The sequence below is a fragment of the Ochotona curzoniae genome, unplaced genomic scaffold, assembly GCF_017591425.1.
Source record: "Ochotona curzoniae isolate NIBS_2020 unplaced genomic scaffold, NIBS_Ocur_1.0 contig_1014, whole genome shotgun sequence".
Taxonomy (NCBI): Eukaryota; Metazoa; Chordata; class Mammalia; order Lagomorpha; family Ochotonidae; genus Ochotona; species Ochotona curzoniae.
In genome coordinates this window covers 28,971,669-29,093,983 of record NW_024464920.1, presented here as the reverse complement: position 1 = coordinate 29,093,983, position 122,315 = coordinate 28,971,669, and the positions used below count along the sequence as shown (strand labels likewise).

Genomic DNA, 122,315 nt, shown 5'->3' with positions numbered 1-122,315 from the left:
CTCATCTACAAGAGAAGGTGATGAGAGGAAGAGGGCGGGGACAGCGAGTCGCGCACATTCATGCGAGCAGCAGTTTCTGGGATATGACCTTTAGGAGCTCAATGGATATCATCATAAGAAAAGTATGAATAAGTTCATAAGGGGATCATGTGCAATAAAAATGACTAGCCATAGGGATATGGATGACTTGGGGTTTTTTTTTTTCTTTTTCCTCAATGTTTTTTTTTTAAGATTTGTTTATTTTTATTACAAAGTCAAATATAGAGAGGAGGAGAGACAGAAAGATCATCCATCCGTCCAATGATTCACTCCCCAAGTGACTGCAACGGCCAGTGCTGTGCCAATCCGAAGCCAGGAGCCAGGAACCTCCTCCAGGTCTCCCACGCGGGTGCAGGGTCTCAAGGCTTTAGGCCGTCCTCCACTGCTTTCCTAGGCCACAGGCAGGGAGCTGGATGGGAAGTGGAGCTGCTGGGATCCCGGCGCATTCAAGGCGAGGACTTTAGCTGCTAGGCCACGGTGCCAGGCCCCTTTTCCCTCAATACTGTTTCTCTTACCTTTAAGTTTAAAAAAAAAAGTGAAAGTGTTCAAAATGATTATCAGAACTTCATGCATCAGGAAAAAATCATTCAAATAGCCCAGGGAACTTAACTTTCTTTGTTTCTTGAAGTCCACCTTTTCCTGCAGCTGAAGAATGTCAGTTGATCTGAGGGATAAGCTGGAAAGCTTTCCCTAAAGATTAAACTTTACAGGGCCATGTACGATAGCCTAGTGGCTAAAGTCCTCACCTTGCATGCACCAGGATCCCATATGGGCGCTGGTTCTTGTCTCAACCTCTCCACTTCCATTCCAGCTCCCTGCTTGTGGCCTGGGAAAGCAGTCGAGGACGGCCCAAAGCCTTGGGACCCTGCACCTGCGTGGGAGACCCGGAAGAAGCTCCTGGCTCCTGGCTTCAGAGCGGCACAGCACCGGCCATTGCAACCACTTGGGGAGTGAATCAGTGGGTAGGAGATCTTTCTCTCTGTCTCTCCTCTGTGTAAATCTTACTTTCCAAGTTAAAAAAAAAAAAAAGAATCTTAAAGCACACAGACACGCACATCGAAGACGGTCATTCACAGTTGCCAACAGGAAGCCAAGATGGACGTTTAAAGCAGATTCACCTAATGCCCTTTGCAGCCCATGGTCACGCTTCACAGCAAATTCCTAGGGCAGCGTTCATGACACATACAACTTCCCCTCGGTGTTATAGAGCCTTGCCAATATTTACACTCCATCATTTGATGCTTTTAAATGCACTTCTATTTCTAGAGGCCACATAGTTTGCCATTGTGTGTCAGTGTGGCTATAGCTCAAAATATACTCAAAGTGCCTTAAAGGTTAGTTCCTGCTCTTGATTTATGAACTAAACACACTTCATTTTCACACTAACACCTTGAAAATGTTATTTTTGAATAAATTTCTGGTATTGTGGAAGCATGATGCATCCTTTTAAGAACGTGTCTTCGAATCACTTCTTGACCTTTTGGCTAAGATCAAGTAAAGAATGTATTTTAGAGTCCGGCGCGGCAGCCTAAGCCTCGCACACACCAGGATTCCATAAGGGCGCTAGTTCTAATCCCACTGCTCCACTCCCATCCAGCTCCCTGCCTGTGGCCTGGGAGAGTAGTCGAGGACGGCCCAAAGCCGTGGGACCGTGCAGCTGCATGGGAGACCCGGAAGAAGCTCCTGACCCCTGGTTTAGCATCGGCTCAACTCTGGCCATTGCAGCCACTTGGGGAGTGAGCCAGTGGATGAAAGGCTTTCTTTCTGTATCTCTTTCTCTGTCCATATCAGCCTTTCCAATAAAAAATAAAGTAAATCTTTTTTAAAGAAAAATTGTATCTGTATGGACTCTAGTTATGAATATTCTTACTGGGATGATTGGTGCAGTACTTAAGAAAGACTTGACACATTGTGCTCGCTTCGGCAGCACATATACTAAAATCGGAACAAAAGACTTGACGTAAATGGAGACTCTAAGATGGACTGTGTCAGCCAGTGGACCTTGAAAGGATCTCCTCATCCTTGGAGTGGCGAGAGCAACAGCGTTTCAGAAGTATTGAAACCACTTGAGCAGAACCCTTGGAGCATGCCCCACATGGGGACCCTAGGGTGACGTCAGGTGGGTGTTCCCCATCCTGGGGGACTGAGGCAGGATGCTGCATGCAGCTTCTTCCCTTATCTGTCTTCTCCCCTGGATATAGGAAGAAGAAAAAAAAATTGGGAAGTAATAGTCTCACCCACTTTCCCTTAATCATAGACCTTCCCACCCTAGTCAACTATGTGAACATCAAAAATAAAATTTTAAAAATAAACAAATAAAATTTTTTAAAAAAAGACTTAGAGAAGGTACAGCATAATGGCTTAATTGGCTAATCCTCACATTGCAAGCACTGGTATTCCATATGGGTACTGGTGCAAGACCCAGCTGCTTTACTTGCTTCACATCCATCTCCCTGCTTACAGCCTGGGAAAGCAGCAGAGGATGGCCCAATGCCTTGAGAACCTGCAGCCCCATGGGAGACCCAGAATAAGCTCCCAGCTGCAAATTGGCTCAGCTCCAGATGTTGAGACCATTTAGGGAGTGAACCAGTGGATGGAAGATTTGTCTCCCTTCCATAAATCTACCTTTCAATAAAAAAATAAATAAATCTTTAAAAAGAAATGCTTATGGAGCAGGCATCGTAGTGCAGCTAGTTAAGGCGTCATTGTGATGCTGCCAGGTTGAGTTTCTAACCCAGCTTGCTGCAAATATACCTGGAAAGGCAATGAAAGATGATCCACATGCTTGAACCCTGGCCACCCATGTAGGAGGTGGGAGATCCAGATATAGTTCCTGGCTGCTGACACATCTCTCATCCCTGTCTGTCCTGATCATTTGGGGAAGGAAGCAATGAATAGAAGATTCTCTTGTCTTTCAAATAAAAAGAAAGTAAATAAAGATTATTTTATAAGCTTCTTAGAGATAGCTGCAAAATTGTTTATCCATTCAAATGTTTAATTATGTCTTACATTGTTTCTCGAAAACTTATTCACATATTGCTGTGTGCTTCTCTTCCCTTTGTAGTTGGCCCAGTATGCATGGATTCAACCAACTGTGGCTAGAAAATATTCAGGAGCATAATTTGCATCTGTACTATTATGCACACATTTTTCTTGTCATTATTGTTTATATTATAAACAATATAATATAACAGCTGTTTCCTCGGGATTTACATGAACCCAGGTATTGTCGTTATTGTACAGATTATCTAAAGCACTGAGGAGAGAGTTGGCTTAGCATTCAGCCTAGAACTTAAGACACCAATGGCCTGTAAAATCATCTGTATTTTCATTTTGTTTGAAAGACAAGAGTGACAGGGCTAAACTCCTGGCTCTGGCACTGACCCCAGCTTTGTGCTAACACAGACCCTGGGTAGCAACAGCTATGGCTCAAATAATTAAGTTCCTACTTCTTGTGGTTTGAGTAAAATTTGGGTTCCTAAACTCATGCACATGCTAAAAGTAGAAGTCCTGTGTTAATCCTTAATAGTCACACGGTTGATGGCTTGGGGTGGAGGCTGAAGCCAACGATGGTATCTGAAGGTGGGACCTGGGGGAAGTGTTTGGATTGGATTGCTGCTGTGAAACCCTGGGGTGAAATAAGGGTAGCATTAACGATGGCATTGGAAGGAGAGCCGACGCAGGGTAAACAGAAGCTGCTCCCTGTAACTTGCTTCCTGGCTCTCGTTCAGTGGTCCTGCCACCGCTCTCCAGTGTCACAGGTGCCTCAGCCAATGGGGTCACCCGGTCTCCCACTATGACCCTCCCACTGCAAGCCAGAGAAGCCTTCTTTCTGAAATAGCCCTCTTCAGGTGTTTGTAACATAGTGAAGAAAAGTAGTAAGTGTATATAACCAGTAAGTATACTGCCACACAAGCGGAAAACATGCAGGAATCTGGGGAGTGAGCCAGGACTGGGAGTTCCTTCTCTTGCCCTGTGCAAATAAATGTTTTAAAGATACAAAGGGATTGGGCCCGTCACCGTGGCCTAGTGGCCAAAATCTTTGCCTTGAACAAGCCGGGATCCCATATGGGCGCCGGTTCTAATCCCGCTGCTCCACTTCCCATCCAGCTCCCTGCCTGTGACCTGGGAAAGCAGTCGAGGACGGCCCAAAGCCTTGGGACCCTGCAGACACATGGGAGACCTGGAAGAGGTTCCTGGCTCCTGGCTCCAGATCGGCACAGCTCCAGCAGTTGCAGCCACTTCGGGGGTGAATCATCGGACGGAAGATCTTCCTCTCTGACTCTTCTCTCTGTATATCTGACTTTGTAATAAAAATAAATAAATCTTTAGAAAAAAGATACAAAGGGATTAATACAATAGATAATATGTGAAAACTTACTAGGTAATAATCAAAGTTTTTTTTTATTGGAAAATCAGTTATACAGAGAGGAGGAGAGACAGAAAGACCTTCTGTCTGCTGATTCACTCCCCAAGTGGGTGCAATGGCCGGAGCTGCACCAATCCAAAGCCATGAGCCGTGCCGATCCAAAGCCAGGAACCAGGAACTTCCTCCAGGTCTCCCAAGGCTTTGGGCCATCCTCAACTGTTTTCCCAGGCCACAAACAGGGAGCTGGATGGGAAGCAGGGCTGCCAGGATTGGAACTGGTGCCCATATGGGATTCTGGCAGGTTCAAGGTGAGGACTTTAGCCATTAGGCTACCGCACCGGGCCCAATAGTCAAAGTTCTTAAAGCATATGGGAAGTTATACATAGTTCATGGCATTTGATATAAATCACTGAGCTATCTGAAGATTGTGATGTCCATGAGATTTGGGGTCCTAGATCTGGTCCCCCAGGGATCCCAGAGAGATGGTGATATTCCCGCCAGCCTTCTCACCCTCTTCCATTCCCCTTGTTGCGTGGATTCGCTCATCGAAGGCCGAAAGCCTCTTAGCTGTGTCCGCAGCTGGACAGAAGCCACTCTCTTGAACTTTGCCACAAACGCTGGGGAAGCGGTGGCACCTGTGATGCGTGGAGGTTGAATCCCCTGTCTGCAGTCCATCAAACCAGATGGGCTGAGTACTCGGCTCAAACCAAGGCTGCATAAGAAAAACATTGCGATGTGACTTCTCTTGCCCCATCAAGTTTGTGAGCTAAGGTTCAGGGCAGCTACTTTCTTTGCATGCTAAAACCTAAACAGTGTGAATTACGTTGTTTAGAGCACATGGCAAAGCAGTATTCTCCCAAGGATCCTAATACATCTCTCTCTGCAGGTAAGGTTGTGTGGGACGCACAGGTTGCAGTAAGAGTTGAATGGTCTACCTGGGGAGGCAGCTGCACCGCCAGGGGATAATGGTTTGTTTTCCAGCTGCCCTCAAGATCATTCCCGCTATTGACGAGGTCTGAGATGTCTGAAAAGAAGAGTCACTGCAATTGATTTACTTGTCTGGCAAACCTTTTGTCAGCAAATTTACCTCGGCTTCAAAAATGTCTCTGGGTGCCCCGCACTTAAAAGATGCTAGAAGCACAGGCCACAGATAAATTGAAGCAAACTCTTACTATTAGAATTCTATGAAATTTTAATACATTTGTGATTTCATGTTAAAATAAAAACCCCTCGAGTTGGCCATGTGGTGCAGCAGATTGGCCTGCCACCACCTGTGACGCTAGCATAATGTACCAGAGCACCGGCGTTCAAGTCCCTGACTGCTCTGCTTCAGCTCCGGCTTCCTGCTAATGTGCTGGGAAGGCAGCGAATGATGACCCAAGCACGTGGCTCCTGGCTAGATTTCCTGGCTTCTGGCTTTGAGCTGGCCCAGACTTGGTTAATGTGCCCATTGGGGGATGAATTAGTGAATTTCTCTACCTTTCTCTCTCCTTCTCTGTGTTTCTCTGTCTGATGATCTGCCTTCTAAATAATTCATTTTAACAATCTCTTAGGCCCTGGCGTGATAGCGTTGTAGTTAAAGTCCTCGCCTTGAATGCGCCGGGATCCCATATGGGCACCAGTTCTAATTCCAATAGCCCCACTTCCCATCCAGCTCCCTGCTTGTGGCCTGGAAAAGCCTTGGGACCCTGCACCTGCATAGGATACCCAGAGGAGATTCTGGGTTCCTGACTTTGGGTCAGCTCACCTCCGGCCGTGCAGCTGCTTGGTGAGTGAATCAATGGATGGAAGATCCTCCTCTCTGTATATCTTACTTTCCAATAAAAAGAGGATTACAAAGAAAACTATAAAATATAAATTATTTCAAAATTTTTCGTATTTCTGATTTCCACAAAATTAAGATGTCAAACACATCGTTTGAAATGTTAGATGACTGTGAAGAATCATAATAAAAATTAACAAATTGCACCATGTGATTACACACACATATATATATACACATAATGTACTCTTGATATTTGAGGAATTGAATGCATAGAAAATGACCCACTGATTCAAGAAAAGTCTTTAAACCTACAAAGTTTAAATAAGTGATCATGAATAAAATTGATACTTATGCGATTATTCAAATAGCAAACATTAACTGAGCATTTACCGTATAATATTTGCTCAATATACAGTGTAACATACAATCATTTAAAGTTTTTATCTGCTTTCTTCATTTCATTTGAAACGCAGAGAGAAGAAGACAGAGATCTTCCATCCACTGGCTCACTCCATAAAGACTCAAAAGTTCAAGCCATAGATTTTTTCAGGGCTTTGTCTGTCTTGTTGGGAACCTGGTGGTTATCCCATTGGCTGGCTGGCAGTGCCAATTCATGAAACTATTACCAACAGATGTATCAGGTTGATAAACTTGCTCTAAGTACCCTGGAGAATGGAGCCGAGTGGTAGAGCTGAGTGGAGTTGCTTTTGTGAACCTGAGAAAAGCTATTCTGCAACCACAACTGAAAACAATGTTGACAGCTTAATGCTTCTAAAGAAAAGCAATGAGTAAAAACACAACTCTATGTAGAAAAAAAAATGCTGCTAAATCAAAGAGCTGTAGCAACACTGCCTTTCCATAAATTAAATGGTTGAGAACAACACTTTCAACACCGCATATGCTTCTAGTAAGTCTATTTTTCTTCCTATTTTGCCTCTTTTTAACACAAGCTGGGACATGAAAATCATGTTGGAAACTCTTGTGAAAGACTTGAGAAATTAATGCTGGATTCAGATTCTACATGATGAAAAGAAAACAGATAAAATCACATCACAACTTCCATGCCTATTTCTTTAACATTATGAGTTTCCAGGAACTTTTTGAGGCCTCCTCATATTGCAACACCACATTGCAACCCCTAAGTATGTACAACGATTACATTAATTAAAAAGTGAGAAATTGGAACTGACAATGATCTTTCCCACTACACAACATCACTTACGTAGGAAGACATACAACTAAACAAATCTGTGCTTTGTTTCCGACCCTCTGTGGCCCAAGGTTAAAGCAGCTTTCTTCATATCATACACCTCTCGCCTCCCGCAGAAGTCACAGCTGAAAACACAGAAAGCCCTCATTCAATAGCTTCCCGCTATGATGGCCACAACCACAGCCTTTCCAAGAATCAAGCCAGTGTCTTGCCGTGTTAGTATTTCTCTGTGTATGAAATTCAAATCATCTATCTGAACTCTTGAGGGCATGCACCATTTCTATTCCACGAGCAAAAAAATTCCCCGCCCCCCTTTCCTCCCCACCCCCCTCGCAGGCTGAGCATTTGGCCTGCCTTTAAAATGCTACCTGGGACATTTGCTTGGGAACCCATCTTAGTTTGGGCCATCATATGGGTGGTAGGAACCCAAGCACCTCATGACTCACTTCCCCCCAGGGTGTGCACCAGCAAGAAGGTGGAAGTTAGTGGAGCTGGGACTCAAACCCGGCTCTTTGCCTTTCTGATAAAAATATTAAAAAAAAAAAAAAAAAAGAAATACAACCTTTTAAAAAAGATCTTTTCCCATCCTTTCACTTTATACTTCCACATAGCTTTGTTAGTGAGATGTGTCTCCAGTGGACAACAGAAAAATGTTTTTGTTTTTTGATCCAGTCCTCTAATATATGTGGCTCGATTGATGAGCTTAAGCCCATTTACAATGAGGGTTAATATTGATAGGCAGTAATTTGGTCATTTTAGCAATGAGTTGTTCATTGTCTGATTTACTTATTTTGTTACCTTATTTGGACAGGCTCCACAACCTGACATTACTTTTGCTGTGATTTTTACCATTTGTAGGTTTTTGTTCACTTTTCGTTTTTAATAATCCTTGAGATGCATTATTAGATCACTTATTTGAGATGTTTTGATTTGTGTAAGTACTTGATATTATAAATGTCCCTTTCAATACCATTTTTGCTATATCTCATGGATTTTAATATCTTTTGTTTTAATTTTCTTTTCTTCACATTTTTCTTCCTTATTAAATTCTTCAGTGATTAATAGGTCATACTGTAGCATCATTTTCTTCATTAAGGTTTCTTTTAAAGGATTTATACATTTCTATTGCAAAGTCAGATACAGAGAGGAGGAGCAGAGACAGGGAGATCATCCATCCGATGTTTCACTTCCCAAATGACCACAACAGCCGGAGCTGCACCGATCCGAAGCCAGGAGCCAAGAACTTCCTCCAGGCCTCCCGCGTGGGTGCAGGGGCCCAAGGCTTTGGGCTGTCCTCGACTGCTTTCCCAGGCCATAAGCAGGGAGCTGGGTAGGAAGTGGGGCTGTTGGGATTAGAACCAGCGGCCAGGTGGGATCCTGGAGCATTCTAAGCAAGGACTTCAGTCACCAGACCACTGCACGGCACCGAGCCCTCAAGAAGGTTTTTATTTTCTTTTTCATTTCTTCAGCGACACATTGGTCATTCAGTAGCATGTGGTTGTAAGTTTTCAATTTTTCTTCCTGTTATTTTGTTTTATGGTTTTTCATTTAAGGCAATGTATAATAACTGCAATGGAGACTATCATATCTAGATGTGAAGTTACAATATAGTATGCATCTCTACTTCCAAATCAAAGATGGACTCCCAATGAAACTGTTAAATATATCTTGACAATAAGATGCTTGAGGGCCCAGTGCGATAGCATAGCAATTGAAGACCTCACCTTGAATACTTTGAATGCTTGACTCTCTGCCATTGTCCATATCTACAGTGTCAGGATACACTTAACTGAATGACAACTTATGACAGCTTATGAAGGAGTATACTGTTGTAATAATATAGGGGAAATCAGTGGGGTGGGTGGAGTGGATTTGAGAAGGGGGGAGGGGAATTCCAAAGCCTATGGAACCATATCATAAAATAAGAGATAAATAAGGAGGGCCTGGCATGGCAGCCTAGCAGCCAAAGTTCACACCTTGTAAGCTCCAGAATCCCATATGGGCATTGGTTCCAATCCCTGCGGCCCCGCTTCCCATCTAACTCCCCACTTGTGGCCTGGGAAAACAGTTAAGGATGGTCCAAAACCTTGGGACCCTGCACCCACATGGGAGACCCTGCAATAGACTCAGGGCTCCTGGCTTTGGCTTCGGCGCAGCACCGGCCATTGTGGTCACTTGGGAAGTTAACCATCGGAGGGAAGATCTTTATCTTTGTCTCTCTTCTCTGTATATCTGACTTTGTGATAAAAATAAATAAATCTTAAAAACAAAAACAAGTTATACATTGTAAAGAAAAAAACCAAAAAAAAAAAATCATACATTGTGATTCATGGTTCACCCAGAAACTGGCATTTGTCTTTGGGTTTCTGGTTCTGTTTAGTTCAGTTTCAAGGACAGGAGTAAATTCCATTTCTCTAGTTAAAAAGATTATAAAGTTGCAATAGCATGTTTGCAATATTTTCCCCCAAAGAGCCCCCTCAAATACTAAAATGTGTAAACTCAACCCTCTTATGTCTGAGCAAGCCATTAACAACCTGACATTGTCTCACCATGGGTCAACGAGGAAGAGGTTTTCTTGGGAACATCATTTCCCAGAATTATGAACATAAATGCCTGATGCCAAATGTCAACTGATTTGTTGTAGAGAAGAAAAAAAGAAGCTTCCTGCTGTCAGAAATTCTCAAGAAAAAGTGAAGGAATTTCACAAAGCTTAAAGTCAAGTGCCCAGTAGTTGGGTCCCTGCTAACTATGCAGGAGATCTGGAAGAACAATCTGTATCATTTTCTTTCTGTAACGTTCAAAGAAATGAACAAATTGAATGGGGTGTTGTAAATCAAGTGCTCCTGGAAGAAACTTGAAAACTAGGATAAGAGGCATCAGAGAGAACTCGGAGACAATGGCCAGGCTGGCTAGGACAGTTGGCCTCTATGTGTTCCTGCTGAATGCACACTGCGATTCTCATCTGGATCACAGGTATCCACCGACCGGTGGAGAGTGATGAGAGGCGTGCACGTCCTCTGCCAGCACCTCCCTGGAACGCCACACAGTTCTGTGTACCGCAGACAACTGCGCACCTCTGGACTGCCATCAGGAAGTGAGCTGAGCCACAGACAGGTGTGAGTGTGGCAAAATTGGCTAGTGAACACTTGGCTCAAGTGGCACCGTCTGACTCGATTTTTAGTCAACAGAAGATCTGATGCGTGTGAGAGCTAGAACTCCTGGTGGCCCTTACAAGAATCCTCTCCTCGGGTGGAACAGGTGGTAGGTGCAGATGCTAGGGCTGTCTAGCTGGTTTTAATGTTCTAGCTTCAGGCAACACTCCATTCCATAAACAGGGTTAAACTGTAATGGTAGAAACAAGCCAAAGAAAGGACAAACACAATACAAAAAAAATGGTCATTGCAAAGTCACTTTCCTTGAAAGGCAGGGACAGCTAGACAATAGAAATAAATGGTTAATGTCAGATGACTTTTTTTTTCTTAAAGATTTATTTATTTTTATTACAAAGGCAGATATACAGAGAGGAGGAGAGACAGAGAGATGATTCCCCAAGTGAGCACAACGGCTGGTGCTGTGCTGATCTGGAGCTAGGAGCCAGGAACCTCCTCCAGGTCTCCCACATGTGTGCAGGATCTCAAAGCATTGGGCTGTCCTCAACTGCTTTCCCAGGCCACAAGCAGGGAGCTGGATGGGAAGTGGAGCTGCTGGAATATGAACTGGCACCCATATGGGATCCTGGCGTGTTCAAGGCGAGGACTTTGGCGACTAGGCCATGCCTCCAAGCCCAGATGACACTTTTGGTAAGGATGCAAGCTGGGGAGCCCTCATGACCAAGCTGATTGAAACTGGCCCAGGTGGGAAATCAGCTCATTGTCTCTCTCGCTGATTCTGTGTGATGGACTGTTTGGTAAGCCTGGTTTGTTGGGGGCAGTGCAGTCTAAACCGGGACCTCTGGTAATTTCTACTTAGCTGCTGCTAAGGGTGGATCCCATCAAGTACCTAATTATATGAACAAACTAAGGTATCTTATCATTATTGTTGTAGTCTGGTCAGTTAATAACCAACTAGTCAGAGCTTTCATATTAAAAAAAAAAAAGCCAAAACAAAAATTTCAATTCATAAAAAAAATTTTCAACTCATTTTCTCAGGGACGATCTTCATTATGAATCCTCATCGTCATTACCTGCGCAGCACTTCAAATACCAGCACCTTTTATGCTTGCTTTAAGGCCTTTTACGGTCCTTTCTGCTTAGGAGAAATGCCAAGTAAAGGCTAACAGCAATTCCCCAAAGCTGCAGGGGGTGTCGTGCAATTCAAACGTGGGTGCACCCCGGGAAGCTTGGAGGGGTGCAGCAAGGCCTGCACGACTGGACCCCAAGGCCATGTGAGAGGAGTCAGACTGAGTAGTAGGCAGTTAGAGCACTCTGGGTCCCCAAGTCATTTTTCCTCAAATATAAAGGGATATTTTTCTTGGATTTTCTTGGATTCACCAGAGCACGTCTCTCCTGAGACAAGTGCATGTCTGATCAGGAATGCTTCCCCAAGAGACAAGGGTGACATTAACATATCTATTCCCCACCTGAAGCCTCAGCCTCATTCTGTCTCAGGCCGTTGCCAAGGGGAAGGGCTTCAGACTGGCCTCTTATCATTAGAAAGGGACCAAGGAAGTTGGCCAGTGACACCTTTCTGGCCTTTTCTCCCAAGGCCAGGTACCATGGAAACCAGGAATTTTCTTTGTTTATGAAGAAACATCTTTGAGGGAAACCTTTAAAAGATGCTTTCCCACCATTAGTATGGGTCCTTTTTACTTTTCCTTCTGCCACTATGGCAGAGCACTAGGGTTCTTCTTGTCCTCCTGCCACTATGGCAGAAGACTAGGGTCTCTTTTTTCCACTTTTCCTCCGGCCACGGTGGCAGTGGGTAAGGGTCCTTCCTATCTCAGAGCCCCCTCCCGTTGCTAGGACAGGAGTCTCCTTCTCAACTTTTCTAATAAATCTTGCTTTAAAACTAAACTGTGTCTGCACAAAAATTCTTCTTTCCTGCAGACAAGAACTGAGGTTGCTGCCATATTCGGGGTCAAAAACCCTACAACAGTCACGTTCCGTGGGGCAGAGAATACCAGGAAATGACCTCACAGGGTGCCGGAGCTCCAGAACACTCTGCGTTTCCCGGTGGATTCCGCAGCGCCCGGCCACGCCCACACACGCCGCTCAGGGCTGCAGACACCCGCGCCCGGCTCCGCCTCCCGCGCCCGGCTCCGCCTCCCGCGCCCGGCTCCGCCTCCCGCGCCCGGCTCCGCCTCCCGCGCCCGGCTCCGCCTCCCGCGCCCGGCTCCGCCTCCCGCGCCCGGCTCCGCCTCCCGCGCCCGGCTCCGCCTCCCGCGCCCGGCTCCGCCTCCCGCGCCCGGCTCCGCCTCCCGCGCCCGGCTCCGCCTCCCGCGCCCGGCTCCGCCTCTCGCGCCCGCCATCCCTACTACTGCAGCGGAAGCTGCGCCTGCGCGGATGGGAACGTCGTCGCTCCCGCACTGTTTTTTTCAGAGCTAGTTCAGCCAAGAGTCTACATCCGGGTTGAAGGATTTGCTTCCGGAGAGCGGGAAGGCTGAAACGCGGTGACTGAAGTGAGGCCCGGTTTGCAAGGCTCTGGGCGGAGAAGCTGGTAGCGATGGACAGGTGAGGGGTGGTGGTGACTGCGGGGCCCGCGGCTGTTGCTCCTCTTGCCGTTGTTGCAGCGAAAAGAGGTGAACCCGGATTCCCGGAGGAAGCCGAAGAGGTGCCGGCCTGGGAGATTCCGGCCAGCTGTGGGAGGAAGGTGGGGTGGGCGTGGGTGCGGGGAGGGCTGCGGGTCGTGGTCGTCGCGGGGCCCGCCGCCCGCCTGCTGGTCCTGCTGGTCCGGCCACCGCTGTGGCTGCTCCCCGGGGGAGAGGCAGCCCGGTGTGTGACGCGGTCAGAGCTTGGCAGCATCCCTCACAGTGCGCGTTTGGTGGAGCTGGGTGGGCATCGATGACGAGCTTTATGGGGGTGACGGTTGGGACTGAACATGAGGTTGCCCGAGATCGGATCACCCAACCTCACATTGAAGGTGGGTGTCGGTGTTCCCAAGACTATGGAAGATCACCGAAAGAGACAGTTGCTGCAATTTAGGAATTCCTTATTCAAGCACCGGGGGAAAGGCTGGACCTGGATGAAGTGATGATCAAAAGCAGTGTTAGAGCTCCAATTTGGAGGAGAAAATCGGAGTTGGTGGTAGACAGAGAAGTTTGTGTAGGAGACCTTTGAGTGGGGCTTGGAACCAACAGGCTTCAGGGCCGGGAGGACATTTGCAGCAAAAAAAAAAAAAAAAAATGGTCCGAGATTTGGCTGCCGAGTGCCCCGCACCTGGGCCGCTTTATTGCTTTCTCCCTGATGGCGTTCTTGTTTCACCTAGATGATCTGACTTCTGCCCTTGCAGGGGTGGCTTCGGGGAGATGGCATCCCCCGTGATTCGCGACCCGGAGGTGACCCGCACTGCCAAAAAGCACAGTGCCCAGAAGAGAGTTTTGAGTATCCTTTGCCACTTGAGCTTCGGTTTACAAATTACAGCGTGTTTGGAATCAGTGTGCTAGGATTTTCCCTGTGAGCGGTGCTCAGCGTTAGAAATCATAAACTATTGTAGAAATGAAGTTTTTTTTTTATTCCATAGATAATTTTGATTTAGTACTATAATGCTGACATTGAATGAGATTAGGATTTATGTTTTCCTGCAAATAAATATTCTCTGTTTTACTGCTGACTGTTTTTGCTGATATAATTTTCTTTTTTCTTTGAAATCAACACTTAAGTCAATATGTAATTCTCTGATGTTGACATCCAAAAATGTAAATGGCAGGAAAAATTATTTGTTTAAATGGTAGCAACAAAACGCCTTGTTCTAAAGTGTATTCCTGTGTTTTGTGCAGTAAAAATACGGTTAATTCTGACTTCAGTGATTTCCTTTTTGCATGAAAACCTTTCTTAACTCTTCCTATAGTTCGAACATCCCAAGATGAAAATTTTGTTAACACTACACCAAGAAACCAGATTATCCCTCGAACTCCCAGCTCATTTCGACAGCCTTGTAAGATTTTTTTTATTACCTGTTTTACTGAAACTAAAAGTCCAGCTTCAAGAACTTAGATGGATAGTATTTATGTAAATAGTGGAACCAAGTTCAGATATTGATGCTTATTCTAAAGCCTAGGCCTGCTACACCGTCCCGCCCCAGTATGCTTGAGAAAAAATTTGGTACTTTTTATTGGAAAGGCAGATGTACAGAGAGAAAAAAATAAAGATCTTCTATCCACTGGTTCACTTCCCAAATGGCTGCAGCAGCTGGAGCTGAGTGAATGAGGAGTCCAGAATCTCTTCGGGGTCTCCCATGCAGGTGCAGGGTCCCACGGCTTTGCGCCATCTGCCTCTGCTTTCCTGGGAAGTGAAGCAGCTGGAACACGAACCACTTGAAAGTGGATGATTAACTAATTGAGCCATCGCACCATCCCCAATAAATATAATTTTAAAAAAGACTCATACTCGTTTACTTTATAATGAAAACATCTCTATTTGCTGTAAAAAAATGTCCTGATGAGCTCAGTAATAACAAAAGCTCAAACATAAAAGAACAAATTAAATCTTTGTGTCATGGGAACGTTTCTGTTGAGGATATTTGGACTCCACATGCCTCAAAACGGAAAAATTCCTTGTTTGCTGGCCTGCTTTGTCTTGGTGTTGAATGTTCATGCCTCTTGGGTTCTTTTGATGACCTCCTGCCCGTAGTTACGCCCATGAACCGCAGCTCGCTGAGGCAGCCTGATCTGTCCTGCATTCTTGGAACAGGAGGCAGGTCTCCGCAACTGACACAGACTTCTGGGTTCTTGGGAAATCTGTCCATGGTAAGTAGAAAATGGGGCAGAAAATAAGTCCGTTTTAATTGAAGTGTATTTGGATTATAAGTCTCTTAATGAAAACTGAAGACATACTCGTCATGAAATAACTGTATTATGTGGAATGAAACAGCGAGTCAGGCATTAGAAAAGGTAAAGCTCTTAAGCATCTCATCTCACAAGAGCAAACTGACAGATGTGTCATTTAAGTGCAGATAAAATATTGAAGCTAGAAGTTTGCTAATCAGAATAAATACATTATAGATTTAGTTGCGGATGGCGGGAAAAGCTATTACCTGTTTTTGAAGTGCAGAAAAGTAGAAAGTGAAGAGTGATGGATAAAGAATATCCTAAGGAAGACACTTTCTCTGCTGGACTTGACACACCCTCCCCTCAGCTGGTGCCTGCTGCGCAACTGCTTGCTCGCTGCGTCTGCTCACAGATGTGATCTGTGTGGTGAGGGCACACGAGAAGAGTATCAAGTTATTTTCCTATATAAGGGGATGAAAGAAAAATCTTCCGCAGTATAGGCGAGATACACTTAAGGGAGTGGTCAGGAGCAAGAGGATTTCACCTCTGTAAAACTGGAGGGCCACTGTTGTGGCGCAGCTGGTTAAGCCCCTGCTTGTGATGCTGGCATCCCTTTTCAGTGCTAGTTTGAGTTCTGCTTGTTCTACCTCTAGTCCAGCTCCCTGCTAACTGCCTCGGACAGCAGCAGATGATGGCCCAACTGCTTGGGCCTAACCATAAACAAAGGAGACCCAGTCGGGGTTCCCTGGCTCCTGGTTTTGGTCTAGCCCCAAGTTAGCTGTTGGGGCCACTTAAAGGATGACCCAGCAGTTGGAGGATTGTCTCTGTCTAATGCTGTCCTTGCTGTACTACCATTTTATTGGAGTATTAGGCAGGATCAAAATAGTTTCCCATCTTTGTGTGCTTACTAAAATGATGCAGATTTTATATGCAGATATGGGGGTGGATTTTGTTTATTTAAAGATTTATTTTTATTGTAAAGTCAGATTTACAGAGAGAAGAGGAGACAAAGATCTTCCATCCTCTGGTTCACTCTCCAAGTAACTGCAATGGCTGGAGCTAAGCTGATCAGGAGCCAGGAGTTTCTTCCAGGTCTTCCACACGGGTGCAGGGTCCCAAGGCTTTGAGCCGTCCTTGACTGCTTTCCCAGGCCACAAGCAGGGAGCTGGAAGGTAAGTGGAGCAGCTGAAATATGAACCAGAGCCCATATGGGATCCCAGTGCATACAAGATGAGGACTTTTAGCCACTAGGCTACCACTCCAGGCCCTGTTTGTTTATTTGAAAGGCAAAAATTAGAGAGAAAGCCAAAGGGAGAGAATCTTTTCATATCCTGGCTTACTCCTCAAATGGTCAAAATGGCTGATCCAGCACTGGAGCTGGAAGCTTCCTCAGAGTCTCCAGTCCTGCACTGCTTTCTTAGGCACATTAGTAAGAATCAGATGTGGAACAGCCAGGACTCAAAGCAGCACCCATGTGGGATACTGGCACTATTGGTGGCAACATACACAGCAGTGCTGCAGTGTCAGCCCCTGAACTAGGTGCTTTCTCAAGGATGATTTTGTGTATAAGTTTGAATCCATCTTTAAAATTTATGGCAATCGTTTGAATTTTGGATTGTTAAGCTGAGCATTTTTGTTTTTTAATATTTGGATTCGTGGGTGTTTCACGTAGCACTTGAGATGCCTGCACAGAGTTTGAGTTTCGGCCCCACTCCTGCATCCCGCTTCTTGCCGATGTGCACCCTGGGAGGTAGATCATTGGCCTAGTAGTTGATTCCTTTCTACCTGTGTGAGAGACCTGAATGGAGCTTCTCACCTGTGGCATAGCCCTGGCTACTTTAGGAATTTGAGGAGTACCAGGAGATAGGTACTTTTTCTGTCATTCTGCCTTTCAAATAGAGAAAAAAAGCATTTTGAAGGCTGACATTGTGGTGTAACAAGTTGATCTTAACGCTTGTGGCTCCGGCATCCCATATGGGTACTACTTCAAGTCCCTGCTGCTCCACCTCTGGTCCAGATGCCTGCTAATGACCTGAAAGAGCAGCAGAGGTGGCTCAAGTCCTTGGACCCTTGCACCCAACTGGAAGATCTGTCAGAAGCCCCTGGATCCTAGCTTCAGCTAGATGGCCCAGCTCTGGCTGTGGTGCCATTTAGGGAGTGATCCAGCAGACTCTTGAACTCTGGCAGGTAAAGTAAATTTAGATATCTTTTAAAGGATTTTCAAAGGCACATAATAAAAAATTCATGGAAAAAAGTATATATATATATTGCAAAATCAGATATACAGAGAGGAGGAGGGACAGAAATATCTTGCATCCAATGATTTACTCCCCAAGTGACTGCAATGGCTGGAGCTCAGCTGATCCGAAGCCACAACCAGGAACTTTTCTGAGTCTCCCATGTGGGTGCAGGGTCCCAAAGCTTTGGGCCATCCTCGACTGCTTTCCCGGGCCACAAGCAGGGAGCTGGGATTGGATGGGAAGCTGGGATGGGAAGCAGGGCTGCTGGGATTGGAACTGGCTCCCAAATGGGATCCCGGTGCATTCAAGTACAGCCATTAGGCCACTGTGCCAAGACTGGAAAATATGTATTATTAAATAAAAGTATTATTAATCCCATTTTCCATGGACTTTTTTAAAAAGATCAATATTTGAAAAGAGGAGTTAGGAGGGCCAGCTAAGCCTCCCTCTGCTGCGCCAGCATCTCATTTGGGTGTCGGTGCACGTCCTGGATGCTTCACTGCTGATCCAGCATCCTGCTTTGGCCTGGGAAAACAACAGAGGATGGCCCAAGATCATGGTGCCCTCACGCCTGGGATCCCATATCGGTGCCGGTTCTAATCCCGGCAGCCCTGCTTCCCTTCCAGCTCCCTGCCTGTAGCCCGAGAAAGCAGTTGAAAACGGCCCAAAGCCTTGGGACCCTGCATCCGCGTGGGAGACCCGGAAGAGGCTCCGGGCTTCGGATCGGCATAGCATCGACCGTTGCGCTCACTTGGGGAGTGAATCATCGGATGGAAGATCTTTCTCTCTGTCTCTCCTCTCTGTATATCTGCCTTTCCAATAAAAGTAGAATAAATCTTTAAAAAAAAATTCTGATACAAAAATTTGAAATCTGTTCTGTATGTGACTTTTCATAATAAGCATTTTCACTGATTCTTTAAAAATTCTTTGTATTTTCCCAATCTGTGTAAATAATTTTTATTTTTATTTTATTTTTTAAAAGATTTATTTGTTTATTGCAAAGTCAGATATACTGAGAGGAGGAGAGACAGAGAGGAAGATCTTCTGTCCGATGATTCACTCCCCAAGTAAGCGCAACGGCCGATGCTATGCCAATCCAAAGCCAGGAGCCAGGAACTTCTTCTAGGTCTCCCACATGGGTGCAGGGTCCCAAGGCTTTGGGCCATCCTCGACTGCTTTCCCAGGCCACAAGCAGGGAGCTGGATGGGAAGTGGAGCTGCCGGGATTAGAACCAGCCGCCCATATGGGATCTCGGGGCATTCAAGGCGAGGACTTTAGCCACTAGGCCACGCTGCCGGGCCCAATGTGTAAATAATTTTTAAAGACTTTATGCATTTGAAAAGTGGAGAGACAAAAGAGAGCCGTCTCATTGCTGGTTCACTTTCCAAATGCCCTCAACAGCCAGGGCTGGCCCAGACCAGAGCCAAGAGACAGGAACTCAATCCAGGTCTCCCACATAAACGTCAAAGAACCAAAATAGCTGTGCCATTATTTGCTGCCTTCCAGCGTGGACATTAGCAGGCAGTCAAGTGGAGGGTAGAACCGACACTTGATAACCCAGGCACGTAATATGGGGAGCAGACACCCTTTGCTGCAGCTTAACTGCTGAGGCAAAGGCTCACCTAGGCAGTTTTACTATTAGCCCTGGGTAGTGGTCTTAGATAAAGGTTGCCCGAAAGGAGCTAGAGTTATTCGCTTTCTTAATATTTTTACCTTGGCTGCTTATCGAGATTTGATATGAACACCATTGTTGTCTAAGATTTTTCCATTTGATCCTTACACATGTGGCAAGTCCAGAGAAGGAAATGAGCCAGTCAGCAGCTGCCATAAATTGGCATTGACATTCAGGAACAGGAAGATAGTGTTACACTGGGGAGACTGATTTAAAGATAATATTTTTATTGTTGCTCATGCCTGGATTTGAAAAACATTAAATGGCTATTTTTACACATGTCAAAGTAGAATGAGAGTGTGAGTAGCCATGGGTTTGTTGCCAAGCTTCAACAGTGTTAGTATAGTATGGTAAATGTTATCTAGACCCACGTGCATTTTTCCAACATTGTATTAGAATTCCCAGATGTTATACCATTGCATCCATAAATAGTTCAGTAGATAATTTTTTTTTTTTAAGATTTATTTTTATTGCAAAGTCAGATATACAGAGAGGAGGAGAAACAGAAAGATCTTCCATCCGATGATTCACTCCCCAAGTGACCACAACAGCCAGAGCTGAGCTAATCTGAAGCCAGGAGCCAGGAGCTCTTCCAGATTTCCCACGTGAGTGTAGGGACCCTAGGCTTTGGGCCGTCCTAGACTGCTTTTCCAGGCCATAGCAGGGAGCTGGATGGGAAGCAGGGCCGCCAGGATTAGATCTGGAGCCCATATGGGAACCAACCCTGTGCGTTCAACGCCATGACTTTAGCCGCTAGGCTACCGCACCAGGCCCAGTAGATAACTTTCGATGTGATTTGTTTAAATCAGGATATAAACAAGGTCAACATATTGCATGCATTTGCTCAATGTCTCTTAAGTCTTTCAGTCTTTGGCTTTTTTTTTTTTATAAGATTCAATTTTTTGTTGGGAAGACAAAGTAACAGAGAGGCAGAAAGAGACCTTTTCCATCTGCTGGTTCACTCTCCAGTTGCCCAGAATAGCCAGAGATAGGCCAGGCTGAAGCCAGGAATCAACTCTCCCCCAAGTCTCCCTTGTCAGTGGCAAGAAACCAGCCTTATGGGCCATCGTCTGCTCCTCCTAGATGCGCTTCCGAGAGCTGGGTGGCTCGAACCGGGTCAGAAATGTGGAGTGGTGGTGGCTCCCAGCAGGGTCTCTGTGATGGAATGCCAGCACTTCTTGTCTCAGTTGAACCTGACGCACCAGCAGCACCCGCCCTCCATCACTTCATTGTTGAGATGATTGGATCTTCCATCCCTTAAGTTTCCCAAAAGTGAAAACCTGAAATGAACTTAACGTACTAATGTTAGCCTAATTTTATAAAATGTGATTGTTTACTTTTGTAGAAAGCATGGAGTAATGTGAAAATTAAAAATCCATAAATTCTATGACAAAGTAACTCCTACTTGACTGTCTTTTAAAAAGTGGAATGTGCATGTATAATGTTAAAATTTTTGATTTTGCTTTGTTCATTAATTTATTATGTAATTTATATCTGTGACAATAAGCTCCATCACTTTGTGCCTCTGTTTTTAAGGTATCCAACCTGGATGACAGTAACTGGGCTGCCTTCTCGGCCCAGCGCTTAGGACTCTTTGCGAACGCGGACGCCCACAATGCGACAGAGGACGTGAATCTCAGCACAGTCATGCTGCGGGAGGATGATCCTGGAGAAGCTGGTGAGTCGGGCCGGTGGCTCTGAGCGATTCAGCAAAGCAGTGTTCCACTTGGCTAAGGCAAGGAGCTCTGTTCCTGTTCCTGAAGGTCAACGCCTTTGTTTGTTTGTTTTCATTGAGGGGTGACTTTTAAAAAACAGAAATTTACTTTCTCAAAAATCTGGAGGCTAGAAACACAACACAAAGATATTATTAGCAGATTTGTTTGTTTGGTAAGACTTCTTTTCTTCTGTGGGAGGAGGATTCCTGTTGGCAAAGTCTTCACCTGGTCTTCCATCTGTCTGTAGTATGTTTTTCATTATGCTCATTTCTGTTGTCTTGGGTATCTCCCTTGGTTCTCAGAGCAGCATCTTGCCCTTGTATCTGTTAGCATAAATAACAGCCTATTAGTTCATTAAACAAGTCTCCTATTTATATTCTTACTTATGCCAACAAAAGAACATCTCTTTTTCCTTGGGCTTGGTGTTGGCCTGGTCTCCAGTACTGTTTTCTCAGGTCAGTGTAACCTTGCTAATTTGAAGTTTGTTATTCGCACTCCCTTCTGGAACAGACCCTTTGCTTTTAGTGCCTGTGTAGCTACACATCCTGTTAGGGTCTTCGTAATGTTATCATCATCATAAGCTCATATGTAGATGCTAAATTGTGTGGTTGTCACTCTACAAATGTTAGTTCATGGAATGATTACCAAGCTGTATTAAATAGTTAAAAGTAATTGTTACTATTTTAGAGAAAAGAAAACCACTGATTGAGAATATTAACTAACTTACAGAAGATCATCCAGCTACTAGTGATGCCGGGATTTGGAACCAAGCCAGTGGTGTTCAGAGCCTTGCTCTTAATCCTGCAGTGACCACTACTTTATTTTAGTGATGTCTGCTAGTAATAGGTACTCAGGTCTTGAGTGCTTCAAAAATACTTTCTACCTCGTCTAAAATGCAAGAACTCAGTGTTAAGGATGAGACCTTAGTAAAGTGTGCGCTTTTTGCCTCAGCTGACCCTACCATTTAGTAGGGACTGTTGGGTACCTTGTTACAATGTGCTTAAATGTCATTCAGATGTTTTAAAATTCTGCCTACTTTTTGTAATAATTACTGATAAAACAGGGAGGATTAGTAACTTGTATATACTTGGATCTTAAAAGACTAAGAGGCTACTCATGAAAAGCATAGATAGATTGGACGGTGCCAAAGTTTTAAGCTCCTATGCCTCAAATAATTAAATCAACAGAGTGAAAAGACAGCCTATGGAATAGGGTGAAATATTTGCAAGTTATCTGAAAAGGGGCTTATATCCAAACAAAAAAGAGTTCTGTAACTGCTGTAACTCAGAAAATCGACTCAATTAGAAGTTGGGCAAAGAGTTTCACAGCCAGTGAACTGATAAAAAGATTAAATTAGTCATTTTTAGAGAAACGCAGATCAAAGCTAAAAGGAAATGCTGCCTTAGAGCATCAGCAGGACTGCTATAAGCAAAGTGGCAGGTGCTGATAATGATGTGGAGAGACTGAAATCCTTGTGGACTATGACAGGGCTGTAAAATAGTGCAGCCACTTTGCAAAACAATACAGAAGGTACTCAAGAAGCTGAAAAAGAAATTACCTTCGATAGTTGTGACTGCAGATATATACCCAAAGGACTTGAGAGCAAGATCTCAAAGAGAGAAGAAAAAAGAATCACAAAGAGGTTTAACGCCTATATTCATAGTAGCCAAAAGGTGGAAGACGTTCAGTGTCCATTGATAAATAAATAGAGAAATAAAAGATACTATATGCCTGCCATGGAGTAGTAGTAATTAGCCAGAAAGGGTGTTCTGACAGATGTCAGCACAGCTAAAACTTGAGACAATGCTATCTGAAGTAGGTCAGTCAAAAAAGGGCAAGCATTCTGTGATTTCACTTAAGTGAGATACTCAGTCAAATACATAGAAAGTGGAGTGCTTGTCATCAGGGGTTGGGGATAGCGAGGAACTGGGAATTGTTGAATTGATAGATTTTCAGTTTTACAAGATGAAAACAACTTTTCATCTAGGTGGATATTGGTGGCAGTAGTACAACATTGAACATGTATTTAATGCTTCTCAATTGTGCTCACTTAAAAATAGTTAGAGGTAAATTTTCTAATATCTGTATTTTACCATTAAAACGAAAGTCTTTTGTGTTTTTATCCAGAAAAAAATTACCTAGAAGTGTGTCACCTAACTTTCGTTCTTCCTTTTCTTTTTAATGTGCCTTAGCGTCCATGAGTATGTTTTCTGATTTCCTGCAGTCTTTGTTGAAGCACTCTTCAACTACAGTTTTTGACCTTGTAGAAGAGTATGAGAACATTTGTATCAGTCAGGTGAGTTAATTTCACTCCATTATTGTTCTCTTAGTACTTTGAGTTTGTCAAATTGTATTAGCCTATAATTGTGGATATTAGCAAATATCCACAATTTGACAAAAGGAGCCGTCTGGGAGTACAAAGGCAGAAATGGAGAGGTCAACAAGATTTTTTGTTTGTTTTTTAATATTTGTTTATTCTTATTGGAAAGGCAGATTTACAGAGAGAAGGAGAAATGGAAAGGATGATTTTCAATCAGCTAACTCCCCAAGTAGCTGTAATGGCTGTTGCCAAGCTGATCTGAAGCCAGGAACCAAGAGTTTCTTTCCGGTCTCCCACTCGGGTGCAGGGTCCCAAGGCTTTCCTAGGCTGCAGGCAGAGCTGGATGGGAAGTGGGAGAGCCAGGGCATGAACTGGTATCCATATGGGATCCAGGGACATGCAAGGCGAATACTTTAGCCACTAGGCTACTACACCAGGAACGACATCATTTTTTAAATGATGTTTATTTTTTAAAGGCAGAGGAACAGAGAAGGGGAGAGGCATAGATTTTCCATTTGTGGGTTCATTTCCCTATTGGCTGCAGCAGTCAGGACTGGGCCAGGCAGTCGTGAGGATCCTGAGTCCCATCTGGGTCTCCTACTGGATGTGAGGGGCCTGGGTACTTGGGCTGTCTTCCATCAGCATCCCAGGCTCCTTGACAGGAAGCTGGAAGGAAAGTGGAATGGCTGGGACTTGAACCATCCTTCTGATAAAGGATGTCAGTATTGCACACTGCAGCTTAACTCACTGCCCCGATCGCTGGCTCCCTACAAAGGACTCTTAAAGCCAACAATAAGAGGATGAATAATGATGCCAGCATCCCGTGTGAAGTCCCAGCTCCTCCCGTTCTGATCCAGCTCCCTACTGCTGCACCTGGGAAAGCAGTGGAGGGTGGCCCAAGTGCTCGTGCTTTTGTTCCCATCGGGGAGGCCCACAAGTACCTAATCCCTTGGCTCTGGTCTGGCCCAGCCCTGGCTATTGAAGGGGAGAATGGATGACATCTCTCTCTGTCTCTCTGTGCCCCTTCCCTGCTGTCTGTGTAACTCGGCCTTTAAATAATAATTAAAAAAAAAAATAAATCTTTTTTTTCAAGATTTCTTTTTTATTTTTATTTGGAAGTCAGATATACAGAGAGGAGGAGAGACAGAGAGGAAGATCTTCATTCTGTTGATTCACTCCCCAAATAGCCGCAACAGCAGGAGCTGCGCCAATCCAAAGCCTGGAGCTTCTTTCAGGTGTCCCATCCTTGACTGCTTTCCCAGGCCACGGGCAGGGAGCTGGATGGGAAACAGGGCTGCCAGAATTAGAACTGGTGCCCAGATGGGATCCCGGTGAATGCAAAGTGAGGATTTTAGGCTGCCACCCTGGGCCCAAAAATAGATAAGAGCTTCTTCTAACTACATGTGGGTATAGGGTGCCAAGGACTTAGGACATCCTTTGCTGTTTTCTCAACGCATTTTTAATAAGAGATACTCAGGACCCCCTGCAGTAGCCCAGTGGCTAAGCTTACCTTGAATGTGCTGAAATCCCATATAGGCACTGGATCATATCCTGGTGGCTCCACCTCCCATCCAGCTCCCTGCTTGTGGCCTGGGAAAGCAGCCCAGGACGGCCCAAAGCCTTGGGAATCTGCACCCGTGTGTGAGACCTGGAAGATGCTCTGCGCTCTTGGCTTCGGATTGGCTCAGCTCTGGCCATTGTGGATGCTTAGATAGTGATTCAGTAGACGGAAAATCTTCTTCTCTGTTTCTCCTCCTCTCCGTACAAGTGACTTTCCAATAAAAATAAAATAAATGTCAAAAAAAACACAAAAAATGAGATACTCTTCATTACATTTGAGAAGCTTTTGAGCCTCCAAATCAGCATTTTTTTTCATGTTTCAGGGGAGAATACTCATACTTCACATGTTGTTTAGTTGTTATGGTTTTGGGGGTCTGGCACAATAACCTAGAATGTCCTGGCCTTGCACACCTGGGACCCTATATAGGTCCTGGATTGTATCCCAGCCACTCTCACTTCCATCCAGCTCCCTGCTTGTGGCCTGGGAAAGCAGTCAAGCATGGCCCAAAACCTTGGGACCCTGCACCTGCGTGAGAGACCCAAAAGAAGCTCCTGGCTCCAGGCTTGGGATTAGCTAACCACTAATCGTTGCAGCTACCTGGGGAGTGAACCAGCAGATGAAAGATCTTTGTCTCTCCTTCACTTTGTAGAAAAAGAGAAACTATGATTTTTGAGCAAGAAAAACTTTGGTGTGGTTTTGTGTAGAATTGAAAATATTGTAGTAGCACTCAGAGAAAAGCATTTTTTTCTGATTTCTTACAACATAAAGCTTTTTGCAGCTGAATTTTAAAATGTTTCTTTTGAAATTGTTTTTTAAGTTGCTATTGTGTTGGCTCATGTTTTAGTCAGATAAGGTTTGATTTAACTTATTTTCTACATAGATGCGCCTAACCTGTTGTTGAATCTGAAACCTGGAGTCTATTAAACTTTCATTCATAGGCTTAAATTAACACTTTGTTCCGTTTCCTACTGGGAATGTTGTACTGTGTTCAGTTAAAAAACAAAAAACAGAATGGACGGGGAAAGTGTTAGTGTATATATATGTTACATAAAACATTGTCCTAGCAGTGGACTTAAAGAATACAGTTACTTCACAGGTACTGATTTTAGTAGAAGTCTGATGCCGCAAGGACTAGATTACATTAACAGAGAAATAAATTAAACCTCTTCACTGGCTATGTACTTAATAAAATAATCTACATAAACTAAGACAAGCTAAAAAAAAAAGAATACAATTACTTGTTCCTCAGATCTATAGGAAATTAATCTCTTCCCATCCGTGTTGCTGCTTCAGGTGAACATCTTGAGTAAGATAGTGAGCCGAGCCACACCTGGACTTCAGAAGTTTTCAAAAACAGCCAGCATGCTCTGGCTTCTGCAGCAGGAGATGGTCACGTGGAGATTGCTGGCTTCACTGTATAGGTAAAGTTGCGTGGAATTCATGGGTGCGACGACCACAAGGAGAGAAGTCAGCCGATGAATTTAGTTAAAAAGTTGGAATCAGATTTATTTGGAAATAGGGCTTTGCTGTTTTTGATGCTTCTCTTCCTAATACCTTAGCTGTCAGTAACTTAGGAGGAAAAAGGGGCTGTGAGGTCATAAACTTGGTAACTCCCAAAAACTGGGTATGTCAAAAGATTTAAGGAAAATATTAAAAATAGAGCAAGACATAGCAGAGGATGAAATGAGAAAAAGGAACTGTAACCTCAATGAAATTTGAAAGACATTATCTAAATTGCACTTCTGTTAGATATGAGTGCTTTCTCATTCTCTTACATTCTTGAGAAAACACTGAGAGCAATTCGTTACTGTTCTCTTTTTTCCATAGTTAACGAGTGTATGTATTAAGGATAGCCATTAAAGACTAGTTTTGCAGTATACATTTATGGCAGACACTGTTGGATCGGGTGTCGGATTCCGCAGTAATCATCTATGTTATTTAACATTAATGCAGTGAATATGTTCATTGAAAATGCATGTGTTCTCATATAGCTTAACACATGAGTTTGTGTCTTTGTGAAATCGGCTTTTTCTTTCTCTGTATTTCTCCAGAGATAGAATACAGTCTTCAATAGAAGATGAAAATATGTTCGCAGTTACTGTAAGTTTTGTATTTTTTATGAATGCTCTCAAGTTAAAATGTAACAATAGAATTTCATTTTTGACCCTTCATCTTGAATTTCTTCATTTAACAATTTTTGTAATTAAATAAAAGGTATAGTCGCATAATAAAGTATCTGTATTTTGGAGGATAAAACATGTTGAGGTTGTCACATTGTGTCACTTTATACTCTTGAGCAGTCTATACGAGAAAGTCATTCTGATTCGGGGGTTAGGAATAACCTGGGAGTCGGGCACCTCATTGCTTAGGTGTGCACCTCACTGGTGAGGCAGAGTCATTTTTCATCTGTTTCTTTTTTCTTTTTTAATATTTATTTATTTACTATTTATTCATTTTTATTACAAAGCTGATCTGAAACCAGGAGCCAGCTTCTTCCAGGTCTCCCATGTGGGTGCAGGGTCCCCAGAATTCGGGCCCTCTTTCATCGTTTACTGCACTCCGAGAACTCAGGCAGGGAGCTGGGGGTGGAACAGCATGATGCGGATCAGCGCCCATATGGAATCCTGCCAGTTGAGCTGTCACACAGACCCCTCCGTTGATATTTCTTACATGAATTTTAAACTTGTGTGCTTTGCTCATTTTTCTATTGTTTTCTTGTTTATTGTTTCTCATATGCGTTACAGTTTTATTTTATTTTTTTTTTTACTTGTCTTTTTGCTTAACGGGTCATTTATATTTTTTATCACATTTGTCTTGTTTTCCATTAGGATTATGTGTATCTAGTTAAGGGAAGCCTTTCCTACATGTTTTAAAAACACTTCCCGTGTGTGGTAACGTGAATTAAGCCTTAGCCTGCGATACCAGGATCCCATGTGGTCACCAATTTGAGACCCACTACTCTTTCAGTCTCGGATTCTGTAACACACTCCTGGAAAGCGTGTCTGGAATCTTCCAACCCGTGTGGCCATCTGGTCGAAAGTCCTTGCTTCAGCCTGGCCCAGCCCTGGCTGTTGTAGCTATTTGGAGAGTGAACCAGTGGATGGAAGATCTCTCTTTCGCCCTCTTTTTCTCTCGCTTTGTTACTCCGCTTTTCAAATAAACAAGTCTTTTTTTTTAATAAGTAAGTCTTTTCTTAAAAAAAGGTTTCCCATTGTTTTCTCCAGCCCTGCTTGACTCTATTCAGTTCTTTCCCTATTAAATTTTTTTGTTTATTTCATTTTGTTGTTGTTGTTCTTTCTTGAACACCCTCTTTGTGTCAGTAGAATTTTTAAATTCTAAGAATAATGAACTAAAATACTAGGTTACAGCAGCTGCTCATTGGTCCAGGAGTTTGAAATCTGCTTGCAGTGTTTCAAGGTGAATGTAGGCATCGTGCAGGCTGAGATGCTCATGTGTGGGTGATGACAGGCCTTCTGATTGGGCTTTGCCTTTCTGCTGAAATAATGATCTTTTTTCTTAAAATATTTTCTAATAGGCTGTTAATGCCAGTGAGAAAACAGTTGTGGAAGCCTTATTTCAGAGGGATTCACTCGTCCGGCAAAGCCAGGTATTGCTACTATTTCTACCTTTTTGAAAATATGTAGGAAAGATAAAGTAATAGTGAAGGATTTTTTTTTATTTCAAAAACTTGTAATTCTTTTTTAACTTTATCTTTTCATATAAATCAAAAGAATTAGGGAATTTTGTTTCTTTTGCCACAGTGTTTATCTTGAAAAAGAAAAATTAGCGGTTGAAAAAAATGCACACAGACTAGCAGGGGTCTGATCCCTGCTACCACTCTCCTTACCTATAAACCGATCTCCCGCCTCTTCCTCCCATAGCCGCTTCACGTTTGTGAGATCAGTCACTATTTGAATTAAGAGAGAGTATTACAAGTGAGATACTAACAGGTGTCACCCACCGATTTCTCTCCTAGCTGGTGGTAGATTGGTTGGAGAGTATTGCCAAAGATGAGATCGGAGATTTTTCTGATAATATTGAATTTTATGCAAGATCGGTATATTGGTAAGTCACTTCTTGTTTTTCAGAGTTATATTATGTATGTATCTCTTTTAAAGACATGGCGAGAGGGAGCTCTGCCATCCGTGGTGCACTGCCCAAGTGGCCACACTCGCTGGGACGGGTCCTCCCCACGGGGTGAGAGAGGCCAAGTCCTTGGGCTGCCGGCTGCTCATCTGCCATGTGCACCAGCGGAAAGCTGGGTTGGAAGCAGTGGGGATGTGAACCGCACTCTGATGTCAGATGCCCGGGCACGTACCAACGAACACACGCCTGTGCTGAAACACCAGCCCTAATCTTTGATTCTTGAGGTCCTTTAATGTTGGCTTTGTTTATTCATTTTTCAGTAAATCCTTACTCTATTTTTCTTTGTTCAGTCTGTGAGCAAAACAAATAAAAGCTGTATCCTGGAATTTATAAATATTTCAGAGCTAAATATTGATTGTTAGGAAATTTTCTTTGGGAGGGTCCAGTGCAGTAGCCTAGCGGCTAAAGTCTTCATCTTGCTCAGGCTGGGATCCCATATGGCCACCAGTTCTTATCCCGGCAGTTGCACTTTCCATCCAGCTCCCTGATTGTAGCCTGGGAAAGAAGTCAAGGACGGCCCAAAGCCTTGGGACCCTGCACCCGCATGGAAGACTCAGAGGAAGCTCCTGGCTTCGAATTGGCCAGCTCCAGCCGTTGTGGCTACTTGGGCAGTGAACCAGTGGCTGAAAGATTTCTCTCTGTCTCTCTTTCTCTTTGTAAATCTTCCTTTCAAATAAAAATCTTTTAAAATGTGTGTGTGTGTGTGTGTGTGTGTGTGTGTGTGTGTGTGTGTGTGTGTGTGTATACATATATGTATATACAAGAAGTTAACCAACAATGGAAGATTTTTCTCTTTCGGTTCCTCTGTCACTGTTCCTTTCAAATAAATAAATTGTTAAAAACTTTTTTTTTCCGCTAAACAACATCATTAAGAAGTTAAGGTTGGGGTCCAGCATTTTGGCGCAGTGGATTAAGCATACTCAGGTCACATGCTGGGCTGCTGGTTCAAGTCCTGGGTTTTGTACTTTGACCTAGCATCCTGCTAATGCACGTGGGAAAGCAGCAGATAATGCCTAAAGTACTTGAGTGTTGGGCCTGGCATGATAGCCTAGGGGCTAAAGTCCTTGCCTTTCATGTGCCAGGATCCCTTATGGGTGCCAGTTTGTGTCCTGGCTGCCCCACTTCCCATCCAGCTCCCGGTCGGTAGCCTGGGAAAACAGTTGAGGAGCAGCTCAAAGCCTTGGGACCCTGTACCCACATGAGAGACCCTGAAAAACTCCTTGCTTTTGACTTGGGATCAACTCAGCATTACAGCCACGAGGGGGATCTGTAGATCTGCCTTTCCAATAAAAAGAAATAAATGTTTTGAAAGAAAACAAAGTACTTGGGTCTCTGTCTGCCACATACATAGGGGACCCAGATGAAGTTCTTAACTCCAGGTTCCAGTCTGAGCCAGTGCCTGCTGTTCTGGACATTTGGAAAATGAACCAGTGGCTGGAGCTTTCTATCTCCCTTAGCAATGAGTTAATGTTTTTAACTGCCCCTTTTCTTTCAGGGAAAATACCCTGCATAGCTTAAAACAGCGGCAGCTGGCGTCTTACATAGGGAGTTCCCGTCCTCTTGTCACTGAATTGGTAAGTGTTTCCAAGTGTTTACCTTGTAAAACTGACAATTTTTCTTCTTTTGGATCCTTGTTTAGTTCCCTAAACATTTCATTCTTGTACAGCTAAGTTGCATTTGAACTTCATGAAGTGCATTTAAACGTACCCCATGGCCACGTGAATTGTCAAGAGAAATCTGGGAAGTTAACCTAATTTAAAACAAATTAACTTAATTTCTACAGATTGCAAGATTTTTTCTGTGAAAAGCAGGAAAAAAAAAAATAATGCCTGTGAATTAGCTTAAGGTTAAGAAGGTTGTCCTAGGATATGAGTAATAGGAATAACAGTGGATCTGCAGAGAACAAGAGCCAGTTTCTTTCTCACGCAGACAGAGCTCTGTAGCCGGGGCGGGGGAGGGGTGCTTATGTGAAATGTCTGTAATGAAGAAAGACAGGAAAAGTCACAATTCAAAAAATCCATATGACTATTTGGTAGCAAACGTGTGTTTTGATAAGAAATTGTTTGGAAAATTGTTGCAAGAGCTTCAGATATAGCTAAATTGCCTTGTAGGAAGAAACAGCTGAAAATCATTTACTCTCAGTGGCTAGAAGCTAGTGATTTTCTTTTGCCAGAGACCATGTTCCAAAATTGAATAATTGTGTCTGCAAAGTGTTTGTGAAAGGAGCCAATTGACTTATTAGGCATTCCGTTTTCTAAATTGATACTCATATTACCATATACTCAGCAACACTGGGAATAAAAACGACTTCCTTTCTCAAGTCACATTAAATAGTTTTTAAATTCATGAAATTCTGTATTATTTGGTGTTAAGTGAAAACAGTTTACTCTGCTAAATATTGACAGTCATGTGAAAGGTAGTACATCAAATTACTGTTTAGGGAGTTTTAATTTACCAGAAATCTGGTTTAAGTTTTTTTCCTTGGCCATTGGACATTAATCTTCAGTTAGTACTCGGTACACTGTCTCCCCGTATGTTCTCAGAAAAGTACCCAGCAAACACTTTGTGGTTACAGAGTAGATACCTTCGACTTTTATCTCTGCTCTTCCTTCGATTTGATGTAATTGTTTCAAGTTAACTTTGCCACCCAGCTGCTGTGGCGGAATGAAATGCAGGTGATTTTGGAACGTGATTTTGGAACGTTACATGAGCTGGTGGGGCCAGAGGTCCTGTCTGGATTCCTTGCCTAACCTTGCATGTGTTAGTGGGGGACGGGCTGAGGCGGGTCGTGTAACGGTCACTCCCTTATGACATTCTCATTCCCGTGTTTCTTAACTCTGTTGTACATGGACAGGTTTTTGTTTGTTGATATTTGACATGTGTATAAGCACAATGAATTTGTAGCCAATGGTGATTTTTTTAAAAAAATTTTTTTTTACTTTAAATTTTTTTAAACAGGACCCTGATGCTCCTATAAGACAGAAAATGCCCCTTGATGATCTGGATAGAGAAGATGAAGTTCGATTACTCAAATATCTTTTCACTCTAATCCGTGCTGGAATGACAGATGAGGTAAATCAAGTGTACTCTGCGGGTCCAGTGTCAAAAGGCACAGATTCTTCCAACTGGAAATGATCTTACCTAGTATGCTCTGTTGCATCGACCCCACTCACTAAATCTATATATATGTTTTTACTTTTTAATTTTCTGTTTTAATATTGCTTACATGGTTGAGAGGGATGCACACACATGTGTGGGCCTCTGATAGGGTAGGGAGGTTCAGGTATGAAGGGCGGGAGTGGGGACACGTGTTTCAGGTTTGTCTGTCTGTTTTCTGTTGAGTCCGCAGTGGAGGGGTGGAGAAGGCCCGGCTACCCACACCCACGTGAGAAGTCCTAGGATCTCCAGACTCCTGCCTTTGGGCTGGCCCAGTTTCAACTATTGTGATCATATGGGAATGAACGAGTGGATGGAAAACCGCTGTCTCTGTTTTTTCTTTTTCTCTTAAATCTTCCTTTCAAGCAAAATAGATCGATCTGTTTAAAAGAAAGAACGAAGATGACTTGAGAATATGGAGAACTCTTGTCATTGACGGTGTCTGAGACAGTGTCCTGCGTGGCGTGTTGCCTGCGGAGGCCATGCGGTCTGGAGCTCAGGGAATCTCAGCCCTTAGGTCTCAGTTTTGCCACACCCTGGGTGATACTCTTTAGACAGGGGCCACATGTTCAAAGTATAGTTTGGTCTTCTGTTATGAACCATTAGCATATGTATTTCCTGTAATAGTACATCTTGGCTTATTATTAAACATTTCTAATTTTCAAAAAATATTTATGTATTATTTTATTGGAAAGGCAGATATACAGAGAGGAGGAGAGACAGAGAGGAAGATCTTCCATCCGATGATTCATTTCCCAAGTGACCGCAATGGCTGGAGCAGAACCAATCCAAAGCCAGGAGCTCCTCCGGGTCTCCCACACGGGTGCAGGGTCCCAAGGCTTTGGGCCGACCTTGACTGCTTTCCAAGGCCACAAGCAGGGAGCTGGATGGGAAGTGGAGCTGCCGAGATTAGAACCGGCGCCCATATGGGATCCCGGCTTATTCAAGGCAAGGACTTAAGCCACTAGGCCACGCTGCCGGGCCCTAATTTTTTAATTAGAAATTAATTTGATTTACTTATTCACTGAATTTATGTCCCAACCAGCCCATGAGAAAATGTGAAAAAAACTAGGAATTGCAGTGGCAAAAATTAGCTGTTTGACAATCAAAAAAAGAAAATGTAGCCATGTAACAACAATTGAGAAGTAGAAACTTTTTTGTTTTTATTGGAAAGCAGATTTAGAGATAGAGGGAGAAATAGAAAGATCTTCTATCCCCAGGTGGCCACAATGGCTGCAGCTGAAGCCAGGAGCTTCTGCTGAGTCTTCCACACAAGTGCAGGGTCCCAAGGCTTTACGCCATCCTCCACTGCCTTTCCAGGCCACAAGCAGGGAGCTAGGAACAAAGTGGAACAGCCTGTATGGGATGTCAGCTTTTGCAAAAACAGGATTAGCCAGTTGAGCCCTTATGCTAGCCCCAAAATTTTATTTATTTTTTTCTAAGATTTATTTATTTGAAAAGCAGAGTTAAAAAGAAAGAAAAATGTTTTGTTTTTGTTTTGTTTTGTTTTTAAACTTTTTTTATTGGAAAGGCACATATACAGAGAGGAGGAGAGACAAAGAGAAAGATCTTTCTGCTGGTTTACTCCCCAAGTGGGCACAACGGCTGGAACTGAGCCTATCCAAAGCCAGGAGCCAAGAACTTCTCCCAGGTCTCCCGGGGTCTGCAGGGTCCCAAGGCTTTGGACCATCCTCTTTCCCAGGCAACAAGCAGGGAGTTGGATGGGAAGTGGTGCAGCTGGGATTAGAACCATTGCCCATATGAGATGCTGGCGTAGGCAAGGCAAGGACTTTAGCCATTAGGCTACTGTGCTGGGCCCGAGAAAAAGGTCTTCTATCCAGTGATTTATTCCCCGAATGATCACAACAACCAAAGCTGGGCCGGGCTGAAATCAGGAGCCTGAAACTCCATCCAGGTCTCATATGGATGGTATGGGCTCAAGCACTTGAACCATCTTATTAGCAAGGAGCTGGTTGGGAAGTGGAACAGCCAAGACTGGAACTGGCGCCATGTAGAATGCTGGTGTTACAGGAAGTAGCTTTAACTCATGTCATAATGCTGGTCCCCAAAAATAGAAGCTCTAAGGTCCCATTATCTTTTTATAGCCTCAGATAGTAGATTTTATATTTTCCTTATGGCCCTCTTATCAGCCAGGGCACAAATCAACGCCCTTATCGGATCCTGGCACTTGCAAATTGAGGATTTGGCCACTGAGCCCTTACATTTAACCCATAAAATGATGGAACAAAAGCAAATATTTATCCTACTGGTTAAGCGCATCATGTGAGTTCTCCTGAGCATAAGAAATAACATCAGTAGATTTTCTAGTACCATTTATGTCCAGCAGAATTTAATCCCTGTGGACATTACTGGTGACGATTGTTAAGCCTAAATTCAAGTAGGCGAAAAGACATTTATATGTTGGTAAAGTGGAATGCCATGACTAATTGTCAACACCACATTGTGACTTTTGTGCCATAAATTATGTAATTTTATATATTGGTTATAGTTCGTGATGCACAGACATTACTGCACTAATGATTACTATTGGCTCTTCCTGTCTTCTGAAGGCACAACGACTCTGCAAACGTTGTGGCCAAGCCTGGAGAGCTGCCACTCTGGAAGGCTGGAAGCTGTATCATGACCCTAATGTTAACGGAGGTAATTTTATAGTTTTTACTGGGAGAGTTGGGAACAAACGCTTGTCTTAGAAATGATTGGAATAACTTGATCTCGTTTTGATTTTACACTGTAGGTTTTATTCATTCATTCATTACTGTTTTATAGGAATGGAATTAGAAGCTGTTGAAGGGAATCCATACAGACGCATTTGGAAAATCAGTTGTTGGAGAATGGCAGAAGATGTAAGAGAAATTAAATGTTCACTGATATTTTTACTCCAATTTAATTAATTCAAAGCCTGGTGGGGCTATGAAATATTCAGAGTAGCATAAGATTGAAGTTTCTATTTTTAATGTACTTTCAATGAAATAGCAGAATAGGCTTAACTACTTATCAGAATTACTCAGACACTGAGAACTAAGAATTAAATATTGACATAAAGCAAAAATATAAAGAAGGTACCAAATTAGATTAAAGAAAAGGCAGCAAGCTAAAGCAAATTAGCTTCCCATGGGAGCAGTCGAGTTGAATTTTTAAATTTTTTTTTTAAGATTTATGTGACAGTATTTGAAAGGCAGATTTTTACAGAAAAAGGAAAATCCTTCATCTACTGGTTCACTTCCCAAATGGCTGCATCAGCCAGAGATGGGACAGCCTGAAGCCAGTAACCAGGAGCTTCTCCCGGACCTCCTGTATAGGTGCAGAGGCCCAAGGACTTGAGGCATCCACCAAGGCCATGAGCAGGAAGCTGGATTGGAAGTGAAACAGCCAGGAAAAACCAGCACTAACATGGATGCCAGTGCTTGCAGGTGGAGGATTAGCTTGCTGTGCCACCATGCTAGCCCCTAAACTGAATTCTTATAAGGCAGTAAGATTTTTGTTGTTGAGAATGAAGATGAGGAATTCTAGATGTTATACCTGGAGTAAAAGCAGTACATCTCATCTGGCTGGAGCAGAATACTCTCCAAAGAAGATAAAATCAATTGTTGTGAAAGCATGTGTATTCCTAAAAATCACTAGAGCATGCAAAAATTGGACAAACCACGTGGAAGGGCTTCAGAGAGAATGGAGTTAAAAGAATAGTACACAAGGCTAGTACTGTGGTACAGTGGGTTAGCTGCTTCCTACAGAGCCACCATCTTGTGTGGGCACCAGTTAAGCTCACAGCTGCTCTACTTCCTTTTTTTTTTTTTTTTTTTTTTTTTTTTTTAGGAAAAGATTTATCCTTATTGCAAAGTCAGGGATACAGAGAAGATGATGATGATGATGATTCTGTCTGATGATTCACTCCCCAGGTGACTGCAACGGCCAATACTGCGCCGATCTGAAGCCAGGAGCCAGGAGCTTCTTCCAGGTCTCCCATGCAGGTGCAAGATCCCAAGACTTTGGGCCATCTTTGACTGCTTTCCCAGGCCACAGGCAGGGAGCTGGATGGGAAGCGGGGCTGCCGGGATTAGAACCGGTGCCCATATGGGATCCTGGCATGTTCAAGGCGAGGACTCGCTAGGCCACCACATTGGGCCCCTGCTCTGCTTCTGATCCAGCTTCCTGCTAACATACTTGGGAAACAGCAGAGGATTGCCCAAATGCTTGGGCACCTGCCACATACGCTGGAGACCCTGATGAAGCTCAAGACTCCTGGCTTCAGTCCAGCCCAGCCCTAGTACTTGCAGCCACTTGGTGAGTGAACCAGCAGATGTAAGATCTCTCTTAACTCTGAAATAAAGAGATGAATCTTAGAACAATATTAAAAAACATCAGTGATCCATAGAAAGATAAAAAGCTAACAAAACAGCAGAATTTTGTATATATGATTATTGCAATGCATTGCTATCTTGTTAGAAGAGTTGAATCACCAGGCAGCCTTGTCATTATGCAGGCACCATGGAGTATACTTACACAGATAGGTGGGAAAGCCTACTGCACAGTGTGAGGTATTTGGGATATATAGCCTGGTGCTGCAGATGCAATGCAAAGCAATGCATAGAGCAAATCAAACCCAAGAGAACATACTGCAGTGAAGAAGTGTGGTAACTGTAAAATGTTAAAAAAAAAAAAAAAAAAAGGCTGCCAGCATAACACAGTGTATTGCTTTACCATAAACTTAGTTTCTCTGAGTAGGCCTACAATGTAAGATAATAATAAAACTATAATTTAGTAAATACATAAACCAGTAGCATAGTCACTTACTGTCAAGTATAATGATTCTGTATGAATTTATATATGTGATTATTTTATATGACTGGACACATAGATTTGTTTATACCAGTAGCCCCACAGATGAATGATGCATTGTGCTACAGCTTGATCACAGCTGTCATATCACTGGGCAATAGGAATTTTCCTCCTCCGTTACCTTAAGGGCCAATTCCATTATTTTAGTGGCTCATTGTTGAACTGCATGTTGTTACACTGTGCATAACTGTACTCTGATGAATTTGAGTGTCAGCAGTTGCAGCACAGTGGGTGCAGGTACTGCATACGACAGCTGTGCCCCATAATGGAGTGCCTATTTGATTATAACTGCCCTGCTTCTGACTCACATTTTCCACTCATGCATCCTGGAGGTTAGCAAATGACTCTGCCCCCTGCTGTTCAAGTAGATGAAAAAAATTTTTTAAACTTGTATGCACTTTCTTTGAAAAGATCTGAAATTTGATTGTAGAATTCAGTGTTACAAAGTTGCAGAACCTCTAGGGCTTATAGCAGCAGTGTTTTAAGAAGATTAGCATCTGAGGCCAGTGCAATAGCTCAGCTTGCTTTGCTGGGATCCCATTTGGGCACTGGTTCATGTCCCAGCTTCTTCACTCGCCATCCACCTCCCTGTTTATGTCCTGGGAAAGCAGTGGACCTGGTCTTCTAAACTTGCTTGTATTTATATTTTAGGAACTTTTTAATAAATATGAAAGAGCAATTTACGCAGCCTTAAGTGGAAATCTAAAACAGGTATGCAGCCTATTATTTAATCCTTTCCTATGAAATAAAGTTACACAAAATATTCTGATAATTATATGTAACATCTCAGAGCTGAAGTACTTCCTAGGGCTAGTAATGATAAAAGGAATCGTGTTTGCAGAATTATCACTTGTACTAAGTATTATACATGCACAGTATTTCCATAAATAAAGTCAGACTTCAGTTTCTAACTAAGAATTGTAAATTTAATTGCAGCACATTTCATGATGATTTATCCAGATATTGTATTCTTAAATATGCTTATGTTGCATCTTACAAATAGGTATAAGGCACAGGGACTTCTCGAATTGTGTGTGTGTGTGTGTGTGTGTGTCTGTGTAAATTCCCACTACATTGTACATTTTACAGCTCTTTTAGGGATGCTATAATAATCTATTGAAACTCATATCAGCTTGGTAAATTGATGCTATTGTGAACCCAGTATAGAAGAAAAAAATCATAAGATTTTAAAATCTGCAGTTTTAAATATTGCTGTAACAGGATGTAGTGGTTCACATAATGAGTGTGATGGCTGTGCCTTTCCTTTATTATGAATGTATTGATATATGTCTGCTTTGAAATGGCATCAAGCTTCTGCCTGTCTGTGACACCTGGGAGGACACCGTGTGGGCTTACTTCCGGGTGATGGTGGACAGCCTGGTGGAGCAGGAGATCCGCACGTCGGTCATCCTGCTGGAGGACACTGAGGAACTCCCCAGAGAGTACTTAGAAACCAAGTGAGTGCTTGTGCTGGTTTTAGTCAAGGTGATTCATTTTAAAGCCTTTTTCTTTATTAATGTGGGTCTGTTTCTCTTTCACAGTTGGACCTTAGAAAAAATTTTTGAGGAACTTCAGGCTACTGATAAGAAGGTAAATGTAGTACCAACATGTTAGAGGTGTGGAAGGAGAGAGTAGATGCATTGTTGTGCACTGTTGCTGAAAGGAAAAATGGGGCATTTACTGTTTCCCTTCTTTGCCTTGTTGCATCAGCATAAGAGACATTGTTTAAAAGGAGGAGACTTAGTTACATAAATGATGTAGCCTTTCTGTTTCTTTTATTTATGGTTCATTTCATTACTACACCTTTAAAAAGTGTTATATGACTAAACTCCTAGCAAATATCCTTGTATTGAAATAACTTAAAAATATAAATAAAAACATTGTAACTTCTTCCCAATCCCTTTTGAATCTCATTCTCTTTGCTCTCAAGTGAAAAAACTTACTGACATATATGTGTACATATGTCTGTCTATGTATGTATGTATTTCCTCCCATATCGTTCTCTGTGATCTCACATACATGTGTGAATAATGCTGGTATTTCAGTATAAGGTCATGGTTTTGTTTTTTGTAGTGGAAGAAAACAATGCTAGATACATACTTGATGCCATATAACTGAAATAAATGTTTAAAAAAAATACTGAGGACCCGGTGCAGTAGTCTAGTGGCTAAAGTCCTCACCTTGCATGCCCGGGACCCCATATGGGCGCTGGTTCATGTCCCGGCAGCTCCGCTTCCCATCCAGCTCCCTGCTTGTGGCCTGGGAAAGCAGTCGAGGACAGCCCAAAGTCTTGGGACCCTGTATCCGTGTGGGAGACCTGGAAGAAATTCCTGGCTCCTGGCTTCAGATCGGCTCAGCAACAACCATTGTGGCTACTTGGAGAATGAAATAGGGGATAGAAGATCTTTCTCTATCTCTCCTTCACCCTGTAAATCTTTATAATAAAAATAATGAATAAATCTGGAAAAAATACGGAAAAAATTTTAAATAGATTTGACCTCCCTCCCCCTTCCAAAAACCTAGTTGCTTTTTTTTTTTTTTTAAGATTTATTTATTATTGGAAAGTCAGATGTACAGAGAGGAGGAGAGACAGAGAGGAAGATCTTCCATCCGATGATTCACTCCCCAAGTGAGCGCAACAGCCGATGCTATGCTGATCCAAAGCCAGGAGCCTCTTTCGGGTCTCCCACACAGGTGCAGGGTCCCAAAGCTTTGGGCCGTCCTCGACTGCTTTCCCGGGCCACAGGCAGGGAGCTGGATGGGAAATGGAGCTGCCGGGATTAGAACCGGCGCCCATTTGGAATCCCTGCACGTTCATGGTGAGGACTTCAGCTGCTAGACCACGCCGCTGGGCCCAAACCTAGTTGCTTTTAAAAAAACTTTTTTACGGACTTATTTTTATTGGAAAGGCAGATTTGCAGAGAAAAGGCAAGACAGAGAGATCTTCCATCTGTTCATTCACTCCTCAAGTAGCCACAGTGGCAATAGCTGAGCTTATCTGAAGTCATGAGCCTGGAGCCTCTTCCATATCTCCCATGTGGGTGCAGGGTCCCAAGGCTTTGGGTCATTATCTCTGCTTTCCCAGGCCACAAGCAGGGAGCTGGATAGGAAGTCGAGCAGCCGGGTTACAAATTGGCACCCATATGGGATCCTGGTGCATGCAACACAAGGATTTTAGCCACTAGGCTACCACAGCAGGCCTTAAAATTTATTTTTTTAAACTCAACCTTCAGGATTCTTAGAAATGGTTTACTCAGCTCTGCCCCAATCACTACTGTGTTTCATTACCTGTTGCACCTTGTGCAGGGGAAATGCCTTCCAGAACTGCTACTCGTGTTGAAAGAAATCTTAACAGTTTTGCTTAAGTCACATGGGTTTTTCCTCTCTGCTCTACCATGGAGTACATAAATAAGTGGGAATTCAGTGTAAAGAATGGAAATGTAATAACATTTCCAGAGATTACATTGTGATGTACCCTAGTCCTCTACTTTGAAAGATATTATAAGCTCTGAGTGGATTTCAGAGGCCGCATCCTTTCCATATTTTCCCATACCCCATTATTTCCAACTTTTACTCTATAGGTATTGCTTCAGAAGTTAGACACTTTTACTTGAATAGTGAGAACATAACACAAAATGACATCTGGAAGATTTATGGAAAGTATTAATTTTTTTTTTTTTTTCAGAGAGTTCTGGAAGAAAATCAAGAACATTATCACATAGTTCAAAAATTTCTCATCCTGGGAGACCTTGATGGTAAAATATGGTTTTATGTTACTTTACCTTAATTCTTCATTTTCTTAGTAATTGTTATAAAGTTACCAATACAGTATCTACCTCTGACTGCATCTTTTTAAACTTTATAAATATCAACCTGTTTGGATATAGCTGCAGTTACTTCATTGTTACAGTTAAGTTTAAATTTAAATTTAAAGCAGTTTGGTTTTTGGGGTTTTTTGGTTTAAGATTTATTTATTTTTATTTCAAAATGAGATATGTAGAGAGAGGGAGAGAGAGAGAAATGTTTTCCGTCCTATGATTCACTCTCCAAGTGACCACAACAGCTGGTGCTGCACTGAGCAGGAGCCAGGAGCTCTTCCAGGTCTCCCACGTGGGTGCAGGGTCCCAGGTCCTTGGACAATCCCTCCTCTGTTTTCCCAGGCCACAAGCAGGGAGCTGGATGGGAAGCAGGGCTGCCAGGATACGAACCGGCGCCCATATGGGATCCCAGTGCGTTAAGGCGAGGATTTTAGCTGCTAGGCCAGGATGCCGGCCCCAAAGCAGTTTGTTTTAGGAGGGTTGACTGTTCTGTGAAGGCTGCTTACAGTGAGTTAGTGACTAAAGTATCATTTACATGGATGAGGACGGTGAATGCTATGGTGATGTTTAATTCTCTTCTTTTGGTTATATTTCTCTTGCTGAATCTTTGCTTTATGGCTTGTAGGTTTGATGGATGAATTTAGCAAATGGCTTTCCAAAAGCAAAAACAGTCTGCCCGGACACCTCCTGCGCTTCATGACTCATCTCATTTTGTTTTTCCGCACTCTGGGACTACAGACCAAAGTCAGTAAAAATGAACAGCTGACCCTGCCTTACGAGGTTGCTGGTGTATACCTGTTATCCTGAAAACACACTGCTTTTTGGGGGTGTTCCTTTCAAGAAAGTGTTCAGGGGCTTCCAGGTAGTCTCATGGTCTCTCCATCTCTTCCTGCGGGTGGCACTGTGAGGGTTCCAGTCTGTTCCTGCAGAATCCTGATGATTTGGTTTTTAATAGACCTGTGACTTCATCCTCATCAGTGCCCAGACTAAACTATGTGAGATTTTAAATCTGTTTCCTTTTTAACTCTGTTTCTCTTTTTGTGTATGTGTGATAATGTTTTGTCAGAGTACATGTAGCTGCTGAATGACACACTAGTTGAAGCTTGGCTTTGGAGTTAAGAATCCTGAATCCACAGCCTTAGTCAGCAACTTCTAGCTCTGCAGTTCGGGGGAGCTAAAACTTGAAATCTTCATTCCTTCCTCTGTAAAATGTGAGCATTGGCAGAGGAAGGAATCCCTATTCCTACTAAACTGTATCATGGAAAATAATAATTTTAAAATGTGAACATTCATGTAATGACGCACTAAGAGGGTGAAGTGAGATCAGATAGTACATGAACGTGCAAGCACTGAGCCCGGTGTGTCACCAGTGCTCGGGGTAAATGTTCAAATTCCTAGATGGTTTCGTTGCACATTTTTAAAGAAATTTTATTTTATATAGGCAGTTCTGTGTATAATTTAATTATGTTCTTTTTTCCCCCCTGTAAAGGAAGAAGTTTCCATTGAAGTTTTAAAGACATACATACAGGTAACTTTGAAAATCTAAACTTAGTGTCTTTATTAATAATTCAATAAAAATCAAAATCCGAGCAATACTATTTTACTATCCACAAAAAAGGAAAAGTCAGATTCCATGAGATCCTTTAATTAACCAGAGTCCATTTTTTTAATAGTCTTTGTGGGGAGGCATTTGCTGTAACAATTAGGACATGAAGTAGGGGGCACATAACGCATGTCAGGGTGCCTGGGTTCCAGTGCAGTGCTAGTGCAGCACTGGGAGGCAGCGTCAGGGGAGTCAGCCAGTGGGTGCAGGTGGCCTGTGTCTCTTCTCCATGTCCTCTTCCTCTCCCCTAAAAGGTTCATAGAGGACTAAGATTTAAAAATAAGTTTTAGGCACAGGCATGGTGGCCTAGTGACTGAAGTCCTCACCTTGAACTCACCGGGATCCCATATGGGCGCTGATTCTAATCCCGGCAGCCGCGCTTCCCATCCAGCTCCCTGCTTGTGGCCTGGGAAAGCAGTCAAGACGTCCCAAGAACTTGGGACCCTTTAAGATTTATTTAATTTGGGCCCGGCAGCGTGGCCTAGCGGCTGAAGTCCTCGCCTTGAACATGCCGGGATCCCATATGGGCACCGGTTCTAATCCTGGCAGCTCCACTTCCCATCCAGCTCCCTGCTTGTGGCCTGGGGAAGCAGTCGAGGATGGCCCAAAGCCTTGGGACCCTGCACCTGTCTGGGAGACCCGGAAGAAGTTCCTGAATCCTGGCTTCGGATCAGCATAGCATCGGCCATTGCACTCACTTGGGGAGTGAATCATCGGACGGAAGATCTTCCTCTCTGTCTCTCCTCCTCTCTGTATATCTGACTTTGCAATATTTATTTTTATTGCAAAGTCAGATATATAGAGAAAGAAGAGGAAAAACGGGAAGGTCTTCCATCCGATGAGTCACTTCTCAAGTGACTGCAACAGCCAGAGCTGACCCAATTCAAAGCCCTGAGTTCCTCCGTATCTCCCACACAGGTGCAACAGTCTCAAGTCCTCAAGATGTCCCATCCACCAGTTCATTCCCCAATGACTGCAGAGTCTTGAGCTGAACCAGTCCAAAGCCAGGAGCTTGTTCTAGGTCTCCCACGCACATATAAGTTCCCAAGGCTTTGGGCTATCCTCCATTAGCTTCCCATGCCATAGGGAGGGTACTAGGATGGAAGTGAAGCAGCCAGTACACAACCGTGTCCATATGAGATGCCAGCACATGCAGGCACAGGATTAGTATGTTGAGCCATTGCACCAGGTCCCATTTTAAATTTTTTTAAAGCACTGCTTATATTAGAACTTAAACCATTGCTCTATTTTTTATCTTTTCCTATTTTTTAGCTCTTAATAAATGAAAAACATACAACTCTTATTGCGTTTTATACCTGTCACTTGCCTCAAGATCTAGCTGTTGCTCAGTATGCATTATTTCTCGAAGGTGTTACAGAATTTGAACAGCGACGCCAGTGCCTGGAGCTGGCTAAAGAAGCAGGTAAAATAGTTGAGATTGTCTTCTATTGGTCAATCTAAGATTTTCACTCTAGCTACATAGTTTTAAACCATATTTCTTTTGAGAGGAAGAATGAAGAATGAAATTTTCAGTGATAGTCTCTTTTAGGAATGAAATAATATATAAAACATGTGCATATTTTTTATTTTGATGTCTTTCATATTATCTCATTTTGTATATTTTTAAAGAATCATTTTCCCAATTTACCAAATCATTGAGAATATTAGTATTAGTGATTAATCTTTGTTTTTTGTCTCCAATAAATTCCTCAGATTTGGATGTTGCAGCAATAACAAAAGCTGTAGTAGAGAATATTCGAAAGAAAGATGACGGTGAATTCAGTCATCATGACCTGGCACCTGCACTGGATACTGGCACCACTGAGGTAACGGCGCGGGGAGGGTCGGATGGTGTGTGACTCCTGATTACGCCTCACACTGGGCTTTGGTGAACTTCTGCCTGAACGTATACCAGTGTCTTTCTTTTTAAAGAATGTGTCTTTGTCAACCCAGACACTTTCAACTAAAAAAATTGGCAGTAGTTGTAAGATTTTAAGAGATTACTTACAGTAGTATTATGTTAAAGGAAGCTTCTGTAATAGAAAAAAAAATACATAACTGCTGGCTTATGTTCAAGTTATTTGGTTTATCATTAATGCTTATGAAGCTCCTGTTTTCAGAAAGGAATAAAATTTTATCTAAGAAACAAATTTTAAAGTATCACTTAAAAGGATCACAGGGCTGTCCATACAATAATATAATTACAGATTTGTAATCCAAGAAACTTTTCTCTATTATTTGCAAAATACTAAATATGAAAATATCCTAAGCTACATTATTTTGTGATTTTGTATAATTCATTGCAATGTGATACTCAGCAGAAACACAGATATAAAGTTAACTAGTTTGCATAATCTTTTGGAAAAAAATTGTATATGGATGAACTGATCATTTTTCCATTCGATTATTATTTATAATCATTGTCTATTCCCATTGAACTAGCATGTTTGCTTTTTACTTGTTAAATTTATATGGTGAGGTGGTAAGCTTTTTTCCTGTAATGTGAATTTAAAATGTTATTCAGAGTTGGAAAAAAAGAAAAGAAAAAGATGGCAGGGGAAGGAAAGAGGTTAGGAGGTTAGGTTGTATTCCGAGAATTATGTCTGAATCACATTGTGTCTGTTAAAAACTAATTTAAACTTAAAATTTTTTAAAAAAGGACCAAGGCTGCCCATGATTTTCTTTTTTGCACTTGTGCAGGAGGATCGCTTAAAAATTGATGTGATTGACTGGTTGGTGTTTGACCCAGCACAGAGAGCAGAAGCTCTGAAACAAGGCAATGCAATAATGAGGAAATTTTTGGGTATGGTTTATTTCTATGTTTATAATGCTTTTGCTCAGTTCCACATACTCTTGAGATTTTTGTTGGCTTTCTGCTTGTTTGGATCCTTCCAGTTGAAGGGGGGAGTGAAGAAAACGGGTGTTATGAAACACAATGTTTTAACAGCGAATTTCCATTGTCCTCATCAGTTTCACATGTAATCTCAAAGCTATCAGGCTTTGGGAAATAGAATAGTTTTCTGTGAGATCCAGAAGGACGTAAAAGTAACTTCATTCAGTGTATCTTTTTCTGTTATCATCACATTGAAATAAAACAGAGGGCCCAGCAGCGTGGCCTAGTGGCCAAAGTCCTCGCCTTGAATGCACCGGGATCCCATATGGGTGTCAGTTCTAATCCCAGCAGCTCCACTTCCCATCCAGCTCCTTGCTTGTGGCCTGGGAAAGCAGTCGAGGACGGCCCAAAGCCTTGGGACCCTGCACCCATGTGGGAGACCTGGAGGAAGTTCCTGGCTCCTGGCTTCGGATTGGCTCTGCTCCAGCCTTTGTGGTCACTTGAGGAGTGAATCATCGGGTGGAATACCTTCCTTTCTGTCTCTCCTCCTTTCTGTATATCTGGCTTTCCAATAAAAATAAAGTAAATCTTTAAAAAAAAAGAAAGAAGGCAGAAGGTGAAGAGATCGCTGATGCCTTGGGACTTTCAAGGCTCACAGCTCACAGTAAACGTCATCCAGCAGTTCAACTCCTTAACAGCTGTTACACAGCAGTACGTATGTGTTTACTGAAAGGTGTGTGTCTTTCTCACAGCATCAAAAAAGCATGAAGCTGCGAAAGAAGTATTTATGAAAATTCCTCAGGATTCTATAGCAGAAATCTATAATCAATGGGAAGAACAAGGAATGGACAGCCCACTTCCTGCTGAAGATGATAATGCTATCAGGGAACATTTGTGTATTAGAGCTTATTTGGTAAGATTGTAAAGAAAACTTTAGATGTGCTTGTGTTGTGATAATTTCTCTGATTCACTCCCAAAAGTGGTGATTGGTTCATCTCTCCTTTGTGGCTGTGCTCATGATGAAATAATACTTGGGCCTGATGTGGTGGCCTAGCGGGTAAAGTCCTCGCCTTGAGCGTGCCAGGATCCCATATGGGCGCCGGTTCTAATCCTGGCAGCCCTGTTCTCTTTTTGTGGCTTGGGAAAGCAGTGGAGGATGGCCCAAGGCCTTAGGACCCTGCAACTTCATGGGAGACCCAGAAGAACTCTGGGCTCCTGGCTTTGGATTGGCTCAGCTCCAGCCATTGCAGCCACCTGGGAAGTAAATTGTCGGATAGAAGATCTTCCTCTCTGTCCCTCCTCTCTGTATGTATATCTGACTAAATAAGCATTGAAATTTTACTTCTTAATGCTACAGCATTATTTTTTAAGAACCAAAACTTAACTACTCTGTTAAACAATAAAACTGAAAACTCTGTGGGTTTTGTTTGTTTTGTTCTTTCTTTTAGGAAGCCCATGAAACCTTTAATGAATGGTTTAAGCATAAGAATTCAGCTCCACAAAAACCTATATTGATACCACAGTCAACTTTTACTGAGAAAGTGGCTCATGAACACAAAGAAAAGAAATACGAAGTAAGTTTTATATGAATCTACAAGGTGCCTGTTGCATCTTTTTTGAATTAATTATTTGTTTATTTGAGAGGTAGAAATAGAGACAGGTAAAGGAAGAGAGTTCCTGTCTGCTGGCTCACTCCTTCAGGTGCCCACCCTGGCCAGTCAGGGCTGGGCTGAGGTTAAGCCTGGGAGAAAAGAACTCAGTCCAACTCTGCCATGAATGGCAGGACTTAACCACTTGAGCGAAAATTCTGTCTCCTAGTATCTACATTAGTAGGACACTGGAGTTACGATCCAGTTAGGTCAGGAATCTAAGTAGTTTGATATAGGTTGATATAGGCTGGAATCCAAGTAGTAGATATAGGTGTTCTATCCAGAGACCCAGGTGTTAGACCAATGTATACCCTCCTGTTTCATCTTAAAAATGTTACTGAGGCAATGCTATGGCATTGTAGATTAAGCTACCTACCACCTATGGTGTTTGTTTCCTGTATGAGCGCCATTTTGTGTCCCAGTTGTTGTTCTTGTCCAGTGTCCTGGCAATAGCCTGGGAAAAATAGATTGTGGATGAGTGTTTAGCCGCCTGTCACCCACATGGGAAATAAAAAAGAAGCCTTCTGAACTTATTTGGACAATAAGATGCTGGACTCTATGCTTGGTATATGTTTGCAATGAAAGAATCTCAACTGAACTTGAACTGTGGTAATGCAACAAGGTGGAGGAATCCACCATGGGGGGAGGGATTAGGGAGGAGTAGGTGGAATCCCAGTACCTATAAAACTGTGTCACATAATGCAATGTAATTAATAATAATTTTTTAAAAAGCAAGAAAGATAGAAAGAAAGAAAATTAAAAAAAAAAAAAAAGAAAGAAGCCTGAAGCCTTCAGCCAGACCCAGACCCTGCCGTCGCTGCCATTTGGGAAGTAAAGCAGGAGTGGAAGATCTCTCTCCCATCTCTCTGTGAAACTCTCCCTTTCAAATGAATAAATCAGTCTTATGAAATGTATATTACCTGCCTAGCACAATAGTCTAGTGGCGAATTGCTCACCTTGCATCTGCCGGGATCCCATATGAACGCCGGTTCCGTATGCCTGCTGCTCCACTTCCCATCCAGCTCCCTGCTTGTGGCCTGGGAAAGCAAGAGAGGATGGCCCAAAACCATGGGATCATTCACTTGGATGGGAGACCTGGAAGAAACTCCTGGCTTCTGGCTTCAGACTGGCTCAGTTCCCGCAGTTGTGGCCACTTGGGGAGTGCATTAGTAGCAGAACATCTCTCTATATCTGCTCCTCTCTGTATATCTGCCTTTCCAATAAAAATAAATCTTTTTAAAATTAGCTATCTTACAGTTGATGTTGAATAATCTTCAGTTGATAATCTTCCAGTTGATGTTGTACTTTGAAAATAGCTATCTTTGGGCCCGGCGCGGTGGCGCAAGTGGTTAAAGGTCCTCGCTTTGCACGCCCGGGATCCCATATGGGCGCCGGTTCTAATCCCGGCAGCCCCGCTTCCCTTCCAGCTCCCTGCCTGTGGCCTGGGAAAGCAGTCGAGGACAGCCCAAAGCTTTGGGACCCTGCACCTGCGTGGGAGACCTGGAAGAGGCTCCTGGCTTCGGATCGGCATAGTATCGGCCCGTTGCACTCACTTGGGGAGTGAATCATCGGACGGAAGATCTTCCTCTCTGTCTCTTCTCTCTGTATTTCCGCCTTTCCAATAAAAAAAAAATAATAAAAATAAATCTTAAAAAAATAAAAAAAAATAAAAATAAAAAAAAGAAAATAGCTATCTTTATTTTTCTATAAGTAATGAAGTAATCTTGAAAACATCTTCAGGTATTATCAACAGTCATGAAATTAACATTTTAATGTTTTATTTAACTGTAACCTTTTGATATGTTTGCCCAACTGAAATGTCAACTTGATTGATGTTCCGTATGTATTCCTGTCTTTACTTCTTTGATGTCGTTCATTATATGTCTGCCTTGTGTTTGTTTTGTAGATGGATTATAACATTTGGAAAGGGCATTTGGATGCTCTGACAGCAGATGTGAAGGAGAAGATGTACAACGTCCTGCTGTTTGTGGATGGGGGATGGATGGTGGATGTCAGAGAGGTAAGCGCTCTGCGTTATCACTGAAAATAAACCAGACGGCCCCTGCGTCCTTCTCTCAACTGATCTGTCGGAATGAGATCCGCTGCTGCTTTTATGTAGCCTTTGTAATTATTATGAATAAGACTGCTTGATTCTTGGTTGAACTGTTACACAGGATACTAAATCTATACTTGTCAAAATCCTAGACCTAGAATTTTAATTATACATGATTTTAACTATTTAGATAGAAGGTAAGCACTGTGTGTGTGTGTGTGTGTGTGTCTGTCTGTCTGTCTGTCTGTATGTCTATATGTCTGTGCATTTCAATGACCTGGGGAGCTTTTCAAATACATATATTCAGCAATTCTGGTTTAATTTACCTGAGGTATGGCTGGGATTGTTCTAAATCACTTGAAGTGTTTAAATGTATAGCCTGCTTTGAGAATCAGTTCTTAAGGCGTAAAGCACCATAAGGAGAGCATAAACCAAATATTTTCTTTGATGAGGAAAAGATTACTGGGAGGCTTGAGGGATGTCGCATTTGCCTGGGAGAGTACAGATGAGCTGAACGGGGGAAAGGAATGATCTTACAGCTAATGATCCTGTGGGGCCAAGGCAGTGGGGCTTGAGCCTGCACATTACAGACACAGCAAGTAGCTCTGTGGTCTCTGCAGACACATGGCCAAGGAAGTGTGGGAACCTTGGATTTTTGGCATGTTTTGTACTGGGACTCCAGCAGGTGCCCTGTGTAGGATACTAGCATCACAGGTAGTCGCTTAACCTGTTGTGCCACAACACCTGCCCCAGTAACACAGCATTCTCCAACTTTGTTGAATATGAAGAGTCTTTAAGAAGTCCACAGAAAATGTGTATGTATAGATTTCGAATTTTTTTGCGGCACAATAACTAATTTCATTTGAAGTACTCTGAGTCATTATCATTTGACTGTTCAAAGAAATATTTCTGGATTGGTTTTGAAGAAAAAAGACTAAGTGATTGTTGATTTTTTTTTTTGAAAGACTTATGTATTCGAAAAGTAGAGTGACAAATATAGAGTTCTTCACATGCAGGTTCACTCCCCCAAAGAGTGTAGTGGCCATGGCTGCTAAGGAGCCTGGAGCCCCACCCAGGTCTCCTACAAGGGTGGCAGGGACCCCAGTTCCGTGAGCCATCCCTCACTGCTTCCTGAGGTGCATTGGAAGCAGAAAGTCACACCAGTGTTCCGATACGGAGTGCCAGTGTCAGAGCAGTGGCTTAACCTATCGTCTCACAGTGCAAGTCTCCCTTCTTTAAAAAAAAACACAGGCCAGCATCATGGCGCCTTTCTTGTTTCTTCTGTTTGTTTCTTGGTTTTTAAGATTTATTTAATTTTATTGGAAAAGCGGAATGAAAGAGAGAAGGATAGACAGAAAGACCTTCTGTCACCTGCTTCACTCTCCAGTTAGATGCAACAATAGGAGCCTGGCCGATCAAAGCCAGGAGCCAGGAACTTCTTTTGGATCCCCCCCATGGGTATGGGGTCCATGGGGTCCCAAGGCTTTGGGTTTTCCTGAACTGCTTTCTCAGGCCACTAGCAGAGAGCTGGAAGGAAAGTGCAGCAGCCAAGGACACGAATCCAAGCCCCTATGGGATCCTGGTATGTGCAAGATGAGGTTTAGCCACAAGGCTATTGCGCCAGGCCCTAAATCTGCCTTTCAAATCAAAGAAGGAAATAAATCTAATAATAAAGAGGTAGAAACAGCAGCTGTCCACAATTCCCCATAGTCACCAGCACTGGGCTGGTGCAAAGCCAATGAGCTGGAACTCAGTCCAGGTCTCCCACATGGGTCCAAGCACGCAGGCTGTTGCTGCTGCCTTCCAGGGTCCATGTTATCTAGTTGGAGCATAGGCTTTAGATAAATACTTGCCTTTTAGATATCCAGGCATGTTAGAATGTAACCTTCACGAAGGAAGCACCTAATTTTCTTTAGGTTTTTTTTTTTTTAATCCTGGCACTTGACACAATGTAAAGATCAGAATGGTCTTCCAGTAAAAATTTAGAAGAATAGTACGTCATTGCCCCAATGAGTGCTCTTTCCTCAGGTTAGGGATTTCTGTAATATCAGTTCAGCTGGTTCAACTACTAAGAATACAAATTGCTTCAGGAAGCTGGGCTCAAGCAAAATACCCAGGTCTTGAGCCAGCCAGCACTCCTTGATACAGGATATGAGCTTAACTCGCTGCACCCCAACACCTGCTACTCCTGAGTGTGTGTGTGTGTGTGTAGTGTCTGAAAGAGAGACATAGCTCCTCTGTCTGGGTTTGGAAGCCCAAGCCCTGGGTCTGTGCTCTGCTGCTTCCCCCGGCCGTTAGCTGGGAGCAGGATCGCAGGTGGAGCAGCCGGGTCTGATCAGCGCCTGCACTGGATGTCAGCAGCCTAGGCTGCAACAACCGTTTTCCACTATACCGGCCTCTCTGTTCTGTCTTCACTGTAATATTCGATCTGTAGATTCTTTCAGTCTCTTACTTTTTTCTTTCTATGCAGGAAACCATAAACTGTTTCATTCTTCCTTTTTAAAAATAAAATTTAAAAATAAAATTTACAAAACATTTTATTTCTCCCAGTCTGCTCCACGTCTTCCTAGGCAGTTAGAGCTGCCAGCCAGCAGGGCTCTCGCTCTTTGCATCACTCTGCAGTTACGGCTCTGCTTAGGGAGATGGCCATTATCCTCTGTTCTGATTTTTACTGCGATGACATCTAGGCTCTTTTATCCTTTTCATGCATATTTTATTCTACACACAATAAGCCTATTAGAAGCACAGAGTTAGAAACGTTGTATTTTTGTGCTCATGCTGTACCCTCTCTGGAGTGCTTTGTCTTCAGCCTTTTCTGCTGTAAAATCCTGTTCTCTACATAGCCTCATGAAGCCTGGCTTTATTTATTTATTTTATTTTTCTTTCTCTCTCATCTCTTCATTTTCTTCTGCTGGTGTGCTTTAGTCAGGGGGTGGGGAGGCTGGCACTCCTTACCGTCAACGACATCAACACCCAAGTGTGGGAGACAGTCATTTGATGATGCCTAAATATGGGAAAGAATGTTCCAAGTATGTTACTTGAGTGGTTTTGATAGTTCTGAGACATTGTCAGCTTCGTTGCACCAGGGCTGAGAAAATCTTTCCAAGATCTGCTGGTTGACCAAGTCAACCTCAGGGCATCACAGGCCCAGGAACATGTTGGAAGCTTAGGTAGAAGTGTTATCCAACCTATTCTTCTTTCCATCCTCTAGTGAGACAGTCGACATAATGAGCTGGCCTAGATGAGCTGGCTGTCATGTCACCCACGTGCATCTGCTCATGCTGTCCACTGCACAGGCATCAGTAACTGAGGAGGCCCAGTCCCTGTATATCCACTCCAAGGTTGGACCACAGCCTGTGATTTTCCCTAAGGCGATCATTTGAGTACAAGGATCTAGTTGTGGTGTCCCCGAAGAAACCTCACCTGGTGTGAGGTGTGCCAGCTTATGCAGGATCAGATTCAGTCTGTCACCTGCACCAGCCAGCACACATTATGGTGAATGCAGCTGCTGGTCAGTTCCACCCCCAGCCCCATCTTTCACACAAACTGATGAGTGCTGTGGTCTAGCCCAGCCTGCCACAGGCCCGGTTTTCACATACACCAGCAGGTGCTGCAGCCTAGTTGGGGCAACCCCAATAACTCTCACCTGGCCCACCCCAGTCCTGGTTTTGGCATGTACTGCTGCCTAGCTTGGTCTGTCCCACATTCTGTCTGGCTGTTGTACATACCCTAACCCAACCCACCTCCAGACCCAACCCACACATGGGCCAACAGTGCTACCATCTTGAACAGCTCTGGTCTGCCCCTAGCCCTGACTCTCATGTTCATCAGTAGAAACTATAGCCAGCAAGGAGTCCCACAGTTCTTCTACCAAGCCTGCTTCCAGCCTTGGATCTTGTACCTACCAGGGGGCACTGTGGACAGCCTGACATGACCTGCACCCAGTCCCAGCACTTGCCAGCTAGTGCGCCAGCACAGCCCAGCCTGGCCTGCCCCAGATGTGGCCCAAATACTGGCTAATGTGGCCCAAATATTGCAACCCTGCCCAGAGAGGCCCACCTCTTGTCCCAGCTGTTAAACTCACCAGTGGAAGCAGCAGGCAGTCCCCAAGGTTCCCCTACCAAGCCTGCTCCCAGGGTTTTTATTCTCAGTAGACATGAGAAGCTTTGGAAAAACTGTTCAGCATCTGCCTATTTTGGTTTTGATCAGTATAGTTTTGCTCACTGTCCCTGGGGACTTGTTCCAGGACCCCCTGCAGATACCAAACTCCACAGATGTTCATGTCCCTTATTGAAAAAGATAGACTGTATTTGTATATAATCCCTGTACATCCTTCTATAAAGTTTATATCATCTCTGAATTCTTATGACACCTAATATAATATAAATGCTGTGTACCTAATTGTTATACGGTTATACCTAGTTGTTATACAAGGAACAGTAACAAGGAAAAAAGTGCTCAGTACAGATGCAGTGTTTTCCCCGAATGCGTTCAGTGTACACTTGGTTGAACCTGCAGCTTGGGGACCTGTAGGGCTGGAGGGATGACTTTGACTTGGCTCACAGTTGCTGAAGTGCTAACGTGGTATCTGTGTTCAGGATGCCGAGGAAGACCATGAAAGAACACATCAGATGGCTTTGCTGAGAAAGCTCTGTTTGCCCATGCTGTGCTTTCTGCTGCATACGATCCTGCACAGCACCGGCCAACACCAGGAGTGCCTGCAGTTAGCAGACATGGTGTCGTCTGAGCGCCACAAACTGTACCTGGTAATTACTGGAGCATCTTGGTCATTAGAGAACTACTCACTTTGTGAAGATGGGTTTACATCTTTTAGTTCCTCTTGGATTTTCTCGAAGTGGTGGGCCAGTTTCAAAATGTGTGTCCCGCACCAAAATTTATATATACTCAACAGAAGCCAAGTGTTCTTTGATTATTATTTTTTTAATTTATAATTTTTACTTACTTACTTTGAGGGCAGAGTGAGACATCTTCATCTGCTGATTCGCTCCTCCAATGTCTCCAATGCAAGGTTGGCCAGGATTCCCAGATCCCATCTGGGTGTCCCATGTTGTAGCAGGGACCCTAGAACTTGGGGACCATCATCTCCTCCCTCTCAGGCATATTGTCAGGAAGCTGAATCTGAAAGCAGAGAAGTCAGGAATCAAACCAGCATCCCCATATGACATTCTGGCGTTCTAAGCTATAGCTTAACTGACTGTATCTTAACACCAACCCTAAATGTTTATAGACTGAGAAAAATAGCCTTGAAGTTCCTGAACTCCTCTAATTAACTAGGCTGTGATCCTTAAAGTCTTAAATTTTTAGGAGCCACTGCCATGGCATAGAACCTTAAGCACCCGCCTTCTGTGCTGGCATCCCATTTGGGCACTGGTTTGAGTCCCAGCTTATCCACTTCTATTCCACCTCATCGCTTATCCACATAGGAAAACAGCAGAAACTGGTCCAAGACCTTGAGCCCCTGTACACAAGTGAAAGATCCAGAAGTTTCTATTTCTGTAAATCTGCCTTTCCAATAAATATCCTTTTAAATTAATTTATTTATTTTTGGAAATGCAGATTTACAGAGAGATCTTGCATCCACTGGTTCACTCCCAAAGTGGCCATAATGACTGGAGCAGAACTGATCTGAAGTTAGGAGTCAGGAGATTCTTCCGGGTCTCCCATCCGGGTACAGGGCTCCAAGGCTTTGGGCGGTCCTCTACTGCTTTCCCAGGCCACAAGCAGGGAGCTGGATGGAAGTGGAGCATCTGGGACATAAACCAGTACTTTGCAAGGGGAGGATTAGCCAATTTAGCCATTGTACCAGGTCGAGAAATAAATCTTTAAGAAAAAAAAAAGAAAAACTTGTATTAAGTTAGTAACTGATTGGGTAACTAAGTTTGTGATCTTTTGATTCTTAATTTTTTTCTTTTTAAAAATCAGGTGTTTTCTAAGGAAGAACTGAAGAAATTGCTGCAGAAGTTGCGGGAATCCTCTCTGATGCTCCTCGACCAAGGATTTGATCCCCTGGGTTATGAAATTCAACCCTAAGTGTTATATTCAATGTGTTCCCACTGGTTTCCAGGAGAATGGAGCTCCTACATGTGTATATATAAAAGATACAAACTTGTTATTTTGCATCACTCTGGGAGAAGATGTAAAATTTACACACTTGAATTTTGTACTTTTCAGAATATGATGGTAACAGAAAATTTTATGTATTATATCAGTGTTTCCCTAAGTTTTTAAAATAAAATTCTATAAAATGTTCTGATATTATAAATTAAGATAATATAGCAAAGATATTTTCAAAATAATGTTATCCTATTATGTGACAGGCATCTGTTGCAGTCAGTTGGAGCTTGTAAGTCTAAGTCTCAGCTCAGTGTCTGGCACACAGTAGGCCTGAACACGCTGAGGTACACAAAACGAGTAAGATCTATTTTATCTATGTCCCCTCTGATATATCAGATAAAAGTAAATTTAAAAGATTCTGTTAAAAACAAAATAATCAAAGCTGAAAGGTCTCTGAGGAAGAGCATTTGGGCCGAGATTTGAGTGATGCACTGAATTAGCCAAGACAGCGTATAAGGCCGCAGGAAGGTGAGCTAGGAATCAGGCAACGGAACGGGCGAAGACTAGAACTAAATGTTAGGCACGTCCGTGAACCAGTGTTTCTCAGTGTGCTACACTGGCTGCAATGGGGGCTTAACTGCAAGAGGTAACGAAGAGGAGGTGAGGTGACCGTCATTGACAGCAGGGTCTGGAACAATAACTCCCAAGGCCAACCCATTGTCTGAGTCACCCGTGGCACGGGTGGAGACTGCATGCTATGGGTGACGGGCACATTTGAGCCATTCTGGCTTCATTTACACACAGCACTGGCATTCTTCCTACAGCCAAAGCAGGGAGCAGTAGTTGGTCACAACGCTACTCCAGATATCAAGCTGGATGGGATGTACAGGCAGAGGCCTCAGGTTTTATTTATGTTAGCTAATGTGGTTCAGAGAATATTTTACTTAACAAAGTATCTCTCATTCTAGTATTTCACAATGCCTTCACTAGTAACATCAAATGAAACAAAAACATAAGCTGGAGCAGTATAAACTGATATAGATGTGTCAGTCTAACAAATAAACAAAGAGCGATCTACTGAAAACCACAGAATATTGGTGGAACAAAGGGAAGGGAACCAAATAAATAACATGCCACATTGATCAAAGCATTAGCAGAGAAAGGATGTTCCTTCTCTCCACGCTGATGGCTTTCATATGGTTCCTCTTAGAATTCCAGCAAGAAAAGACATTTTGTTTGGGCATTTTTTTTAAGATTTGTTTATTTTTATTTGAAAGGCGCTTGCAGAGACAAAGAGAAGATGATCTTCCATCTCCCAAAATGGCCACAACAGCCAAGGCTGAGCTGATCTAATGCCAGGAGCCAGAATCTCCTTTCAGATCTCCCACATGAGTATGGGAGGCCAGGAACTTGAGCCATCCTCCTTTGCTTTCTGAGGCCATAAGCACGGAGCTGGATCAGAAACTGGGAGACCAGGACCAAAACCAGTGCCTTTATGAAATGCAAGCACCACAGGCATAGGATTAGCCTAATATGCCACCATGTTGGCCCCTGGTTTTTGTTTGTTTTTCATTTATAGTAAGACCGGCTCATCAAGATAGTGACAGGGACCATGGCAAGGGATTTTACATTTGAAGATTTGAACTGTTGATTGGTATATTTAGTGTGAAAATAGTATAGTGGCTGTGTGAAAAAAGTGTCCTTCTAGGAAATGCAGGCTAAAATACAGCTGAAGGTCATAAAATGTACTTGAATATTTTAGCTTTAAAACAAGTCATTGCAGACAAAGCAAGTATGGCAAAATCTTAAATTGTGAACTCACAGGAAAAAGGAGTATGTATCAAATTTTAGATTTCTCTAAAGGTTAGGATAAAATTCAATAAACTGAATGTAAAAGCTTTTAACAATAAAGAGAATACGATCTAAGGGTATGCCTACATGTCTTATCCAAGAGAAACAAAACTGGTTACTTAAACTTCATAAGAATATCTTCTCATCAAAAGATACCATTAAAAAATAAGCCACAGACTGATAGAAAATATTTGCAGAAATATCTGGAATAAGTTTAAAAAAAAATGTGTCTAGAATACAGCTCTCAAAACGACAACAAAAAACAGAAAAAACAAAAAAAAAATAGAATACAGCTCTAACTCAAAAAAAGGCCAAAAACATTTTTTTTTTTAATGAACGGAAGACTAGAACAAAAGTAAGACGTAATTACTAAGCCTTGGAAGTTCTGGAAATTGGGTGGTCTCTGCCACCCTCATGGGAAGCCTTGTTAGAGCTCCTGGCTTCTGGCTGTTGCAGACATTTGGGGAGAGAACAAGTAAATGGAGGATCACTCCGTATCTCAGACAGAAGAATGTTCATATTACCTATAACAGTCAAAAACGAAATGACCTAAAACCCACTAACAGGTAAATGACTAAACAGACTGCAGCATGTTCCTAAATAAGAGTACTACTCAGCCATATAAAAAGGAAAGAATTACTGATATTGTATGATCCATTTATATGAAGGTCTAGAACAGTTAAAACCCTTTTTCAAGAAAAAGTGGTTTCCTCTTTGGGGCAGAGGAGGATTTTCGGGGAACATATTGGGGAACATATTGGCACAAATAAAATCTATCTTGGGGTTGCTACAATGGCTCAACTGGTTAACCCTCCACCTCCAAGCACCAGCCTCCCATATGGACACCAGTTCATGTCCTCACTCCTTCACTTCCAATCCAGCCGACCCAAAGCCTTGGGACCCTGCACCCATGTGGGAGACCTGGAAGAGCTCCTGGCTCCTGGCTTCGGATTGGCTCAGCTCCAGCCGTTGGGGCCACTTGGGAAGTGAACCATTGGACAGAAGATCATCCTCTCAGTCTCTTCTTCTCTCTGTGTATCTGCCTTTCCAGTCAATCAATCGATCTTTTTAAAAATTCAAATGGAGGAGTTAGGAATATGTTGAGATATAAGAATGGTAGTGTTGAGACCAAAACAAGGTAGGAGTAGACTCACTCTATATTTTAAGTTTGTATAAGTTTGGAGAAATGTAAGCTGCTGGACAGAGATTTAGCTTTGAATTTCCCTTTCTTCCCATTTCAAATGCACAATAACATCTCTGAATGTCCATTTTGACCATGTTATTCAAGTCCCAACTGCTTCACTTCAGATCCAGCTCCCTGCTAATGTGCCTGGGAAAGCAGTAGATGGTGGGCCTTGCACCCAGGTAGGAGACCTGAATGAAGTTCCTAGCTTCAATATGACCCAGCTCTGTCCACTGTGGCTATTTCGGGAGTGAACCTGTAGATGGAAAACCTCGCTCTCTTTTTCTCTCTCTTTGTGCATGTGTGTGTCTTTTCTCTGCCACGCTACCTCTCAAATCAATCTTAAAGTCATATCCTTAGGGGCAGGCATTTGGCGTAGCAGCCAAGACACCCATGTCACATTAAGATGGAGTTCCTGGATTTATTACGCTGGTCCTAACCCTGACTCCGTTTCAAGACAAACTGGTGCCCACATAGGACTCAGGTGGCAGCTTACCCACTATGCCACAATGACAATTTTCATTTGAAAGATGAAGTTTCCTTTCAGAGAAAGGAAAAAGAGGAAGAGAGGGTAAAAGAGGTCTTCCATCCATCTATCCATTCACTTTCCAAGTGGCTGTAAGAATTAGTGCTGAGGCAGGGAGTAGACGGATTCCTGGAACTCCATGTGATCTCCCCGGGTCTTGGGTCATCTGTTGCTGCATTCCTAGGTGCATTAGCAGGGGCTGGATAGGAAGTAGAGCAGCCAGGACACAAACCATGGCTCACACGACTGCCTTACTGGTTGTGGCTTAGTCCACTGCATCACAATTGACCCCTTCATCACATTATTAAAGGTAAGTTTGTTGTGCTCGGATCAGCAGTGACAGAGAAAGCTCAACTGTGCTAAGCTCAGGTCTTGAGTTACCCAATGAATCACAAGAAGTCTGACATCAAAGCAAGCCCACAAAGGCGGTTTATTCAAGCTCGGCATGTCCAAGCATGGGCTCCCAGCTGTCCCCGACGCAGTGGATCAGAATTGAGCAGCCTTCAACCAACTGACCGACCGGCCAGCTGGCCAGCCAGGACCAACACCTCTTACCGGAGTGCGGTCACGAACAGCACATTCACAGAGTTTTTACAAGGGCAGTCCACAATAACTTGAAAAGGGGGCAATGCACAATAGCCTGCAAGGTGATGGGGAAATACCACACATTGCCTACCTATCTTGGCTGGACAGCCCATGCCTGGCTCTTTTCTGGTCTAACAATTAAGGTAACCACCCACTTAATTGCTTGTAGCCACCTGTAAGATAACCAGACTTGGACCCTGATTCATGAGAATTGGGGCCCATTCGTGTTAAAGGTCACAAAGGCCATTTGACTCACACAGCTTGTTATCAGCAATGAGCCATGAACAAATGTTTGGGATTTTGATTCTGAGGTTCCTCAATTATATTTGGCTTCAAGGACAGTCAAGGTCATTTTGTACCTGCAGCAGCATGCATATCAATTTGCAGCACTTCCGTGGTAACTAATTTGGTAGTATTATATGCTCAAACTTTGAAGCTGCTTCCACCCCTAGAAATTTGAACTTGGATTGGGCATTTGATGCCAGTAAGTATATTACCAGTGAAAAGGTATTACAGTAATAATAAAAAAAAATGCTCACAAAAGTATTGAGGGGGTAGAGATGGGGAAGATGTGGCAAAGCAAAAGTGCCAAAATGCTGCAAAAATCTACGGAGGCATTGAGCTTTGTCATACTATTACGTTAAACGTTTGTATGTCTGGATTTTAAAGTTTTCAAGACTACCAGGGATAGCGGCAGCTGCAGGAGGAGCTGCGATAGCCCAGACGTTTTCCCAGACCTTCCCAGATCAGCGCTAGAGGACCCCCAGGCAGCATCGGAGGAACCAACAAGGGCGTGGGAACAAAAACCGGACGATGCACAGTATTATTGTCTTACTGTTACAGTCTTCTTGGGAATTACTGTGATGCTGTAGCTGATGGAAAGAAACCTCTCAAGCTGATCGCTCTGCCGAGAAAAGGGAAATGTGACTACCATGAAAAAAACGTGGCTGCTGCTGTAGAGACTTTTGCAGAAGATCAGAAGTTGCATAGTACAGATGCTGATTTCATTGCCAAGAAGATGTCAAGAAGCTCAGAATGGATCAGAATCTGAGGTGTCTGCATCCCAGTGCACTCAGCCAAAAATCAATTCTCTGCTTTGGTGAAACTCCCTTCTGGAGAGGATTACAATTTGATCACTGAGGCTTCTTCATTCTACAGTTTCAGAACAGAGTACCTTTAAAGTACTTTGAACAAAGGTTGAAATTAAAATGAAAAAAAGAAAAAAAAAAAAACAGAGGCTGTGAGATGAGAAAAGCTAGAGGGGCAAGGAGATACACCTCAACCAAAACAATTCATAGCTGATGTAAAGAAACTATATCCATTATCATCTCATCATGCAAGAAATTGGGATAAATTGGTTGGTGAGATCTAAGAAGAGGAGAACGAGAACTTGGAAGGAGATGCAGCTTTAAACAAGTTGTTTCAGCAGATTTATTCAGATGGTTCTGATGAAGTGAAATGTGCCATGATCAAATCATTTATAGAGTCGTGTTACAGTTTTGAGTACCAATTGGTCTGATGTAGGTAAAAGAAAAGCCCTTGAAATCAGCCCTTCTGATGATATGCAATGGAAAAAATACTAAATAAAGGAACTTGACACCACTGTATTGCAAAACAATAATAATAATAAGGTTTTCAAAATGTGTAAAAATACACGTTCACTGAGTCATGCTTGTCCCTAAACTTGGTCAGCACAAGTAAAACTGATCAACTACACAGCCCACTCCAGCAAGTCGGCTCAACTGACACACAAGAAATCATCACACACACAAAAAAGACGAAAAGGCAGGCGCAGTCAGAGGAGTTCCGCCACCAGCGAGCCAAGGACCAACAAGATAAAATCCAACGATGCGGAGTCCTGCGCCCAGAGCGCAACGCGCCTGCGCAAGGACAGAGGCGGTCCAGCCTCGGGCTGCGCGGCGGAAGCGTGCGCGCCCCGAGTCACGTGGCCCCGCGCGGAGCTGGGCGGGGCGTGGGCCGTGCCGCCGCGTCCTCGCGGGCTGGGAGGGCGGTGGCGGCGCATGTGTGCGGGGCTCGGGCTGCCGGGGTCTCCTCAGGGAGGCCGGCGTCTGCGAGCCGGCGGCGGGGGAGGCGAAGGGCCGCCGGGGCCAGTCCGGCTGCGCTCCGCCACCGCGCCGGGCATCATGGCATCGCTGGCCGACAAGGTGCGGGACCACGGGCGCATCGCCGTCGGGCTCCTGTTCAACTTGCTGGTGTCCATCTGCATCGTGTTTCTGAACAAATGGATCTATGTGCACCACGGCTTCCCCAACATGAGCTTGACGCTGGTGCACTTCGTGGTCACCTGGCTGGGCTTGTATGTCTGCCAGAAGCTGGACATCTTCGCCCCCAAGAGTCTGCCGCCCTCCAAGCTGCTGCTCCTGGCCCTCAGCTTCTGCGGCTTCGTGGTCTTCACCAACCTCTCGCTGCAGACCAACACCATAGGCACCTACCAGCTGGCCAAGGCCATGACCACGCCGGTGATCATAGCCATCCAGACCTTCTGGTACGGGAAGAGCTTCTCCACGCGAATACAGCTCACGCTGGTGAGTGGCCGCGGGTCGGGCGGAAGGCTGCCCGGGAGGTTTGAATGCTCGTTTGTTCTAACCCTTCCCGCACCTGTGGGTGTGCCCGCTTGAGGCTCCTTTAGGGAGAGCAAGGGGCAAACCAGCTTGAGCCTCACTTGGCTTTTTGCTCAGAACGGGGTGTCTGGGGGAGTCTTATTAAGCACCACGAAAACGCCTGTGTTCGGTGGTGGCGAAATCCAGTGTATCAGAATTGGCGCCAAACAGCAGGCACACCGTGTCTGATGCAAGTGGAAACGTTCAGCACAAATAAGACTAGTCTGTACCGACAGGCTGCAGAGGTGCCTGCATCTTTAAATAAATCAGGAGAGACACACTCATACTGTGTGAACAGCTGGTGGCTTGTAACATGTAAGTCGTGACGCTGTTGTCACATTCAGAGCTGCTTTGGGGGTTACCTGTTCACCTGTGTGACTCCTCATTATTTTTATCCCGTTTAAAATTAGAATTAAGTGATGCAAATCAACATAGAATGATCATGGATCACAAATAAGAAATAAGATGGAGAGTTCGCTCTCTCCAGTGAAGAAATGCAGGCATATAGACAGCGTGGTGTGTGTCCCAGTTGTGTTCTAGGCTTAGCTTTGTAAGCAGCTTCATCCCATGTCTCTGGAATTGAATCTGAACAGCATCTGCCTCTTTCTCGTTACAGATTCCTATAACTCTAGGCGTAATCCTAAATTCTTATTACGATGTGAAGTTTAATTTCCTTGGAATGGTGTTTGCTGCTCTCGGTGTTTTAGTAACATCTCTTTATCAAGTGGTTGGTAATTTTTTTTTCTTTATGTACTTCTTTAGCAGATTTCATAAAACTTGAAGCTGTACCCAAAAGTTTAGAAAATGCAGTGTAAAGACTGTTGGGAGGAAGGTATAAGTGCATGAACTGACTTGAGGTGAAGAGAACATGGTTGTATGATGCTCACCACATCCCTGTTCGTAAATGCGGGATCCCCACGCAGAGCAGTGGTGTGCGAGGAAATCATGCTATTTTTCCGGGGAATGTTTGCAACATAATATGATGTTTTACTTGGTGCCTTCATTGGTTATATGTATCCATTACTCTTCAATCACAGCATTGCTAAGAACTGGGTGCACACCCAGAAATTTGAATGGGCAAGAAACAGAATTAAAGTTTTTTGTTTTTGTTTTTGTTTTTTTGCTTTCTTTTTTTTTTAATCTCCAGCATTATGTGGTTGCTGTAACTTGCCTGTTGGTTACATGTATCAGTAGAGTCCTTTAAAGTCAGGGATTTTCCACTTCCTGACCCAGCACAGTGCCTTGTCTAAAGCAGACACTCATTAAAAACTTACTACAAATATGCTTTTTTGCTTGTTACATTGTGCGTGTGTGTGTGTGTGTTTATCAGGGTGGGGTGCAATAGCTTGGTTTAGCAGATGGTGAAATAATAACATTATTCTCTCTATGCTTGGTCTGGGACTCTGGGTGTGCCCACGTGGGGAATCAGAGCCAGAGTGGGCAGCCGGTTTTCCTCTTCGCCCAGGCCTGTGGCTGTTCTGTTGGGAGCTCAGTAGCACTGCCCTGGTGGTAAGCACTTCAGAGACCTGCTAGGAATCAGTGCTGTGGTAGAGCGGATTGCTGTTGGCCCAGCAGCAGGGCAGGTGAGAGCGCCGCAGGCTGGCGTGGTGGAGCAACCACTCCTTGTTGCCACTTAGCTCAGTGATGTTCTGTCCTCACCACAGAGAATGAGCAGAAGCTGCTCTGTTCTATGCTGTAAAAACGAAACAAAACAGGACCCAGGGCGGTAGCCTAGAGGCTGAAGTCCTCGCCTTGCACGTATGCTGATCCCATGTGGGTGCCAGTTCCCTTCCCATCTGTTCCACTTCCCTTCCAGCTCTCTGCTTGTGGCCTGGGAAAGCAGTCGAGGACGGCCCAAAGCCTTGGGACCCTGCACCCGCGGGGGAGACCCGGAGGAATCTCCTGCCTCCTGGCTCCTGACTTTGGATCAGCTCTGCTCTGGTCTTTGCAGGCACTTAGGGAGTGAATCATCGGATGGAAGACTTTCCTGTCTTTCTCTCTTTCTCTCTGTACATCTGCCTTTCCAATAAGATAAGTAAATAAATAAATCTTTAAAAAAAACAAAAAGTAAGCAAACAAACAAAATAACTAAAACAAAACTGTGCGAGGGCACTTTGGTGAGTTTAAATTTTCTTACCAAGTGCAGTAAGGAGAGAACCTTGTTATATACACTTTTTTTTTTTGCTAGTGTAGGTTAAACATTTATGCAGCAGGAAATTTAACTTGTTGATAATAGTTTCTTATACTCCTTAAATGTAGTTTCAATTCTGAGTATTCACTGTTCACGTCAATATAACTATTAAAAGCAAACGATTTAACAACAACAACAAAAAAAGAAACCCACAAGATTTCTCTTATTTATTTGAAAGGCAGAGTGACACAGAGAGAGGTCTTCCATCCTCTGAGTCATTCCTGGAACAGCCAGGGACCTCCATCTGCATCTCCCGCATGGGTACCAGGGACCTCCATCTGCATCTCCCACGTGGGAGCCAGACCCCGTAGTTGGGCCATCTCCCGCTCTTTCCCAAGCTCTTTATTAGGGAGCCAGACAGAAAATGACTATCTGGGGCGCAGACTACATCTCCCGCGGGGGATGCCGCCATCACAGGTAGCAGCTTAACAGGATGCCCCACAACACTGGCCCCAGCATCCCCGTGTTTGTTCACAGGAGTCTCCAAACTTTTACGAGGATTTTTGTGTCAATCAGGTAGATATTTGAAGTGAGGATGACAGGTGAATAATTGTAGGCTAACTAATGCACCCAGTGAAAGTGTTACTGCAGGATAGGTGTAACTCCCCCTCCAATTCCTTTTTTTTTTTAATATTTTATTTATTTATTGGAAAGTCAGATATACTGAGAGGAGGAGAGATAGAGAGGAAGATCTTCTGTCCGATGATTCACTCCCCAAGTGAGTGCAACGGCCGGTGCTGCGCCGATCCGAAGCCAGGAACCAGGAACTTCTTCCTGGTCTCCCACGCGGGTGCAGGATCCCAAAGCCTTGGGCCGTCCTCAACTGCTTTCCCAGGCCACAAGCAGGGAGCTGGATGGGAAGTGGAGCTGCCGGGACCAGAACCGGCACCCATATGGGATCCCGGCACGTTCAAAGTGAAAACTTCAGCCACTATGCCATGCCGCCGGGCCCTTCAATTCCTTTTTAAAGAGCTTTTTTTCTGCCCATTGTGTGTGAGCACAATTTCTAAGGTCTTTCTTATTATACTGAGGATATTAAAAGGCAGTAAAAGAGCTGTTCACTTTAGATGTAGAGAGATGCTTGGTTCTCTCATTCTTAAGCGGCTTTTCTGCTTTATTCTCAGCATTGAGGGTACAAAAGGAGCTGTGACATAGCCTCGTGGCATGTAATATGCTTCCTCTGGATCTCTTGCGTCCGTTGCAAGGGCCCAGGTACTTGAGCCATCACCTTTTCAGTATGCATTCGCAGGAAGCTGTGTTGCTGACATCCCACGTGCAGCGAAACTGCTGAGCCACAACGCCCGTCTCGGAGAACGGGCGTTGTCCAGTGTGCAGGCACTAGGAAAGGAGAGGGGGAGTGGGTGATGGACAGAGAGTTGGGGAGCAAAAGTGGGGAGGCCTGGGCTAGGCTGACAGGGGCAGACATGGAGAGGTGGGACTGGGCAGAGATGCCGTGGGCAGAGTGAAGGGACCCTGGAAATGTGAGCATGAGGAAAGGAAGGGGTCTGCCCCTGCTGGGGCAGGGCTGGCCTTAACTATTGAGCAATTCTGTGGAAAGAAGGGAAGGGCTTGATTGTAAGCCAGTTCCATCAGGCAGGCCGGAAGCGGCCCAGTGAGGACAGTCAGAGCTGTGGGTGGGAGCAGAGAGGTGAAAAGGAAAGGCCAGACGTTCACCTTAAAAATGGCAGGCGAGCGGCTGCAACCGGGGCCGGCGGGTTAAGCTGTTGCGGTGGACGCCTGCTTCCCTTATGGGGCCCGGCTGCTCCACTTCCAGTCTAGCTCCCTGCCTGTGTGCGGCAGAGGATGGCCCAAGTCCTAAAGCCCTGCCCTACACATGAGAGACGTGAATGAAGCTCTGACTCCTGGCTGCAGCCTGGACAAGTCCTGCCTATCGTGGCCCTTTGGGGGATGAACCGGCAAGGGAAGGTGTGTGTGTGTGGGTGTGCCCACCTCTTCCTCTCTATCTCCTTCTGCCTTTTAAGTAAGTAAAAATGTATATTTTAAAAGTATATGGGGTGGGGGGGGGGCAAGGGGAGGGACTGGGGGAATCCCAGAGCCTATGAAACTGTGTCATAAAATGATATAAAATTAAAAAAAAATATGTTCAAAAAATATATATAAGGGAGGGATACAATAAATTCAAATAAATTCATCTTTCCAAAAATAAAAAAGAAGAAAGGTTCTTGCGAGAGAAGTTGCAACAAGAAATTGTCAGGTCTGTCCTTTAGATGTGGCTGTTAGAGGTGAGGGGTGAGCTTCAGGGGTACAGGGATGAGGGTGGGGGTGGTCCGGAGGCCTGGGCTGCCTGCAGAGGCTGAGGCAAAGGAGGAGGCAAGCTAACTCTGCCTTGGTCTTCACTCACCTGCCCTCCCAGGAGCAGGCAGTGGCAGAGCCAAGCCTTCCTCCTTCAGTTCAATCCCGGGGCAGTCAGGTTCAAAGTGCCTGTCCACTGGGCTGTGTTTGTCTTGGTGAATGTCTTCAGTGGAGGGTGGAAGTTAAGGAAGGGAGCTGCAGGAGGGTGCCGGGCCCAGGCACACACGCGTGCTTCCAGTCATGAGGACTGTGCAACTGCAGCTTTGGCCGTGTTGCCTCTGTGCAGTGTTACCATCTTCTAGAGTTTGCGGCTGCGCAGTGCATTGAGGTATGTTGATGGGCCACCTGCCAAAAAGCACATCCACAGAGAGGGGCATTGCTTCTCGCACTGATTGGGCTTCCTCAAGGGACTGAAGAGACCACACCCTTTCCAGGCCAGCTGCCCTGGCATAACCAGTCATAGTTGTCCGCCCCTCCCTCCAAGTCCTGCTTTTAGAAGGAATGGAAGAGTAGCGCTGCTTCTGGACCCCTTCTGCTGTGTCCCACATCTATGTTTCCATGCCTGCCTCTTCTCCCAAGATCTCCAAGGCTTGTATCTTTCCCTGTTCTGTCAGATCAGAGGCAAGGGAGAGTCCCACCATGCCCCCACTCAGGAATGTAGAAGCAGACAGGTGAGCCGAGAGGGACTGCCCAGAGCTGGAAGGGCATTCATGTAGTTCACTGATCTTGGGCGTTTCATAGGCCACTCTGTCCCCCTTCTTCCCCCGCAGTCTGCACAGTGTCTGCTGTGTCTGGGGCTAGAGTGGTGGCTTGGGTTGAGAGATGCTGCTTCTCTGCACCTGACTTGTTTCATCTTGTCATTTGCAGTGGGTCGGAGCCAAGCAGCATGAATTGCAAGTCAACTCCATGCAGCTGCTGTACTACCAGGCCCCCATGTCCTCTGCCATGCTGCTGGTGGCCGTGCCCTTCTTTGAGCCAGTGCTGGGAGAAGGGGGGATGTTTGGCCCATGGTCAGTTTCTGCTTTGGTAAGTGTTCTAATTGCCTCAGTATCTGAGAAACTGTAACTACTAACTCAGCTGTGTTGGCTGGGGTTTTTGGTTCCCATTGTGCCCTCTCAGACCCATTCCCGTGTTTGTGTAGTCACCCTCTGAGGAAGAGGCACCAGCAGGTGAAGGGACCACCCCAGGTTGGACAGCGAGACAGTGACAGGGCCACAGCAGATCTGCCACAGCCTGCCTGCTGTCCGCATCAAGACAAGCTAATTTGGACATGTTGATTTTTGTGTTGGTTTTATTTTCATAAAGATAGTGTGTGCTTGTTGTGTAGAATTGGTACATGGATAAGAATAGAAAATAAAAACCCCCGCCAGAAACCTACCAAGATAATCCCTGTACCATGCTGGGGTGACCATTTCATTTGTCTGTTTTTCTTAGTACATGCAGACACATGTGGATGTGGATGTGTGTAATTTTTTTAAAAGATTTATTTATTTTGGGCTCTGCATGGTGGCCTAGCAGCTATAGTCCTCGCCTTGAACGCGCCAGGATCCCATATGGGCGCCAGTTCTAATCCGGGCGGATCCAATTCCCTGCTTGTAGCCTGAGATAGCAGTTGAGGACGGCCCAAAACCTTGGGACCCTGCACCTGTGTGGGAGACCTGGAGGAGGCTCCAAGCTCCTGACTTTGGATTGGCTTGGCTCCTGGCCGTTGTGGCTGCTTAGGGAGTGTATTATCAGATGGAAGAGCTTCCTCTGTCTCTTCTCTATATATCTGACTTTGCAATAAAAATAAACAAATCTTAAAAAAAAATAAATGAAATAAAAAATTATCTATTTTTATTGGGAAGGCAGATTTACGGAGAAGTGGTAAAGAGATCTTTCATCTGGTTCACTCTGCAAATTACCACACTGGTCAGAATCCAGGAACCAGGATCTTCTTCTGGGTCTCACGCAGGTGCAGATTTCCAAGGCTTTGTGCCATTCTCTGCCACTTTCCCAGGCCACAAGCAGGGAGCTAGATGGGAAATGGAGCAACCAGGACACAAACTGCACCTTATGGGATGCCAGATGGCAAGGCAGAGGATTAGCCTGTTTAGCCATGACACTGGCCCAGTGAACAATGTCTTCACACCTACCTCATGGATATATGAGAGGAGCAAATGGGTTAATACACGTTCTTCACACGTAGTACACGTTATGCAAATGTAAGCTGCAGTTCCATTCTGTCCGCAAGCAGCTTCTGCATTCTTGGAGGGCAGGAACTGTGAACATGCTTTGTTTCTCACAAGGCTTGGTCCGCTTTTGTAGGCATCCAATGAATGCTTATATTTTAATTTAAGTACGAATAAAAATGGACAATAAGGGAAAACCATAGAGATATAGCCTATGAGGTTAGAGCTAGCAATTGGGGGTAGCTGAGAAGTTTTAAAATTCCTGGGAAGGGTTTTTGGCAGTTAAGACACCTGCACGGCACATCAGAGTACGTGGGTTCAGTACCCGGCTCTAGCGCCTGTCCCCAGCTTCCAGCCTGAGAGGCAGCAGAGACCAACTGAGTTAAGTGTGATCTGCCACCTGTGTCCGAGACCTGTGTGGAGTTCCTGGCTTTCAGCTTTGGCCTTGGCCTAACTCCAGCCAAAGCAGGCATTTGGCTCTCTCTCTCTCAAATAGATAAAATCAACATACTAAAAAGAAATTCTTATGCATTTTTGCTTATTTTTATTTTGTATTTTTGTTATAATGTCTGTATTGTTTTTATGTTAAGAAGTTACTGGGGCCCGGCACAATGTCCCCTGTGGCTAAATCCTTGCCTTTCATGTGTTAGGCTCCTATGTGAGCACCAGTTCGTGTCCCACCTGCTTCACTTCCATTCCAATTCCCTGCTTATGGCCTGGGAGAGCAGTGGAGGATAGCCCAAAGCCTTAGGACACTGCACCCGTGTGAGGGACCAGGAAGAAGAAGCTCCTGGCTCCTGGCTTTAGATTGACTCGGCTCTGGCCGTTGCGGCCACTTGGGGAATGAACCAGCAGACAAAAGATCTTCCTGTCTCTCCGTCTCTCTCTCTCTCTCTCTCTCTCTCTCTCTCTAAATCTGCCTTTCCAATAAAAATACAAATAAATCTTTATATAAAAGAAGAAGAAGTTGTTAGGGCCAGTGTTATCACATAATGAGTTAAGCCTCTGCCTGCAATGCTGTCATTCCACATGGGCACAGTTCATGCCCAGCTCCTTCACTTCCATCAACCTTGCTTCTGGTGGCCCAGGAAAAGCAGCAGGTGGATGACCCAAGTGTTTGGACCCCTGCCACTCACATGGGAGGCCTGGGTGGAGTGTTTGGCACTCCCTTAGCACTGGCAATCACAACCGTCTGGGGAGCAAACCAGTGGATGTTCGTGGATGTTCATAGATGTTTGTGGACAAACTTAATTTCTAGCACTATCTATTCTGCTCTTTTACTCTCAAACTCTTGCTGCTTCACAAAATTGATTCTCTCTTTTTCTCATCTTTTATTTATTGGGTCATGTCTGAATTTTTAAGATGCCAGATAACATGTGTCTTGCTGTGTCATAATTGCAGTGTCTTGAATTAATGAGTTTTTGGTTTCTTTGTAGCTTATGGTGCTGCTGTCTGGAGTGATCGCTTTCATGGTGAACTTGTCAATTTATTGGATCATTGGGAACACATCACCAGTCACGTATCCTTTTCAAAATAACTTACAGATGCAGAACCTGCCATGGTTTCCAGAACTGTCTCATTTATCACCCTGAGTCTCACACTATTACACAGCTTAAATTGAGTTGGATGAGTTATGTTTAGTCTTTTACTGTATCTTTCCACACTAGAATTTTTTTAAAAAGATTTATTTATTTTTATTGCAAAGTCAGATAGATATAGAGGAGGAGAGAAAGAGAGGAAAATTTTCCGTCTGTTGATTCACTCCCCAAGTGGCCGCAGCGGGTAGGAGTTGAGCCGATCTGAAGCAAAGAGCTCAGAGCCTCCTCCAGGTCTTCCACACGGGTACAGGGTCGCAAGGCTTTGGTCCATCCTTGACTGCTTTCCCGGGCCACAGGCAGGGAGCTGGATGGGAAGCGGGGCTGCCGGGATTAGAACTGGTGCCCATATGGGAACCCTGCGCATTCAAGGCGATGACTTTAGCCACTCGGCCACCATGCTGGTCCCCACACTAGAATTTTTAAAGAAATATGAGGAAAAATTTTTTTAATTATACATGTTCTTGAATTGGTTTTTTTTTTTCTTTTAATCATAAATGTTCTTGAATTTTCTTAAGAAATAGTGTTTTTGCCTTATGGAAACTTAGAACATTGTTCCTTGCAGTTGGTTAGTGGGCTTAAGTAGAATTGGGTGAGTCAGTAATGGGGAGAAAACCCTGGGTTTCCCAGTAGGTATGTGCAGCCAGGAAGCAGAGGAGGTTAGCAATGCAGTGAAAGGTGAGGGCAGAAGACCGCCATCTGGCTGTTGGTGCGCTTCCGTTTTTGGACTTGGTGGAGGGTGTGCTTGTCTTTCTCAATATTCTTTCAGTCAGGAAGTGAGATTATATAAATTGGAGGTCAGATTCAACTGCTCATTTTTAGATTTCTGCCAGTTCTGTTTCCCTTCACATCCGTCTGCCCCACGCTCAGGCAAATGCAAAGAATGGCTACCCTGCATTATGGTTCAATAGTGTGCTAGCCAAGTGCACAGATTTACTGCATATCTGAGTGAATATTGAGGAGTTAACAAAGTTGACAAAGTAAATAAATAGCATTATTACCAACTACCAAAAAAGAAAATAGTGTTATTTTTAAAAAAGCTGACAAAAAAAATATTTACTTTTGGCCAGGTATTGTTAGCACATTTGGTGCGTATTGTATTAGCTGTCTTCGTTTCTCACAGTAGCTTTCCAAGGCCACAAGTAGGGAGCTGGGTAGGAAGTAGAGTAGCCAGGAGATGAACCGGCTATCATATGGGACCCCAGTGCTTATGATGGTAGGATTAGCCAATTGAGCTATTGCAACAGGCCCTAAAAGTCCATAGAAAAATGGTATTATGAAATACCTGTGAATTCCAAAATGTTTTGCACATTTTTTTTTGAAAATTGTTTTAATTACTCTTGTAGGCAGTGTTGGACAATGTTAAAGAGAAAAGACACAGCAGGAGAGAAGTTGTGAACTGTGCCGGAGAGGGTTGAAATGTTCAGTGGAGGGGAGATCCCCCGCAAACTAAAGGGGGCGGAGGACAAGGGGACGCTCAGGAGGCCACTGCAGTATCCCGCTGAGATTCAGGATGGAGGCCGCAGGCTTTTCTGAGCAGTTGGCTGTAGAGAGCAAGAGAGGAAATGGAGTGGACTCATGTGGCTGCAGGCCACAGCACCTGGTGGGCTGGAGTGGCCATCCCCTGAGGTAGGAGAGCTTCCAGGAGACTGGGCGAGAGCAAGATGAGGCGTTCCGTTCTGGATGAACGTATCCGGATTCAGGGGTGACATCTCAGCTAGAGGTGTGACGGTCAGCAGGATGCGGAAGTGAGCTAAGGAAGTGAGACTGGGTAGGATCTGGCAGGGAACTGACTCGGATGCGGCCTTTCTGGACCCATGGAACCAGCACTGCCGTGCGGGTAGAACATCCGAAGCAGTGACTTGGTAATAGCTTTTATTATTATTATTTGTAATACGAGAAGCAGAGAGAGAGAGAGAGCTCCGATCCCCTGATTTACTCCTCAGACTCCAGCGATGACCGGGACTGAGCCAGAACCAGAGCTCAGTCCCTGCTTCCCATGAGGGTGAGAGGGATCTAGTGCCTGAGCCATCCCAGCTACCTCCCAGGGCTCACGATGGCAGGAAGCTGGAGTCAGGCACTGCAGCCAGGAATCCTGCTTAACCACCAGGCTAAGCAACCGCTTGTGGTAAGTGAATGTATAAATATGCATATGGGCGTGTGTATGCACGTACATGTGTGTTTATTTTTTAAAAAAGATTTATCTTTTTTTTTTTTTTTAATTGGAAAGGCAGATTTACAGAGAAGAGGAGATGCAGAGAAATTTCTGTCCACTGCTTCACTCCCTAAAGGGCCACAATGGCTGGAGCTGAACCGGTCCAAAACCAGGAGCCAGGAGCTTCTTCCTGGTCCCTCACACAGGTGTAGCGTCCCAAGGCTTTGGGCTGTCCTCCACTGCTTTCCCAGGCCACAGACAGGGAGCTGGATGGGAAGCGGGGCAGCCAGAACATCAGCTGGTGCCCATATGGGACCCTGATTCTTGCAGGGGAGAGGTTTAGCCACTTGAGCCATCTCGCTGGGCCCTGTGTGTGTTTATTTTTAAACTAACATGATTAGTAGAGCCTTTATACAATACTAAGTAACCAGCAGTGTGCTAATTCAGAGCATGGACTTTGGACTTAAATACACCTATCATGCTTGGACTCCAGTTCTGCCACTGCATACTGTTGGAGAGGCATTTGGCTGAACGCTTCGTCACTGCTCATGAGACAGGCGTGGTCGCCCAGCAGGCAAGGCCAGCACTCGGGGCTGTTTCTTCAGCTCCTGTTTCTGGCTGCCAGTTCCACGTGGGAGGCCGGGATGGAGCTCTGGGCCCCGGCATGTGGCCTGGGCCAGCACTAGCTGGAAAGGGCATGTGGTGAATGAACAGTAGATGAGAGATCTTCTGTCTCTCTGCCCTCTTGTGTCTATAGGTGAATAATTAATTAAAGGATTAAAACTTTGTGACCAAAGGCAAAATTTCTTGTAATTCTTGAGCCTGGGAGGGAGCCTGGAAAGGGTGTTGTTGTGCAACAGGTTAAGCTGTTGCTGAGAAGCCTTATAAAATGGGAAGAGTGAGCCTGCAGTGAGGTGCAGGGTATGGCTGCAGAAGGAATGTTTAAGAGTCCAGCATGGGGGCCCCGGCACGGTGGCGCAGTGGTTACGGTCCTCGCCTTGAACATGCCCGGGATCCCATATGGGCGCTGGTTCTAATCCCGGCGGCCCCGCTTCCCATCCAGCTCCCTGCCTGTGGCCTGGGAAAGCAGTCAAGGTCGGCCCAAAGCTTTGGGAACCTGCACCCGCGTGGGAGACCCGGAAGAGGCTCCTGGCTTTGGATCAGCATAGCATCAGCCGTTGCGCTCACTTGGGAGTGAATCATCGGACGGAAAATCTTCCTCTCTGTCTCTCCTCTCTGTATATCCGCCTTTCCAATAAAAATTAAAAATTAAAATTAAGTTTTTACAAAAAAAAAAAAAAAAAAAAGAGTCCAGCATGGGCCCCCAGTGCAATAGCCTAGTGCCTAAATCCTCACCCTGCATGCACCAGGATCCCATACCGGCACCAGTTGGTGTCCCGGCTGCTTTGCTTCCTGCCCAGCTCTTTGCTTGTGGCCTGGGAAAGCAGTAGAGGATGGGCCAAAGCCTTGGGATCCTGCACCCACACGTGAGACCTGGAGGAAGCTTCTGGCTCCTGGCTTCAGATCAGCTCAGATCCAGCCTTGGCAGACACTTGCAGGGTGAACCAGCGGATGAAAGATCTTTCTGTCTGTAAATCTGCCTTTCCAATGCGCCTTCCGCTCTTCAACTTGTGCACACCAGGTGTGTTGACATTGAGTCAGCACCAGGACACTTTCCCTATCTTGCCTCATTTCCCAAAGGCAGTCTACTGGAAGTGCCACCATAAAATGCAGTTACAAGTGGCTCTGCAAGGTGCGTCCCCCGTGCCTTGCACGCAGCTGCCTTCCTGCGTTTCCTTGGAGAGGTCAGTGGGGAGATGGAGGCAGTTTCTTGGCGCTGATTGACCACTGTCTTTCCCTGGGGACGCCAAGATTGACTCAGCGTTTGTGTCCCTGGCATTACGGTCACATTGCAGGTGGGAAGGGCATCAGGAGGCTGTGCTTTCCAACTACAGGAAGCCTCTGTGTGTGTGTGTGTGTGTGTGCGCGCGCACATTTTATCTAGCTTGTATCCTTTGTATCCTTATCCAAAAACCTCAGCTATAACATGTTTGGACACTTCAAGTTCTGCATTACTTTATTCGGAGGATGCGTTCTGTTTAAGGATCCATTGTCCATTAACCAGGGTCTGGGCATTTTATGTACGTTATGTGGCATTCTTGCCTACACTCACTTCAAACTCAGTGAACAGGAAGGAAGTAAGAATAAACTGGCTCAACGTCCTTGAGTGTTGGGGGACAATGAAAGCTTCCCCAAGAGGATTCAAGATGTTCAGTGTGCAAGTTGCTTTCAGAGGAGATAGAATCACCGTGCCAAATCCACTGACCGATTTGCAAGAAGTGATGCAAAGGAAGATTGTGTTCACAAATAGAACTTTTTTTTTAAAAGGACTTTTTTTTCCCCTAATGTAATTCTCTAAAGCCGAAAAGATTTATGTTTTTTTGTGAAGATGATGATGTGAAGGCTGTGGGATGGTTGGGTTATATCAAGTAAAACACATGAAAACTAAAATTCCATAGTAAGGACCAGGGACTTGTGTGGCAGCCGTGCTGTGTCACAGGCCCCAAATGCTGGCTTTCTGGAGTCCCACTCTCCTAAGGAAATAGGGGATTCCACTTGCCAGTAGATGCTTTGCCTTCTCCCAAGTGACATATATTATAACCTTGTCAAGAGTGTTCAAGTCAGAATTGAAATCATGTAATTCTATTTTTTTATTTTTTTGCTTTGCTTTAGTTGACCTTCCTGATTATTTCATTCATGGAAATGAAATATCTATAGAAAGCAAATAGAGAAGGTGATCATTTGATAGCTCTCAAAGTACTATTTTTCTAACAGAGAATTGGTGTCAGATATTATTTTCAAAAGCAACAGCTATAAGTTTACAGGTCTTCTGTTGTCTTTGAGCTTTCAGCAAGGTCTGTAAAGGCCAGGTGGAGTTGAACTCCTCACCGAGAGCGTGTTAAGAGCCTGTTCCTAGTGCTCTCAGGAGCCACCTGCTGGGCTCTTTGAGCATCTCATGGGGACAGTCATCTCAGCTGCCTGTGCCCAGCATCAGCAGCAGCCATGGAAACAACTCAGTGAGGGACATCCGTCCTTCCTGTGGTGACCGAGGCAGATCCTTGGGCGGCATGGAGGGCCAGCCCCCTCCTGACACTGAGAAGGAAGGAGGAACGATGTGAAAGTAGCAAGATGATTAATACTTAACTGGATCTGCGACTTTTCAAGGGGTGATTGGGGTGCAAGGAAGTGCATGGTTTCCACTTGAAGAAATCCAGTGCCACATATTTAATTGTGACCTGCATCCCTGTCTTTGGGCTTCTTGTGATACTCACGCGTGAGAAGCAGTTGTTGATAATTGTGCACTACACTGATCCTTTCGAAGGATTATTTATAAACTTGCAATGAGAAAATAATTTCAAATGACAAGGAACTCTGTGTATGGACTACACCTTCAGTATGACGGTTCATTCTGTTATGTGGTGTTACCCACAATAAAAGTACGCAAACGTGTTTATAGAGAATTTTTTTGTCCTTATCTGTTTTGAAGAATTTCAGTTTATCAGTCTGTTCTGACACTACTTTTTGCGATTTTTCTGTATTTGCTTTACATTTGCTCTGGTCTTCTGTTTACCAAAGAGACATTCGTATCTTACAAAGTGGTTGGTCTTTGCCGCAGGAAGCTCGCATCCCATGTTTGTGGAAAGAACATTGTTGAGTCAATTAGTAAATTGGCATGAGGAGGATTTGGTTTCTGTGCCCTGAACTTTGAGGTTCCAGTCAGTATGGGGTTGCTCATCAATGAATGGTAAGGAGAAAATGCAGTAAGAAGGCTGGAGTAAGATGGGCAGGGGGTGAGGGACATGTGTGTAAATGAATACAACACGTGCTGTTTGAACCATAAACATTCTTTGCCCTGGATACAGTCATCTCACTGAGAAGATTCTGCAAGAACATGCACCAGAGCACAGGAGCATGCTGAGCCCAGCCTGACGTGTGCCCTGGAAGGGAGCATGCTGCCTGTTCGCTCCCAATGTCCCCCGGCGGATTTTTAACCACTGACGCTCCGCCTTCACCTGTTAAAGCGCGCCTCGCGTGTTTCCTTTCGTGTTGCTGGTGAGAGGCATCAGAAGGCGAGCCTGGGGCAGGAGCGTGCCTCATCACTCCTGCCTGCACCGTCCCAGACCTGCAGCGCCCAAAGAAACAACCCCATCTCCCTCCTGACGAACAGATGGCAGAAAACAGAATCAAAGCAAGCTTACTTCTGATTCATTTTTTAAAAAATTATTATCAAAGCCTTGTTTTTGTGCTCTCTTCGTGATTTATTTCCAAGCTGTTACATCAGTCAAAAACATTGCACATCCACGCTGTCAGGAACTAGTTGTGGAAGGATTGAATCTGTGCAACGGGCAAAATCACAAGAATGCAAGAGCTGCCAACAGGCTGCAATGGGATAAGCCACTGCTTGGCACGCCTGCCTGCTTTGTCCAAGTCCCAGTTCAAGTCTCCACTGCTCTTCACTTCTGCTCCTGCTCTGCCAATCCACCTGGGAAGCAGCAGCTGGAGGCTCAAATGCTAGCAGTTCCTCCCAACCTGTGTGAGACCCAATGGGGTTCCTGGCTCCTGGCTTCAGCTTGGCCCAGCCCCAGATGTTGCAGTCACCTGGGGGGTGGGAGCGGGGATAGGGAAACCAGCACATGGAAAAATGGAAGGTCTCAAATGAATAAATCTTGTAAAAAAAAAAAAATGGAGACTGTGTGTATTGATGTTTTTAGTTTTACATTTTTGTTCCCAAATGTAAACTGAATTAAGCCTGCTAACATCAAGACCAGAGTCATAATTTCATTTACTCAAAGCTTTGCTGAACATATGTTAGGTAGATGCCAGGTATGTGCTGGGTACTGTGGGTATTTTTTTTTTAAGATTTATTTATTTTTATTGCAAAGTCAGATATACAGAGAGGAGGAGAGACAGAACCAGTGCCCATATGGGATCCCGGTGCGTTTGAGGTGAGGACTTTAGCTACTAGGCCACCATGCTGGGCCCTGTTATAATATTTTGTTGTGTTAAGACACATGATTTCTTTTTATTCACTCCTCAAGTGGCTACAACAGCCTCAGCTGAGCTGATCCAAAACCAGAAACTTCTTCCAGGTCTCCCACGTTGGTGCTGGGTCCCAAGGCTTTGGGCCATCTACTACTGCTTTCCCAGGCCACAAGGAAGGAACTGGAAGGGAAGCAGCCACGATATGAACCAACACCCAGATGGGATCCTGGCAGATGCAAGGCAAGGATTCAGCCATTAGGCTATCACGTCAGGTTCCACCATCAATCCCAAGAGTTCTGGATTTGAGCCCTGATTTCATTCCCAATTCCAGTTTCCACACACCCTGGAAGACTGGAGGTGATGGCTCAAACACTTGCTTCCTGCCACCCCATATGGGAAACACAGTTATAGAGTTCCAGGCTCTCGACTTCTTCCTTGCCAACCCAAGTTGCACCGGCATGTGGGGAGTGAACCAATAAATGGCAAAGTCTCTGTGTCTTTAATAAAATACCTGATGCCAAACAGTCAGTTATCCTTCATCAGCTGTTATCCTTTCTTTTTTTTTTTTTAAGATTTATTTTATTTTTGTTGGAAAGTCAGATACACAGAGAAGAGGAGAGACAGAGGAAGATTTTTGTCCGTTGATTTCATTCCCCAAGTGAACGGCTGGAGCTATGCCAGTCCAAAGCCAGGAGCCCGGACCCTCTTCTGGGTCTCCCACACAGGTGCTGGGTACTAAGGCTTTAGGTCGTCTTTTGACTGCTTTCCCAGGCTACAAGCAGGGAGCTGGATGGGAATTGGAGCACCCGGGATTAGAATCGGTGCCCATATGAGATTGTAACGCATTCAAAATGAGAGCTTAGCCGCTAGGCAATGGTGCTGGGCCTGAGTATTACCCTTTTTCAAGTGAGTCTTAAAATGTTATGAACAATCTGAACCCATAGTCTCTAAAATCATACTTTTTATTGAAGAGTGGATATCTGGATGCTATTCTGAGAGCCTTGCTTCTTTTTGAGTTTGAAGACTTCTCCCTCTACCACACACAAGATAGAAGGAATGGAATTTGCCACCGTACTGCCTATGAAAAAAGGCCTGTCTTCAGCAGCCCGCTGTTAGACAGAAGGTCCATTCAGAGCAGACAGACGTAGACTCTGGGCTCCCGTACAAGGCACGCAGTAACGGGAATGCAGGAAGCATGGCGCCTTTTTCAATCTCTGGTTGTGGTGACTATCTTTGGGAAAGAAAAATACAGGTTGAATATATTAAAAACATTCCTCTTGAAAGTATAAGACTCATGGCTGTGATACAAGCTTAAATCTCTTTGGGAATGAATAAGCAATCTATGAGAGAGCGGTAGACAAGTCCATCATCATGCTCATAAAATCAACCAAGTGTTTGAAAGTAGGACTGTCTGTTGATAGTGCCATTTGCCAATTTATTCTGAATGTTCTTGTGTTGAAAATTCTCTGGGTAAGCAAGGATTCTCATACAGGGAGAAAAACAAGCCTCTATCAGTGTAAGCAGAGTGTCGTTTTACGGAATAAAAGCAGTACAGTTGTAATAAGGTTATTCCTACATAAGCACTGTGCTTTGCAAAAAATGTTTCTTGGACTAATGTTTCCTTAACTTGTTTCCTTTTGATTTATCTTTTTCCTCTTTGTCCCAAGCTTCAAATCCAATATTCAGCAAACTATGGTTCTAATCTCTCTTTTAAAAAAAATCATTTATTGGGCCCGGCGCGGTGGCGCAAGTGGTTAAGTCCTCGCCTTGCACGCCCGGGATCCCATATGGGCGCCGGTTCTAATCCCGGCAGCCCCGCTTCCCTTCCAGCTCCCTGCTTGTGGCCTGGGAAAGCAGTTGAGGACGGCCCAAAGCTTTGGGACCCTGCACCCGCGTGGGAGACCCGGAAGAGGCTCCTGGCTTCGGATCGGCATAGTATCGGCCCGTTGCGCTCACTTGGGGAGTGAATCATCGGATGGAAGATCTTCCTCTCTGTCTCTCCTCTCTGTATATCCGCCTTTCCAATGAAAAAATAATAAAAATAAATCTTTAAAAAAAAAAATCATTTCTTTTTATTGCAAAGGCAGATATATGGAGATGAGGAGAGACAGGAAGATCTTTTATCCACCAGTTCACTCCCCAAGTGGGCTGCAATGGCTGGAGCCGAGCCAATCTGAAGCCAGGAGCCTGGAGCTTTTTCTGGGCCTCCCACATGGGTGCAGGGTGCCAAGGCTTCAGACCATCCTCTATTGCTTTCCCAGGTCAGTAGCAGGGAGCTGGATGGGAAGTGGAGCGGCTGTGATATGAACTGGTGCCTTTGTGGGATCCCGGCACTGGCAAGGTGAGTCTTTGTATAGGGCCCAATTTTTTGGTCTTTAATTCACAAGTCCATAAATAGTGGTTGGACACTGTTGATGCGCATCAGGCACTCTAGAGGCTAGCAACGCAGAGAACCTGACCGAGTGCTACGATGTTCTGCTGTGATTAATACAAACAGAAAATATTAGCCACTGCTCCCAGATACTGCGGTTCTCTGAGTAACCAAGTGACCGTTACTCATGGGATGAGTAATGAGCACTCTTCAGCCTTGCTAAATTCTCAGAGTACCCAGTTCTTTTTCCTCCTAATTTCTCATCCCAATTATGTCTATTGTATTGCTTTCACTAGACTACAAGCTTGAAAAGGAAAAAGGATTATGGATGAGGGTCTGGGGTCTTTTAAAACATTAATGGGAAGGAAAATTAAAAGATCGGCTTATTTTGGTGCAAATATTTCGGAGATCACTGCCACCCGGGGGTCTTCAAAAGTTTGTGAAAAATGAGTCCTACAGGGCCCGGCGCAGTGGCACAAGTGGTTAAAGGTCCTTGCCTTGCACGCCCGGCATCCCATATAGGCGCCGGTTCTAATCCCGGCAGCCCCGCTTCCCTTCCAGCTCCCTGCCTGTGGCCTGGGAAAGCAGTCGAGGACGGCCCAAAGCTTTGGGAACCTGCACCCGCGTGGGAGACCCGGAAGAGGCTCCTGGCTTTGGATCAGCATAGCATCAGCCGTTGCGCTCACTTGGGGAGTGAATCATCAGACAGAAAATCTTCCTCTCTGTCTCTCCTCTCTGTATATCCGCCTTTCCAATGAAAAAATAATAAAAATAAATCTTAAAAAAAAAATGAGTCCTACAGAGAAAAAAGGATCAGCCTGGATTTCAAATCCCTTGCTCTGAAATAGAATCATTTTTAATGCCATTTTCCATGAGTATTTGAAAGGTATCCTTGTGTGTTTTGATTGGGTTGTACTTGAAATGCCTTGCACTGTATCGAAAAGGTTTTTGTTCAACATTTAAATTAAAGTCTACAGTCAGATATTTTAACATCTGACCAAGAAGGCTGTTGTGGACGTTTGAGGAGCTCATTGATGGGATTCTGAGGGGACTGTTAGCACAGGATCTCCCTATGCCCTGAACTCAAAGGCTATTTTCATTTCTAGCGGAGGAAGTTCTGGTGTATACTCACTCGAGTTTACTTTTGCTTTTCTTTCTTTCTTTCTTTCTTTCTTTCTTTCTTTCTTTCTTTCTTTCTTTCTTTCTTTGTTTCTTTCTTTCTTTCATAACCATATTCATTTGTTCATTTTTAACTGTGGCAAAGACTGTAAGAACAGAGTGCAAGTTACTTTTGTCATTATTTTTTGCTCACAGTTTTCTGGGGTGTGTTTGGATATCTGTTCTTAAGTGAGATGTGATGAGGACACTGTCAAGTAAGGTGATGAAAGATAAACCTTTCAGTTTATCAAGATTTGTAGACTGCTTGGGGGAAGAGAATAAAATCATTGATTGTGTCATTTTGTGGTCGTTAGGTGGAGCCACTGCTTTCTAAATCTAAGCCAGTTTTAGAGAAACTTCCTCTAGGACATTCTGTACCCAAAGCTATTTGTCTGATTTGTTAAAAAAACAAAAACAAACAAAAAAAACCCTCGCTCCTTAGGCCAGTTAAACTCCATAGAGATTATGTGAGCTCAACAAAACAAAACAAAACAAAACAAAACAAAACAAAAATGTTTGGAATCCAGCACTTCCGGGAACCAGAGCAAGTTCTGAGAGCTTGAGCCCACGGTGGGATCAGTGAGCACTTACAGGAAAGCCGAGGTGAGACTTGACTACAGCTGCCCTCGTTCACTGGCTGGTGACAGGGTCTCCTTCGGCTAAGCAAAGCTGAGGTGCTGCGTCCCGGTGCGTCTGTTGGCCATGTTTTTTTTTTTTTTTTTTTTTGGCAATGTTTCACATTACTTACCACAGTGAAGTCCTTTAAACAGGAGAGACCCTGAGAAGACAGCCAGTCGACACGAGGTCAACGCACACACATTTGAACATTCAGACATGTTGCCTGCTACCCTCTGAATTCATTTTCAAATGCTCACAGGGCCTCACCGTGGGGGAAACGAAGGTTAGAACACTGGACAGAAGAAGGTATTGACTAACATCTGAAGGTCAGGGCAGAGTAACCAAGCAAGTTGCAACACACATGGGCTTTCCCTTTAAAAGAAACAAGTGGGACTGAGCACTCTGCGTGGCCCTATGCCTTTATCTGTGCTTGCCCTTTCATTTCCTCATCTGAAGATAAAGGGCACTGCTGAACAAACAGTAAGAGCAGCTGGACAAGCTGGGGCAGAGCCCGGGCTCGCAGGGGTCTGGGCCGTCTGCAGGCCCAACATTCTCCTTTCCCACTTCTGTCCTCTTGTGAGAGGAGTTAGATTGGGTAGTAGGCAGTTAGGGTACTCTGGGTCCCCAAGTCATCATTATTTTCTCAAATATAAAGAGGTATTTTCCCCACCATGACTTGAATTCACCAGAGCACATCTCTCCTGAGACAAGTGCATGTCTGATCAGGAATGCTTCCCCGAGGGACAAGGGCGCCATTAACACATCTATTCCCCACCTGAAGCCTCAGCCCCAGGAAACCAGGAATTTTCTTTGTTTATGGAGAAACATCTTTGAGGGAAACCTTTAAAAGATGCTTTCCCACCATTAGTACGGGTCTTTTCACTTTCCCTCCTGCCACTATGGCAGAGGATCTCAAAGCCCCCTCCCGTCACTAGTGTTGCAGGATTTTTGACTCCGAGTATGGCAGCAACCTCAAATTCTTGTCTCGCAGGAAAGAAGAATTTTCATGCGGACACAGTTTAGTTTTAACGCAAGATTTATTAGAAAGGCTGAGAAGAGAAGACCCCCGTCCTAGCGACGGGAGGGGGTTTTGAGATAGAAAAGACCCTTACCCCCTGCCACAGTGGCAGGAGGAAAAGTAAAAAAGAACCCTAGTGCTCTGCCATAGTGGCAGGAGGACAAGAAGCAAAACCCGTATCAATGGTGGGGAATGCACCTTTTAAAGGTTTCCCTCAAAGATGTTTCTCCATGAACAAAGAAAATTCCTGGTTTCCATGGTACCTGGCCTTGGGAGAAAAGGCCACAGAGGTGCCAGACATAGGACATTCCAGGCCTTAGGCAGATGTGTATTACTTCTTCCTGCTCTCCTTTCAATGATAAAGAGATCAGCCTGAGGCCCACCCACAATGGCCAGAGGGGATGGCCGATACTTCAGGTGGGGAATTGATATGCTAAAAGCACCCCTGTCCCTTGGAAGAGACTGCTCTGGTGAATCCAAGACATGGTGGGGAAATTCTCTTTTATTCGGGGACCCAGAATACCCTAACTGCCTACTACCCACTCTAACTCCTCTCTCACTGGGACGGGAGTCTCCTTTCTCAACTTTTTCTAATAAATCTTGCTTTAAAAACTAAACTGTGTCTGCACGACAATTCTTTCGTGCAAGACAAGAATTGAGGTTGCTGCTGTACTCGGGGTCAACAACCCTACAACACTTTCATCTTCCTTTCTTATATTACACATTTTTTTTCACTTTTCTGCTACCCTCCTTCCCTCTCTCACACCTCTAGCTGAAGTGCACAAGTTAAAGCATTGTTGAGGCTTTCTGTTTCTTTCTTTATTATTATTATTATTTTTAAAGATTTACTTGTTGTTTACAAAGTCAGATATACAGAGAGCAGAAGAGACAGGAAGATCTTCCGTCTGATTATTCACTCCCCCACTGAGCGCAATGGCCAGTGCTGTGCCGCTCTGAAGCCAGGAGCCAGGAAGTTCCTCCAGGTCTCCCACGTGGGTACAGGATCCCAAAGCCTTCCTGGAAAGCATTCTGGCAAAATCTTCCAAAATACACTTGAGCTTTGGCCCAGGAAATCCATGTGCAGGAGTTTGTTTTAAGTAATGATATGCACAATGATTTTTCTATGGGGAAGTTTATCCAAGCAATACTGAAAAAAAAAAATGGAAAGTACCAAAATGCCCAGAGGTTCTTGGATAGGTATATCTGTGTGTTTCTCGATCTTCTGGAAAGGCCTGGAATTTCTCACTTGTGTTTATTGCCTAAACCTAAGTTGGGTGGTGGGAGCCTAAAGGTCCAGGACCTGTCAGTTAATGATTGTTAGTCTTCTCGCATTTCCAAGTACAAACAACTTGGTTTTCCCAACTTTTTCAACATAAATGCTAGGAGTTGGCACTGATACACTTTTCAGTGGACCTCCTCCACTTTCCCCTGATTAAACCTTGTTATTAGCATCATGATTAATTGGTGCTTAACCTATTTTCATTTTCAATTGAGTGAATCAGTGAGATGTGCCTAGAAGCGAATTCAATTACAGAGTAACACTGTAGATGTGAAAATGATTGTAATTTACAGCATTTTTTTTTAAGTTTATTATTTGTAAGTCATAGTGAAAGAGAGAGAGAGAAGCATGAACACTTCTGTTGGGTCACTCTCCAAATGAACATGACAAGAGATAGTCTCATTCACGAAAATTAATTCAGGAGTGAGTGAAGACCCATACGTCAAGCAAACATAACCGAATAAAGAAACAAAACCCCTAAATAATATATTTTTAAGTGGTCAAATATGCTCCTGACTTTGGGAAATTGGAAGCTAGTCTAAGCCAAATCCCAAAAACAAAAGATAGAAAGCAGTAAATTTGACTCCACCAAGACTGAAAAATCTGAATACATGTAACAGTTCTATACAATGAAAAATGTCATAAAGACAGTTGAAAGATTGTCATATTTGAATAACACGTATGTGACCTAAGCAAAGTTAAAAGACAAATAACATATATGAGATAGTATTTGTGACACACATAATACTAAAGAGAATGGGCAGTAAGATTTATAAAACCCTTTTACAAAAAAAGAAAAATTCCAATAAACCAATGGAATCATGGACATATAATAGTACAGGTTATTTATATAAAAATAATTGGTGGATCACATAGGAATGAAAGTTGAGCCTCACCACTGAGTAAGAAAAACTGTCGATATTGCCAACATTTTGATCCTTTCAATCATTGCATTAACAAAACATATGAACAATTCATTGTGATGACATGATTGTAGGGAAATAGACTGCTGGGAGAGGATAAAATTAACAGTTTCATAGAAGGGCAATTTGGCAATGTTGACTAATAGGAAAATATGTGTATGCTCTGACAACATTTCCAGCACTAGTGTCTACTTAAGAAGACTAAAAGTCATGCACGAGGGAACATGTTCAAACATGTCCATGACCGAGTTCCTCAGAGGGAAAGCCGGGAGCATTGACACTATCCATAAATAGGAGATTGGCTCATTTAACGACAACCCGTCAAGTGCTCTGTGGCATACTACAGTCAGAACAAGGGAATGGGTCTGTCGCATCCTGGTGGGGAGAAATACAAGGGACAGATATGTCAGTAGGATATCTTTTCCTGTAAAAAGAAAACAAATGCTCACCACAGAATGCACTATGGATTTTCCAGAGATGCCAAAGCTTTTGGAAATTCCCGACTGTGTTTGTTTTTTCTGCATGTTTCTCTTTGGATCACACGTGAGCTTATGCTAAAGAGGTGACTTAGGCTAGGACTCCAAATAAACTCAAAATGCAGCCAGTCACCCATAAGACCATGTGATTTAGAGAATTACAGAGTTGAAACTTTTTTTTTTTTAAGAAAAAAGATTTATTTATTTACTATTGGTAAGGCAGATTTATAGAGAGCAGGAGAGACAGATCTCCCACCTGCTGGTTCACTCCCCAAGTGGCTACAGCAGCAGGAGCTTAGCTGATGGAAAGCCAGGAATCTGGAGCCTCTTCTACATCTCCCATGTGGGTGCAGGAGCCCAAAGACTTGGGCCATCCTTTTACTGCTTTCCTAGACCATAAGCAGAGAGCTGAATCAGAAGTGAAACAGCTGGGACGTGGACCGGTGCTCATATGGGATTCTGGCATTTGCAGGTAGAGGATCTGCCTGTTGAGTCACATGCTGACCCCAAGGGTTGAATCTTTCAACCTGTAACTAAGTGTATAGGATTTAGCAAGAGGACAGGGGGCAGAGCACAGGAAAATCATTGGATTTATGACTTGAGTTTGTTTTTCAGAGGACCTCTTATCTTGCAACCTTGAATTCCGAGGAGAGAGCTAGAGCTCCAGTCAACCCAGATAAACAGCAAGAAGCAATCTGAGTCAGTTTTTTTTTAAGGTGAAAAGGATATTTATTATATTCACAGCAAACACAAGTGTTTAAGTTACCCACAAATTTTTTTTAAAGATTTATTTATTTTTATTACAAAGTCAGATATACAGAGAGGAGGAGAGAGAGAAAGATCTTCCATCCGATGATTCACTCCCCAAGTGAGCGCAACGGCCGGTGCTGTGCCTCTCTGAAGCCAGGAGCCAGGAACCTCCTCCAGGTCTCCCACACAGGTGCAGGATCCCAAAGCATTGGGCCGTCCTTGACTGCTTTCCCAGGCCACAAGCAGGGAGCTGGTTGGGAAGTGGAGCCGCTGGGATTAGAACCGGCACCCATATGGGCTCCCGGCACATTCACAGTGAGGACTTTAGCCGCTAGGCCACGCTGCTGGGCCCAATTACCCACAAATATTAAAAACTCTTGTGTTTCTTGAGGGCCACATATAGAGATAGAGTCAAGTAAAAGCTGAAATTTGCAAAGATATTATATACAGGCACAAATCTTTATCTTTTATCTATGGATGGATGAGGAAAATATGTTAAAATATCAAAGAGAAGCTCTAGTCCTCTTCAACAAATAAAACTGCATGACAGTGAGTGTAAACACACAACATGGAAGGGTGTTTTTCAGCTTCTACTGAGTCAGAGTTTTAAACACACGAGGTATGAAGGGTGTGCTTGAGCAAGAATTGCCCTCCTGTTCCTTTTTTCTACATCCTGGACATTCCCCTAACTCTTGCAATCTGCTTGTTGGTGAGTCAGCTGCCCACTGGTTCCTTTAGTGGTCACAAATAAATAAGATTTTCTTCTGAGCTGCACCTGCTTGAAGCTGATCATATGGTGCCATGCCAAGGAAACAGACCTTCTGGTTCACTAATAAGCTCCACTCACCAACCAGCAAATGGGAGGGGTTGGAGATCCACGTCTAAGAAACCTCTTGCACCAGGCCATTTGATGAGTTTCCTGGTTGTTGAGCACCTGGAGAGGCTGAGAGTGAGTGGTGGGCCCAGAGAGAACACGGGGACTCTGGCCTACTCTGTCATTGCTTCATCTGGATGGTCAACTCTATTCTTTATAGAAAAAGCAGTAAGCCTAAATCATTTTCCTAAGTTCTAGGAACCATCTCAGCAAATTATTGTAGAGAAGTTTTTGGTTTGTTTTTAAAGGTTGGTTTGTTTATTTATTTTCTTATTTGGAAGGCAGCTTACAGAGAGACAAAGAGAAAGAGATCTTTCTTCCACTGGTTCACTTTCCCAAATGGCCTGACAGCTGACACAGCCAATCCGAAGCCAGGAGCCAGGAGCTTCTTCCAGGTCTCCCATGTGGGTGCGGAGGCCCCAGGACTTGAAGCATGCTCCACTGCTTTCCCAGGCCACAAGCAGGGGCTTGGATCAGAAGTAGACCAGTTGGACTGCTCCTATGGGAGTCCAGTGCCACAGGCAGAGGGTTAACCTGTGGAGAAGTTTTTCATTTACTCTTTTCTTTTGAAGGGTTGCGTGATTTTAGTCTGTAATGCAAACTGATAGCAGATAATATATAAAAACAATCTGCAGCTTTTATTATATGCCTGAGGCATGCAATGTGAAACTTCCTGAGGAGCAGGATGGCCCAGCCTCACCCAGAAGCTAGAGGAACAAGGGTGGAGAAGGGAAGTGGTCCAAGCTATGGAAGAAGGGGGAAGTGGGCCACAGCAACCAAGGGCTGTCTTATTAGGTAAATAACAGGTGACAGTCACCTGTGGTCATCTGTTGGGACCAGGTTAGCAGCCTCCATTCTCTTCTTGAATTAAGATCTTCTTGAGGGCCTGGCATGGTAGCCTAGTAGTTAAAGTCCTCGCCTTGCATGTGCTAGAATCCCATATGGGCACTGGTTCCTACTCTGGTTGCTCTACTTCCCTTCCAGCTCCCTGCTTGTGGCCTGAGAAGGCAGTCAAAGACGGCCCAAAGCCTTGGGACCCTGTGCCTGCTTGGGAGACCCAGAAGAAGCTCCTGGCTCCTGGCTTCAGATTGCCTCAGCTCTGGCTATTGTGGCCACCTGGGGACTGAACCAGTGGATGAAAGATCTTTCTCTCTGTCCCTCCTGCTCTCTGTACAATGACACTAAATCTTTAAATCTTTAAAAAAATCTCGGGTAGAGAAGAGGGATAGCATGTATGAATGCCCTGCCTGCCTCTACTCTGTACTAATATACATGTAACTATTTTATGAACAGATAACTTTTCAGAACAGAAATCTGCAGTTTTTCCAAATTACCAACTTGAAATAAGCCAAAGTAACATATTTAGGGTGGGAGAACGTATTCTCTCCTATGCCCAGACCCCACAAGGAACTTTGCAGAAGCTCCAGTTTAGGGCCAAGATGTGTAATTGGTGTCTAAAGTGTGCAAATAGTGCCTTGGGAGTGTGCACTCAACCTGCGGAATCTGGCTGTGGCCGCAGATGGGCAGTGTCAATGCTGACCTGGGTCGGAGGCCATACCCTTGCCGTCTGCTGGAGAACTGCTTGGTGTATGCTTAACCCACCCCCAACCTCACACCCCCACCGCAGCATATCTAGTCACAGAAGTGTTCTGTCTTGTGTATCAGAGAAAACTTTTTTCTTTTATTTCTTATTTCTTGAAAAGGCAGAGTTGCAGAAAGACAGAGTGTTGTAGGGTTTTTGACCCCGAATATGGCGGCAACCTTAATTCTTGTCTCGCATGAAAGAAGAATTTTCATGTGGACACAGTTTAGTTTTAAAGTAAGACTTATTAGAAAAAGTTGAGAAAGGAGACTCCCGTCCTAGTGACGGGAGGGGGCTTTGAGATCCTCTGCCATAGTGGCAGGAGGAAAAGTAAAAAAGACCCATACTAATGGTGGGAAAGCATCTTTTAAAGGTTTCCCTCAAAGATGTTTCTCCATAAACAAAGAAAATTCCTGGTTCCCATGGTACCTGGCCTTGGGAGAAAAGGCCAGAAAGGTGTCACTGGCCAATTTCCTTGGTCCCTTTCTAATGATAAGAGGCCAGTCTGAAGCCCTCCCCTTGGCAACGGCCAGGAGACAGAATGAGGCTGAGGCTTCAGGTGGAGAATAGATGTGTTAATGGCGCCCTTGTCCCTTGGGGAAGCATTCCTGATCAGACATGCACTTGTCTCAGGAGAGACGTGCTCTGGTGAATTCAAGACATGGTGGGGAAAATACCTCTTTATATTTGAGCAAATAATGATGACTTGGGGACCCAGAGTACCCTAACTGCCTACTACCCAGTCTAATTCCTCTCACAAGAGGAAGAGGGGGAGAGAGAGAGAGAGAAAGGAAGAAATTGGTACCAGAAATGAAGAAGCAGAGGTGGGTGTTTAGCTCAGTGGTTGAGGTGCTGCTTGGGTTCCCCGTCCCCCCACTCCCCCACCGGAGCACCGGAGTCCCTGGCTCCCACCCAGGTTCCTGCTCATGTGCCTAGGAAGCAGCAGATGGTAGCTCCAGTGTTTGAGTCCCTGTCACCTCCGTGAGAGAACAGGATGGAGTCCCTGGTTCTTGGCTCCAGCCTGGACAAGCCCAGGCTGCTACAGCCATTTGGGGACTGATTCAGCCATCACTGTGCCATCCCCAAAATGAACCTTTTTTTTTTTTTAAAGAGCTTTAAGTAAGGAATGCATGATAAAGCATGAAAGCGTGCTGAGGTTGGACCAGGCATTTAGGGCAGCTGTTGAGACCCTGCTTGCATGCTACATCCCGTTTGGAATTCCTGGTGAGTCCTGCCTCTGCTCCCACTCACAGCTCCCTGCCAACCATCAGCCTAGGAAAGTCTGGCTTTCTTCTTCTTCTTCTTCTTCTTTGTTTTTTTTTAAGATTTATTTATTTTTATTACAAAGTCAGATATACAGAGAGGAGGAGAGACAGAGAGGAAGATCTTCCATCTGAGGATTCACTCCCCAAGTGAGTGCAACGGCTGGTGCTGCGCCGATCCGAAGCCGGGAACCAGGAACCTCTTCCGGGTCTCCCACACAGGTGCAGGGTCCCAAGGCTTTGGGCCGTCCTCGACTGCTTTCCCGGGCCACAGGTAGGGAGCTGGATGGGAAGTGGAGCTACTGGAATTAGAACTGGCACCCATATGGGATCCGGGGCACGTTCAAGGTGAGGACTTTAGCCTTTAGGTCACGCTACCGGGCCCTGCAAGTCTGGCTTTCAAATAAAATAAGCAAGTCTTCTCTTTAAATTGATTGTAAAAGTGATAGCCAAGAAAAACCACAGCTCTGAAGAAGATAGGAGAGCTTGTCCTGTTGGATATCAAAACGTCCTCTAAGGCCTAGAACCCTGTGGCCCAGCAACTCCTCTAGTGTTTATGGGTTCATAAATAGAAAGCCAACATTTAATAATACCAAAAAACAAAAATAAAATAAAAAAAGAAAGTCAACATTTAAATTAGACTCAGTGGATTTATATCCAGTAGATCATAATGATTGCTTCAAGAGGGAAAAGTAGAATGGGATTTAGAATAATGGGAATTACAGCTTTTTAGGTAATATTCCTATTTTAAAGGCATTGGAAACAGACATGACAGATCTGAATTCTGGGCCATGGTAACTGATAGAAATTTTTTTTCAAAAAAAAAGTACTTGTCTAATGATCGAAGCAAGAGCAGAAATGCTTTTCTGAGCCTTGCAGGTTTCTCCAAGAGGAGAGGTTGCCACCTTGGCATCTTGGTAACTCAGTTTGCTAGAAAAAACACTTTTCTAGAACCTAGCAGTATCTCATAAGGATCAAGAAATACCAGTCCGACCTATTTGCCTTCTGAGCTGGACTTTGCAATGTACTTACTCAGCCTAAGCTCACCCTGACTCCCCCTGGGCTGGCTTCACTCAATCTCTTTATCGGCCCCAAGGACTTGCTCAGTAGCACGCAGCCACCAGTGCCCAGCCCCTTTCTCTATTGTAAATCTATTCTGCACCCAGCTAACACCACCTCCACTTTGTTTTCAACTGCATTTATGATTTCTTGGTTTACAGTAGGTAGGATACACAAGTTGTCTTGTATCTGCATTCTTTAAGCTTGTCAAAATCAAAAGCTAGCTTTGTATTTTCAGGATAGAAGCCAAAAAGTTTATACTTATATTTGCCATTTGCTGACATTTTGTTATTTATTTTTATTGGAAAGTCAGCTACACAGAGAGAAGACAGATTTCCAAGTGGCCGCAATGGCCCGGAGCTGAGCTGCTCCGAAACCCGGAGCCTCTTCCGGGTCTCCCACGCGGGTGCAGGGCTTTGGGTCCCACTCCACTGCTTTCCCAGGCCACAAGCAGGGAGCTGGATGGGAAGTGGGGCGGCCGGGATTAAAACTCGGGTTTGTAAGGGACTCTGCGCCGTGCGCGAGCCCGACCCCGGCGCGGCGGACGAACTCCCGCCCCTGCCTGGCCGCGCGCGCCCGCTTCCCGTGTCCCCGCCCACCCCCTGACGTAGGCGGGCGCGCGCGACCTCGGCCCCAATCGGCGGAGGCGACGTGTGCGCCTAAAAGCCCGGATGAGCCGCGGCTTCCGGCGCGCTCCCCTTGGGCGCTAGGGGGCGTGCGCCGCGGGGCTTGGCGCGAGGCCTGCGAGGCCTGCGAGGCCTGCGAGGACGCCGACTGCGAGTCTGGGGAGGCTCGGCGTGACTGCCAGGACTATGAAGTAAGACGCGGAGGCTGAGGGACGGCCTGGACTCCCCCTGCCCGCCTCCAGGTTCGGGTCCTGCCGCTTTCGCCGCTCGGACTCGGCGCGTCGGGGCCCACCCCGGGGCTCGGCCCCGCTAGTGCAATGGTGGCTGAGGTCCGGGGCGCCGGGCGTCCTCGCGCCCCGTGAAGGCCTGGGGAGAAAGCCTCGAGCGCCGCCCGCTTCCCCACCTCCCTCTCCCAGCTCTAGGTGCTGGAGCCCCCGCACGGTAAGGAGCTGCTTCCGGCCGGGACGAGGCGGGGGTGGTCCGTCGCGCGCCGGGGCTCGTGGCGGGGCCGCCCCAAGCTCGCTTCCATCGCGGGGTGTGCGCGCAGCCATCGTGGCGGTTGGGGCGCGGGGCACGTGACCCGGCGGACGGCTCTGCTGGCGGGAGGCCCGGGGGTGGCCGCCTGGAGGAGCAGGGGCGGAGTCTGGGCCCGGGCGTGGGGCGGGGGTCTGCCCTGGACCCCGGGCTGCGGGCCACGAGGGCCGGGGGCTCCGCAGGAGGAGGAGGGACAGGTGTCTGAGCGCCGCGTCCATCCGGCCGGGATGTGGCTGGCTCCGCCGGCGGGTTGACTCAGCTGTTCCCGATGGGCTGGTCAAGTTCGGACACGTTCCGAGCCTGCCCTCGCAGGAGCTAAGCCCTGACTTGCCTCCAGCTGGGGCTATTTAAACCGGGACTTTTTCCCCCCAGCCGCGTTCGCCCGCCAAGGGGAGAAACACCTGTGTTCGGTACCCATCCAGGTGAGCAGTTAGCTGGCTACCAGGGCGAGCGTAGGTTGGAGGCATTATTTCTCTCCTTGACTTGCCGTGGTTTGTTTGTTTTTTTTTTCGCAGATATTTCTTTGTTCCAAGGTTTTATCGTGTGTGTTTTCTTCCTGCTTGTAGGCAAATGTGCAATACCAACATGTCTGTGTCCACTGACGGTGCTGTAAGCACCTCACAGATCCCAGCTTCGGAGCAGGAGACCCTGGTTGGTATTCTTATCGCAAGTGTAACTTCTGGAAGATGTGTTAGGAGTTGGTGGACTGGCCTTATGGTTTGGCGCTAAGTGCAGTTGTGTGTCGGGAGCTTCGTTTCTGCGATCCCAGGCATAACTGAGCAGGAATTCGTTGTAAGCCCTTCGACTTTCCAAGGGCTTTCACAGTCCTTTGGGTGTGTTTGAGCGTGCACGCTGGTTATGTTGTGTGCGCGGTGGGTTTCTTATTTTGACCCGTCAGCAGGTTTTTTTTTTTTTTAGTGGTTCCTAAAACTCGCAGAAATAATTCTAGCTTGCTATAAAGAGTATTAGGCAGAAATGTATGAAGGAAAAACTAAAAATTCCACTCTCTATCTTGTGTGTATCTTATTTTTTGTTTACTTGCCTGCATTAACCCGTGAACTTAAATTGGTTTTAAACGCTCTTAAAGTTCTTTACCGTCACTTAAAGGTCTTCCATTCTTATGCACAGCTGATTTCCGCTCGGCCAGTCCTGTTTTCACCATTCAGGTCCTTTGTTCCCACATGGTAGGAACGGGAATGGGGGGTGGAAGAGACACATCTCCTGCCTTGGTGGCAGGATGGGGGACTGCCAGGGCAGGGGAAGGGCGCAAGGTGGAGGAGAGGGAGAGCCAGGTAAGAAGGGGAGAGAGAGGGGGTACACGTGGAGACTCACTGATATAAAACAGGTGAGGCTGCAAGGTGTGGGGGTGCCTTGGTTGGGAGGAGGGGCTGTGAGCCGCTGGTAGGTGGGTGGGCACTAGAGATGAGGGGGTGGGGGTAAGGATTCTCAGTGAGGTTACGTCTTGTTGCTGGGTTACTGGAGGGGGCGCACACTTCGGGAAAGGGGAAACAGTAAGTGTGGCTGGTTCCAAGATGGAACGTTCAAATCACTCCTCACACTGTTAGTTTCTAAAACTGGATTAAACTAATGTTAAATGGTTTGCAACCTTTTTCCAAAAAAATGTTAGAACTTGAATCTTGTTGAACACTTTAAAGCACTAAAAAGTCCTAAACTATACACACCTGGTTGCTGCTGATAAGTTGCTCAGGCAAGGTTTTTACTCCTGCCAAATTGAATTAGTAATCTAAATTCCTAGTATGCTGTCATCCTAAGATATTGTGCTGTTATTTAAATTTGCTTTGCGAGTGTCTGGTGATACTAATCACTTATTTAAATTAATGTTTATCCCTAATGTTTGCCTGGTTTTGTCTATTGTTTGCTTTTTGTATTTTTTAAAGATGTTTTCTGTTTCAAATCTTGTTTGTAAATGGTACGTTTATAAGATGTTGTGTTTTCTCTAATCAGATTTTAAAATTTTGAATTTCCTATACTTTGGAAGAACTCTGCCATTTCTAAGATAATGCACCTGTGTTGCTCTATTTTTTTTTTGTATTAACAATTTTTAATGTTTAGATTTTTCACCATGGTTTTACTTTTTCTTGAATAAAAGATGAATGGTGTTCTTTTATAATAGTTTTAATATTACTGAATATTTTTTAAGTCCCATGCCAATGAATGTCTTTCCATTAATTTTACTTTAGACTTTATGTAATTTGAAACTTCATACAAATTCAAGGGGTACTTGAATTTGGCAGCACAAATCCCACTGTTGGTATGATAGAGAATATTAACATGGTCCCTGACCAAAGAAGACATACAAGTCTTTGAAGAAAAAAAAAATGACAAAGTCATTTCTTTAATCTGAGATTTTATCCTGTAGCCTAAATGCTAGGGTATAAATAAGCACATTTTTAAAAAGTGACCAGGAGGTAATTATTAGATTATGTGTTTGTGGTGTATTTTGTCTTTGATTACTGAGTAATTTTTCTCACTAATCCAATAGGAAACAGGTAGTTTTCTTAAGTCTGGTTTTGAGAGAGATCCCTCAAAGTGATGGTGTCAGACCTTAGAGGTAGACCTAGAATGGAGTCCTTGGGAGAAGCGTGGAAGTACCAGGCTGTGGCCTGTTGGTGAGCTCCGAGGGCTGTGAGGTTTGCAGGAAGGGAGACCTCCCCCCTCCCAAACCACTGCCACACTACTACGTCTGGTTCAGGTTTGACCTGCTGGCAGGTTTTGCAAATAAAATTTTACTGTAATGCAGCCATGTCTATTGGTTTATGAAGTGTATGCTTTTGAATTGAACAGGCCATTTGGCATGGAAAGCTTAAAATAGTTACTGTCTGGCTCTAGTTGGCAGGGTGCTTGAATGCGGGTCATGTCCTCTCCCTCTCTCAACCATAGCACTATCCAGTGCGTAGTAGAACTCAGGAATGTTTGCCAAGTGGGTATCAAAGTTAGTCACCTAGGAAAAAAAAACCTCTGAGTTGTGGTCTCATTTGCCCTTACCTATTCTTGTCATCCTGGATTAGACTTCAAGGCCTAATCTGTAGGAGAGCCATACTAGGATTTATTGTAATTCTCTTGGGCTCTCTGCTTCGTAGTTTACAGGAAGCTGATTGGCCTTGTGTAGTTTAGTCATCTCTGCGCTCAACCATTTATGGTTGTGAGGCAGTAAGCCTGTGCTAGAACCAGCTGGAGGGAAAAAACTTTTCATTGTTGGCATGGGTACTATTTTATTAGCAACCAGCAGGTTTTCCCAACTCCTCTTGAACATCTGTGGCATTTGGTTCTCCTAGTGTGTTAAATTTTTATTAAAACACTAGAACTTCCTACTTGAGTTCTAATTTTGTGAAATTGTTCAATGTGATATCTGCTACCTTTCTTTACTGAACTTTATGAACAAGTTTGCTGCAGGACTTAGTGTTTGGGAAGTTTCTGAAATGTAATAGTGCTTTTTTTCCTCTTTATAGGTTAGACCAAAACCATTGCTTTTGAAATTGTTAAAGTCTGTTGGTGCACAAAAGGACATTTACACCATGAAAGAGGTAAGCCAAATTGAGAGATGGAGATAATTGATGTCTTACTAGTTAGGTATGTAGCCATACTTAGTTTTTGAGACTATGAGGGAAATTTATCTTACATAGATTTTTTTTTTTTTTTTTTGATACATGGCAAAATATCAGGTTTTGCAGTTATTTCAGCTGTGTTTTGAAACTGAAAGTTCTAATTATACATGTTTCATTTCTCGGCTGGGAAATCAGACATGGGGAACCCTGAGAAGACTTTGGCCATTTTTGTGTTGTAAACCAGTTTGGCTGACTGGCCAAAGCTGCCTCATCCTAATAATTTCTTCTCAGGATTCATGAAGTAAAAACCAACATTTGGCAATCAGACACTAGGCTATAATATAGTTTTCAAAACAGTGAGCAAGAGTGTAATGTATGTGCTTCTGAAAAAAGAAGAAAAAAGATTGATTTTGAGAGGGAGGGAGCTACCATCTACCGGTCATTCCCCAGGTACCTGCAAGAAGCAGGGAGAGCCAAGAGCTGGGAACTCGGGCCAGATGTCCCACGTAATGGCAGGGCCCAGTTTCTGAAGCCTGTCCATTGGCTCTTGACTGGGGGGAAGGTTGAGCCCAGACAGGCAGATGTAGGGCACGGATGTGATGGGTGCAGGCCTGATAACCTGTGGCTTTAGCACCTGCCGCATATGTGCTTTTAAAATGAACACATGAGATGCTCAAGTTTAGCAGCTTACCTAATGAGCACAGTTTCAATGTGGTAAGAAATAGTAAGCAATATTTTGAGATGTTGAGCATAAGCATAGTATTTGTCATAAAATAATAGGTACTGCTTAATGCTGTTATGATTTATTGCCTGCATTAATGATTGAAAGAAAAGCTGAATTTCAGAAGGTAATGATAAAGACAGAAATACGTATTTTTTCCCCATCCACATTAATGGACCCCCTGTCTATCCAAGGACTCCTTGGGCATCCATGGATCCCCAGGTTAAGAACTTCTGCACTAGAGATACGAGTACAATATACTGTACTGATGTTTCTGGGATAGAGGTGAGCTGATTCACGAACATTTGTAATGGATACAACATTTTGATGTATTGTTCTAGTTTGAAAGTATGCACAGAAATGTGGTTTCCAGTGAGAGATCGGGCCACCTTAGGCACAAACTTCGTTGAGTGAAATGTGCCTGTTCCTTCTCTCCCACTTGGTTTATGGAGTTCAGATGACATGTAATGCTAATGTTAATCTCTTGGATCGGTATAGTGTGAAAGGAAGAGATTCCATACCCTTTTCCTTTTCAACTATACTTTTATTTGTTTAAGGGATTTTTAAAACTTTTTTTATTAAAAATTATTTTGTCTGAAAAGACTGATTTATAGAGGAGAGTTAAGGGGTGTTTAATGGAAGGGATCTAGGTTTTCTTCTCCTGTCCTACTGCTTGTCAGCCATCTTTTCAATAAAGTCAAGGCAGACTATTTCCTTCAGGCTAAAATCCTTGCTAGCTAGTTAAGTGTGCAGACAGTGCTTTCAGGGAAGTGCCAAGTTAAATGGTGTTTTAGGATTGCCAACTTGGGATGGGCTTTACTATGACAATCAGTTAAAACAAAGGTATAATGGCCAGAAATGAGAAAAATCCATCAAGGCTATCATAAGGACTTTGCTTATGTTAAACTGTAGCAGTAACATGGCATGGCCAGTCTTCCTCCGCATCCACACGGGACTTAGAGAACCCCTACGGTCGTGATGCTCAAGCCCCTTATAAAATGGCATATTCGCATACAGCTTCTGCCCATCCTCTTGTATATTGTAAATCATCTCTAGATTACTTGTGATAACACACTGTAAATAGTTATTTATTGTGTTATTTGGAATTGGCAAGAAGAGAAGTCTGTGTGCAGTACAGTTTTTTTAAAAGCCATTTTTGATTTGTGGTTGATGGATATTCTCTGATGCAGTTTTCAGGATCTTTGTCCTGTGGAGCAGTTATAAAGGCTAGTGTAGGCTTGTAGAAAAAGCACTGGACTAGGGGACAGGAAGACCTGGAATCCGTTTCCTTATTTCTCAAGTGTCAGTAATGTGTGAAATAACAGAAGTGTGAGGGTATGTTTGTATAAGTCCATTATAAGCTGTAAAATCCATATGTATTTAAGTGAACTTTAAAATGTGTACACTATCTTAATGGAACACATATAATATAGTACTAATGGTGCAAGTAATTTTGATTACTATAATAAAGACTGTATGATATCTCTGAAAGGTTTATTTCATTTTCTGAATTCTCTGAAACTTACACTGATACTATTAGTCAATTTTTTGTCTTCCTGTTTTGTGATGAATCCAGAAGCTGTTGAAGTGTGTGACATTTGTAACTATTTACTAAATGGCCGCAAATCACTGCCATTGTTATTTTTGATTCTGTCGCTTGCTGCTGCTGTGGGTGGTTTTATGTTTGCTGCATTCCCCCTTCCTAAATATTCTACAAACCTGGGCAGGGTGAAAGCAAGGAAAAAACGGACAGATTTCACTGGTTATTTAATCAGAGAAGCAGTTATTTGAGCACAAGGTGGTGGTGGTGGTTCTGCATGGTTGTCAATGTGGTTGCTGGTAGTTAACCCTCTTGGATAAATGGATATTCGTTAATGTATTAAAAACTAGCATTTCATTGTCTTTAATGCTCTGAAATTCTGTTTCAGGTTATATTTTATCTTGGCCAGTACATTATGACGAAACGATTATATGATGAGAAGCAACAACACATTGTATATTGTTCAAATGATCTTCTTGGCGATTTGTTTGGAGTTCCAAGCTTCTCTGTGAAAGAGCACAGGTAAATTTTAGTTTAGATGCTTGTAAAATGCCAGCCGGGCCAAACATCCAGTTGGCCTGTATGACCCTCATCCTCTTTTCTCAGAGAAAACTTGTTGCTTTATGTGTTCCATATAATTGGTGCTGTAATTTCATTTCTCAGCTCTCTAGCACATTGAGGGCCTAAATCATGGAATCTTGAAAACCTGTGAGTTGCCTACTAGACACATGGGTTGGTAAACCTTACTTTCCCTAATTGTCTTATGTGAAGGTTATAAATAGTTCGTGAAGAGACACTCTTAAGAATGCTGTTTGGTGTGTGGAAAGTGTTAAAACATTAGCCACTTACAAAGGCAGTTTTTTTTGTTAAAAAAAAATATATTTATTGGAAAATCAGATATACAGAAAGATCTTCCCATCTGCTGACTCACTCCCCCAGTGACCGCAATGGCCAGAGCTGAGCTGGTCCGAAACCGGAGCCTCTTCCGGGTCTCCCATGCAGGTGCAGGGTCCCAAGGCTCTGGGCCATCCCCGACTGCTTTCCCAGGCCACAAGCAGGGAGCTGGAAGGGAAGTGGAGAGGCTGGGATTAGAACCAGCGCCCTTATGGGCACCTGGTGTGTATAACATAAGAACTTTGGCTGCTAGGCTACTGTTCCGGGCCCCTTTGTTTTAATTTTTTAAAATATATATCTAATTTGAGGGAACATTGATTTGCTCTCTCACTACTGCCTCAGTGACTGGGGCTTGGTGAAGGTCAAAACTGGAGACAAAAATTCAGTCTTTGTTTCCTATCTCAGTGGCAGAAACCCAGGTGGTCATAACTACCATCTCCCAGGGTTTGCATTGGCAGGAAGCTGGAGTCCGAAATTGGAGTGGGCCTGCCATGATGACCAGGTGGCTCAATCCTTGCCTGGCATGTGCTGGGATCCCATATGGGTGCTGGTTCACGTCTTGGTTGCTCTGCTTCCCCTCCATCTCCCTGCTTGTGGCTTGGGAAAGCAGTCCAGGACGGCCCAAAGCCTTGTGACTGCACCAGCGTGGGAGACACAGATGCTCTTGGTTCCTGGGTTGATCCGCTCAACTTTTGCTGTTGCAGCCACTTGGGGAGTGAGCCAGCAGACTGAAGATCCTTCTCTGTCTCCTTCTCTAAATCTGCCTTTCCAATAAAAATAAATAATAAAGTCTTTTTAAAAAATTAAAGCAAAATACTTGTCCTTTAATAATAAATAATAATAAATACTTGGCTTTAATTTCATCTTCTGATTTAACATTACGTAAGCATCTTTGCCTTGGAGAAGCACTTGTGTTTAATATCCATCTGTGTAGTTTATTTTAAAGAATTACTTATTTTTACTTGAAAGACAATTTCAGAGAGTAGAGAGAGAATGAGCGAGGGAAAAGAGAGGGAGAGATCTTTCATCTGGTGGTTCACTCCGCAGATAACTTCAGCTGATCCCAAGTTGGGAGCCAGGAGCTGCGTCATCTTCCCCTTGGTTGCAGGGTCTCAAGGACCTGGGACATTTCTCCCAAGTGGGTATCAGACCCAAGTCCTGGGCCATCTCCCACTGATTTCCAGGTGCATTACCAGGGAGCTGCATCAGAAGCGGGACAGCCAGCACTTGAATTGGCCCTCTGTTAGAGCCTGCCAGTGTCTTGGTGTTGGCTTAGCATGCTGCACCAAGACACCAGAGATCCCGAGATTGTCTTTAGCTTGAGTTCTGATCATTAATAGATTGGAAATGGGAATTACTGCCTTGAGACAGGATTTGAATGTGAGTATTGATTTGGGGAATGAAAATAGACAGGGTTAATACTTTCTCCTGAACTTTGGGAATTGGGAATGATAACTTGTGATAATCAATCACTCTTCTTTAAAATCATGTTTTAAGAATAAATGAAAGGAAAATGTCCCATGATATCTGAACACTGGAATAAATGAATTGTCCTCTGGTAGGCAGTAAGTTCTGCAAAGGCAGAGGGTTTTTTTTTTTTTTCTTACTCTGATTTCCCTGTGTCTGGCAGTAACTGCCTAGTGGATCTGCTTTATTGAGTATTGCTTTATGTTTTAGTAAATGTTAAGATTAAGAAAGAAAATCCAGGACCCAGCGCAGTAGCCTAGTGGCTAAAGTCCTCACCTTGCACACGCCAGGATCCCAAATGGGCACCGGGTCTAATCCCAGCAGCTCCATTTCCTATCCAGCTCCCTGCTTGTGGCTTGAGAAAACAAGTGAGGATGGCCCAAAGCCTTGGGACCCTGCACCTGTGTGGGAGACCTGGAAAGGGCTCCTGGCTCCCGACTCCTGACAGACTTCAGATCAGTGTGGCTCTGGCCATTGCGGCCGCCTGGGGAGTGAACCAACAGGTGAAGATCTTCCTCTCCCTTTCCTCCTCTGTTTATTTGACTTTCCAGTGAACATAAAAAATAAAATCTTTTTTTTAAAAAAAAAAGATAAAGGAAATCTATTCTTGGGACAGAGGCTGGGGACTCCCAGTCCAGGATTGGAGTGAGAGGGCTTGAGCCCACCTTGTTTCTGACTCGCTTCCTTCCCGTGGGCATCCTGGTGGTGGTGTTTCATGGCTCAGATAGTGATGTCCCTGCTGTGTCTGTGGGAGATCCAGATGGAGTTCCAGGCTGCTGGCTCCAGCTTGGCTCAGTCCTGCCTGATTCAGACAGTTGGGGGAAGGTCTTTGTGGGGGAAGGTCTCGCTGTGATCACAGAGTTAGAAGATTTCTTTGTGAAAGTGAGTATGCTAACTTTGCTCTTGCTTACAATTATGTACCATGCACATTTCTGGAAATTGAGAAGTGAAATTTTTCAACTAAGGAGAACTTATTAATAAAAGCTCTTGGAAATGATCATTGTGCTGCCGTTGCTTTTTTTGCCTAGGAACTTGCTAGTTGTATAACTTGTATGCAGTGGTTTAAAATGTAAGCTTGAGTACATCCAGTAGTTCTCACTGAATACTCATTTAACCTAAGCCTGGTTAAATTTGTTTAATTTTTGAGATGAACATCTCTTTCTTTTTTCCCTACAAGGAAAATATATACAATGATCTACAGAAACTTGGTAGTAATCAATCAGCAGGGTAAGTTAATTTTGAACACCATAAACATGTACCATAGATTGCAAAGACATTTTTATATGTGTATGCTTATAATTGTGTTTCTTTTTAAAAGTTACTTAGTGATGTGTTACGTGTTAGGTTTGTTATATCAGATGCTTGGGAACTGGAATTGTCTCTTTAGTTTTTGGAATCTTGGAGTATTTGCATACACATAGTGAGGTATCTTGGAATAGACCTCAAAGTCCAAATTAATTCATTCATGTTTCACATACTCCTTATACATACAGCTGAAAGGTAATTTTATGGTTTTGTTTTCAAGTGTGTCTGCAGCATTTTGATTGATACATTGTGTGATGTGGGAACTGGAATTTTCCATTTGTGACTTTGTTGGTGCTCTAAAAGATTGATTATGGAGCATGTTGGATTTCAGATTTTCAAATGAGTGTTCAACTTGTCATGATAAAAGCATGATAAATATAATAGGAAAAAATGCATATGAACTGCAACAACACAATGCTAAGACTCTGATGTGAAGATAAATAGCTTGTTTCATCAGTTCTTTTAAGCCTTGGGATATCGGTAAGGGTTTGTTTTTGAAAGTAGATCATTTCAAAAGCTGCTTAGGTGTAAAGTAGACCTTGAGAAATACATTGAAAGGTTTTGAGTACTGTTACTACCCAGAGGTAGGACTTTTGAAAGGGTACTTTTCCTTCCCTTTTGGTGCTAGGAAAGATATTTTCCAGTGTTTGTAGGTAAATGTACGTGCCATTTACAGGTCATTTTACACTTGGGTTTATTAACTTGTTGATTTGTATCACATTTTTTTATCGTGAAAATAGTAACCTGTTGAAGTAGAAAGATGTATATTTGTATCAGGGTATACCAGAAAGATTGTGTGTATATTTGCATGGGGTATATCAAGGTTAGAATCGGAAAGATTGGCTTGTGTACAGTGGTGTGCTAATGAGTGTTTAGCACCGCCTTCGGCTGTCTGTGGTGTCTGCCTTGTAAGTATTGTCATTTGGGTTTGAAGCCTGTGGGTGGGAAGAGATACGGTTTGCTTTTGCTGCTGGCAGGAGCTGGCTTCATCTAACAGTTCCTGGTATAAATTGACCTGTCCATTGTGCTACACTGTTCCATATTCAACCTCAGGATTATATTGCTTTTTTACTTTTGTTTCCTGTGTCCTATTTGGACTTCAAGTCTGTGTCCCACAGTACAGTATTTCATTAATAGCAATGTTTAGTATAGGTGCAGACTACCTAGGGTTAGAAATAAAAAAAAAAAAGACATCATCCCACAATGAGACATAATTATGAAGCTCATAACTTTGTTTTGTTTTAAAGCCCTTTATGGAATCAAATGGAAAAATATACAGTCATAGTATCTGTAAATACTGCTTTTAGTTTCCTGAAATGTATGTCTCTTGACTGTTTATTCATTCAAATAATCCTTGATATATGGGAAAATTAGGAGGTAGAAACCTATAGATTACTTTTGCTATTTTGTTAGTAGTAAGATTAATTTTACCGTTCATCAACTTTCAGTCTTGTTCTTAATGTTTCCTTTTTGTTGCATCAATTTTATAACCAATATATTAAAATTCCTGGATGATATAATTCATCTGTATGGACAATTTAGAATTGGCATACTGCTTTATTTCTGATAGGAAAGAAGTATGATACAGTAATGTATAATTTCACAGTGTTAATTCTCAGTCATGATTTCATTATTAAAATGGGAATATTTCCGCGGATGAGGAATTAACTATAGTATACTAAACCTGTTTGCTAGATTTTCATTTTTTAAACTTGATTGGTCTTACTTTGTGTAAACAAACAACACTTCCCCACACCCTCAACTCCCCCATACTCGGGCCCCCCCAGGAGAGGAGAGGAAGACTGAGGGGGGACCGAGCCTACAGTCCAGACTGCTTTTACTTGAGGTCACTATTGTCCAAATCTCTTCACTTTCCTGAAGATTCTTGGAAATGGAACCATTTAAAAACCACAATAGAAACTTGGAATTGTCTTAACCTAACAACTTTTTTCCTTGCCTTGCATATCAGACACTGTCTTGCTGGCTTGTACTTTTGTAATTGCTCTTAATTTGGTATTTTTTCTGTGCTGCAATTATGGCTTTAATATTTTTCATGTGCGTTACTGCAGTATTGTGCAGTATGAATTTCCTTGCTTCCCCATTTGACTCTGCCAGAGCTGTTTATCATTCTTCTGCTTAACATTACCATGTAGGGGTTTATTACTGTTCTCTGGACTCATTTTATCTTTTGGGACTGAACGTATTTTACGGTGAATGGGCTGCTGTAGTGGAAGATTGTGAAATGTTCCCTGGGAGGAATGCGGTGATGGCTGATGTCACGAGTGTGCCTGTTGAGTTCTTGTGGGCCGGGCACTTGGGGCACTTTGCAATATCTCCCTGCGCCATTAGAGGGAGAGTGAGCTGCCTGTGCTTCCCTACAACAGCGACTCTGGGTTTGTGTCTGCAAGTTTAGTCCTATGGTTTTGCTGTTGTCTTAAAAGCATTCGGTGTACTATGAAAGCTTTCCTGGTTTTTCACTCTCTGATGATTGATTGTCCCTCTTCTCTACTGACTTAGCTTTAAGCAATTTCTTTTTAAAAGATGTATGTATTGGGCCCAGAGTGGTGGCCTAGCAGCTAAAGGTCTTTGGCTTGCATGCACCGGGATCCCATATTGGCACCAGTTCTAATACTGGCAGCCCTGCATCCCATCTGGCTCCCTGTTTGTGGACTGGGAAAGCAGTTGGGGACAGCCCAACGCCTCTGGACCCTGCACCTGCGTAGGAGACCCGGAAGAAGCTCCTGGCTTCAGATTGGCACAGTTCTGGCTGTTGTGATCATTTGGGGATGAATCATCAGGTGGAAGATCTTCCTCTCTGTCTTTCCTCCTCTCTGTATATCTGACTTTCCAAAGAAAATCAATAAATCTTTTAAAAAATTTATATATTTTAAAATTTGAAATGTTGCATTACACGCATAATTGCATCTGCTGGTTCACTCCCCAAATAGCCTCAACGGCCAGCTGACTGGTCTGCAGCTGTGAGCCAGGAACTTTTCTTGTGCGCCCTGTTTGGGATTAGGGGCTCAAGGAGTTGGGCCAACTTCTGCTGCTTTCCTAGAGCATTAGTAGGAAAAGGATGGGAAGTGGATCAGCTGGGACTGGAGCAGGTGCCCATGTGAGATGCCAGCACCACTGACATGCTTAGCCTGTTACGCCAGAGTGATAGCCTGTATTTTTAAACTTCCTTGTCATTCTTTCAGGTGGCTTCTGTGCTACAATACAGTTGCCTTACTTTACTTGTATCTGTAGTTATGGGAATGGCACCTGGGAAGTGTTCATGTTTGCTCAAATGTTAACTTTTGTAAAGTATTTAGACTCGCGTGTATTAAGTAACCGTTTCTTTACTGGTTGGTGATTTCTTTTTGTTTTTATTTTCTCAGAACCTTCCAATTCAGGCATGTCTGTGAATGAGGACAGATGTCACCCTGAAGGTGGGAATGATGAAAAGGTAATCTTCAAAGCCGTTCTTACTCTAGTAGTGTTCATTGAAAATGGGAAACATGTAAGACAAGGAATCTATTTCCGGTGTTAGCAATTTAGTGATTTTTCTTTTTTTTTTTTTTTTCTTGAATGTTAAGGAGCCTGGTCAAGAACTGCAGGAAGAGAAACCTACATCTTCAAGTTTGGTTTTGAGACCATCTACCTCATCTAGAAGGAGAGCAGTTAGTGAAACAGGTATGAATGAGAGTGTAGCATATTCAGGCAGCCTGCCACTTACATTTCCTTAGTGGAATTAGGGCTTTGAGGCTCAAGTAAATTGTTCTGCTTCTTTGGGTTACATGAATGAATTTCTGAGGTGCTTTTTTCTTTTTAAGATTGTATTTGGTTTATACGTTGCATGTATAATATTTTTCAGATGGGCTGTAGTAAATGCTCTGTGTGCCTCATGGTGCAGACTAATCCTCTGCCTGGATGCTAGTCACATCCTTGCTGATTCACTTCCCATCCAACTCCATGCTTAGAGCCTGGGCACATAGTGGCGATGGCCCACTGTACCCATGTAGGCGGATTTGGAGGAAGCTCCTGGCTCCCAGCTATAGCTGTGACTGTTGTGACTGTTGTGGCTATTTGGGGAGTGAACAAGCAAATGGAAGATGTCCCTGTTTCTCTGTGTAACTCACTTTGAAATAAATAAAATGCCCCCCCCACTCTTTTTTTTTTTTTTTTTAAGTAAGAACTAAGACTGAATAATTCAAGTGGAAACAAGAATTAGTAAGCCCAGGTTACAATCTTGTCCATAGGATTGGGGACAATAAAGGCAGAACATATCCTACAGAGCATGAATGAGAAAAAATGGTCACTTGTGAAAGTCAAAATTCCAAATGACTTTAAAAGGTGAATGAAAAAGATTATAATGTGTTTGAAATGTAATCTCTTCAGATATTTGAAATGTAGTCACCTTAAATTTGACAAAGTTGGTACCATATAAAAATGGTCTTTAAAATAAACTAAAAATTCAAACGATAATTATATTAGTGGAAATTTCTCACAGTAAATACATGAAGGAGGGGTGGACTTTCAGTTTTCCAGATAATATATACAAAAGATGTATTTGTTATCAATTAGTAAAGATAAATGTCTTATCTAACTTTTTAAAAAGATTTATTTTTATTGGATAGTCAGATTTACAAGAGAAGGAGAGATGGAGAGAAAGTTCTTCTTTCTGCTGGTTCACTCCCCAACTGGCCGCAGTGGTTGGAGCCAAGCTGAAACCAGAAGCCAGGAACAACTTGCGGGTACAGGATCCTAAGGCTTTGGGCCATCTACTGCTTTCCCAGGCCACAAGTAGGGAGCTGGATGGGAACCGGAACCGGGACCACCGGGATTAGAACCTGTGTCCATGTGGGATTCTGGGATGTACTAGGCAAGGACTTCAGCCACTAGGCTACAGCCCTGAGCCCACATCAGTAATTTCTAATACAATACAAATTTTTCAAGTTTTGCCTGTTTGTTTGAAAGGCATACTTAAGCAGTCATCTATCTGCTAGCTCACTGCCCCGGATGGCTGCACTGGCCAGAATTGTTCTGCGTCTAAGACAAGGTTCAGTAATTCTGTCTAGGTCTTCCATGCAGTAGAGAGATCCGAGTAGTTGGGCATCTTTCATTGCCTTCCCAGGTGCATTAGTAGGGAGAGTCAGAAATGGAGCAGCTGGGGTGCGAATTGTACTCCTAAGAGATGTTGCTGCTGGCAGTAGGCTGTGCCTTCCCAGTGCTAAAATATTCAAATGAGCAGTAATGAAACAGCTGCTTTTGCATTCAACTGAAGTTCTTGTACTCCAAATAGAGACATCAAGCTTAAATTCTTTATTCACATAAAGTGAAAAAGTGGTCTTGAAAGGAACCATCTTAAAGAACTGTCTTTCAGGGATCATGTTGTGCAAGGCATCACACCAGGATAGATTTAAGATCTTGAAATATATACTTCTGGTAAGAACAGAAGGGCTCCCATTTTTTTTAAAGATTTATTTTTATTGTGAAGTCATACAGAGAGACAGGAAGACTTTCTTCTGATGATTCACTCCCCAAGTGACCACAGTGGCCAGAGCTGAGCCGATCTGAAGCCAGGAGCTTCCTCCAGGCCTCCCAGGCGGGTGCAGGATCCCAAGGCCTTGGCCCATTCTTGACTGCCTTCCCAGGCCACAAGCAGGGAGTTGGATGGGAAGTGGGGTTGCCGGGACTAGAACCAGTGCCCGTATGTAATCCTGGTGCATTCAAGGTGAGGACTTTTGGCTGCTAGTCCACCTTGCTGGGCCCAGGGCTCCCCCCCCCCTCCTTTTTAAAAATTCATTACTTTGGAGATTTACATTTTGTACTTGCATATATTCCAATGTGAAGATTTGTATATTCCATGTTTTGATACCTTAAATAATTGTGTTGCTATTCAGTTAAACGGACAGGTTCCATGGGACTGTTTTGTTCTTGGGAGGGAGAGAAGTTTGTTGGTGTATTTTTCGAACAAGAATTTAGAATGATTTTCTTTATGGTTGACACAAATGACTGAAAACTTCCTTTAGGTCCCTAAAGATAGGCTTATTTATTGTACGCTTATGACTTGGTTCTGGACACTAGTCTAGTAGTGCCTTTAGTATCTGACTTCAGCCTTGATTTATGTACCTTATACTCAGTACTAGGCTAAAAGGGACTGTTGATTTCAAAGAGCAAGAAAAGAAACCAACAATCAAATGTTTCTTGAGGGATGGCCGCTGACCTAAAGCAAGAGCTTGCACAGTCTCTCCTGGGTTCCTTGTGTATCTCTGACCTGCTAGATGCAGTGCTCTGAAGCATCTTATCTGGGTCAAATCCAGGAGCCAGCAGTCCCAGGTGCTTCATGGATGGCAGGGACCTGTTCAGTTGAGCCATTATTTGCTACTTCCCAGGAGGGTATGTGTTGGCAGGGAGCTTGTGTCAGGAGGGAATTTGAGATTCCAGTGTTGGCCTCCTAAGTGATGGCTTAACTGGTAGACCAGATGCCTGCCCCATTTGAGCATTTCCACAGTGTTACATTATACTTCCTAGGACAGGATTGTAAGGACTTGAATGGCTTGTCCTGTGTGGGTGGCTCTGTGGCCCACTTAAATTTAATGTCAGAATTCTCATTTGGTGTTCTGGCTTTTATTATTATTGAAAATTTTTTTTTTGATTTTTATTTTTAATGGTGATCACATGGTTGACCAGTGTGGGAACGACATGATTAGGGAAAACTGAAATCATTGTCTCTGGGAGATGGGGAGAGTTAAAAGGGAAGTCAACACCCAGCTTCCTAAATGTCCCAGTACCCAAGGATGGGAACCGCCACCAGATACCAATCTAGGGTCTTGATGTAGTGCATGTTCTGAGGGATTTGACCAAGTGGTTTGGATGGTTTTCCGATGCTATTAATTTCACTGATCTAGGGCTGAGGCAACCCTCCCAATGTTCATTGACTGACGTAGTGGAACTCAAGTCTCCATTTATCCAGATTTTTGCTGTCCTCGTTTGCTGGGGTAGTTGACCAGTTTGCTCAGTTCTTTTTCTGTTGCGGTGCCAAATGTGGCGACATGAGCCCCACCACATGCCCCATCCCTGGTCTCATGAACCTGGCACCTGCTGCTCAGGCAGGCCAAGGGACCAGGGCCAGGGGCTGTGAGCCCCAACAGATCCCCCACCCCTGGGGCTCATGAATCCCTGGCATGCACCTTGCAGGCAGGCCAAAGGACCTAGGCCAGGTAGCCCAAGTCCCACCAGATCTTCTACCTGCAGGGCTCACAAACCCAGCACCTACGTCACATGTTAGCCCCAGGACCTGGACCAGGTGACCCGAGTCCCACCAGATCTTAAGTCAGTTAATCGGCGTAGATTTTTTTTCTGTAGAACATACAAGATAATTTGTACTAAAATAGTTGCTTTCATAAAAGATGAAGCTTGATTTTCAACAGAAAAATTGGACTGATTGGTTAATAAACAGTAGGCTTAGACAAATTAATGTAATTGTGCTTACAAGATCCTGAAAGGTTAGAGAGTTTTTAAAAAAGTAGGCTTTGGCTAAATTTGTGTTTTCAGCTGGTAATTCAGTGTTTTTCTGTTTAACTTTGTTGGCCTCAATTTCAGCACAAATAAGTACTCAAACAGACCGGCTTGTTAATCATGGAACAACAATTTAATGAAGTTTTTTTTTATTATATAAGCAGAAGAAAATTTGGATGAATTACCTGGTGAACGACAAAGAAAACGCCACAAATCTGATAACATATCCCTCTCCTTTGACGAAAGTCTGGCTCTGTGTGTAATACGGGAGCTATGCTGTGAAAGAAGCAGTAGCAGTGAGTCAACAGAGACACCATCAAATTTGGTAAGTTCTTGTTTTAAGTAAAACTTTGAAATAAAATATAGTCCTGTAAGCGTATAAATGGATTGCATGCACATTGTGAAATGGCTTCCAGTGTAGTCTGTTACTTTTACAGAAAACTACTTTGTAGATCTGACCCCTTTGCCTGCTTTGGGAAAGGTTGAAGGATGGTGTTGGTAGCAAAGCAGGTAAAATGGGCACCATAGTAGTTACTAATGTCACCCTGTATGTGAGAATTTTGCGTTCCACAGCACTTGTAGTCTCTTCAGCTGGATTGGGGTGTTTCAAAATAGTCTGAGAATGTGGCAGTTACAATTTTTAAGAAATAAGGAAGTAAAATTAAAAATCTGGTGCAACTACAAGTCATTTAAAGCAAAATTGTGTATTTAAAATGGAGGTTTATTTACAGTCACCAGCATTGTCTGTGCTTAACAGTTGCCATGCGAAGTCTTGACCATCAGGGCAGCACTGTGAGGTGAGATATGGGTGTGTGTGGCATAGATAATGAGAGGATGCCATCAGTGCCTGGTGCCTGCTGTTATAGAGTTCTAGTGTATAAGGAATAGAATTCATAACAGTTGCCACTGGAAGAAGTTGAAGGTTTTCTGGCTACCAAGAAACCTGTTGATGTTTGTCTTTTAAAGTGTTTTTAAAATTTGGATCTTTGTAATGTGGGTTTCTCGTGGTCATTAATCTGAATGTTACCGTTTTATAGAAAAGGTAGGAGACTTAACCATTTATTATAACCCTGTTCTTACCTTTGCTGTATTGTTACTTCCTGTATTTGCACATTTTCCTGCCCCAGAGTAGTGATTATAGGAATACAAAACTATTCTGTATTTGACAGAGGTGATACTTATGGGACCACTAGATGGCGCAGAGAGCTCCTGCTCAATTCTCTGTTTAGTAACTTTTTAAAAAAAGATTTATTTTTATTGCAAGTTCAGATTTACAGAGAGATGGAGAGACAGCTCTTCTGTCCTATGATTAACTCCTCAAGTGACCACAATGGCCGGTATTGTGCTGATCCGAAGCCAGGAGCCCGGAGCTCCTCCAGGTCTCCCACGTGGGCACAGAGTCCCAACGCCTTGGGCTGTCCTTGACTGCTTTTCCAGGCCACAAGCAGGGAGTTGGATGGGAAGCAGGGCGGATTAAAGGATCCTGGTGCATTCAAGGCGAGGACTTAGCCAGCAGGCCATCATACCTGGCCATGTTTAATAACTCTTAAGTTCTGCCATGTTGTTCCCAATGTGGAGGCTGACTGTCAGCATTTGCGTGACAGACAATCCTATAAATCCTGTGTAGGAAAAATATAGGTTCTTTAGTGAATTTGTGTGAATGACAAGCTTCATGTTTGTTTCATTAATTTTATTACTTACAAATGGCTGTGGGAAATGGAAATATGCTCCGTCTGACCTAGGCTGTTCTGGCTGTATCAGAATTCTGGCTGCAATGACACTTCAGGCAGTCCTGTTCTTGCTCTGTATCTAAGACATTGCTATGTTATAAAGCAAGGTAGGAAGGGATTTCTTTTTAAAATTTTTATTTTATTACAAAGGCAGATTTACAGAGAGAAGGAGAGAAAGATCTTTCATCTTCTGCTCCACTCCCCAAGTGGCCACAGCAGCCAGAGCTGAGCTGATCCAAAGCCAGGAGCCAGGAGCAGCTTCTGGGTCTCTCACATGGGTGCAGGGTCCCAAGGCTTTGGACCATCCTCGACTGCCTTCCCAGGCCACAAGCAGGGAGCTGGATGGGAAGTAGAACAGCAAGGATACAAACTGGCGCCCATATGGATCCTGGCATATGCAAGGCAAAGATTTAGGCCACTAGGCTATTCCACCAGGCCTTGGTGTTTGTTTTTGTAAGATTCTACTTATTCTTATTGGAAAGTCATTTACAAAGAGAGGGAGAGACAGAAAGATCTTATATCCGCTGTTGATTATTTTCCAAGTGGCCACAATAGCCAGAGCTGAGCTCCTGCAAAGCCAGGAGCCAGGAGCTTTTTCCAATCTCCCAAACAGGTGCAGGGTCCCAAGGCCTTGGGCCATCTTGTACCGCTTTCCCAGGCCACAAGCAGGGAGCTGGAAGAGACCTGAGCAGCCAGGACATAAACTGGGTGTCTATGTGAGATTTCAGCGCTTGCAAGGCTGTGACTGTAATCACTAGGCTACAATGCTGGGCCCCTCTTTTTTCTTTAATTCTGTGTTGCACATCTGAATATCTTGTATATTAAGAATTTGTTGCTTTTCATCATAGGTTCTTAGTTGTGAAACTACTGCCCTGCTTTTTTCCTCACACAGAATGTTAATTAGCATTTGGCATCTTCATTCATTAGTTTGAGAAGGAAGTTAAGGGAACTGAATTCCTCTCGTATTTTCTTTCCTTTGGTTTTAAGGAAACAGTGAGCTTAGTCTGTGTTCTCAGGTCGGTAGTCGGCAGTTGATCACATTTTGTCGTCTCGGCACCTCAAAACTTCATTACTGGTTGGGAAACTCAAACTTGAATGGCTAGGTAGAGTTACTGCATCCCAGCTTCGCTGAGCCCTTGTCCTGCAGAAACAGCCGTGGGCAATAGGTAATGGTGGCTGTGGCTGCAGTTAGTGAAACTTGAATGTGAAGTATAGGCGAGTCATGGACTACAGTTTGCAGACCCTGCCTTTAAAAAGGCTGTGTCTGAGACATAATTTTTCTTGTGACTGCTCCTTTGAAATTAATACATTACAGATGTTTGTTGAAATGTTGCTTTTTGGAGATGTTACATATTTCAGCTTATGGTTCTAAACAGATCATAATAGATCGCTTGTTAGTAATTAAATTTGCAACTTGGTGAATGTTACTGTTATTATTTTCCTAACATCACTTTAAAAAAATCTTTTCACTTCAGAAATTGTGAAGTAATGTGCTCTTTTGATGGATACATTAGAGGTCATGTAATGTAAAATGAATGGAATTTAGAAATGGCCAGATGGGCCTGGAGTGGTGGCCTAATGGCTAAAGTCCTCGCCTTGCATGCGCCAGGATCCCATATGGGTGCTGTTTCTATTCCCTGCAGCTCTGCTTCCCACCCAGCTCCCTGTTTGTGGCCTGGGAAGGCAGTAGAGGATGACCCAAAGCCTTGGGAACCACATGGGAGACCCAGAAGTAACTCCTGGTTCCTGGCTTCAGATCAGCTCAGCTTCAGCTGTTGTGGCTACTTGAGGAGTGAATCATCAGCTGGAAGATCTTCCTCTCTGTCTCCTCTTCTCTCTGTGTATATCTGACTTTCCAATAAAAATAAATAAATCTTAAAGGAAAAAAAAACTACTGCAGTATCACTGTTGGCAGGAGCAGTGTGGCTACTGAAATGCAGATTGGTTCAGGAAGCAGATTTGGCAGCATAGTCCGTGTTGGTTAAAGGCAGAGGGAGTGCATTGGAGTTAGGCGAGGATGTTGCTGTAGTCATTGTGTGTACAGGGCAGAGGGGCTTTGGTCTTTTTCTTTTATGTAATGGGGTTTTGAATATGGAAGATGAAACTGATGTCGAGGTAAGTTTGCCTGTAGTAGCAGTGTGCAGCGTGGATCTGGGGAAGAGATCAGGACACAGGTGAAGGTGGGAGCTGGCAGAGACGCAGCATCATTGTTGAGTTGGTTTTACTTCTTTCTTATTTTAGGATCTTGATGACCATGTAAGTGAACACTCAGGTGATTGGCTGGATCAAGATTCAGATTCAGATCAGTTTAGTGTGGAATTTGAAGTTGAATCTCTCGATTCAGAAGATTATAGCCTTAGTGAAGAAGGGCAAGACCTGTCAGATGAAGAAGATGAGGTAATTTCGTAGTATTTGTGTCTGGAAATTGTTAGATATTTTCTGTGTTTGTTGATTCGGATGGGATTGCAATAATCATATATTCAAATTTCTCTTGAAATCATTTCTTTGGGGTTGTTCAGACTTACAATTGAGACTTTTCAGTTTCTTGTCTGGTGAATATAAACCAAACTGCTGTTGCCAAAACTCAGTCTGTAATGAGCATTCTTATTTTCTAAATGGTAATTTGCATTTTCATAAATGCAAAATATACACATGGTCTAATAGTAACCCTGTGTTTATTCTCTGGAAGTAACAGCTCTGACTGGTGTAGCTGCTTGCTTGTTACATGATACCTTCATGTTTAGAATCTAGCAATGTTTGTATTTTTAAACATTCTGTTTGTTGGCTTTTCACTACAGCATTTTTGTCTATTTTCCGCCTATTGCTCCATTTAATCTTGGTGTTAAAATTTTTATGCATAATAGTACATGCTGTTTGTTTAGGATGTAGCACTAAGCAGCTTTGTTGGTTGAACAAAAGTGAAGTGGTGCTGATGAGTTTGTCTTACTAGGTTTATCGAGTTACTGTGTATCAAGCAGGGGAGAGTGATACAGACTCATTTGAAGAAGATCCTGAAATCTCCTTAGCTGTAAGTATATGTCTGCTTGTTTCAGAAATCAAAAGGTAACACATCAATATTAGAAAAATGTTTCTGCTCTACTTTCTGAAAAGAAGTCATTTTTATAAAGTTGGGACTCTTAGAAGTCTTGACTGTGATTGTGTGGTTTGTCAGGGCCTGGAGTTGAGCCTCCGCTCCTATTCTGCCTTCCTGCTGAGACTGGGAGGCAGCATCACGTGATACTCGGGTAGTTTTGGTTCTCTTAAGACAGACTGAGTTTCCAGCTTCAGTCCAGTCCAGCCTTGCTCCTGCTGTTTCTGGTTGGTCTGTCTGTCTTTCTGTCTCTCTCTCTCTTTCATATGTATGTATGTATGTATGTATGTTTTGTAAGGATTTATTTTTTATTACAAAGTCAGATATACAGAGAGGAGGAGAGACAGAGAGGAAGATCTTCCGTCCAATGATTCACTTCCCAAGTGAGCGCAGCGGCCGGTTCTGCGCTGATCTGAAGCTGGGAAGTAGGAACCTCCTCCAGTCTCCCACGTGGGTGCAGGGTCCCAAGGCTTTGGGCCGTCCTCGACCACATTCCCAGGCCACAAGCAGGGAGCTGGATGGGAAGTGGAGCTGCCAGGGATTAGAACCGGCGCCCATATGGGCTCCTGGTGTGTTCAAGGCTAGGCCATGCCCCCAGGCCCTGTTTCTGGCATTTCAGGAATGAACCATCACATAGGAGCTCTGTCTCATCCTCTTCCTCAAGTAAAATTATTGCATAAAAGTCGGAATGACTTAATGTGTTCTTGTGGGATGTTTTGAATTTTTTTAGTTTTATGTGTTGGTATTTGACTTTTTAAACCTTGATTATGGAAAATCTCAGAAATGTGCAGCACGAAGAATACTAGAAGGTGTCTCCAGAAGGTATCATTTGGCTTTAACAATTCCTGTGTCTTGCCAGTCTTACCCCCGCAAAAACTAGAAGTATTTCCTTTAAGCATCCATAATGCAAGGGCTTTGTCTGGCTTTTTGAGCTGGGGAATCACTGAGAACTTCAAAGAATCATTGTTGGAGCCTGGCGCGGTAGCCTAGTGGCTAAAGTCCTTACCTTGCATTTGCCGGGATCCCATATGGATGCCCTGTTTCCCATCCAGCTCCCTGCCTGTGGCCTGGGAAAGCAGTGGAGGATGGCCCAAGGCCTTGGGACCCTGCACCTGTGTGGAAGACCTGGAAGTTGTTTCTGGTTCCTGGCTTCGGATCAGTGCAGCACCGGCCATTGAGATCACTTGGGTGAATCATTGTATGGAAGATCTTCTCTCTATATATCCGCCTTTGCAATACAAGTAAATAAATCTTTTTAAAAAAGATTTATTTACTTGTATTGCAAAGGTGGATATATAGAGAGGAGGGAGAGACAAGAGAGGAAGATCTTTTGTCTGATGGTTCACTCCCCAAGTGGCCAAAATGGCTGGAGCTGAGCCAATCTGAAGTCCAATGGGAAGTAGGGCAGCTAGAATTAGAACCAGTGCCCACATGGCATCCCGGCGTGTTCAAGGTGAGGACTTTAGCTGCTACGCTATCGTGCCGGGCCCATAAGTAAATCTTGGGAAAAAAGAAAGAATCATTGTGGGATTAAGCAGTGTACCCTTATTATTGTCATTGTATCATTTCCAAGGAATGCAAAGTGATAAAATCATTTGTAGCACAATAGGAAGGATTCCTTCACGGCAAGTTTTCCATGGTGTGGTATTCTCAGGCGTGAACCTTGCTTCCTTGAAGGCAGGGATATGATACCTGCAGTGAGGCGGCTGGGACTAGAAGGGAGTTCGTCCCCCAAGTCGGCCTGGAGGAAAGGTCTGGGAGGGAAGCAGGGCACTCCCTGGTTAGTGCGCACAGCACGGGAAGGGAAGGCCTGTGTTTGGGTGGTAGTCAAGGGCAGCATTGCCGCTAGGGTTGCCTAGGAGTGTTTCAGCACTTCCCTGGTGGTGGTGTGAGAACAGGCAGCTGAGCCCTAGTTGCAGAGCACCTGTTTTTGAAGATTTTATTGACAAGGCCAACTTAGAGAAAGATCTTCCGTCGGCTGATTCATCCCTCAAGTGGCCACAGTGGCCAGAGCTGAGCTAACCCAAAGCCAGGCTTTCCAGGCCACAGAAGGAGCTGGATGGGAAATGGAAAAGCTGGTGCATGTATTGGTGACCGAATGGGATCCAGATGCTAGCAGGGAAAGGATTAGCTAAGAGAGCCATCGCACTGGGCTCAGAGGAGCAGTTTTAAGGGAGTCCAGTTGACTGTTTCATTGAGAGCTAACTTGTTGGAAAGCAGGTTTCATCTTGATTGGGTGGACTCCAAGCAGTGTTTGGTGTTGGGCACTCAGGGAGTCACAGACACCGGTCTCTTTGCAGAGTGAAAAAACCCATGTAGTTTATGTAGTTTAGGAAGTAAACTACATAAACCCATGGAACTTCCTTAACTACGTAAACCCATAGTATTTCCTTAACTAAACCCATCGTGCTTCCTTAACTACGTAAACCCACAGTGCTTCCTTAACTACGTAAACCCACAGTGCTTCCTTAACTACGCAGAGCATTGAACAGATGGTTTCATAGATGCATGTTGAGCACAGTGTACACATTTTCAGGTTCAGGATTTTTCAGCGTGTTACAACTGGGAAAAATGTACATGAAAATCTCGTAGTTGCATATAAGAAATTTAAAAATTTTGGTTGTATGCATTTGAGATATACAGCATGTTTTGGTATGTATATGCACACTCATGACTAATCACGCAAATTAATGTATTGGTTGTCTGACATGGGTGTGTGCTGTAGTATCGCTGTTAATTCCAGTATGAAATAGGCTGTGACTATAGTTGTCAGGCTGTACATGTTGGTTTATTATTGTATGTGAAACATGAAATGCTAGAAATTGAGCTGTATGGTACAATTTAGAGTGTTGGACTTACGGTGTTACTGCGGTGCTGTCACTGCTAAGCAGAGCGTTACAGAAACTAACTCCGCCTTCTGTCGTTGAAGGACTATTGGAAGTGTACTTCTTGCCATGAGATGAATCCTCCGCTCCCATCACATTGCAACAGATGTTGGGCTCTTCGTGAGAACTGGCTTCCTGAGGATAAGGGGAAGGATAAAGAGGGGATGTCCGAGAAAGCCCTACTAGAAAACTCGACACACTCGGAACAAGGCTTTGATGTTCCTGATTGTAAAAAGTCCGTGGCAGATGATTCTAAAGAGGCAGGTGTTGAGGAAAACCATGATGAAAGCACAGAAGCTTCTCAGTCACAAGAGAGCGAGGACTTTTCTCAGCCCTCGACTTCTAACAGCATTATTTATAGCAGCCAAGAGGACGTGAAGGAGTTTGAAAGGGAAGAAACGCAGGAGAAAGAAGAGAGTACGGAACCCAATTTCCCCCTGAATGCCACTGAACCTTGTGTGATTTGCCAGGGTCGACCTAAAAATGGTTGCATCGTTCATGGCAAAACAGGACACCTGATGTCATGCTTCACTTGTGCCAAGAAGCTAAAGAAAAGGAACAAGCCCTGCCCTGTCTGTAGACAACCTATTCAGATGATTGTGCTAACTTATTTCAACTAATTGACCTGTCCGTAGGAGTGGAATTATATATTTCTAACTGTAAATATAGCCCTAAAATTTTGGACAACATGGGATATGGGATCTATTTTTATTTACATATGTCAAAGTGAGGCATTGTCTCAGTTAATGTGGATTTCCCCTTTTTGGTATGATTTACCTTTGGGAGAGAGAAAAGTGAATATTTACTTTTTCAAATGATAATTTCACTTTGTTCTATTTTTTATTTGGGTTTTAATGTGATTTGAATACATACTAGTTCATTTTTAATCATCCCCCTCGACTTCAAATAGTTTCCACTTTCTCCTAATAAACAAACATGAGAAGTACCTGGTTTAAAAGTACAAAAATAAGTAGGACATTGAAATGTAAAGTTAGTGTCTCATATGTAAGGGAAGATGTTTGTGAAAGGTTTAATATTTTAATTTTGGATACCCTTAAATCTGAGCCTTAGCTTTTCTGGTTTCGGAGCTTAAAATACCTTTTCTAGATAACTAAGTTGATAGCTGTATTGAGTACAGTGTGAGTGAAAAATGTTGATAGTGTTTTTGGTGTTACCGTGTGATAAAGGATAGGTGGCCATCACTTACACACAGACGAAACCTTTCTAACCCTCCTTGGTAAACTGGGGGAAGGGGCTGTTCTGGGTGAATGAGTATACTATGCATTTTTCACACTAATTTTGAGAACTTGATTGAATCTTATGTTTCCTGTAAGTTGGAAAGAATTCTGAGATAGTTTGATCGTCTTGGGCTCAGTTATATGGTTTCTGGTAGTTGCCTGAGTTTCAGACCTTAGCTTAACACCAGTTTTAGAAATGAGTGCATTCAGAAATTTGGTTAATAGAACTATTCATTTTTAAATTAACCAGAAAAGCTATAACTTTAATGCAGATATTATTTGTTACTTTCCTTTTAAAAATGACAGTGTCAGAATATGGGATTCTAAAGTCCATATCAAGCTGTTTGGTTTAAGTTCTCTTATTATTAACTGTAGTGTACCAAATACTGAAAACATCTGTTAAGGTTACGCTGCTTTTCTCCCATGTATATGACAGTTGTGCAGATTCAGATGAGGGATAATTTGTTCTACCAATTACTAATAGAACATTGTTGCAATAGCTTTATGAACACAGGTCTTACATGTGTATATCTAAATTCGGAAGCAAGTGGATGGAGTACTTTGGTCTTCAAATACAGCACAAATTTATTAATTTGTGATTTGTAATTCAGTTAGAGCTCTGTACAGTCATTCTGAGAATTGGTGGTACAAGTGAGGCGATGGATGGTGTACATTAGGATATGCAGCAGTTGCTGTTCACACAACAGTTCACACATGACCCACTGCGTGCTTCTGATTGACAATGTAGTCCTGATTGTCAAAATTTTTAGGCATAATATGTATTATTTATTGATTTATAAATAAACTTATTAAATATTAACTGTTTCAACAATGTGATTATTGGATCTTGTACATTTAATTTTTTCATAATTGGTTTTGTTAAAGGGAAATAATGTTTAATATCTGTTTAGGTAAACAGGCAGATCTGAGTGCTTCCTGTTTGGGAATGGTGGTGCCTGCTTGCTTTGAAAGGATGTATTTTACTGGGCAGCTTGATGTGGTTGGTAGCCTCTAAGACATTAAGAACAACTAGAGAACGGAAGTGCAGGTCCATGGGACAGAAATGCTGTTTTTCCTGGGTTACAGTATGGCAGGCTGGGCATATCAAAGTGGTGAGGTTTGAGTCTTGCATCAGCGTCTGATTCAGCTTCCTCCTAATGCCACCTTGGGAGTGAGTGGGTTAGGCTCATGTACTTGGGTCTGATACCCATGTGGGAGAGCTGGATGAAGTCTCAGCTTCTTGGCCTCGTGGGTATCTAGAGAGTAAACTAGCAGGTAGAGGATTGTCTGATACTGAAAAGGAAAGCCCCATTTGAATTACCCATTACTTTCTGCTCAACTTTGAAGTGAAATTTCCATGAAAGCAGAAGCTTCTTGAGCTTCCAGAATCTTCAGTTAGTCAAGACAATGGGGCCTGGGTTGAAGCTGGGCCCTCAAGACAGGAGGGTTAAACTCCTGGCATCATTTATAATTGAAATTTTAAGAAAATAATTTCATTTAAAAGGCAGAGGTCATGGTGTTCTTCCATCTGTTTTACTCCCCAGATGCCAACAACAGCCAGGGATGTACCAGCCCAAAGCTAAGAGCTGAATATCGCATGCAGGTGTCCCACATGGCTGACGGACCTAACCTGTTGAGCCATCCATCACTTGCTACCTTCCAAGGTCCACATTAGCAGGAAGCTGCCATTGGGAGCAGAGCTGAGAATACAGGCAGGCACTGCTGATTCGGGGTGCAGCTGTCACCAGGGACATGCTAACTACTGCACAAAATGGCCAGATTTTACAAATTTTAGAGGGGGAGTTGTGAAGATAGTAGTGTACAGGGCTGTGTGTTAATGTTGGTATGTACAAGTTGTCATGGCGTTGCATTGTTAAATTTATGGTTGTATATTCTGATTGAATAATGAATTTTTTTGTTTATAAGTAGAGTTTTTAGAAATCTTTTTTAAAAAGGTTGGAAGTTTACAATTTTATGGAAGACTGAATTAAAGTGTGTCTATTGCAAAACAGTTTTGGAATCCACTCAAGCAGAAGACTTGTGAACAGTTCATAGAACTGCATTGTGAAGGGACTGGCATCCCATACAGGTACCAGTTTAAGAATTGGATGGTCTAGTTCGATCTGGCTCCCTCGTAATGCCTGGAAATGCAGCAGAGGATGGTCTGAGTATTTGGGCCCTTCCACCCACATGGAAGACTAGGATGGAGTTCCTGGTACAGTCCTGGCTATTGTGAGATGACCATTTGAGGAGGGAACCAGCGGACGGAATCTCTCTAATTCTGCCTTTAAAATAATAAGATTAAAAAAAATCATGAAAAAGTTGTGAAAGGATTTCAGAATTGCTTTACACTAAAATTTTAAACTCTTTTTTTTTTTTTTTTTTTTTTAAGTTTACTAGTTTCAAAAGTAAAGTTGGAGAGATCTATCTTCTGCTGGTTCGCTCTCCAAGCGACCAGAAGGCTGAAGCCAGGAGCTTCTGATAGGTCTCCCCACAGGTGAAGGGTCCCAAGGACTTGGGCCATCCTTATCTGCTTTGCTAGGTGAATTAGCAGGGAGTTGGAGCAGAAGTGGAGTAGGCAGGATTGAACTGGAGTGTGGGTACTGGCACTGTAGGTAGTAGCTTTACGTGGTGCCGCCCCCCAGAATGAATATTAAAATTGTTTCCACAAGCTGTTCAAAATACTCTTTTACTTTTTCATATACCCAGCTTTCTGTTAAATACAGTAGAGACTTTTTTTGGCAGATAATGGGTAATACTTTTAAAAGGTAAACGTAAGCAGCAGCACAGAGGTGTTGAGAAATGTGTATTATGTTATAAAGTAGACTGCCAGCAAGAGGGAATGAGGAAGAGCAACAAATGAGAAAGTGAAGCAGTAAGGCAGATGGAAGATGGCCCAAAGGTACAGTAATTGTAAGTATTGCATCCGAAATGATTGAAAGGCTCACTCCCCAAGTGGTACACAATGATGGGCTGGGGCCAGGGCCAAGCAGAAGTTGGGAACCAGGAACTCAATCTAGGTTCCACGTGACTGGGGAAGCTATCTATTGCTTCCCAGGGTCTGCATTAGCAGAAGCTGGAATGAGCCAGAACTGGAGCTAGAAATGGCTTAACAGATCAAATACCTGTCCCACAGGCCAGTGTGGCAACAAGGGATTAAATGTGCTTGGCGTGCCAGGATTTCCTTTCAGAGCACTGGGTTAAGACCTGGCTATTTTCTATCCACTCTGCCTCCTTGCTGATGCGTCTGGGAGAGCAGTGAAGGTGGCTCAAGTACTTGGGCTCCTGCTGCCTATGTAGGCCATCCAAATGGACTCCTAGGCTCCTGGCTTGCCCTGGATCACATTGGGCCAGTTGGGGGAGTAACCAGCATATGGAATATATTTTCTTTGTTCCTGAACTTCATAAGCACTTGGAAATTCCAATCTGTCATTTTGCCTTTTAAGTAAGTTTTTTTTTTTTTTTTTTTTTTTTTTAAAGATTTATTTTTATTATTTTTTCATTGGAAAGGCGGATATACAGAGAGGAGAGACAGAGAGGAAGATCTTCCGTCCGATGATTCACTCCCCAAGTGAGCGCAACGGGCCGATACTATGCCGATCCGAAGCCAGGAGCCTCTTCCGGGCCTCCCACACGGGTGCAGGGTCCCAAAGCTTTGGGCCGTCCTCGACTGCTTTCCCAGGCCACAGGCAGGGAGCTGGAAGGGAAGCGGGGCTGCCGGGATTAGAACCGGCGCCCATATGGGATCCCGGGCGTGCAAGGCGAGGACTTAACCACTTGCGCCACCGCGCCGGGCCCTTAAGTAAGTTTTATAAGAGCTTTTTAATACTATTTGATATCTTGTCAGGAGCTTGGGAGTCGATGAAGTGGAGGAATTGGGCCGCCTTCCTACTAATGCATGGTCCTGCAGAGAAGCAAATGTTTGTAATGCAATAAGCAAAGTGTGAATGCTACCAGAATGCTGTTCCATGTGGTTTGAACACTCCAAGTGTTTAGAGACTAAGAAGGTTTTATCGGGAATAATGATTTATCTCTTAACTTCTACAACTCTAAAACTTCATCCTTAAGATTTTTTATTATCATGTATGATGAGTTCTACATATTATTTGGTTACATTTCAGTACCTTTGTGCATATGCTTATTTTTGTTCTATGCTTTTACTGCCAAGATTATGGTAATGCCTCCTTAAATGGACTTAAATATATTTGGTGTTTGTCAGGTTTATAAGTAGGTAACTTAGATACTCTATCTCCTTATTTAAATATTGGAGAATAACTGTGCTTGGGTGTAATTTTAGATTGAAAATGTTATGAAATTGGTGCTTTTCACCATTTCCTCAATCTCTTTGCTGCAACAATATTCATGAGGTTTTTTTTTTTTTTAGTGGGGAAGATGAAATATAAAATCACTTATACGTATATGGTCTTCTTCAGAGACCTTAAAGACAGTAGTTTGTGTAGAACATTGCATGGGGTGTGGCAGAGTAAGCATTGGGATACATTGCAGTTTAATGTTCTGTTTTCGCATCCATTTCCGAGCACTTCCAAGTTCTAACTAGGTAGCTGTGAGTTAACCCTGTTTTACACATTGTCTCAGTTGAGGTACT

General features: G+C 43.8%; 3 protein-coding genes and 1 pseudogene across 8 annotated transcripts; all 4 read left to right on the top strand.

Moving 5' to 3' along the window:
* Window positions 1-12,917: 12,917 nt before the first annotated feature.
* On the top strand, window positions 12,918-55,200 carry NUP107 (nucleoporin 107). Its single transcript, XM_040982014.1, has 28 exons — window positions 12,918-13,052; window positions 13,831-13,922; window positions 14,389-14,475; window positions 15,171-15,286; window positions 20,756-20,897; window positions 23,127-23,230; window positions 26,109-26,236; window positions 26,867-26,915; window positions 28,351-28,422; window positions 28,792-28,880; window positions 30,457-30,535; window positions 31,920-32,033; window positions 34,688-34,778; window positions 34,905-34,981; window positions 37,626-37,685; window positions 38,286-38,431; window positions 38,516-38,564; window positions 40,660-40,729; window positions 41,418-41,536; window positions 42,282-42,320; window positions 43,668-43,818; window positions 44,109-44,221; window positions 45,096-45,198; window positions 45,981-46,141; window positions 46,677-46,802; window positions 48,784-48,897; window positions 53,529-53,696; window positions 54,874-55,200. The coding sequence occupies exons 1-28, from the start codon at window positions 13,045-13,047 to the stop codon at window positions 54,979-54,981; spliced, it is 2,775 nt and encodes a 924-aa protein (XP_040837948.1). The 5' UTR covers window positions 12,918-13,044; the 3' UTR covers window positions 54,982-55,200.
* A 4,015-nt stretch (window positions 55,201-59,215) lies between these two features.
* LOC121155063 lies at window positions 59,216-60,733 on the top strand (annotated as a pseudogene).
* A 428-nt stretch (window positions 60,734-61,161) lies between these two features.
* SLC35E3 (solute carrier family 35 member E3) lies at window positions 61,162-74,481 on the top strand. Of its 2 annotated transcripts, XM_040982024.1 has the most exons (5): window positions 61,162-61,696; window positions 62,388-62,498; window positions 67,143-67,301; window positions 69,883-69,965; window positions 74,237-74,481. In XM_040982024.1, the coding sequence occupies exons 1-5, from the start codon at window positions 61,172-61,174 to the stop codon at window positions 74,421-74,423; spliced, it is 1,065 nt and encodes a 354-aa protein (XP_040837958.1). In that variant the 5' UTR covers window positions 61,162-61,171; the 3' UTR covers window positions 74,424-74,481. The 2 variants fall into 2 exon arrangements, with proteins under 2 accessions (XP_040837958.1, XP_040837966.1); XM_040982032.1 differs by lacking the exon at window positions 62,388-62,498.
* Window positions 74,482-91,367: 16,886 nt separating this feature from the next.
* On the top strand, window positions 91,368-118,529 carry MDM2 (MDM2 proto-oncogene). 5 transcript variants are annotated; one of them, XM_040981993.1, is made up of 11 exons: window positions 91,368-91,676; window positions 92,336-92,420; window positions 95,240-95,314; window positions 97,985-98,118; window positions 101,135-101,184; window positions 104,643-104,710; window positions 104,841-104,937; window positions 108,930-109,090; window positions 112,737-112,892; window positions 113,446-113,523; window positions 116,516-118,529. In XM_040981993.1, exons 2-11 carry the CDS (start codon window positions 92,340-92,342, stop codon window positions 117,089-117,091), a joined length of 1,476 nt encoding a protein of 491 aa, XP_040837927.1. In that variant the 5' UTR covers window positions 91,368-91,676; window positions 92,336-92,339; the 3' UTR covers window positions 117,092-118,529. The 5 variants fall into 5 exon arrangements, with proteins under 5 accessions (XP_040837927.1, XP_040837909.1, XP_040837936.1 ...); XM_040981975.1 differs by having other exon boundaries at window positions 108,927-109,090; XM_040981982.1 differs by lacking the exon at window positions 91,368-91,676 and adding an exon at window positions 92,174-92,191 and having other exon boundaries at window positions 108,927-109,090.
* Window positions 118,530-122,315: the final 3,786 nt, after the last annotated feature.

What these genes read in the sequence shown, in the direction of transcription:
- SLC35E3 (XM_040982024.1), top strand. Translation starts at nt 61,172, where the DNA reads ATGTGTGCGGGGCTCGGGCTGCCGGGGTCTCCTCAGGGAGGCCGGCGT. An exon ending in TAACATCTCTTTATCAAGTG is followed by an intron (nt 62,499 to 67,142) that starts GTTGGTAATTTT and finishes TGTCATTTGCAG; the next exon opens with TGGGTCGGAGCCAAGCAGCA. An exon ending in CATGGTCAGTTTCTGCTTTG is followed by an intron (nt 67,302 to 69,882) that starts GTAAGTGTTCTA and finishes GTTTCTTTGTAG; the next exon opens with CTTATGGTGCTGCTGTCTGG.
- MDM2 (XM_040981975.1), top strand. Translation starts at nt 92,340, where the DNA reads ATGTGCAATACCAACATGTCTGTGTCCACTGACGGTGCTGTAAGCACC. An exon ending in TTCTCTGTGAAAGAGCACAG is followed by an intron (nt 98,119 to 101,134) that starts GTAAATTTTAGT and finishes TTTCCCTACAAG; the next exon opens with GAAAATATATACAATGATCT. An exon ending in TGTCAGATGAAGAAGATGAG is followed by an intron (nt 112,893 to 113,445) that starts GTAATTTCGTAG and finishes TTGTCTTACTAG; the next exon opens with GTTTATCGAGTTACTGTGTA.
- NUP107 (XM_040982014.1), top strand. An exon ending in TTTTAAAGACATACATACAG is followed by an intron (nt 42,321 to 43,667) that starts GTAACTTTGAAA and finishes CCTATTTTTTAG; the next exon opens with CTCTTAATAAATGAAAAACA. An exon ending in TGGATACTGGCACCACTGAG is followed by an intron (nt 44,222 to 45,095) that starts GTAACGGCGCGG and finishes GCACTTGTGCAG; the next exon opens with GAGGATCGCTTAAAAATTGA.